The sequence below is a fragment of the Sabethes cyaneus genome, chromosome 3, assembly GCF_943734655.1.
Source record: "Sabethes cyaneus chromosome 3, idSabCyanKW18_F2, whole genome shotgun sequence".
Classification (NCBI taxonomy): Eukaryota; Metazoa; Arthropoda; class Insecta; order Diptera; family Culicidae; genus Sabethes; species Sabethes cyaneus.
Window position 1 is genome coordinate 135,974,842 of NC_071355.1, and position 144,179 is coordinate 136,119,020.

At 37.9% G+C, this 144,179-nt stretch overlaps 3 protein-coding genes across 3 annotated transcripts; 1 reads left to right on the top strand and 2 right to left on the bottom strand.

Annotated features, from left to right (window-relative positions):
• The first annotated feature begins 14,921 nt into the window (after positions 1-14,921).
• On the top strand, positions 14,922-51,184 carry LOC128744570 (lysine-specific demethylase lid). The gene is made up of 4 exons (XM_053841675.1): positions 14,922-15,572; positions 41,067-42,806; positions 48,883-49,773; positions 49,846-51,184. Exons 1-4 carry the CDS (start codon positions 15,237-15,239, stop codon positions 50,911-50,913), a joined length of 4,035 nt encoding a protein of 1,344 aa, XP_053697650.1. The 5' UTR covers positions 14,922-15,236; the 3' UTR covers positions 50,914-51,184.
• A 9,457-nt stretch (positions 51,185-60,641) lies between these two features.
• LOC128741580 (homer protein homolog 2) lies at positions 60,642-88,310 on the bottom strand. Its single transcript, XM_053837508.1, has 8 exons — positions 88,004-88,310; positions 87,707-87,863; positions 83,377-83,508; positions 73,775-73,966; positions 73,438-73,625; positions 73,060-73,138; positions 61,622-61,909; positions 60,642-61,563 (listed from the first exon to the last, which is right to left on the bottom strand). Exons 1-8 carry the CDS (start codon positions 88,006-88,008, stop codon positions 61,453-61,455), a joined length of 1,152 nt encoding a protein of 383 aa, XP_053693483.1. The 5' UTR covers positions 88,009-88,310; the 3' UTR covers positions 60,642-61,452.
• Positions 88,311-115,986: 27,676 nt separating this feature from the next.
• LOC128740177 (polypeptide N-acetylgalactosaminyltransferase 2-like) lies at positions 115,987-117,708 on the bottom strand. Its single transcript, XM_053835705.1, has one exon. The coding sequence runs from the start codon at positions 117,706-117,708 to the stop codon at positions 115,987-115,989; it is 1,722 nt and encodes a 573-aa protein (XP_053691680.1).
• Between the last annotated feature and the right edge of the window lie 26,471 nt (positions 117,709-144,179).

The following is a 144,179-nucleotide window of genomic DNA, read 5'->3' on the forward strand; positions in this document are numbered from 1 at the left end:
TAATGGAGTAGGGGATGGTGTCGTAAACGGCACTCATCGACGGTACAATCTTTGGGTCTTCTGCACGGCCAAGGCGAATGGCTTTTTAAACAGGATCTGCACAAATTATGCTGACGAAGAACTCTCCACCTTTCATCTGGACTAGAATGTATAAACTTACCGCACAGCTCTAAACCGTGACCGGACTTTTCACACACCGGACAAATCTTCTCAAATCGTAAGGATTTCGGGCCATCCCTGTTTCTGTATTCACCGGTCTGATGATTGTAAGAGGATTTGGTCCTATAATTTCCACCATTGGCTTTGTGTTCCTCGCCTTGTGAGACCTTGGAAGACGACGGACAGTACGGAGTAACTTCGCTAGCTTTCCTCATTATTTCCGACATAAACTTCCCGAAGCAGCCTACGTTGGCATATCCTGCCGCTTCTTTATAGTCAACCCACTGCAACTTTATAGTGGATGGCAATTTCTCCACCATTTCCTGTAGCAACGTTGGATTTGCTAGATGATCTTCCATGTCGGCTGCAATAAGGTGATCACAGTAATTTTGAACCGCTAACCCATATGCAATTAGTGTGTCTAATTTTCCTTCTCTCGGCGAAGGAGTATTGCGAATATCATTTAAAAGCAAATTAATCAGCGTTTCTGATCTACCGAATAACATCCGCAATGTATCTATCACGTGGGGTACCGCCGCCGGTAGCAACAGCCTACTTCGCACGGCTGCCAGCGCATCGCCCTTCAAACTTCTTTGGAGGCGGATCAAATTTTCCGCGTTGGAGTATCCACATTCGCTTGTAGAATTCTCCCAGTTGCTATAGAATAGCGGCCAATCAGCTGGGTTACCAGAAAAGGTGGGTAAATCTTTTGGCAAAACCTGGCGTGCTGCCAGTTGTGCTTCCGTCAAAACACGGTGAGCGGCATTAGCGTTCTCGCTCGAATGCTTCCTTTCCTCTTGCGGCGCTGGATTGGGCGTCACCGGGTTTTGTCGTGTCATTCGCGATGCGGCTGATGGCGGTTGATCATCGTCTTTATCACCCGTTGGAAGAGCAGCGGGCTCAAGTGCAGTCGAGTGACGGAAAAAACCTGTACATTTTCGTACTATATCAATTTGTTTACCTTCGCCGGGTTGAATCTTCGGCGGATTCGGAGCCGGTGCATTTTGTTTTTCACTGCACTGCGCGGGTAACACAGGAAGGCCTGCTAGCCAGACACTAGCCTTTCTTACGCCTGAATCGCGGCTCGATCCCTTTCTACTTCTTTCTTCATCCAAATGCGCGTTCATAATCTGATACTTTTTTTTAATGTACTCTTCCTCCAGTTTTTTTAGGGCTTTTTCACGCAACTGGTTCTCTTCCAAATGCTTTCTGGCCAACGCAGCCTCTTTCTCTCGTTGACGACGTTCTTCTTCAAGACATTTCCGTTCAAACTCCGCTTGCTTCTCTCGCTGCTCGGCTTGCCTTTGAATACGCTGTAACTCAAGCTGCTTTTTTTCCTCTAGCTGCTGCAATTCCAATGCAGCCTTAGCTGCTCGCGTAGTGGACGTACTGGATCTCGATCGTATCTCGTCTTGATCGCCATGTTCCGTTTGGCCGTTCATGCATTTCGAACAGCTCCAATCTCGGTCCGCCACGGAATCTTCCACGTTGACACATCGAAAATGATACCACACGTGGCAAGCATCACAAGCTACCATCAATTCATTATCCGGATCGGAACAGATTCCGCAACTGTAAGTTGTTTTTTTCGGCATCTTTCCGTACTTCGGGTTACGGCTTCAGTTAGTCGGATTCACTTAAATTTCTGCCGTAAAATCTTTAAGAATGTCGTGGAACTTTCTTTCACGACGAGGTTAAAAAAACACAATCTTTTAGCGCGACAATGTAAATTGCTTAAAGCTGTAATAATCAGTTTAATCATTTTTAAGAATACATTAATATAATAAATTCTAAACTCACATTTTAGTGTTCAAAGTGTTTCCGTACTTCGTAGCCGTATATATTTTAATTTTAACTAATTTTAACCAGATTTTAACTGTTGCTGCCACACGTTCAATACGTTTTAACTTGTCGTGACGTTTTGTGCTGTGAGCATGTTACGCTGAACGGTTGGTAGAAGCTGGTGCAATAGAGATGCCGAAGCTGATAGAGTGGAGAACACGATTACTGCATCCGCGAGCTGTCATGATTCTGAAGGGTACTCGGATCCTCTTCGTTGTCCCGACAACTTATGTCAAATTAGTTGGGAAACTATAATGGTGGAGACGCTAGCATATTAGGTGATTTTAATTTGAAATTTTATCCAGGAATTCCCGAAAAATTTGTTCCTGAATTTACATTGCATTGGTCAGAAATAATGTAACGAATTAACAAGTTTGTATGCCTTTGAATCACTAAAATAATAGTATTACTGTCTGGTGAATGACAGAGGAAGCATCATGGTATACCGAGAGTTCCACTCAGCGTTTTCGGACAAGTCGAGTTCAAACGAGTTCTAATAGAATCGAAATTTGATTTCCGGCAATAATAATATAAGAAACAGACACTGATAAAGCATGCATAATGGAACTGAAACATGAATATTTCAGGATAATAGATATTGCTGTTGCAGTTGAAAACCGTAATAATCGACTCGCGACATTCGCTTATATTCTTGTTCTGTGTGTCGCAACTACGTCGCACGTGGTGCGCTGTGATCGCATATTGATGCGCTATACAGCGCACCACGTGCGACGTAGTTGCGACACACAGAACAAGAATGAAACCGAATGTCGCGAGTCGATTATTACAGTTTTCAACTGCAACAGCAATACTTAGTTTCTAAGTTTCTTTCTCTATGGGTAGCAATTCAAGATACAAGATAACATATGCATTACAAAACTAAACAAAATACGGACGGCGATGAAAAGAACTACAAAAGGTTTCCTTAAATGCTACTTCTATTGAGCCTTCTACAACAAATGCTTCGACGCCCTACCGGTCGGCCTTACGATAGTTAGCCGGAACTTTAGTCATGTCCGATGACACGATGAAAAAGGGTTTGTTTGCAGCTGATACAATGATCCGGAACATCTCCTCTTTTGGCATATTGGGCCGAGGTCAGAGCGGCCAAAAGACCACGTTCTCCAGGCTGTAAATTCCAGCAAGCACTTCATACTGCATATATCCCCGTTCACCACAAGTCCCGAAGGAAAGAACAGCAGCTTGGATTTTCGCTTCTCGCTGATCGTCAGTTACAGAAGGGCATTCTTTGGGAACTTTGTGTCGGAGCTATATTTGATGCCATCGCTTACCTTCTTGGTCGAGCGTAATGTACCCAGTGCTATGCCAATCGTTGCCGTCTAACATCAAGTAGGTGTAGTCATCCTTCGCCGTAAAGAAGTTTTTTACCAGCACCTTCAGCCAGCCGTGACTGACGCATCCACATACTTCTTTACTGTTTAGTTCCGACCTCCCCAATGCGCGGAGGGCTGCGGGCACCTTGCTCTCGGTGTCCCTTTTTAGCTTCAACTGAACTTAACCATTCCCTAGAAGGGAGAGGATGAAGGGATCGGCTATATCCGGCAGACACAAAATGCCTCACGATGTCTAATTTCTTCACTCCGGGCTGCATCTGGCAATACGAACAAGCATCGAGTGTAGTTGTTTGTCTGTTTTCGTCACAACTGCTAAAAATCAATTGATAACGTTGTCAAATTATTTATGTCCACCATGTACACAATCAATTCCTACGATTGACGGTACATAGGTGGGTTCATCGCCAGTTAGTTGGGTAATTGCACGAAAACTTGCTAAAATCAGTTAATTTTTTATGTACATAATATGTCCAAAAATTATGAATTGTCGACAGTTATTTGCGCTATATATAGTATATGCTCAAACAAAAATGTAGTATTTTTTGGGTAATTTAGTTTTAGCGTTTAGCGATTAGCGAAATTTTCGCTAATCTGAGTTTATCGATTAGCGTTTAGCGATTAGCGAGCTAACTTTTTCGGTTAGCGGATTAGCGATTAGCGACGCTAAATTTTCGGTTAGCGGTGCCCACCACTGTATATATATATATATCTATATATATATATATATATATATATATATATATATATATATATATATATATATATATATATATATATATATATATATATATAACACAGTCGCTTACCAATAATAACTATACAAACTAAAGAAAATGAGTTACACTGCGTATCGATTTATGTACGGTATGAAAGAAAAATCGTTTGTCGTTTTTCCGGAAGTCCAATTTAGTGCTGATGGATACACAATATTATGCACCTATTAATCCACCTATTTCGTCTGTGTTGATCAATTTTATATCCCGATTAATCAACCCATTTCGTTCAGAACTAGTCGATCGGAAATCACACTCTCGTTGTTTTTTTATCTTTTATTTAAAAAATTATTACAGAAGTCTCTGCTCTCTCAGTACCTGCTTTCTTGCCACTGCGATTCCGTTCAAGCCGTATCTCCTCGTCTAATGGCTTTAGCAGGTAGGTTTTTCTTTACACTCAAGTCTTTTTTTACACGGTTTGTTTTTTTCGATTACTCGAAAACGGTGCAGCTAAGGAATTATTTACAATCTACGTGAGGAATGTCGAGCTACTCCCAAATGTATTGAGAAATAAATGAATGGTCTCTAAGTTACCCCGTTCTTAATACTCAAAAAACTAAACCGTGTAAAAAAAGTACTTGAGTGTATCCTGAAACTCAGATCTTTATTATTGCTTCACTGTTAAAATTTGTAATTGTAATACCTTATGGCTCCTCGGCCGCTGCAGTAGCAACAAAACTTTTACCAGTTCGGGCGCCATATGAAGAACGCCCACAGGATAATTTTCAATATCCAAATGAAAGCCATCGACTTGATTGGTTTTCACTGAAATCAATGAACTATGTTATATATAATTCTAGAATTTATTGCACATCCGAAACATACTTCCCAAAATTTCCGCTGCATCTCTGCTCACAAGAACCTCCTTTTCTAAGTAGACTGTAAGCGCAACTAGGAAAATTACCCGCTGGGTAAGAAAGTGCCAGTGATCGTTGTATCGGTAATACTGCCCTGCCGGAATCAGAGCAGCTAAACCTGGGTTAGACCCAGGTTCGGCAGCTGCTTCCTTGATAAGTTTGCAATCTGGGTTTTATCCTTTGCTATGCAATGGCCTCCGATGGCACCGTCACTGTCACTTGCAAATAAAGCACAATTCAAACCGCTCGTACCTACGAAAACACTTTGCTAAAATTGTTGACTAAATAATTACACTCGAACATTGTAAAATTACCAACTATTGATGCAAACTCCACAAACATCATCCCGTAGCGCCATTTTCTCGATACTCAGATTTGTCAACAGGTATATACAGGTATTTCTATACAGGCTCAATCGATTTTTCGACCGATTTAATAGAGACCCTACGATTACAGATTAAATTCGCCAATAAATCGGGTTACGGGTTGGGTGACGAAAACCGATCCCGTTTGATGATTGATCGGTGCACTTAATTGACAAACTAATCCTTGCAATCTAAACCGACTCTTTCACCGATTTAATCGATACCCTATGAAAACAGATTAAATTCATCAATAAATTGGGTGGCGGGTCGGGCGACGAAAACCGACCCCGTTTGATGATTGATCGATGCACTTAATTGACAAACTAATCCTTGCAAACTAAACCGACTCTTTGACCGATTTAATTGATACCCTACGAAAACAGATTAAATTCACCAATAAATTGGGTGGCGAGTCGGGCGACGAAAACCGACCCCGTTTGATGATTGATCGATGCACTTAATTGACAAACTAATCCTTGCAAACTAAACCGACTCTTTGACCGATTTAATTGATACCCTACGAAAACAGATTAAATTCGCCAATAAGTCGGGTGACGAAATGAACCTACCTACGAAACCCAACGATGTAGGTTGATTAGTAGGTTGATGTCTTAGGCACCCTATTTTGTCGGTAGACGCGTAAAATGCCATCTGTCAAACTTTTTATGGGGCGGTATAGAGATTCGATGTAAGTGAAGTGCGAACAAAAACTCTCTTTGGCAAGGCAAACAGAGACTAATCGCATTCGCATGCATGGGATTTCGCATGAGAACGAAAAGGTTCAAATATCTCTTTCTACATTTGTCATCGTGAATCATTTTTAAAATGTTAGTTCTGTTGGTTGGTCCCGAGGGGCAAGACACTTCATAATATTATCATAATATTAATATATTAGGCTCTATTAAAACCCTATAAATGTATAAATAAATGTAACTTTATAGGGCTTTCGGTTATATTATGGGTGGGAAAGGTCAATATATTAAGGTTGGAAAAATATTTCCATAGGGAAAAGTAATATATTTTCGACAGTGTCTTGCCCCTCGGTTGGTCCCACTGGTTTCCGCTTTTAGGTTTCTGGCTGTTATTTGAAATAACTTATTTTTCATTCTCGTAGTCACACGGGTACGCGTACATGTGGATGTGTTTTCGGCGCGCTGTTCACATTTTTACGTCCAAAAGTGGATTTAGATCGGGATTTCGACCGTTTTAGACTTCTGAAGTGAACGCAATCAATACGCAAAGCTTGTGTAAATATGAGCGATAAATCTTCAGCAGGAAAACTTAAAACCAAAATGAGCGCAGCGTGGAAATATTTTAATAAAATTTCAGAAAACAAAGTACAATGCAAGAAATGATTTTGATTTCGATTTGAGCCAAACCTTTTTTGAAAATTCATTAGTCAAATTTCGACAACTACTGCGTACTAAACTGCTTCTCTATGGTAAATGGTTGAATAATGCGCTCCAGAACCACCATGAGATTCCACAGCCTTTTATTCAGCAACTCCTATCTCTACCTCCTCGTGGTCCGGGATACGTTACTTAGTGGAAATCGGACAGCCGGTGGAAACTAGGGTCGTATGCGGACAGAGAAGGGGGCACTCATGCGAAGGCTGAAATGTAAACTCTCCGCCTGCAGGACGGTTCTCTCGACTCCCAGGAACCAAAGCAGAGGGTCTAAAGCCCCTAAAGGAGATGGTTGTAATAGCTGTTATCCATGGCTATTATGTAAAAACTTGAATGGATAAACCCCTAATCCAAGGTGTGACGCGACCCGTGCCGAGGGATGAATGGTGCATGGGGTTCTATAAATTCTCTCGCCGCAACGGAGCCTGTGGAGTACCAGGGCGGCCTCCACAGCAATTTGCCCTTGCTGCATCAAGCCGGTCACTGATGCAGTGGATGATTTCTTGCCGAAAAAACAAAGAAACGAATGAGGTTGAGAGGAGAGCAGGGGAGGAGCAGGACTTGAACGATGCGCTAGCAGAGGTTCAGTCCTGATCCTCGTCTATCCTCAATACGCCGACTCGTTGTGCTGGAGGGTGGGCTGAAACAAGAGGAGAGTAGGCCAGTAGGATGGCTGTACAATCGCTCAAACAATCTAAAATATATAACGTCGAGTATCCACCCCTGGGTTACTCAAAAGTTGCCGAGTCTCAATAAGAGGTCTTGCGACAGGACATTGTCCGCGGAATCTCGATTTCGTACAAGATGATATTTAACCTCGGAACACTTGCTTTGCAATCGTGGAGCACAAATAGTACGCAGACTGCAGTATCTCAAAAAGGGGAGATCTGGTTTGCGTTGCCGATCAGGGTAACTAGGTTCATAAACCTAATCATGCTTGATTGGCATATGTCTCGCTCCAGCTACCGGCCTGTCACTTCCTCAATAAGTGATAGGTAAGCTTGAAGCGTATAGTAAAATAATAAAACGGGACATACCATAATAGTTCAAAATAATGGACGCAGTGGTAAGAGTTCCCAACAGAGGAGAAGAAGAAACTGCTTCTCAGTTTACAGATACAACTTGTTTTTACAGGACAGGTCAGTAATAACTAAAGCGAGGATACCATTTTCAAGCTTCAACGATACTTATAAGCTGTTGGTATCCAATGAAGCAATAGCGCACGTAATACAAGCCGTAAGTAGGTCAGTGAAGTTCTCCCACAACGGATTTTGTTGATTTAGAGTTCCAAATAATACAAATACAAAAATACAAAAATAATTTTACAAATAAAAACCAGGATTTCAATGAATTTTTATCTAAAACTACTGGAAACCATCTGCCGTCAACAATCCCAAATCTATCAACAGCAAGAGAGTTACAATGCAACGGTGTTCGACAGGCATGGGTAAAACACCGAACCGAGCTTACACGTGGGCACCATTGCTCAAAACCACTCAACAAACTTAATTTCGTTTTGCACGCCGTTCCCGTACATGCAAACAAACACGGAGTGTAAGAAGCATTACACCGGTGGCGTTAGGTTTAAAAAATGTTCAGTCTGTTTTCAATGGCCTCGGGTAGCACACGGTTTCCGAGATGAAATATAACGATTTTTACTACGCTTTATCCATCACCTATACTGCCGCTACTCGCATTTCTATGGAGTTTCCTGTATAAATGGGACTGTTATGCGAATAGCGGCAGCATACACAACGAGTAATCGAAGTTTGGTCGATTACCCGATTAATCGTGTCGAATAACAATTGATGAAAAAATATTCGATTGCTCGTTAATCGATTAACTGAGAAAATCGGACATCACTAATACTCGTATACTTCATTGTTCTTTGGAAAGCTCGATCATCTGTCAGTCTGACGCTACTAGAGGATGGATCTATTTTGGAGGTGCGCTCACTAACGAGGGGTGTTCGCAACACATACTAACTTCATTCCCTACGAGCACGGTTAACCCGACACGTGCAGCTTTCTTGTTCGTCTTGATGGGATTGTCCCAACACGCGTCGCTTCATTTGGCTTGGTGCGGTAATTCCAACGCGCACTGGTAGCTTCGTCATGCTACACAACTACAACCAAGCAGTGGTCATCCCGAACGCACGCAAAATTCGCGCTGCTTTCCTAACTTGTTTTGGTGCGTTTATCCCAACACGCTTAGCTTTTCTTACTTGCCTTGGTGCGGTTATCCCAACACGCGCAGTTTTTACTGGCCTTGGTGCGGTTATCCCAACTCGCGTTGCTTTTTTGCTTTAGCACGGTTATCCCAACACGCGCAGCTTTTCTTACTTGGCTTGGTGCGGTTACCCCAACACGTACCGATAGTTTCGCCTTACTATACGATTGCAATCGTGTGGTCATCCCGAAGGCACACATTATCAGATTGCTTAGTACGGTTATCCCAACGCGTACTTCACTTATTCATAGCACATTCCAAAAATCAGAGGGGTTGTGTACAAGACACGACCGCATATATAGGTGACGGAGGACTACGTAAGTCTCTTTGTAGTGATAGTAGCATGTATCCATGCTTGTAATCATTCGATTCTTCATGTATACATGCTATATGCAACATATATACATGCTACATGCGTTGTAAGTAACATTTATCAAAGCAGTAACATTGCATACGTTCAATTCTCAAAAGATTGTGCATATGAAAACAATTTAACAAAATCAAGAACACAAACTATTGCTTTCCTGGTACCTTACTGAAATTAAAGATTGGTTTTATTACCCATGGTTCCCTACTGTTTTACCTGACTCACTGCGAATATGCGTATTATTGAAATAAAACGTAACCATGCGCTTTATTCGTTTAAAACGCATATGCAGTTAATATCGATAACAAACGATTTTTTGTAAGTTGTGCTTTTGTTATTGCATTTAATTTGTAAAAAGTTGAATAAATAACAATTCAGTTTCACAATACAATTATTGCGTACTACTGGCACATGAAATATAACGTTTAAGTACGTTATTTTTAGTGATCAAAATTAACGATATTTTCGATACAAGGGCGATATTTTTCGAAACCTTTCGAACCAACACGATACCGCGAATACAACGCATTTCGCAGTGAGTCAGGTAACACAGTAGGTTGAAGGGATTTTACCAATTCAATCCTATTTTATCAACAGCACATCTTTTCACTACACTTCTAATTAAACGGCAAGCATGCGTATTCCTACAGAGTCGTATTATAACCGAACACTACAACTGTAGCACATTTTTCCATCACAGATATCAAATTCGTCGAGGTTTAATCATCTCGCAGTAAAGAATTTACGATCTGTTGAAACAACGAACTTGTGTCATTTTTTCTAGCTCACTTCCCTAACACAGACATCAAATTGGACTAGGTTTAATCGCGTTCGTAAGAAATCTGGGGGGCTTTGTCACTCTTTCTGGCGTACTTCCCAAGCAAGGACATCAAAATGGTCTACTGTGTTACCTGACTCACTGCGCATAGCGTTGTATTCGCGGTATCGTGTTGGTTCGAAAGGTTTCGAAAAATATCGCCCTTGTATCGAAAATATCGTTGATTTTGATCACTAAAAATAACGTACTTAAACATTATATTGCAAGTGCTAGTAGTACGCAATAATTGTATTGTGAAACTGAATTGTTATTTATGCAACTTTTTACAAGTTAAATGCAATAACAAAAGCACAACTTATAAAAAATCGGTTGTTATCGATATTAGCTGCATATGCGTTATAAACGAATAAAACGCATGGTTACGTTTTATTTCAATAACACGCATATTCGCAGTGAGTCAGGTAAAACAGTAGGTTTAATCGCGGTGTTAAGAAATCTTGTTGAAATGAGGGAACTTTGTTTTGGCTTACTTCCCAAGCACAGATATCAAATTGGTATAGGTTTAGATCATCGTAAAGAATTTTCCAACCAAGAAGATTTTCCGATCGATTGGTGTCAGAATATTGAAAATCGATCGGAAAACCGCTGAGCTATTAGCGCTCAAAACCTTTCATTTTTCGTGACGCTCCAAGGGGTCGGTCACTCGGCACAGCCGTTTTTATGTTAGGCGACTTGAAACGACCCGAACTGTGCCGATGCTGTACCGAAAGTGCCGAACTGCAAGATTTGTTAAATTCGTTATAATCTGATAGATCTGGCAACCGTGCTACTGTTTTACCTGACTCACTGCGAATATGCGTGTTATTGAAATAAAACGTCACCATGCGTTTTATTCGTTTATAACGCATATGCAGCTAATATCGATAACAACCGATTTTTTATAAGTTGTGCTTTTGTTATTGCATTTAACTTGTAAAAAGTTGCATTAATAACAATTCAGTTTCACAATACAATTATTGCGTACTACTACTGTTTTACCTGACTCACTGCGAATATGCGTGTTATTGAAATAAAACGTCACCATACGTTTTATTCGTTTATAACGCATATTCAGTCAATATCGATAACAAACGATTTTTAATAAGTTGTGCTTTTGTTATTGCATTTAATTTGTAAAAAGTTGCATAAAGAACAATTCAGTTTCACAATACAATTATTGCGTACTACTGGCACATGAAATATAATGTTTAAGTACGTTATTTTTAGTGATCAAAATTAACGATATTTTCGATACAAGGGCGATATTCTTCGAAACCTTTCGAACCAACACGATCCCGCGAATACAACGCATTTCGCAGTGAGTCAGGTAACACAGTAGTACTTGCAATACAGGGATACCTCGACATAAGACAACCTCGTTATAAAACAACCTCGATATAAGACAATTCGATATAAGACATTTTTTACCTCGATATAAGACAAATCCCTTTGACATAGTTGGTAACGACACCAGAGCACATTTTCCATTCCAAAGGCGGCGCCAAAAATTTGTTCATTATTTCAAAATAATCCTAAAAATTGTAAACAGCTAATAGCTCAAACAATATTAATTAGTTCAAAAAACATAATCACACAACACCGAGCAAAATTGGTGACTGCTAATGCCAAATTTTTGTGAAAAAATCATGTTTCGATATAAGACAATTTCGATATAAGACAACTTTTTGAAATTATAAATTGTCTTATATCGAGGTATCCCTGTATAACGTTTAAGTACGCTATTTTTAGTGATCAAAATCAACGATATTTTCGATACAATGGCGATATTTTTCGAAACCTTTCGAACCAACACGATACCGCGAATAGACCAAATCATCATACCGTCAATTGACAGATACTGGCGCCCTTGTTTACATTTTGGAAAATTTTCCTTTTCGTTTATAGCGAATGTAGCGTGTGTTTTAACATTTTAAAGGCATAATGGCGTTTTAAATTTATCCTAATGCTGTTTAAAACAACAAACTTGCCGTTTAACAGCTGAAACTTTTTTGGACTCTGCGGTCTGTTTGTAAACAAGGGCGCCAGTATCTGCCAGATGACGTCACCTTGATTTGGTGTATTGGGCGGTTCGTTAATTGGGCGTTCGCTAATTGGGCTATGTGACAACTTGAATGTCAAAATTGTATGGAATTTTCGAGTTTAGAAATTTCTAACAACTGTCAGTCGGCCCAATTAGCGAATCAGCTACTGTTTTACCTGACTCACTGCGAATATGCGTATTATTGAAATAAAACGTAACCATGCGCTTTATTCGTTTATAACGCATATGCAGTTAATATCGATAACAAACGATTTTTTGTAAGTTGTGCTTTTGTTATTGCATTTAATTTGTAAAAAGTTGCATAAATAACAATTCAGTTTCACAATATAATTATTGCGTACTACTGGCACATGAAATATAACGTTTAAGTACGTTATTTTTAGTGATCAAAATTAACGATATTTTCGATACAAGGGCGATATTTTTCGAAACCTTTCGAACCAACACGATACCGCGAATACAACGCATTTCGCAGTGAGTCAGGTAACACAGTAGAGTGCAGTCGTGGCCCAATTAACGAATTCAGGCTGTATCTCTGAACTGCCGCGGTACCCAAGTAACAATTTCAGGCTGATCAAACGCTTTTATAGCTGATTTTATTCAACCTGAGGCTGATCTATGGTTTAGGTTTAGAAATAAAAACCTTTTTTCAGCTCTTAAACATCTAAATCTGGTGATTTTATCAAGCTTCAGGCTAATTAATTGCTGCTTTCGAAGCTGCAATGAAGCTTAAGAGAAACTGTTTTGCGCTCCTATATAGCCAATTTGCGCAATGCTGTCAATTATATTTTTAGAACGAGAAATAATTTTGGAATCTGCTTTTCCAGTCGCTTAATCAACGCTTCATCAACCTTTATGCAGCCAAAAAAATTTATTTTTAAATTTAAAAAATGGAGCGCAGCCTTTATTATTATGCTGTGAACATGTTTCGAACGCGATATTTTTAATTTCGAATAACTTTAATTCGTATAAGTAAGCTAGCTATTCGTATAGCTAGCTAGCTATTTAAAAATGCATATCTTTTTTTCCGGGAATTTAACTCGCCATCTTTTGATCCATAAGCACTCACCGTGTGATCCGCCCCATTTGCATCTGCAGAACAGACAGTGAGCATATCTTTACACCTGAAGCCTTGCCCGCCTAGCGTGAAGCAGTCGATAATGTCGATAACTGACAAACTTTTGCTGTCAGCCGAATTGCGAAATTCTATGCTCTGACAGTAGGTGTGCTGTGAGCCGAAAGAAAACTTGGTAGAAGTTGGTAAAGCCACTTTAACACCCTTAAGCAGCCTTAAAGTAGTTTGAAAGCTGTGATCCTAATGAAAGCTTCTACTCTACACTTTAACACTTTTAAGCAGCGGTAAAACGGTTTGATGTTTATGGCTGTTTAGAAGCAGATTTTTTAGTACAAAAATCCGCTATTAAGCTTGTTTATTAGCTTTTGGGAGAGAACTGGTTTGAAAAACTTGAAGTAGCTTAAACATCGCTTATTTAAACACCATTTAAGTGCTTACTTTATGCAGCTTTGATCGCCTTAAACCAACCCGTAAGCAGCCATTGCTCTTGCAATTCAGCTACCATTGTTAGTTGGGAACTTGGTAGAAGTTTGTAAAGCCACTTTACTGCCGCTATTCGCATATCAGTCCCATTTATATAGGAAACTCCATAGAAAATGTGACGGTTATGCGAATAGCGGCAGTTTAACACCCTTAAGCAGCCTTAAAGTAGTTTGAAAGATGTGAGCCTAATGAAAGCTTCCACTCTACATTTTAACACCTTTAAGCAGCCTTAAAACGGTTTGATGTTTATGACTGCTTAGAAGCAGATTGTTTAGCAGAAAAATCCGCTATTAAGCTTGTTTATCAGCTTTTAGGAGAGAACTGGTTTGAAAACTTAAAGTAGCTTAAACATAGCTTATTTAAACACCATTTAAGTGCTTACTTTATGCAGCTTTGATCGCCTTAAACCAACCCGTAACCAACCATTGCTCTTGCAATTCAGCTACCTTTGTTACTTGGGTAGATACCGTGGTTTTCGTTTCAGTGTAGTGCAACGCTCGTTATTCACCTACCTGTGAGTATTTTTATGTACTTTGGCCGTATAAGCGATGTATATAGTTTCACTTACACAAACACAGTATGAAACCTATGAAGTATTCCACCACGCACACATATAAAGATTTTTTGACATTAGCTGAGGCCCTCGCTGAGGCTGTTTGCAGTAGGAGTAATATCAACAACATCAAATTCCAAACTCCCGGATCCCCTCCTCCACTCTTTGCTCCCCTCTCACTTCTACATAAGCGATCCTCAGCAAATGTCATTCTCGTTGGTGACGAAACCGCAAATTACTTCATGAAATAGTACAGTACAGATACAGGGTGTAACTGAAATTGTAGTTTCACGTCACGATTTGCTATTCAGGGGTACTATTTATATGCATTTATTTCAAAACCAATTTAGTGAGTTACATCTTAAATGCTGTTTTAGACTCATAACATCAAAACGAATATATTTATTGTATATACACAAAAGATATAACATTTCAACTTGAAGCTGTTCATTAGTTTAGAGTAGCCTATTCGAATGTTTGTAGTATATTCACCAAGCCATACATAGCCGATTGAGTCTGTAGCTGCGAAACTAATATGTTTTCCTACGAGTGAGAAAAGTTTAAGATCAAAAAATTCAATTGGTGTTTAAAGTAAAAAAAATACATCCTGCAAAAAGTAAAACTGTACTAATTTGTAATTAAATTTTTAAAATATTGTGTGAAATATGTGAGTGATGTAAAAATATAACTAACGTGTTAATTTTCGTGTAAAACTTCTAAAAGCGTTGTTTGATCTGGTGTAAAATTAAAAGAAAAGCATGAAATTGTCTGATACTAGTGAACTGCTGCTGTTCGAAGCATTGAAAAAGTCAATGTTGGATATCAATTATGGTGATTAATGACCCAGGTTATATTTAAACAAAGGATTGCAATAATCTAACTAGTGGTAAACTATGAAAAGCAAGAACAAGCTATCGAATTCGCCAGGAGTAGCGGCCACAGAAGTGACTGGCACAAATGTTGCTTTATGTTCCAGCCTCAAATCTGCTTCGAATGGAACCAACCCTTTACTGGCTACTGGCAGCGGGGACACGCTTTCCCTCCAAGCTGCACAACCAACTAAGCCTCACATTTCACTGGACAAATATGACGAGTTCCAGTTTAAAGTGCCTCCGGAAGCACCGGTGTTCGAGCCTTCAGAAGAAGATTTTAAAAATCCTTTGATTTATATCAACAAAATAAGGCCGATTGCTGAAAAATATGGCATTTGTAAAATAAGACCTCCAGCGGTAAGTATTTCATAGTTTGTTTTACATTGAAAATGCTTTAGTAGCGTCAATTATGACATTTCCCGTAAAGTTTTTCATTATTACGGTGATGATGAAATATGAACAGAGGGAACATTCTCCATCTTTGTTTTTATCAAATAAAGAAAGCCCTATTCATCGTCGTTTTTTCTCAAAAATCCGACAATTTTTTCAATGTACATTTAGGTAAATTTATCTCAAATGAAATAATAATAAATTTCATTTATTGAATTGTCAAACATTGTTAATAAGTGAAAATTATAAATAAAATTATTGATAAATTTTAAACTTACTTTTTCACTTTTTTGGTACAATTTGATCAAATAAAAAGTTAAATAAAAACCTGCTACCTATCGAGTTTATCCGGTCTATACCAACATATTTGTATAAATAGCAGCTTTAATACCGAAATGTAGTGCTGATCGCTCATTCTTAGTGTATCAAGCATTTTATGGTGGAATTGAAGTTATTATTTGACTAGGTGTTCACTTATGAAGCTTTTCAAATGCCATTATAAAAACATTATTTTGAATATGCCTGTTACTAGCTAGGTAATTATTAATATTACATAGATTGTATTTTTGATTTCAACCCGAATAATAAATAAAAGGTAACCGGAATTGTCTGGAGTTTCGTTTGAAATAATTGATTTGTCGAATACGATTGGGTTGTCAATTATATAAGGAAAACGCTAGGTAGGAGAAAGTATGTTTGATTCCATCATAAAACGATAGCTAAAAAACTACCTACCTATTCTGCGTTTTTTAAAGTTTTTTATCAGATTGGTAAAATTTTAAAAACTATTAAATTATTTTAAATAGTTGCTTACCTTACTTTAGTGGCGACGGTCCGTTATCGATCCTGCGCCGTACGAATTATGGTCCTCCAGAACCGTCGGTCCTAGCAACCGTTTCAAATACCCTTGAACACCAACTGAACGTCATCGTCCTCGACAGCACACATCTGTCGAATGCGTGATCTGCCCCGAAGTCTACGGCCTCTTCCTGGTTCTCTGCTGAAAATAGTCTGCTTCACACTCCATTTTCCATTTTGTCATCAAGTATTGATCGCATAACTTTACGAATTTTATCCCAAGCAATCGCGTCGCTTGGGATCGTGATATCCGTAAAGAGTCACCCGGAGGATTAGTGTTCTGTAAAGTGTTAGTTTTGTACGAATTTGCAAACTACAAGACTTCTGCTGGCTACGTAATTCGTAGAAAGCCCGATGCGTTGCTGTAGTTTGCCGTAATTTGACTTTGCGGCTTACATCGTTGTCATATCTAGATAGAATTAACAAAAGGGCGAATGTCGCAAATGTAAACAAACCGGGTGAGAGTTACTTTTTGCTGAACCAGCATAGGAAAATCAACCCTCACTCGGTTTGTTTACGCTTGCGACATTCGCCTTTTTGTTAATTCTATCTTCATATGTTCATGTCGTTCCACATCTAGCTCCTCTTCGGCACCTACACCATTTGCACTCCTACGTTCATTTTAGCGGTGATACGTCCTAATCCCATTGATTCCCTTTTAAAAGGCCTAAATGCCTCTTCCACGACTCTACTCGATTCGATTCGATTCCAATAATATCGACGCCATCCGCAAAACTATGAAGCAGGTGAGGTTTCGTGCTGATAATCCCATTCCTTTCCACGCTTGCATGCAAACGATGTTGCAAAGCAATGTTGAATAGACAGACTTCGCATCAACTCGACCAGAGGTTGGCATGACCCTCTCATCAGAATTCAATGAAGCTTTGTGAATTGTGAGCGCAATATAAATAAGCAAGCGTCTATTAGCAATGTCTATTGGTCTAGACTAACTTTTGGAAAGGGCTCAATTTTCCTTCTCGTTTTTTAAATAAAAAATGTAACTCGAAAATTATATTGCGACATTTGCCCTTATTTAGACTACCCCGATTTACACGATTATCACAGTCGAATCTCGCTCACGATTTCGCTCAAAGAAAATAAAGTGAAAAAGAAGGACAAGAAAGAAAAAGAAGTCAAACTCATTAGTAGATCAAACTAAAAGCCACTCTAGTGTCAGATTAACAGTGCAAAATGCGGTACGTTGCATTATATACACAGTATATACAGTATATACACAGTATATCACAGTAGTCTAAATAGTCATGAAAGGGATAGTACCTACAAAAATGATCTATGGGCGACTTTTAGAAACCATCCTGAATTTCTTAAAAAAATACTGAAAAAAGTAAAAATAAATTTCTACACTGAAAAAAAACTTCGATTTTCCAAAATAGGTCATCTCAAAAATTGATGAATTTTTGACGTAGGACTACGTCTTACCGCAGGATGTCAATCCAAAATTTAGATTGGAACCAGTGTCATGAAAGAGTGAAAGATTTTGAACGCTAATAGTTGTTCTAATTCAAAATGGATTCTGAAGATACGCATACCATTCGATTCATAAAAGATGCAGCAATTGTCTGGTTACTATTAAATGATCGTTCTTTAGTTGTTATATAACAATATAACATTAATCAAAACTTTTGAAGTAAAATTTTTCCATACATTTTCGATGCAATCGTTTCGCTCTCATGGCATGGACGACAATCAGATACATCTACAATAAATACACTAAAAGTCAACTGTAAAAATATTTAGAAGGAACAAGAAAAAGAACAACAACGAATCGCAACACCCATTAAAATTGCCAAGTGAGTGACTAAAACAGAAACGAAATCGTGTAAATAACATCACAAGACTGGAAGCAGCTTCTTTTCAACTTAAGCTTTGGCGGGAGCACACCACCCGAGAGCGGCGGCAGCAACGATAGCAGCGAGTGAATTTAGCGGCATGATGGAACAGATGCGAGGGAAGGCTCAACAGTCGTGTCAGCAAACTGCGCGACCACGACTGGTAAGCAACCGAACAACCAGGCGCTGGTTTTCTCACATTGTTTTACCTATATACTGATAGCAGAAAACTGTCTTTTTAAAGACAATCGGTAATATTTTGAAGAGAAAGATTGATTTCTCTATCCTATATACGCGAATGTGAAATATTCGTGCACATTGATCTGCCGAGTGAATCTCCCAGAACAGAAGCGAAATCATCACAAGGATGGAAGCAGCTCCTCTTCAACTCAACATGAATACTTATTTTACGTAGCCTGCCTGCCTACGCCAAGCCTGCGTTCGTACCCAGACCCTTCTACTTTTTTGAAGATACAGGGATATCTCGATATAAGACAATTGTCTCATATTGAAACACGATTTTTTTCAAAACAATTTGCATTAGTGGTCGCCAATTTTGCTCTGTGTTGTGTGTTTACGTTTTTTGAACTATTTATTATTGTTTGAGCTATTAGTTTCTCACAATTTTTAGGGTTATTTTAAAATAATGAACATCTTCATGGCGCCGATTTTGAAAAGGAAAATCAGCTCTGGTATCGTTACCTGCTGTGTCAAAGGGATTTGTCTTATATCGAGGTAAAAATTGTCTTATATCGAATTGTCTTAAATCGAGGTTGTTTTATAACGAGGTTGTCTTATATCGAGGTATCTCTGTATATAATTTTGTGGCCTACAAGTCTTCCATACTTCGCAAAAAAGACATATTTAAGGAGAAAAATTTTTACTAACAAAAACTTTTTCATGTCCTTACTGGAAAGAAGGTCATTTTTAATAAATAAAATTTCGTACTATTTAAGGCTTGGTTTCTATAATCTATGTTTATTTTTTGTCATGTTAAAGGATGTCGGGGTTAGGCACAACGGTCTGGACAGGCATAATGTCGACAACAGTAAAATGACTAGAGTAACGGCACCAGTTTTCCCCAGGGCACCAGTTTTCGCCACCCTAGGGGTTCAAAAGTATTTTATTGATATATTGATATAATTAGCATAACATATTCAATAATTTAAACATAGGTATGTACTAGGGCTGTCTAACCGGTAGTACCGGTTGTATCGAACCCGGTAATACCGACCAATTTTTGGATACTGAAATACCGGTTCTCCGGTATTTCCGGTATTTTCTAATATCTTAGTTTTTTTAAATTCCTTATTCGAAGAATTCGAACTAAGTTTGAGAGAAGATTGTAAAACTCATAGAAAAACAACTTCTGATGATCTTGCTAGCAATTAAGAGGGTGAAGCTGTGGGTCAATTAATTATAGCTCTTGCACCCGTTTAAGGCACAGTAGAGCATTTTTGCTGTAAAAATGTTTCATTGTATAAGCCAGACGTCGCGTTTCAATTTATTTTTGAACAACTTGATATTTAAAAGCCACCAAATTATTTCAAGCTCTCAAATAACGACTTTAGGAAACAAGGTCAGGTCCCAGCAAAGTCACTTACAATAGTAAATCGTAACTCAACAATGAAGTAATGAAGCTTCAGTTTCAATTGAAGTAGCGCCGCTTCGTTTCAAAACTGGTTTCAATCAGCGTCAATGAAACGGTTTTCACTTCATCATGATGACCGGTTTTAAATTTTCATTTGTATTTTCTAGCAAATATTCAGTAGAAGGCCAGCAACTTTGAATGCAATTGAAATGAATTTGAGTAACATTTCCTACAACTTAACACATATTGTATCCCACTCAATTACCCACTCAACATAGATAAATCGGGCCTGACTGTCAATCGTCTTTATTTCAAACAGCCACTAACTTCAGCTGGAGCCTACTTGACACGATCTGTTCAACAAATGAAACAAGTCGCTTCATCCATGTATGAAGCGAAGATAAGAGAAAGTCAGCGTCATTTATTTGTTTCGAGAATGCCAGGTCCTGATCAGAAATGGCGGTGTTTGCGTTTTTCGAGCATTATTGCCATCAAAAAATCTGTCAGGAAAGAATTTGGAACATGTTCCAATTCTTTCGAGTGATACATTGATTAAGCTCCAAGCTTCTATTTGAGAATAGTCGGATTGATAACAGAGAAGAGAAGGTATCTGTGAATAATAATGAACGGGAAACAAAGGTGTTTCAGTTTTGGGATGGAGAAAACATTCATTAAGATACTGTAGAAGGCCGGGGCGTTGATTATGCTGGAAGCTACAATACCGGAATTTTTGAAAATACTTGATAGCAGGTTTCCCTACTATAAGTTTGAAGAAATAAAAAGGAAATTCCTGATGCACAGAGAGCCGTTCGTCAGACTTCGATGAAAGCGGAAGTTTTTTCAATCATTGGACGCGTTGCAAAAAAAATGCGTTCTACTGTTTTACCTGACTCACTGCGAATATGCGTATTATTGAAATAAAACGTAACCATGCGCTTTATTCGTTTAAAACGCATATGCAGTTAATATCGATAACAAACGATTTTTTGTAAGTTGTGCTTTTGTTATTGCATTTAATTTGTAAAAAGTTGAATAAATAACAATTCAGTTTCACAATACAATTATTGCGTACTACTGGCACATGAAATATAACGTTTAAGTACGTTATTTTTAGTGATCAAAATTAACGATATTTTCGATACAAGGGCGATATTTTTCGAAACCTTTCGAACCAACACGATACCGCGAATACAACGCATTTCGCAGTGAGTCAGGTAACATAGTAGCAAGGGAAATAAATCGCTAAGCGTATTATATCTGCTTAAATTCTACTTTGCTAAGCACCAATACTGAAGCTAAAGTTTGAAAATAAAGACATTTACTGAATATCATCAACATTTCTATTGATTTCGAGTAATCTGTCAATACCGGTATTTTACCGGTATTTTCCACGCCAATTCCGAAATACCGGTTTTCACTAAAAGTGCCCAATATCGGTAGTCCTAGTATGTACTGAACCTATATAATATATGAATATGAATATATGGTACTACCACCTGCCTTAGCAGAACATCCGTTCATAGCAATGAGCCTATCATGTCAAAAAGAGTTGAACATATTCAACGATTGGTCATGCTTCCCAACTCTTGTATGAAGGGGCAAAAGGGAATTGGTCGATAAGCAACATCACTTACACGTACCAGGGACTTAGAGAATCTCCTTCCAAGGGCTAAGTCACCTGAGTCAATCGTTGAATAAACCGTCTTAATGCAGAATGACTCCAACAGGTGGGGAGAAGAGCCCGCTCATTATCCACGATGTGTTGTTAATCGGGCAAAGATTAACCCTAGAAAGTTGACTGTTTCACTCTCCCTAGGCCCACCGCTTCAAACAAGTGCTCTGATGGTCCCTCCCTCATCCCGATTCTAGTTTATTTATGAAATGTGGTATATATGGGTAAAAATAGAACAATCTCACCAGCAGTCCTTCGAATGGAATAGAGTTGCGTCCTTTTAGTTTCCATAAATGCTTCTAATAATTAATTTAATTTTTCTTCTGGTATCCAATATCCATGTGCAGTATTAACACTCGTATTGGCCAAAGTTTTCACTATAAAGCAGTAAATGCTTCCTAAGCTAAAACGAAAAAAATAATTAAAATAACTTATATTATGCTTACCAGATCGTGTGGCTCCACCGTCTGCCCAAAACCTCGATTATGAGATCAGGCAGCCGGAAACCACACAGTATCGCACCTCCTAGCTTGGCTACTCAATAGAGCATTACCGGGTATGGCCACGTGGAGGCGCTAGGTAGGGGCTTGGGATAGCTAGAGCTATATTGGATGCTCCTCATTTGCCTTCCCCATTTCATACCCTGTACTGAACCTATATAATATGACTACAAACTCCTAATGGTTATATAACTCAAATTGGCATTATTTTTAGTTGGTATCGTCATATTGAAATGATTTCATGATCTACTTTTCGCCATTGGCGAATTTCAGTGGCCTGTTCATCGCGGGAACCAGTGATGCGGTTGTTTCTCAACAGATATTCATTCTGTTTTCACTATTCAATTGAAAATTAATTATCAACCGATTTAAATGAAATCAATTGCATATGAAAGGGGAGCCTTCAAGCCTTTAACTTCCAAATTTCATGATGTTTGGGCTTGTGGTTTGAAAGCTACATAAAGAAATGTATTTAAAATATATTTTTGTAACACCAGCATTATTTCAATGCGGAACATTCTACGATTTATTATTATTTAAAAATTACTGTTCTGATCTATTAAGGTGAAATTAGTGATCATTAAGATATCGTCATTTTTCATTTGTATTGTTTTGCGAATAGAATAGAAACTGTAAGCGACAAATGATTGTATACCATTCCCCCGAAAACCATTCCCCAGAAACCCATTTCCCAGAATCCCATTCTCCAGAAAATCATTCCCCAGAAAGCACCATTTCCCAGAAAATCATTCCCCCGAATGTACCATTTTCCGGAATATATCATTCCCCAGAAAGACACTCCCCGGAACGAACCATTCCCTGGAAAGCCAATCCCCATAAAACCATTCCCCAGAAAAAAAAGTTAGAAATAAAAAGGGCTGGCTTACAACTAGAAGCAAAATTAGAAAAAGAAGAATATGTTTCCCCGTGTCCCCAATACCCTGAATTCCATATACCCGAATGTAACACCAGCGGATTGAAGTTTCTATAACAGCAGCTTTGCCGATTAATAATTTCGAACTGTAAATTATTGCGAGGGGTATGGCTAAAGGATTGTAACTAGAGTTCAGTAAACCTAGGAAAACGAATTTAAGACTAGGTGTTTAAGTGTCGGCCTCGTCAATTTATAAGTATATGCTGTCCTTACTCGCTGCCGCTCGTTCGGACTAAACTAAGGGATAACACCTACTAGTCAGTAAGCCTAGGAAAACGCCCGAACCTAAATAGAGGTGATTTCCGCGGGGGGCTGCCCCCCGCAGTGGCCGGCGCTTCCGACGGTGGGCCGCCGGCGAACACTCGCGGCTTGTGGCCGTCTCGCCCTAAATCATCTACAATCCGAAGGGAAGCAGAGGTTTCATGCAATCGATTCTCGAGTCACGCTTATTACCGAATTAGTAACAAGCGTCGCCTAGATGATCCAGGGCGAGACGGCCGTAGGCCGCGAGTGTTCGCCGGCGACCCGCCGTCGGAAGCGCCGGCCACTGCGGGGGGACAGCCCCCCCGCAGAAACCACCTCTATTTAAGAGCGGGCGTTTTCCTAGGCTTACTGACTAGTAGGGGTTATCCTTTAGTTAAGTTCGAACGAGCGGCAGCGAGTAAGGACAGCATATACCCAACAATTGACTAGGGCAAATTGGTAGAATTATTAGTGGGGATGGTCACAAAGATCCTTGTACTGCACGAAAATTCACTAACGAAAGTAAATGCGGTGAATCAACCATGTAACAGTTTACGGCAAACAAAGCCCATTGAATTTTGCTTCGACGTTCTAATTATCTAGATCAAGCAAGCAGTAGCGATCGGGATAATTTTCCAGATTGAGCGAAGGCAAGCTACGCAAGGCTAATTGATTGAACCTCTTGCGCACTCGTTTATTTTGAAGCTTCCAATAAAGTTTATGCGGAGTCCAAATTAGGCGCGCGTTGGCGTTTTCAAAAAGGGAGTAAACTAAGGTACAATACAATGCTTTTAGGCAGTGCAGGTCCTGAAATCATCAATTCAGTTTTCACAATAAATTCCAGCTGTTTGTTCTTTATACTCAATCGTAGCAACTGATTACCTGTTGATACTAACTGTTTGATTAACAACACTGTGTGACGTGGTGACGTTTTTGTTTTTAGGCAGGAAACACCTCTTCTTATTCCTTTGCCTAGGTTTACTGACCGTTAGTTATAAACCTTTAGTCCTCGTAACGATTCACAACTGAAACGGTGAGATCCTCCAAACCACTAGAATTACAGTCGAGCTAGTGTTAATAGAGCTACTGATATTCGACCCAGTAACGTTCGCCCGAATGATCTATCATAACTTTCTAAGTGGCTCATTCTGGGATAAAATTTTCTTGGGAATTGTAGGTTCTGGGAAGTGGCTTTCTGGGAAATGGTATTTTCGGGATAATGACTTTCTGGGGAATGGTTTTCTGTGGAACGGTTACGGTATATTCTGGGAAATAGTTTTCTGAGGAATGGGTCATTCTGGGGAATGGTTTTCGGGGGAATGGTATACAATCGCGACAAATAACAAAACGCATTGTGTGTGTACATGCAGTTTGACGAGCAATGTTACTAAAAAACGGGAGTATTGCATAACATATGATGAACATTTCAGCTAAAATAACGCGAGAGTTTAACATAAAATTCGCTGGTATTCTTTACCCAACGTAATGTTACCATATCTCCCGTTAGATTTCTTTATTACATGACGAAAAAGCCACAATCTTAGTATTTTGTATGGCACCACTGACTACGAGCAAGAGATAAAAGAAAGAATACGAGAATCCCCCTGCCGCATGAAATAGATGCACTCTGAAAAATCGAAATTTACCGGAATAATTTTGGAAACATCTGGTTTGCAATCGGCATGCGTTTCGTCTTATGTTTAAGAATAAAGTAAATAAAACTTGCCAGATTTTTAGAAGGAATGGCTTATATGAGTAAAAGTCGCTGAAACGCAAATTTTAAGTGAAAAGTTTGATGGATGAAAACTGCGCAAGTTTTTACTCCAGTTGTACATACATATTTTTCATAGTGCATGCAGAGTGTCTTTTGCATGCATGCGCATATGTAGATGAGGTGCTCGTGTGCTTTCATATTTTGTAAATTTCTGTCAACTGCGGAGATATATTCACGGAAAGTGAACCAGATATTGTTGTGCTACAGTTAAATGCTTCTAACTACTGCATTTCAAGTGAAGTGAAGGGCCAGTTTTGTTTAAAATATTCAGGTAAAATGCGCGAGGTTAGTATTGTGTGTGTTTTATATTTTATGTTTTATGCTGAGATGATTTTGAAGTGCATGTGCTCATAAGCAGTTTTCTCGTCAGAAAAACATTTTTGTCGATGGAACTGAGTTGGATATTGAAGATTATCAATAATGTAAGACAAATAAACATTTATCCTAGCGAATCTACTGTACTACATTTAAAAAATTGCAACTAAAGAGCCATTTTATTTACTAGCACACTTAAAGCAATCATGGTAGTCATGAATACATGATGAGGGCTAATTTCTCGTTAAACGAGACCAACTTATTGAAAATCGGACGATTCATTCAAATGTTATTCAAACTTTCACACTTAAACACCGCATATTAAACGGTTAAAACGTGTAAAACCAAAATATATCAGTTAAGGGTCGATTGTATTCAATGTATGTATGTGTGTATGTATGTATGTATATATGTATGTATGTATGTATGTAAGTATGTATGTATGTATGTATGTATGTTTGTATGCGTGTTTGCATGGATGCATGTATGCTGTTATCCGCAATCGGTCGAACATACGAAGAAAAGCAGTTGGTGCAATTCACAGTTACTCGCGCTGTTGTATTTTGTGCAACGCCTGTGAAACGATAACTTTATCTCGGTATACCTCGAAATCATGGTAATAAAGAAAGTTACTGTTTCCAGTAAGGTTGATCAGTAGACCAGGATCGATGAAGAAAGTTTCATAAGTTTTTCACCAAGCGGCGTTATATTCGAAAAAGTTCTGTTTTATCATACCATGAATAAGGTCATGAAAACAAAAATTGTGAATTGCTGTGAATAACCGCTTAGTTGGTTTCGAGGTACGATGCTGGTCTAACAAGCTAGTCGTCGTATATTCGAATCTCGACTAGGCGGTGCTGCTAGATAGAGTCAGTAGGATTGTTGCACTAGCCGTAACTGTCATGTACTCTAATAGCCGGCTGTGAAATCTGTCAATAAAGAAGGATCAAGTCTCAAGTCTTAGAAAAGACGTCATGTCTTTTTTGAATTGCTGTGAAATCATGACTGAACTGTCATATCAGGTTGCACGCAATCATGAATTATAATTCATGATCCTGTATTGTGTTGTACCACAAGAAGATCGTAATATCATAATTATTATTCATGGTGTATTCTCATAAAACGTAAACAAAAATCCTGAAATCATGATTCATTTTGCTCATTTTGAAGATTGAATTTTTATCTGCAAAAGTTGAGCATGTATAGTATCTTAGAGGATTGAAAGCGATGACACCTCAAAGCAAAGCAAAGCCTGGGTGCTACATTCCGTTATTGAAACTTAACCTTCTGTTTTTATACGACAGACTTCGCAGCCAGCTGTTAGAGTGCAGGAGAATTGCAGGGCCAGTTGCTATGATCCTATTGACTCTAACAGCCACTCCCAGTCGAGATTCGAACATACGACGACTGGCTTATTAGACCAGCGTCATACCTCGAAGCCAACTGGGAGGCACTCATGTTATCAAAAATGGCTGGCGTTGGAAAAATGATCATTTTTTGCCATCCTCAAGCATATTTATGGCGCTGCTTTTGCACTACTCCTTTGGTCTCATTTAGTTTCCATAATTCCCAATTTTCTACATATATTCATGCAAGTCTGAAAAAATTACCTTTTGTGTTTGCGTATGTTTCTGTTCTATAAACCAGGAAAATATTTTAAAAATAAAAAATGTAGTTTAAACAAAATTGAATGTCGCTAATAAATATTTACGCACCTTGAAAAAAAATATAATTATTGCACACAGTTCGTTCTTGTGAAGTTTACTGTTAATTAAGGATTTTGATAAATGATATTCAAAAATATACTCGACATAATTATAAATGTTCTTTAGAAATTGAAAAATGATTGTTGTAGTAGAAAGGCTAGGTCACACCGCTAGGTGGATTAATTCGGGTTTTTCTAAAACATTTCGAGATTTACAGTAATCAGCGAACATCGGAGATATTCGGGTCGGGGGTATGCAAAAAACTGATTTTTTCATCGTTTGTATTTTTTATTATGGAAAATTAATAACATTCGTATTTTATACTAAAACTTGATTTCATTTTCAGTCGATTGGTAAGAGAACGAGAATCCGTATAGAAACAACCAAGTTATAGCTATTTTTGTGAAATTAGTGCCAGAAACATTTATCGTTCTGACCATTTTATATCTCCGGAATCCACTGACCACTGTCAATCTCAGAATATTAAAAAAAACTAGAAAAATTTCGTTTCGGGTGCAAATGGTTTTATCTAAAATGTCTTACATTGCAACTTAATTATATTATAACGATTTTCATGAAAAATAATCATCTATAATACGAGTGTGAAGTAAGAATTGCGGTCGAGCAGACTAAGTCCCCGTACAAAGTGCACCCTGTACAAGACGCTTATTAGACCGGTTGTTCTCTACGGGCATGAAACATGGACAATGCTCGAGGAGGACCTGCGGGTGCTCGGAGTTTTCGAACGACGAGTGCTAAGAACGATCTTCGGCGGCGTACAGGAGAACGGAGTATGGAGGCGGAGGATGAACCATGAACTCGCACAGCTCTATGGCGAACCCAGTATTCCGAAGGTAGCTAAAGCTGGACGGATGCAATGGGCAGGGCATGTTGCAAGAATGCCGGACAACTACTCTGCAAAGATGGTGTTCGCCTCAAATCCGGTAGGAACAAGACGACCAGGAGCGCAGCGAGCAAGATGGTTAGACCAGGTGGAGCGAGATCTGGCGGAGAGTACTCGGAGTCCGAGGAATTGGAGAGCGGTAGCCCTTAACCGAGTTACATGGAGAAATTTTGTTCAACAGGCTTTGTCTTAGGACGGCAAGCCACCTAAGTAAGTGAAGTAAGAAATGCCTTAAAAATGTATTCCTTTTTTATGAAGCAGTTTATTTTATGAAATCAGTTTATCACATAATTCAAGTTAAGCATGTAAAATCACAGATTAAATTACACATCAATCATTACATTCTAGATGCCTTTTTGTTCAAAACTTTACAAAATTCCCAAAATAATTTTTTTGTAGATAATCTGAATACGATAAATGAAAACCCTTGAACCCTTGTTCAGAATATTGTAAAATTGATGTCAAAATGTCAAGAAATCTGTTATGAACACATTCGTCATATTTTGCATTCAAAATGAATTTCGCACGTGGTTTTGAGGCTCTTAAAGGGAATGCCGTCTGCAGACCTACCACCTTACCCATTAGAGGCCCATTCCATGGAAAAAATAAACAAACATTATCGAAAACAAATCTTATGAGTTAGGAAATCTTATTTATTAATCAAAATAATTACTTCAGAGCTAGCAAAAAATTTTTGATGTTATTCGGTATTATACACTAAGGCTATGGTTCACAGCCAAAATTTTAAGCCAACTTTTTAGTTAAAATTTGACAGTTTGATAGTGATTTCTTCTAGAGTGGTTAAAATCAGTTCAGAATGCGAACCATTTCATATTTGACAGATTGATAGTTTGTTTTGCTCAATGAAAGCATATAAGGTGATGATGAAGATATGTTTCTGTAATAGCGGATTTGTTTATTAGGTTCGGGTTGGAATTAAATGAATTTTTGGTGTTCATTTGCTCCTATTGGATAGATAAAATTCATTTCATTTCAATCTGGATTGAATAAACAAATTCTTTATACGATAAGCATCCATAAATTGGCAAAAAAAAAAAACCAACGAACAATGAGTGAAACACATCGAAGCTCTCTTCCTCATCTAAGCATATCTCATTGGCTCTCAGAATAAACCATCCAACTGTCAAAAATAACCATATTTCAGAGCAGGATTATTTTCGACAGAAGGTGGAATAACCATCGAACTGTCAAATTTTAACTAAAAAGTTAAAAAATTCGCGAAATGGTTCACAGCCTAAAACAAACTTTTCAGTACGGACATGAAGAAGAGAAAAAAATGAGCCCTTTCCAAAAGACAGTCCTGGCCAAATTTTGAAAAAACTAAATATGCAAAGTGGGTTATTTACATAAAACCTTCACAGACACAAGGTTTATTCATCAAGCTTTGGGAGGGTGCTGCCAGCCCCATTGACGCGTAATTCGTCAATAGCAAGTTAGCGAGTGCATCTCTTTGCTTCAGTCAATCTAACGTCACGAAAGCGGCTGAGAGCCAGGGATGCCACATATAATTCTGTGTTTTTTGTTGGAAAAATCTGACAATCTGTACGGCGAGGATAAATATCTGTGCAAAAATCTGTCCAATGCAAAACAATGAGAGTGAAAGAGATAGAGAGTCATGTTGCTGACTATTTCCGTCTCTTTCACTCTCATGTAAAAGCTCAAAAATCTGTTTAATCTGTGTAATTTGGCAAAAATCTGTATTCTATGCATACAGATTCTGTACAGGCGATTTCTTTCAAATATCTGTTAAACACAGAATAATCTGTGCATGTGGCAACCCTGCTGAGAGCTCACCCGCTATTCTGACGCATAACTTCGATCCACCCAGCGTCTCACGCTGACACCCCGGAGCGCAGAGAGCGTAAATACTTAAGATAGAGCAATACTTACTTCAGCAATCTTATGAATAATAGTCGACTCTATAAATGCCCCACACATAACATTTTCGAATTTTGTTTGGCTGAGACGCTACAGCTAAAAAAGTAAAATAGGTGCACTGAGTGCAGGACAGCCCTGCCAAAGACACACCACCTGGAAAATTAAGCAATTTTACGCTACAGCACATGATCGCGTTTTTTTCTATTTGGTTCATATCAGTAAGGTTTTATCAAATAACTTTTGACTGATAAGGCCAATTTTAATCAAATTGAGCAGATATGTTCACAGCATGTTCGTTTGATATTATAATAACTGAAATCTGATAAATTATCTGTTTAAAATTGTTTTAAATAATTGTAAATTTTATTATGCTGCTCATAACTTTCAAATCAAACATCCAATAAAAAGACATCAATAGTGATATATGAGGCTATATTACCTGCCAAATGAGACTAATAGCGCATAAAGCGGTTTGACCATCTCTGAGAAACGTTCGACTAACCTTGAAAAAGCACATTTTTAAGCATAACTTTTGAACTACTTATTCTTTTCTCTCAAAACTTTGCACAAAATGTGGCAATAAAAAGACCTTTCATTTGATACTAAAATTATTAAAATTGGTCAAGCGGTTCTAGAGATAATCGATTCATGTAGTTTTCACATTTTTGCTTATAATTTTTAAACGGAACGTCCGATCGAAAAACAATTCAATAGTGATCTACTAGGTAGTGACACCTTTCAAACAAGAATAATAGTGTATTGATTGGTTCAGCCATCATCGAGAAACAGGCGACTAAAAACAGCGTTACACACCACACACACACACACACACACACACACACACACACACACACACACACACACACACACACACACACACACACACACACACACACACACACACACACACACACACACACACACACACACACACACACGCACACACACGCACACACACATTGCTCAGTTTAATTTTCGTGTTTTTCGACCAATTTCTAAACTAATTTCTAAATTTCTGTTATAGTATAACAAACGTAAAAATACACCGGTTTAATTTTGTTTATATTCTTGATCTTTTAACTATTGACGTCTGTTTTTGATTTCATCCATTAGGATTTTGGCATTAGTACGGAGGAAGTGTCAAAATTATACTTTTCCGAAACTATTCTACTGCAAACATTGTTAAAAATATACTCTATATAAGGTATTTTCCCAGTCAAATTACTTTTTATTTGTATTTACTTGGAAGACTTTTTACGTTCACAATAACGAAATCCTTTCTCTTATTTTTTGAAGATATTTTTGAAATTTTCGTCGATGTTATCCGAATTGGGGGACTAAGTTTCCATATTTTGAAGTATTGTGGTATAATTTATAGAAACACTAGCTGACCCGACAAACTTCGTATTGCCACAAATTAAGCTGTGTTGTACATAAATCGTGAATCGCAGATGACCTTTCTCACAATCTTGAGTTTTGCAAGTTTCTGGGGAGTTCATGGGTGTTTTAGTATACAAATTTTCCTCACAGTAAAGTAGAAAACAACTCCCCCCATTGCTTAGCCTGTTAAAATAAAGCGGATAGCATTTAAATATCCGCTATCATTACAAACCATTTCGCCGAATACCATTTTGCGAAACACCAATTCTCGGTTGACCATAACGCGGAATATAGAATTTCGCAGAATACCATTTCGCAAAAAACCTTACGCGGGATGTACCATTTTACGGAAAACATGTCAAATTTTGTTCCATTTGCTTGATTAGTTCTCGAGTTATGAGGAAATTTGTATTTCATTTGTATATGAGCCCCCCCTCCTAAAAAGGTAAGGGGTCCTAATTCATCATAGAAAAAATTCATGCCTCCAAAAACACCCACATGTCAAATATGGTTCCATTTGATTAATTAATTCTCGAGTTATGAGGAAATTTGTATTTCATTTGTAGTGGGGAGAGGTTTCAATTCACCATAGAAAAAATTCTTGTCTCCAAAAACACCCACATGTCAAATTTTGTTCCATTTGCTTGATTAGTTCTCGAGTTATGAGGAAATTTGTATTTCATGTGTATGGAAGCCCCCCGTATTATAAGGGGGAGGGATCATTATTCCCCTCCTAAAGAAGGGAGGGGTCTCAATTCACCATAGAAAAAAAAATTGCCTACAAAAACACCCACATGCTAAATTTGGTTCCATTTGCTTGATTAGTTCTCGAGTTATAAGGAAATTCGTATTTCATTTGTATGGGAGAGCCCCCCCTCCTAAAAAGATAAGGGGTCTCAATTCATCATAGAAAAAATTCATGCCTCCAAAAACATCCACATGCCAAATATGTTTTTAGTTTTCGAGTTATGAGGAAATTTGTATTCCATTGTATAGGAGCCCCCTTCCTAAAGTGGGGAGGGGTCTCAATTCACCATAGAAAAAATTTTTGTCTCCAAAAACACCCACATGTAAAATTTTGTTCCATTTGCTTGATTAATTCTCGAGTTATGCAGAAATTTGTGTTTCATTTGTATAGGAGCTCCCCCTTTTAGTGGGAGGAGGGGTCTCTAACCATCATAAGAACCTTCCCTGGCCCCAAAAACCCCTATATGCAAATTTTCACGCCGATCGGTTCAGTAATTTTCGACTCTATAAGGAACATAAAACAGACAGAAATCCATTTTTTTAGGCATGGATTTGTATGGGAGCCCCCCCTCTTAATGGGAGGAGGGGACTTTTGCCATCGAGAGAACCTCCCGTAGCCCCAAAAACCCCTACATGTAAATTTTCACGCCGAGTGGTTCAGTAGTTTTCGATTCTAAAAGGAACATAGGGACAGACAGACAGAAATTCTTTTTTATAGGTATAGATTAATTTCAAAACAGTAAGCACAAAACAATTATTTGTGAAAGGTAAATGATTAACCCAAAATACAAACAGTAGATTTCAACATATTTATTAGTCAAGCAACAAACAACTGGGGTCAGTCCCGGTCAGAATATATTATTTTCACCATCCACCTTGCTTTACGGAAAGCACTAGGAACTCTGATTCTACAATTTTCAGGAACATTGCCGCCCAAAAAAAATATGATCAATTGCAAACATTCGCGATGATCATGGTGTTCACTTTGCGCTTCAAACCATTTCGAGAGAATTAATCTTTCCGTTTCTGAGACAGCTTCTTTGAAAAACATATTTTTTACACCAGAGTGGAAACTAGTCACGAGATGAAATAGTTTCTCCAATTGAAACGAAATATTGCTCCCTTTGTGATCTTAAAGTTTATGTTTCTTATCTACATGTTGCACTGGAGTTCGGTGTTAATGAATCTGTCTAAATTTTTATTTCTCCAAATTGATTGTTATGTAATGTTTCGTTTTAATGATGAGAAATTTTAAATGAGTAATGTTAGATTCGGGTGCGTACGTATAGTACAGTATTTAATACAATTGTTGTTGCAATTGTTTTAGAAAAGTATAATTTTAGCACTTCCTCCGTACTACAGCCCAAGTAACAAATTGAGTTTTATTACGGTCTTATGATAGCACTTAAGACCAAAATTGGTCATGAAAACCGACATAAGAGTACAATAAAACTCACATTGTTGCTTGGGAGGTATGCCTCGATAGTAGGGTACGGGTGGGTATTTCCAGCCCATTAAGCGGTAGCCTGAACAATATTCAGGAATTACGTTGAAACTATATTCGAGACAAGATTTTTATACCAGTTGATAGAATAATATTTACTGAATATCGATGTGTATTTTGGTCTTAATAAAACGCTACTGACGAAAATTGATGGACAAGACACAAACACGTATCACTCTTACAACATTTAAGGATAAAAACAATATTAACAAAAATTATTTTTACCTACGCGTCGACCGGTTTCAGGCATTCTAAGCTTATCATCAGGACGATGCCGATGCCCAACTGATTACGTATTGTTTATCTGGTTGTATCCACGTCGAAGATCGGGAGAAATTGTTAACTTGATCTCACTTTTTTGCCAGTCCAAAGAGAGGGGAAATTATTGGTGGATCATCTCCATTCATAAGAGGTTTCTCTGCATTGGCGATATACATTGGTTCCCATGCATTTAGCAGTGAAACCTTCTTAATGGTTTTGATTAATTTCGTACTCTCCCAATTTACTTTATGCCGTAATTCTTCAGTGTGCGCTGCTACACTAGAGTCACACGATCGACTGTGCTCCACGGCCTTCCTATGTTCCCTCAGTCTAATTTTGAATTTGTGACGTGTTTGTTCAATGTGTTTGTGCGCATATATATCTATAGTTTGCTAAGCAGCTTCACTTTTAAATAATTAACCTAACTTTAAAGAGACCATGAGTTCGCTGTATAGAACGCCAAACTTTGCTAAAACTAAAAAAAAGTTAATATTTTGCCCTTTTTACCCTTTTGCCTTCTTTGCCTAAGTTTCTATACTATATAGTTGGTTTCATCGGTTTACCGTCCCTTCATCAATTGTAGAATCATCGTTTCAAAAAAAATATTAATATATGCCTGACCGCATTTCAAGGTCATGACTAAAAATCACGAGTTTGGTCAATTTCATAGGAACGGAGCCTTTCTCCGAAGACCCGCGCTGAGAAGACGCGGACTAACACGCTTACGGACGAACAGCGTCACATGCAGTACCTTGCAAGTCGTAAGGGCCTGCATAGTGTCGTCGTCCTGAAAGTAAAAACAAGTTAGATTAAAACTTCTCGGTCGATGGTTTCTACAGTAGGTGGAGGAAGAGGCACAATCTGTGTCTAAAAATAGCCCAACCCATGTCGCTACGGTTAATAAGGGGGGTTGTGCAGACTTCTTTTGTCCAGAGCCTCTATGGTTCAAAGGTACACGGGTACCAGCGAGCCACACACCCTGGTAGGTGTTGTGGGTTCAAATCCGGTTATAATCTCTGATTATAGCTTGGTTCGACCCATGCACCTTCCAGCATTGGACAAAAGATAGGAGTCACAACGACAATTTGTTAAGCGTAGCTACCTATTACCCCCTTCCTTTCCACTCTTCCCCTCCATTCTCAAAAAATCCTTCTTCATTACTTTCCCTTACCGTCCCTTCATCAATTGTAGAATCATCGTTTCAAAAAATATTAATATATGCCTGACCGCATTTCAAGGTCATGACTAAAAATCACGATTTTGGTCAAAGTAAGTACCAGTAAGTATCAGTAAGTAAGTCAGAACCCAAAGTACCAAAACCAATGGGTGGGACATGGACAATGTTTGTAGTTTGACACCCACACCACCCCTCTGGTTGCCATTTATGCCAAAAGGGAAAGACATCCGATATCCGCTTAACTTGCTTTGGCTTTGATATTATTTGTAACCAATTACCCTTTTAAGGGCCACCAACAAATTAAATGAAGGTTAAATAAAATTTTTCGTAATCTGCAATTCGTATTTATAATTGCAAATTAACTTTCTTGTAAAAATGATTAGTTTATCGTACCTAAAACGCTAAATATATGCTACTTTTGTGGCGTTCTCTTCAAACTATTGAGCTATAACACTGCAAAATTCCCTAAAACAATTTTTGCTGTTGCTGATACATCGAAGAGATATTTGCAGATGAAAGAAAATTCAATTTTATCTTCAATTATTACTTGATGCTGACGGCCACCAAGGCTGATTGATGGATGATATTCACATTTATCTTGAAACATTTACTAGGAACTCGAATGTCATGATAATTATGTGCCTTCCGGACGAAATTTTGGCTAATTCAATCACTGTTCGGATTCTTTTAACCGTTTAATGAAAAATCAGCGTATTTCTTAACGACTGATCAAACTGTAAATACAATTTTATTCTTAATTTAAATCTAGCTTTTTAACTTGTATTAAACTTACAAATTTAGTCTTCAGATCCGTTTTTATCTTCCTCTTGCAGATTAAATCCGATCTTCCTAATACGTCTATACCGCAAATCAACTGAGTTGTACATAATTTTGCAATTAGTTTCAGTTAGGGTTAGATTTTTTATTTTAATTACTTACTAGTGTTATATTTTAGGTAAAATCATTCACCACTAACTCCTACAGCACTAATTGTAACCTGTTCGGTGACTCTGCAAGTTTGTATTTATTTTACCACTTTTAATTAGATATTTTATCACATTCTACTCACATAGTTACCAAATTAGCTTTAAGATAGGTGTAATTAGATTTAATAAACAATTTTACCCTTTTAATATTTACTTCACACGGTATAATTAACAAATTAAACTATACGTCGCTTCACTTTGCTGTTGAAATGTGCAAACGGTTTGTTTACTTTTTCGTTTCTGCTTTCCTGACGTGTTGCGAAACGCAGCGAAACTTTCATTCATCAAAGTTATGTTGCAAGAAACAGCAAACTGCTCGCTTTTCGTTTTTTTGCGATAGAGTTGTCTGCTCGGCGATTTCCATCGCAACAATCACCATCAAGAAACGAACGAAGATTTTAACCTCACGAGCGGTTTCCATAGCGCATCTGCTCACTGTTTTAATGAGCTAAGCTGGAAGCGATAGATACTTATGAACATACACATGCCAGAAATGCAGTCTGTTATAGTCCTTACTGTAATAATCTGACATAAAGGAATACTTCATCCAGTCAAACATGTTATCAAAATATTACAATATAATGTTAACATAGGCCTACGTCGCCATTTCGTTCAACCCTTAGGGCTGCATACCTTGTAGTTTTTACATTTCTAATTTAAAATGTACCACGATTTGATTATTTGAGTGAAAAACTAAATAATTTCAAACAGTTTTATGTTCCGCTTGTCTGATTATTGAAAAAAAAATTGAATAAAAAATGAAAACGACCATTTCGTGGCATACAGAACTTATTAGCATATGCACACTTGATACGCGCTACTAATTAGCAAGAAAGTTCCACGGAACTGAATTCGAACTAGTTGTGAACTTTCGAGTTCACTTGTCAGGTAAAATCCGAATTTCTGGTTGTTTAGGTGTTCGGTTAGTGTTTTATTTTTAGAAAATTTCTTCATGAACTTCGTAACACATCTCGTATAAAGATTATAGATGGCAATACCGCGGGGGTATTGCAATACCGGGAAAAGTTATTACTTGCAAAATAAATTGAAAATAATTAAACCATACATCATTTCCATAGACTTACTAGACTCTGACATAACAAAGGGATGAAATCAGAGATCTCCAGTGCTGACGGTTACACACCATGGCTCTTACCTGTCGCCAGGACAGGTTCTCATCTACAACCCGAATGTCGTTGGCTAAGCTGCATCGCCATGAGCCTCTAGGTCTGCCTCTTCTATGCTGTCCTTGCGGGTTTCAGACGAGCTTTCCTGCAGATCACGTTCGCTCGTTTCCTCAAGGTGTGCCCGATTCACTTCCACCTACGTTCACGAATTTCTGTTGCTATCGGCCGTTGAAGACATCGACGATAGAGTTCCTCATTGGATTTCCAGTTGTCAGGCCACCAGGCACGAATTAAAAAATACCTGCAGTTTTTGAGTTGTCTCCCCTGAGACGCAGCACGTTTCGTAGGCATACAATAGTACGAATCTAACGTTTGAGTTGAAAATTCGGGTTTTCGTATGTAAAGTGATTTACTATGAGCGCCAAATATTTCGCAGACCTGCAAAGACACATCTGGCCTTCTTGATTAGTGTGGCTATATCAGTCTTGGTCCCACCATCGAGTGTTGTCGTGGGTTCGAATCTTAGTAGAATCAGGCCATTCGATATCAAAGTGACTATAGCATGGGTTTAGTCTCAGGCCCCGCATTACCCTTCCTTAATGCTGATATCTATATTATCCTGATAAGGCCTATTGACAGGGAAAAAAATGACTGGCACCTAAATGCACTGGTTTAGCTGCGCCAGGGATGGCTATATATAATTGAGGACAGCGCTTGTCATGTGGAACAAAAGTAAAGTAAAGAAAGCATTGAAGGAAGGGTACCAATTACACACAAGCACGCATAAAATTCAATAGGCATATCGCTCACTCAATAGCGATTATAGGAAAAATAAATGCAGTGCGGGTTATACAGCACCCGGGCGATATTCCAATAGATTAACGATACTGGTCTCAGTGATACATACAGGAAAAAAGTATTGGGCGTTGTCTGGCTACCAAGATATTGAAAGGCGTCCATCTGCTCAACTTGTTGTCCCGCTACTGTTAAGTTGGTGGGATTGCCAGTGTTCATTATAATAGACTTAGTTTTTACTACATTGACTGGGAAACCTGCTGCCTGGGAGTTCTCGGAGAGGTTATCTCACTTGCTCTGCATGTCGTTTCGGCGTTATGGGAGTAAGACAATGTCGTCGGCTAGGTCGAAGTCATTTAGCTGCACCAGATTTCAAGACAATCCTCGATTTGGTCTACTGTCCATTGCTCCAATTAATAAAGCAAAGCGAAGCCTAGGTGCTACATTCCGTTATCGAAACTTGACCTTCTGTTTTTATACGACAGACTTCGCAGCCATCTGTTAGAGTACAAGACCATTGCAGGGCCAGTTGCTACGATCCTATTGACTTTAACAGCCTCTTCCAGCCGAGCTCCAAATAACATGCCATCCATAACGATGAGATACAGCAGCGGTGAAAAATGCAGCAGATGTTTCCGTGGTTGAGTCGGTCAAACACTTTTTCGAAGTCAACGACCACCAGCAGAAGGAAGTCCTGGAATTCGTTGATCTGCTTCAATATAATGCGGAGCGTTGTGATATGGTCTACACATGATCGTCCAGCACGGAATCCAGCTTGCTGACAAAGATGGGTCAGCTTTGAGCATTTCGGTTGAAATACAGTCTATCCCTGGCGCTCTATTGGATTTAATACTCTTACTAGCTGCTACAATTTTGTCCAGTGATGGAGACTCATAGTAGACGCGATTAGTTCGACGAACTATTGGTGTCATACGCTGCTGATTTTGTTGGTCTCTGTTGTTGAAACTCGGAAGAGTTGTTCTAAATGTGCAGTCCATTGCTTAAGCTGTTCTTTACGGTCAGTCAGTAGCTGATCAACTTTGTCCTTTAGCGGCATTTTTGTATTTATCCTGGCACCTCTAAGACAACGAGAAATATTGTACAACAAACAGAAATCATCGGCGGCGGTGATTTCTCCTTATTTGGCTAGGAAGTTAGTACAGACTCTCTTATCCCGCAATCAAGCTCGTCTAACAGCCTCGTTCATCAAATTAAAAAAGAAAAAAAACTTATCCAATTTAATTTTACTATGTATATTTTATTCACGACAGATACGTATTTCGCCTACGACTTGCAGGCTTCCTCAGTGTCCTCAGTGTTCTTTTTTAATTTTAGGTTTCGTATTCTACTAAGACGCTCCAAAAACTTCAGCCTTGTTCAGTTCGGCGTATCGTTGACGGGCAGTTGCCTTAGCCGATCCGGTTCGCGCTCGCCCAATGCCGGCTGTCGCCTCTCTCCGCTCTTCGTTCTTCCTCCAAGTTTCATCTGAAATTCACTCCCTCCGTCCGCTGCGCGCTTTGCCAAGGTTTCGTCATTGGTCGTGATGAAGGCGTTCTTGATGCCGGTCCATTGCTCTTCGCCGGTTCCACCAGGTGGCAGCTCCGAGGCTCGGGATTCAAGTTGTTCGGCAAAGACCATTTTCATTTAAGGATTTCCCAATCGGTGGACGTCGTAACGGAATTCAACTTTCTCCTCCCGTGCGACGCGCAAACGCATCTCAGTGATAACAAGGCGATGATCGGATGTAATATTAGCGCTGCGTTTGTTGCGTACATCAAGGAGGCTCCTTCGCCATTTTCGGCTGATGCAGATGTGGTCGATTTGGTTTTCTGTTCGGCCGTCACGGGAAACCCACGTGACTTTATGTGCTGGGCTATGGGAAAAGTGCAATGCACCAATAACCATGTTGTTATTACCACAAAATTCTATAAACAGCTCCCCGTTTTCGCTCGTCTCTCTTAGGTCGTGGCGTTCCATGACGCGTTCAAGGTTCGCGTTTGATCCAACCATCCCGTTGAAGTCGCCCAAGTGGATTTGGATGTCCCCCCTCGGGTTGTTTTACAACCACACTGTTTAGCTGGCTATAGAAACTCCTCTGCAGGTCGGCAGCATCTGTAGGTGTGTTTTGAATCTGGCAACGATTATTCTTTCGTTTATCGGTTCCCATTTCATCAAGGCTGCATCAAGGCTCAGTAGGAATCAAACTCCTCTTCCTAGAGCAGCATTTATTTTCGTATGCCAGAGTAAAGCAGGACTTACCCGAATGATGTCTTGTGTTCGCCAGTACCCGGCCAGCGGATCTCGCTTGGCTCCAGAATTTCAAGCTTCAGGCGGCCAGCTTGCCCTGCTGAGCGAGGGTCAGTATATTCCATGTTCCGATTAGTGTCCGTGTTTTCATGCTAACATTCATGAGGGAACATACTGTGAAAACCTTGGATTGACATTAAATAGGTATAAGAACTCAATTATGATTTTCACCAGAAAAGCCAATTCTGTGATCTTCGATTATGCATATGGCAACCGATATATGACTAATTCCGGTTATAAATAAATTGATGGTAGAAGTGCTAAAATTGCGATGCTTGGGTGCTGCGCTTCGTGTTGAACTTGTTCGTCACTCGCTTTCCTTATTTTTTGCGAAAAGTATTTCACTAAATTTTCTAAGAAATGGTCCACTCAAAATATTCTTTTCTATAGCATAGATTGCATTGAAAATTTTCGACGAAGTTCAATCTTTAATAAATTGTTTTTAAAGGAAGTAAATCAGGAATCGAGTCAATCGAGTCAACACCCAAAAAACGCTTAAACAATTGCTGGTAACCTCATGCAAATACATGTATTTTGGGGTATGGTCCATTCTGAGGAATCGGTTTTAGGGAGACGGAGGATAGTTTTGTGGGAAATGGTCCATTCTGGGGAATGGTTTTCTGGGAAATAGGTTCGTTCTGGGGAATGGTTTTCTGGGAAATGGTTAATTCTGGGGAATAGTTTTCTGAGAAGTGGTTCATTCTGGCAAATAGTTTTCTGGCAAGTGGTTTTCGAGCAAATGTCATAATATCATCGAAATAGTCGCATTCTCTTCTCCTCTGTTTACTTCCCTCTCAGCAGTAAACCAACTGTATGCACTCTCAACTCTCAGTTTGTATCATTCTTGTTACTGACGTTACCGCAGATAAAAATTTTTGCACATAAATAATAAAGACACAATTGATGTATAACTTTGTTTTTTTATTTTCAGAGCTGGCAACCACCATTTACTGTAGATGTTGAAAAGCTGACGTTTGTTCCTCGTGTCCAACGTTTGAATGAACTGGAAGCTGAGACACGTATTAAACTGAATTTTCTTGATCAGATTGCAAAGTTTTGGGAGTTACAAGGTTCCTCATTGAAAATTCCAATGGTTGAACGTAAGCCATTGGACCTCTATACATTGCATAAAGTAATAAACGACGAAGGTGGCATTGAAATCGTTACGAAGGAACGCAAATGGTCGAGAGTAGCTTGTCGTATGGGATATCAACAAGGACGAAATGTAGGGACGAATTTAAAGGCACATTACGAACGTATTCTATATCCTTTCGATATTTATCGCTCCGGTAAGATTATTGATTTAGCGAATTTAGAAACAGAGCAGGAAGATTGTGAGTACAAACCTCATGCAATCGAAGCTCGACAACAGGTGCAACCACCCCCCGCGACTACAGCTAGGCGATCTCAACGTTTTGCACAAATGAATAAATCAGCCAGTATTGGATCAGAACACGACATTTCTCGGTTTTCACCAAATAAATATCGTCTCAAAAATCTTTTCAATAGCAGTACAAACGGATCTGCAAAAAGCGCTAAATCAGACGCACCCTATACAGCTAATCCACACGACCCTATGGCAAAGTATATATGTCACATGTGCAACCGTGGGGACGTCGAAGAATCTATGCTGCTGTGTGATGGCTGCGATGCTTCGTATCATACATTTTGTTTACTGCCACCGTTGCAAGAGATTCCGAAAGGTGACTGGCGCTGTCCAAAATGTATCGTTGAGGAGAATTCCAAGCCTGTTGAAGCCTTTGGTTTCGAGCAAGCGCAACGCGAATACACTCTCCAACAGTTTGGCGAAATGGCCGATCAATTCAAATCGAACTATTTTAATATGCCTGTCCACCTAGTTCCCAGTGAACTTGTGGAAAAGGAATTTTGGCGGATCGTATCATCTATTGATGAAGATGTCACTGTAGAGTATGGAGCAGACTTACATACAATGGATCATGGAAGTGGCTTTCCAACAAAATCGTCGCTTTATTTGTTGCCAGAAGACCAGGAATATGCAGAATCTAGCTGGAATCTAAATAACTTACCAGTGTTGGACGAATCTATTCTGGGTCATATAAATGCAGACATTAGCGGTATGAAAGTTCCGTGGATGTATGTCGGAATGTGTTTTGCAACGTTTTGTTGGCATAATGAGGATCATTGGAGTTATTCAATTAATTATTTGCACTGGGGTGAACCAAAAACCTGGTATGGTGTCCCAGGAAGCCGCGCGGAAGATTTTGAAGCGGCAATGAAATCAGCTGCCCCAGAACTGTTTCAATCTCAGCCAGATTTACTTCATCAGCTTGTGACGATTATGAACCCAAATATTCTTATGAATGCTACAGTCCCGGTATATAGAACAGATCAGCATGCCGGAGAATTTGTGGTCACGTTCCCACGTGCTTATCATGCTGGTTTCAATCAAGGATATAATTTTGCAGAAGCTGTAAACTTTGCTCCTGCCGATTGGATGAAAATGGGTCGGGAATGTGTCAATCATTATTCGAAGTTGAGGCGATACTGTGTTTTCTCACATGATGAACTGGTGTGCAAAATGGCCCTTGAGCCAGATCGATTAAATCTTGGAATAGCAACTGCTTGCTATATAGACATGGCAGAAATGGTAGATACAGAAAAAAAACTGAGAAAAAATCTTCTCGAATGGGTAAGTCCAATTAGGTATTTAAGACCAATTAGGTATTTTTTTTTCAAATACTCACAAACGGTGTTTGGTTATTTATCCAGATATTGCTACTTGCAAGAAAAACATCAAACTGCTATTCTAGATTGAATCGTGTCAGTGTCTTCGGTGCACTTATTGCTTGGAATATAACGTAAAATGGGGCGAATAGAAACACATTCCAACAAATTTGAAGGAGTATGAAAGAAACGTTGGGCTATAGTATAAATTCAAACATGCTAGAATATACTTATAGATATTATTTATCTCTACCCTGCTGATATGAATTATATAAAATAAGAAGCATTTCTAATTTTTGTTTGATAAAATGTTGTTGAATAGAAACATACATTAGTAACCCATGCTTTTTTGGTTTTAATGAAAAAAAACGAACATTATATTAATCCGTTGATTTGAATTTGTCAATTTGGTGTAAAGAAATAACCGGTAAAACATATGTGGATACGGGAAACGAGAATAATGCTAATTATTTTATTTTGTGCGGGGTATTTAAAAAAACAGATATGCTCTGGTAATTTTCTTAGACGAAATGAATGCTGCGTCAATAATTAATTTTCTATCTCTCCAGAATTCTTCGGGATTTTTTCTGGAAAAAAATTTGCGCTTCCGTTAAATTTGTGAACCGCTTAGTCCTGGTAGCAATGATATCTTAGTTTGTTTCTCTATGATGGTAGACATCTTTATTTTTTCGCCTTGGATTTTCACGGCGTTTACTAACGCTTTTTTAGATGCTGGTGAATCACTCAGGGGCTAGTACAGTGTTGCTAAGCCGCTTGGTGTATAAATATTTTTTTTGTCTATAATAACTTCAGCGGCCGGAATTTGCAAGCTCGGATTTTTTGGGTAAAACTTGTGACACTTTGATTTTAGCTACTGACATAAGCTTAGCGATAAATATACGAGAACCATCATATGGCTATGGCATATGGCTTACATAGTCGACAAAGCCTCTAGAAATCCCGGCTTCATGTTCCGAATCGCGAAGGATTTCAGCAACATCTACTGCCTGAAGTCATTATACTGCTCATTGGTGCGCTCAATCCTCGAATATTATTGTCAAGTTTGGAATCCTTACTACCAGAATGAAGTTAACAGAATCGAAGTTGTACTACGGAGATTTGTGCGCTTTGTCCTTCGATGCCTTCCATGGAGAGACTCATTTCGGCTGCCATCCTACGCAAGTCGCTGCCAACTCGTGCATCTGGACACTCTAGCTGTCCGCCGCAACGTTGGCCGAGCTGTTTTCGTGTCTGACATGCTTGCTGCTAGAACGGAATGCCCAGCTTTACTCACCCATATCCGACTACAAGTACAAGGAACAGTTCTATAAAACCGTGGATTTTTGCAAATTCCAGCCAGACGAACGAATTACGGGACCTACGGTAGTATAGTTGGACTTCTCCGATTATTTAGAGTTGCTGAAGGGTTTGATTTTAATTTGTCCAGGGAAACGATCAAACGTAATTTTAGAAACATTTTAATCACCTTAAATATCATTAGGGCATAAAACTAGCCTGTTGATAATAATATAAATAAATAAAATAAATAAACCATTTTTGACGTCAATTGCACCAAAAGAGTGCCATTACTGATCATTTTCAGTTACTTCCGCAAAAAAATTCGGCAAGGACCTTGTTTCTATTCGCCTCGCTAGAGTTGGTAAATGGTTGGATAATGCGTAAAACTCCTTGGCCTCTTATCCAGAGGCCTATCCCTAACTCTACGTGGTACCAGCCGGAATACGAGGTCGTATACCAACAGGGAAGGAGGCACCGTGTGTCTTGACACTAAGATGGCAGCATGGAACATTCGGCATAGACAAAGGCGACAAAATAAGGACATGGAATGGAAACTTGGTACCTGGAACTGCAGATCGCTAAATTTCGTTGGTGGCGATAGGGTGCTGCTCGATCAGTTAGAATCCTGAAAGTTTGGCATCGTGGCACTGCAGGAGATCTGTTGCAAAGGCGACAAGGAGTGGAGGATCCATGACGGCAAAGCCCAATTTTTCCATTGCGGTGGAGCGACCAACGAGCTGGGAGCGAGCTTCGTAGCGTTGAGCAAAATGCAGGATCGCGTAATGGATTAGAAAGCGCTCAATGAAAGGATGTGTGTGTTGAAGATAATAAGTCGTTTCTTGAACTACACCATCATAAACGAACATTGTCAACGTAACAACACACAAAGGTAGACCCGACGAAGAGAAGGAAGCGTTCTATGCCAGTGATGGCCAAACTGCGGCCCTTCCAGCTGTTTTTTGCGGCCCGCGGGCTGATTTGAGAGATGGAGGACTTATAGGTAACTTTTTTGATGACACAGGGGTCACTCGAATCAGCCATAATGCCTCGTGCATTTTGTAGTTTCGAATGCTTTCCGGTTTAAATCTTGTGGTAATTTCCAGAAAATGGTTGTTATTGCCCCATATTTTGCATTTTGTTATGCGCAGGAATGGCGAGAGGAATTTGCGGCCCGCGACATTTATGGGGCGATCTCGTTTGGCCCGCACCATGCCTATGCCTGGGCACCACTGTTCTATGCGCAGCTGGAGGCAACGGACGACAGCTGCACATGACGGGACATCAAGATCGTCATCTGGGATATGAACGCCCAGGTCGGCTGGGAAGCAAGGTATAGACCGGGACCCATAGCCTGCACACCGGCATGATGTATCAACTTTGCAGCTTCCCGAGGCTTGATGGCCAGAAGCACTTTCTTTCCCCACAAAGATATCCACAAAGCCACCAGGCTTTGGTTGGTTGGTTGGTCAGGAGATCACCTGACCAACTTCGAACCAAATAGACCATGATCTCATCGAGGGTCGTTTTTTCTCGATCATCACCAACGTACGCCCTACGGGGTGCGGATATCGACTCAGATCATTACCTAGTAGCAGCACTCGTGCGCTCAAAACTATCGACGGTTTATACCTCACGACAAAGCCGGCCTCCTCGGTTAAGTATTCGGCAGCTAAACAACCCGCTAGTTGCCGAAAGCTACGCGCGTTTACTGGAAGAAGCTGTGCTTTCTTTTGTGGAGCTAGATGCTTCGACCCTCGAAAACGGACGGAGTATGATACGCTCGGCCGTCAACGAGGCCGCAATCGCGGTGATTGGTTTGACCGGGAATGCCAACAAGCGATAGAGAGGAAGAAAGAGTTTGGAAAAACTATCTAAGCATATTCACGAGAGAGAATTTGGCCAAGTATCGAGTGCGGAATGAGTTGACCACGATACTGAGGAGGAAAAAGCGCCAGAAGGAGGACAGAGATCGTGAGGAACTGGAACAACTATTCCGGGTTAATAACACGTGCAAGCAGTGTTGCCACATGTTCATCTGTACTGGAAGGTAAAAAAACCTTTTTCATCTGTACTTTTGCTTTCAAAAATCTGTACCAAAATCTGTACCACAAAGTTTGTTTGTTACATAGGAAAACCTGGTTTATTTACTTTAAAAAATATAAAAATCGCAAATTTCTGATTTCTATGATGATATTTGTACATATTCTTGCTAACCTTAAGGACAGACACGTTTTGTTTTGTTTGCGTTCATGTCAAGAAGTGCTCCTCTATTGATTTCCAGTAACAAAACTGAAATAAAAAAAAAAAGGTTTTTGACACCCAAAAAAATCTGTACCCATCTGTACTTTATGACAAAAATCTGTAATCTGTACCGTACAGAATCTGTACCAAAAAAATCGGAAAAATCTGTACTTTTACAGATAAATCTGTACATGTGGCAACACTGCGTGCAAGTTTTACGAGAAAGTGAACCAAACTCGTAAGGGCTACACACCTAAACCTGACATGTGTATGGAGGAGGAAGGCGATCTAATCACAAACGAGCGCGAGGTGGTCGACAGATGGAAGCAGTATTTTGATGAGCACTTCAACGACGATATAGCAGCAGGAAATACAATGTAAGTTAACCTCGGCGTGCCTACAAACGACAACATCGTGCCTGCTCCCGATCTCGAAGAGATCCGGCGAGAAATTCGTCAGCTGAGGAATAATAGAGGCGCCGGAAAGGACCGACTCCCAGTAGAACCTTACAAAAATGGTCAAGAACCGCTAGCAACAGCCCTTTATTGGATAATTTCTAGGGTTTTGGAGGAGGAGAAACTACCGGAAGAGTGGATGGAAGGTGTAGTCTGTCCTATCTACAAAAAGGGCCACCGGCTAGATAGCTGTAATTACCGCGGCAGCACGTTGGTCAACGCTACCTACTAGGTGCTCTCCCAGATTTTGTTGCGTCGTCTATCCCCAATAGCAAGAGAATTCGTAGCGTAGTATCAGGCGGGCTTTATGGGGGCCCATGCTACTACGTAATAAATTTTTACTCTCCGACAAATCCTCCAGAAATGTCAAGAGTACAATGTGCCCACGCATCATATTTTCGTGGATTTCAGGGCAGCATACGATACAGTTGAACGAGAACAGCTATGGCAGATAATGCACGAGTACGGGTTTCCGGGCAAACTGACGCGGCTGATCAAAGCTACTCTGGAGCGAGAGAGGTGCTACGTGCGTGTTTCGGGGACACTCTGAGTCCTTTCGAATCGCGCAGAGGGTTACGGCAAGGGGATGGATTGTCCTGTATGTTGTTCAATATCGCTATTAAAGGTGTGATCCAGCGAGCGGGCATCGAAACGAGAGGAACGATCTTCAGCCAACTCCTAGCCTTCGCAGACGACCTCGACATCATTACTAGACATCTTGGGACGGCAGAGGCAATCTACGCCAGACTAAAAACGCAGGCTAGGGGGATAGGGTTACAAATCAATACGTCGAAAACCAAATAGATGGTAGGAAGAGGCTCCAGAGAAAGCTACGTTTGCCTTTCACGGACAATAACTATTGATGGTGATGAACTGGAAGTGGTTGATGAGTTCGTATATTTGGGATCTCTGGTCACCGCCGACAATAGTACAAGTAAGGAGAACCAACGACGCATTCAAGCTGGAAATCGAACCTACTTTTCCCACCGCAAGATGTTTTAATCTGGGAGCATACGCCGCTGCACAAATCTGACGATGTACAAAACGCTAATCAGACTAGTAGTCCTCTAGGGACTTGAGGCAGTAACTTTGCTTACGGAGGACATACGTGCAATAGCCGTATTTGAACGAAAGGTGTTGCAGACTATTTTTGAGGGAGTACAAACAGAAAACGGAGAGTGGGGGAGGCGTATGAATCACGAGCTACAGGCACTGCTTGGAGAGATTACTATCGTACACCTGGCAAAAGTTTGGCAAACCTGGCCAAAGATTACGGTAGGCCGGTCACGTCGCAAGGATGCCGGACGGCTGTGCAGTGAAATCCGTTCTCTTCAAGAATCCCACCGGCACCAGGAATAGAGGGGCCCAACGTGCTAGATGGCTCGACAAGGTTGAAGCCAACCTGCGTATGTCGAGACGCACAACGAATTGGCGATGAGTAGCACAGGACCGAGTACAATGAAGAGGAATTTTTGATACGGCAAGACCCACCCCGGTTCTAGGCTGCTAAAGTATGTACAGAGTGCGAATTAGGTTTTTTAATAAAACATAAGTATATAAGAAGACAAATAGCTGACGAACATACGCAATTCCATTGTAGAACATAAGCTAAACTTATTTCATACCAATTAAAACACGTGAAGAAATTTTGAAGGTAATGATTTTTACAGTTAAAGTTTTTGGACACTCATAGACACTTGAAACTTGAAACTCAATTTCATAAAATTCCTATAAAAATTTCAGCAATTTTCCGATTCGAAAAGTATGTTGGTGAATAAACAGGAAAAATAAGTTTGCATGCTTTTTAAAGAAGATCTTAGACTAGCAGTAACATTTCTAACTGTGGAAAGTTCTGTTTCTATTCGCTCCGTTTTATGGTAGGTACTGAAAAAGCTCATCAAAGATACCAAAACGATTCAATCTGAAATAGCATTTTTAGATGCACAATGTTTTCATGCAATCAGCAATATAGAACCTATTTAGCAATTCACAATTCAATTATTCTGCAATGGTGCAAAGTGAATGATAAAGTTTCGTATTCGACAGGGCGTTACAAATGCTGAACGCGAGGCTTTCGAACTTCTCTCGGATGATGCACGACAGTGTGAAATATGCAAAACGACATGTTTTCTCTCTGCGGTCACTTGTAAATGTACCGCAAATCTAGCTTGCCTACGTCATTTTGCCGAATTATGCGAATGCCCTTCAGAGAATCATACACTTAAGTATCGTTATACACTCGATGAATTACCTTTGATGGTCCAAAAATTGAAAGTTAAGGCTGAATCGTTTGAAAAATGGCTCTTCAAAGTACGTGACGTGCTGGACCCTGCAATAGATACTAATATTACTCTTGATGAACTTCAAGAAATTGCTCAAGAGGCAGAAACGCAAAAATTTCCAAACAGTGTCATCCTAGAGCGTTTGAATTTTTCTATTCTAGAAGCGCAGAAATGCATTACCGTTATTCAGCAGCTTGACATAAACAAAATTCGTACAAGAACACGAAATACGGCCGAATGTGCCAAGTATAAACTTACGCTGGAAGAGCTGGACATGTTTGTAAACGAAATCAATAACCTGCGCTGTATCATTCGCGAAGGTGATAGTGTCCGTGAGCTGCAAAAAATCGGTAAAGAATGGGTTAAACAAGTAGAAGGTGCATTAAAAACTCGCTTCAAGGATACAAACATTCAGCAATTAACACATTTGATTGACGAAGGAAATTCACTCTGCATTGAACTACCACAAATTGTACATCTGAAGGATCGACTAACACAGTATAAGTGGTATAAGCAAGTCCGTCTGTTCCGAGAGAATACAATAGATAGTATGCCATTGGAAGAAGTCAAAAAGATGTTAGAAGAGGGCATGAAAATTCTCCCGCATACTGTTTTAGAGAAAGAACTGGCAGAACTGCATGGAATTATGCTGCAGGTAAAGTAGTGAAATAATATAAAGTTTTTTTTCAATTTTTAACCACTTTCTGCCATACTACTTATTTTTTAGATAATGGATTGGGAGCAATCAGCCAGTCAGTGCTTTAAAACGGAAACGAAGCACAAAATTAGTGAAATCGAAAATCTCCTGGAAAGAGCTCATTTGATTGAAGATTTCTTACCATCACATAGCCAACTAAGAGATGCATTACAAAAGTCGAAAGAATGGCTCCACGCAATTGAATCGTTAGAACGTACCGAGAATTATAATTTTTTTCACACTCTACAAAATATAGCGAATCGAGCTAAATTGTTGCCGATGGAAAACGAACGACAGAGACTTTTTAAAAGCATGGGAGCTGATAAAGATGGCAAATTGTCGTTGCAATCTTTCGGGAGTGTCGATGCAGCAGCTAATAGTGGATTAAAAAGAAGATGCAAGAGTAACGTGGATGAAGTGATTAAAAAGATCAAAGATGACCCGTGTATCACTGAACTAGATGAGCAGCTTTTGAAAACACAGATTCTCTGTTGGAATGACAAAAATAAAGTTAACGCGTTGAGTCTATCCGGCTGGTATACTAGCGTTGAAGAAAAATTCGGTGATAGTAAAATTGTTTACCATTGTGGTAAATGTTCAGAGATTGCAAAGCGAAAAGCAATTAAGCAATATCAAGAGGATAAAAAGGAATCGTCGGAAGAGTCATTTAAGCCGAATTTTGACCTCAAAATGAATGCCAACCAGTTAGAACTACAAGCACAAGACACACGGGAAACTTTCGATGATTTCGAAGACGAAGACAATGAAGGAGATGATCAAATGAGCGATACAGAGAATCAAAGCGACGGAGATAGCGAAAACAGTCATGCAGAAGACGAAGAAGGGTTAGGTGATGGTTTCATTGGAGATAGTGAAGAAAGTAATCCAAGCATTGATTGTATGAGCAAATGTAATATGGGAGAAATGGAGATGAATCACCAAACTGTTCTGCCTCAGTTTGACGATACTGGTTCTTCTGTCACGAAAACTAGTCAGCAAGGTAAAAATTTTAAACAAAAGTTGACTATCGGTAAAGGTGATAATTCCCCAGCGGTAGCAGTGTCTACCGCATTAGATTCGCGAGGTATAATATTTTAGACGGAACAATACAGACTCTCCATAAATTGAATAGTACCTTTCTTATCACATCCTGTGTATGCGAGCTCTTGCTTCTTCCACTTAGGATATTAGCCAAACGTGTCTGTGAATTCTGTCTGATTTCTCACGCTGTTTGCAAATGGTTTAATCCGCTCCTATCGTTTTCAGATACCTATGAATGCTGCTTATGAAATAAAATAGAATTAGATGTCTATACTATTATTATCTATAAGTTCAAATGTCAGGTAGAAAAGTTAAATACAATATTGAAGTAAAGACTCGTATTTTCACAACTTTAGGTACATTTCAATGATTAACTTTTATACACTAGTGATAATCACTTAATATATATAATAGGTGGTTTAGAATCTTTAGCGCCAGAAATATGTAGGTTTTCGTATATTGATTTTTTCTAAATACTCTATTTTGTTTTTTATTGCTGCTCAAAATCGCATAGCTCTCTGGGTATGTATGTATGGAACTACCAACAATCTGAGCAGAGCAACCGTACATAGCAAGGGGCCTATCTTGACAAATGGAATTGTACAAACTTAATGATTGGTTGCGTTTACCAGCCAAATGGTATGAAGGGCCAAAATAAAACGGGTCGGTAAGCAACATCACTTACGCTAGTACCAGGGATGTTTGAAGGGAAGACACCCCTGCTCATTATCTAGCATGTGTTGTTAACCGGGCCAAGAATAATCTTAGTAAGTTGACCACTTCACTCTTCCTAAGCATTCTGGTATCTTCCACTCATCGCAGTGCTTGTCTTTATATTTTTTATCAGTATAATTTTAAAATTTTATTGATAGGGTGCTGGAGGACTTTGTCTGCGGCGGGTATTCGTCTACTTTCCCGACATAGATACAAAAACCCGAGTTAATCCACCTATTGGTGAAAGGAACCTATGTTATACCATCTCATTTGTCATTTGAGTTAGAATTCGACACGCCTTCGGAACTCAACTTTTTGATAACACTATGATAGTTATCATCAATACATATGCATGTCTATGTAATATACTGATAAATTTGTATAATCAGTGGCGACTCGTCCGCATGTTCAACCTGTTCATAGGACAGGCAAACAAAATTCATCCCGACAAAATTTCGTTTGCACCGACGCATTTGCAATGCAATACGAATTTAGTTTAGTTACGAAGCTGATGAACAAACCGTGCAACACGACTTTTGAACGTTGCTTTATAGATCTCAATGCACAAGCATTCCAACGCATTATTCCTGGTATTAATTCTTGATACTGAATTAGTACCAGGAACAATGTGTTGGTACGAAGAAGATAAAAAGAGAATGCGACACAGCTTTTACTCGAAAGCGCGGACGCTTTATTGTCTCGTGCATCTTCAGCATTGAACAACTTACTACCACATATCCCTATGGCCTGCGCTTTGATTCCATATTTTATTTAGTTAGGAAGCTAATGAGCAAAACGTTCAACGCGACGTTTGAACGTTGCTTATAGATTAGCACCAGGAACAATGTGTTGGTACGAAGGGGATTTGAAGGTAAAGTAAACCGTCGTATTCCGTTATTATTTAAATAAATAGGGATATTCACGTAGCGCTTGCTATATTGCGAATACGGAGTATTGCGTATTTATACTACCGCTACTCGCATAACAGTTCCATCTCCATAGAAACTGGAACTGCAATGCGAATTGCGGCAGTATATACCCACACGAAATACACCGTTTACGCAACATGGCAAGCGCTACGGTGAAAACGCCTAATGTTTGTTTTATGATTAAAATATAGAAATGCGATAATAAAACAAGCTGCGTATTAATTTGTATTTTTCGCTGGTTGAACAGGTAAGCTAAACCCCCACGAATCGCCACTGTGTATAATATTCCAAAGCAATCAAAAAATGTCTTCCTTTTATTTGTATAATTTGTTATTTTGAGTTAATAGCGACATTGATAGGTTAATAGGTGACATTCTGGGGTTTGGTGTAAGTGAGCAACTGTCCGTTTTCCTGGATGTTTATTTGTTTATTTGTTTATTTGTTTGAAAAAAATATCATCTAACAAAGTGGTTGTCTTAATGATAAAAACGAACAATACACAAACACAAAGAGCACAGCTATCTACGAAGCCGTGACTTAAACGCTGAAGTGGTAGTGTTGAAATCAAATAAGTCAGCAACTGCGTTGAAACTTGCCGACATATATCGGATAGGATCATGTTGTCCGTACGATGCACTTCGATGGGGTAAAAACAAAAGATTCCTGGGCCTCAACGGTCTTTCCGGTGCGTACAGGTTTAGCTGCTGCAGAATACTCGGCGCATCAATTTCGTCGGACAGAACTTTTGCCACAAACACAGCTTGCGCTTCGAATCGTCTACGTTCCAGAGTCTGTATTCCAAGAAGCTGACAGCGCTCGGTGTATGCTGGTAGCTGGAATCGATTACGCCATGGGAGGAAACGTAGAGCATATCGCACAAATTTCCGCTGCACGGCTTCTATTCTCGAAATCCAATTAGCATTGAAAGGACACCAAACGACCGAGTTGGTCTCAAGAAGAGATCGCACAAGGCAGCAATAAAGCGATCGAAGGCACACGGGATCCCGAAATTCCTCAGCTATCTTAAACATAAATCCAAGTTGCCGATTCGCCTTAGCGATTATTTCATTGTAGTGTGGGCCAAATGTAAGCGGGGTATCCAAGGTTACACCCAAATCACGAACCAGGTTTACTCTAGCAACTGCCTGACAACACATTGTGTAATTAAATATCACTGGGCTGGATTTCCGGTGAAATGAAATAACACAGCACTTCTCGATACTAACAGTAAGTAGATTTCTGGAACACCACTGCATGAAAATGTCTACTAAACTCTGGAGTTCTAGACAGTCTGCGGTACTCCTGACGATCCTAAACAGTTTGATATCATCTGCAAATAGCAAGTGGTAATCGTCTGGAAGCAAGGCCGATATATCGTTAATAAACAGCATGAAGAGCAGCGGTCCTAGATTGCTGCCCTGCGGAATACCGGAAAGATTCGTAAAACATTCAGATTGTTGATTACCAATCCTCACACATAGCATTCGATTTAACAGGTAGGATCGAAACCATCGCACAAGCGCAGAATTAACTCCAAGTTTCCCCAATTTGGCCAGTAATATGCTATGGTCAACCCGATCGAAAGCAGCTTTCAAATCTGTATAAACCGCATCAATCTGGGCACCTAGGCTCATGGATGTATTCGGAACGTTCCTAGAATGTATCCAGCTGTGGCCAATGTAACCCTGGACACTTTATATGTCGCCAATGAGCTACTTTTGCAATTTTGAGAACTTAAAGATGTCATATGTTGTACTTTGGCTGAATTCAGAAACTGATCCCCGATCCGGAACATTCGCGGACGTGTTGTTCCGGAATATCTTCGGAACCGTACATCCGATCCAAATTCTGTTCAATAGAATTCTTATAGGTCACAAAACTCTGCATTTGTTAGTCATTCAGTCAAATCTGTCCAGGCATTTTCTAAAAGCAGATGTTTATTGTTATATTTTCACTACTGAGACTGTTATGCGTTTATTTGTAACTTGTAACTGACATAGTTTCATATTTTTTTCAAAATTTTGGAAACAAACATAACATTACTGTTTGAAATATTGAAAGCATGAACAATTTAAAGATGATTCCCAGGCTCATCTCAAAAGTGGTAAAAATCACATGGGACTGTTATGCATTTATAGGCAGTAATGGTAGTTATCATCAACACATATGCATGCATATGTAATATACTGACAGATTTGTAGAATACTTAAAAGCAATCAAAAAATCAAAAAATTCTTGGGCAGGATTGACATTTAAGGAGGACCCTCACTGGAAAGTCGAAAAACTTGTTTGTTTTGCATTTTCAGAAGGCTTTTATCTTTAGAAATGTTGAGCCCATAGTATTTTTCGGTACGTGGTCTCGTTGAGAATTTACAGTAAAACTGTTGGATCACTTGAAGGGAAGTGCAGTGCTGTACAATAGATCATTTTGCGATGACGTCATTTTGCCGTCAAATGACACCACTTGGTGGTTTGTTTACATGTTTTTTGTTACATCCAGCAGTTTCGATTTAAAATTTCGTGAAGGATTACTGCATCAGTTGCTTTAAAATGCATGTAAGGTGCTTTCTCATAACTAAAAACTATAATTTTTGATCATTATCTGCCGGACAAAGATAGAAAATTCAATTCAAACTTTAACACCATGTAAACAAACCACCAAGTGCTGTCGAAAAAGTGTGGTTAGGAGCTCCCGTGTAATGATCTATAGTTTAAACGCGCTCTCCTCGAAATCATATGTTTTCAGCGACTGTGCGTGTATCGCAGTGTCTTAGAGGATCGATTTGGGTGAATTTTTTTTGACGTGTAAAAATTACTTATCTAAATTGTGACGTAACCGCTTTTCGATATCTCAACTTTTTAATTTTCGCTACATTTTGAAAAAAAAAATCGTTACACTTCGCAACCAGTAAGAGATAGATAGTTACTATGTACAGCAAAGTTGCTTATTTCACTGTGTTCTATAACTTTTGTGGAGACACTGTACTTTTTTGGACGCGTTAAAAAAAACAAAAATTTGTATCACCTTACACTGCCCATAAATGCATAACAGTCCCATCTGACTTTTCACCACTTTTGAGATAAACCCGGGAATCATCTTTAAATTAACTGTTCTTTCAATATTTCAAACAAAAAAGTTATGTTTGTTCGCAAGATGTTGAAAAAAATATTAAACTATGTCAGTCCCATATCTTCTATATAAAAATGGATTTCTGTCTGTCTGTCTGTCTGTCGGGATGTTCCTTATAGAATCGAAAACTACTGAACCAATCGGCGTGAAAATTTGCATGTAGAGGTTTTTGGGGCTAAGAAAGGTTTTAGTGATGGTTAGAGACCCCTCCCCCCACTAAGACGGGGGGCTCCCATACAAATGAAACACATATTTCTGCATAACTCGAGAACTAATCAAGCAAATAGAACAAAATTGGGCATGTGGGTGTTTTTGGTGACAAGAATTTATTCTATGGTAAATTAGGACCCCTCCCCTCTTTAAAAGGGAAATTATGACTCCTCTCCCCTTTAAGAGGGGGGCTTCTACACAAATGAAATACAAATTTCCTCATAATTCGAGAACTAATCAACCAAATGGAACCAAATTTGGCATGTGGGTGTTTTTGGAGACGAAAATTTTTTCTATGATGAATTGGGACCCCTTCCCACTTTAGGAGGGGGGGCTCCTATACAAATGAAATACAAGTTTCCTCATAACTCGAGAACTAATCAAGCAAATGGAACAAAATTTGGCATGTGAAAGTTTTCGAGGGCAAGAATATTTTCTATGGTGAATTACGACCCCTCCCCTACTTTAAGAGGGGGGGGGGCTCCTATACAAACGAAATACAAATTTCCTCATAACTCGAGAACTAATCAAGCAAATGGAACCAAATTTGGCGAGTAGGTGAATTTGGAGACAACAATTTTTTCTATGATGAATTGGGACCCCTCCCCACTTAACGAGGGGGGATCCTATACAAATGAAATACAAATTTCCTCATAACTCGAGAACTAATCAAGCAAATGGAACAAAATTTGGCATGTGAAAGTTTTCGAGGGCAACAATATTTTTTATGATGAATTAGGACCCCTCCCCACTTTATGAGAGGGGGCTTCTACACAAATGAAATACAAATTTTCTCATAATTCGAGAACTAATCAAGCAAATAGAACCAAATTTGACATGTGGAGGTTTTTGGAGGCAAAAATATTTTCTATGGTGAATTAGGACACCTCTCCACTTTAAGAGGGGGGCCTATCCTACACAAATGAAATACAAATTTCCTTATAATTCGAGAACTAATCAAGCAAATGGAACCAAATTTGGCATGTGGGTGTTTTTGGAGGCAACCATTTTTTCTATGGTGAATTAGGACCCCTTACCTTTTTAGGAGGGGGGCTTTCATACAAACGAAATACAAATTTCCTCATAACTCGAGATCTAATCAAGCAAATGGAACCAAATTTAGCATGTGGGTGTTTTTATCGGCAAGAATATTTTCTATGGTGAATTAGGACCCCTCCCCATTTTAGGAGGGGGGGGGGCTCCTATACAAATGAAATACAAATTTCCTCATAACTCGAGAACTAATCAAGCAAATGGAACCAAATTTGGAATGTGGGAGATTTTGGAGTTTTAAATTTATTTCATGATAGTTAGAGACCTCTCACACCTGTGGTAGGGGATATGGACTCTCATACAAATAAAACAGAATTTTTTGCGAAGCTCAAAAACTAACTCGAGAAATTCGAGACTCTTCCATAAAACATTAGTCAATAACAAGACCACAAAAGCTATCTATAGTAACACTAGATCATTCAGTACGAGACGGCCGCGGGTGTTGCCGGTGACCCGCCGTCGGAAGCGCCGCCCACTGGGGGAGAGGCAACTCCCCGCAGAAATCACTACTGTCTAGGTTTATTTGTTTTCCTAGGTCTACCTGGGTTTCATGGAACGAGCGACAGCGAGTAAGGAGAGGATCGCGAAATGGTACTTTCCACAAAAAGTTTTCCGTGAAATGGTACATTCCGCTTAAGATTTTTCGCAAAATGATATTCGGCGTAATGTTGTACATTACTGGCTATGCAATGAGGGGACAGGGGAGTTGTTTTCTACTTTACTGTGAGGAAAAATTGCAAATTTGTATATTAAACTACCCGTTCCTGGTAACTAATAAGCATTAACATAAGCAGCAAATCAGCGTATCTGGCATTTTATACTGCACGTTGTTGTATATTAGCTTTTTGACTGCATAGGTGTTGTACATTGGTACCTAAAATTGTATTCAAATTCTTTGTGTCGGTAATTAGCTGTAAATTAGCATTGTCAGCACTATAAGAAGGTTATCAGTAAAGTAGCTGTATATTTTACCAAAATAGCATTTAAGTAGCATTTAAGGCGATTTAAATGCTTATTGGCCTACATTTGAATAGCATTGGTGATGCTTATTGGTTACCTGGGATGCTTTCATAGTTACGTAACTGCCAAAATGAATCATCTAAGATTGAAATCCTCAGAAACTTGCAAAACTCGAGATTGTGACAAAGATCACCCGAGATTCATGATGATTTATGTACAACACAGGTTATTTTGTGGCAATACGAAGTTTGTCGGGTCAGCTAGTTACAAATAATCGCAAAACAGTCACAGTAGTAAAACTATATCAATAAGCATCTGTTTTTTGGAAATGCCTGGACCGATTCGACTGCAGCAACTACCAAACGGTAGATTTTATGGCCTAGAAGAACACTATCAAGGATAATTTGGATCAGATGTACGATTCCGAAGTTACAGTGGGAACAAGTTCCGGAATATATGGGACTTGAACATAGAAACACCTTGAGTCACAACAAACTCATCATGTGACACCTATAAATACACGGATTTGCAAATCTAAACTATTGGTAGTCGTACAAAGTGTTCAAGACGTCATTGGCCACATGTAAACATGTCCGTGAATGTTCCAGATACCTCTACGGGGATCAGTTTCTGAATCTAACTAAAATACAACATGTGACATCTCTAAGTCGGTACTCGAAATTGCAAAACTAGTTTGAAATAGTTCATTTGTTGTCACATATAGTGTTCAGGATCACATTGGTCATACTCGGACACGTTCTGAGAGTGTTCCGGACACACAGGAAAGTACACAGGACCAGCTTCTGAGTCAAACAAACCCCATCATGTGACCTCACTATAAACTCAAGATAACAAATTACAATAAAAAGGAGAAAAGCCATGGAAGAGATTTGAGTCAAAAAGGACATTTTGAACAATTGAATTGAACGAGCACGTTAATTATTAAAACAACAACGACACGTGGTCTTGAAAATGCTGCCGAGTCACCGACAACTCAAGGATTAAGGCATGCTGTGCTTGTGACTGTTATGCGTTTATTCTTGCTTATTCAAGCACAAATAAACGCATATCAGCAACTTCGGCAGTATTGTATTGGAACAAATTTGAGGTCACTTGTGAACAAATTGCTTGTAAAAGTATTCTGTTATGTACATTCAAGTGATTTTATGACGATTTGGACGATTTGTCTCCAAAATCGATTCAATATTAAAGAAAAATTGTCGTGACTTCAACAGCGTTTTTCGTAGTTGCACGTTTTTGCAGATGTGACTGTCTTCCATTTATGGGCAGTACACTAATAGTGTAAAAAGTTGCGCCAGATTTTTTAAATAAACTTTTCCAAAGACACACCACCTGGAAAATTAAGCATTTTTACGCTAGAGCACATGATCGCGTTTTTTTTCTATTTGGTTCATATCAGTAAAGTTTGCTTAAATAATTTCATCAATGTTTTTCGAATAACTGTTGACTGGTAAGGCCAATTCTACCTATATACAAGCGGCCATATACAAGTAGCTACATTCGGAAAGATCCTTTTATCGTTCCCCAATGATGTAGCATTCTATTGATTAAATTTTTTTCTAGCAGTTATCATGTTTTCTTAGATATTTTTCACATAAAACATCTCATCACATAAAGTATGATAACATTTCTGTTGTTGGCGTTTTGATTTACTTGGGCAGGATATTTAGAAAGCGTTTTGCACAGTGATGATACATAGTGTGAAAATTGGATATTTCCGTTCATCAGTCCAACATTTTGGGTTTACTAAAACATTTTCTGAAAACAGGATCTTACAAATAAACAGATTCCGTAGATAGAACACATTCAGAAAACTAGCCCATATACTAGCGCTGTGAAGAAATAACAGAAAATTCCAGTAGGGACCAAGTGCGGTAACCTTCACAAGCCGCTTGCATCGTTTCTGCGATTCGGGTTTATGCTATTATGTATTGAATAATTAAGTCATTTTGTTCATAATAAGTTTATTGAAGAATACATTTTGGTTTGACATCGATCTGTTACTTTAAAACGATCTTTTTTACTTTAATGGCATCCAAACCACAAAATACAACAGCGCGAGTAACGGAAGGTTAATGCTATTGCTTATACAATTATAGCGGGTCTGAGAAAAGTCGAGTTCTTTATTAATTCATCGTCATCATCAACTCATTATGGGTCTAGCGTGGTCCGCACGAACTCATTCATCATTATGACAAACACCTTCTCTTAGCTTTGGGCAGACTTGGTTCTAACAGCCTTACCTCGTGCTGTAAACGGAAAAGGACACTACACAAACACAAAGCATATGTCTTTTGAAAACAAAATGAAGCAATACCTACATTATTTTATTTAAATAAATATGAAGAAAAAATAGGGTGCCGTTAAACGAGTGTCACACTGTGTTCTGGATAATGATTTGTTGATGCTTTCTGGTCAAATAGGGTAATTAGGGGCAATTAGGGGAATATCCACATAGAGCAGGCGTAACGCCTGTTTAAAATACAGAACAGGCGTTACGCGTGCTCCATATGTGGATATTCACGGCAAAATCAAATGGAAATATCCAAATTAGATAAATCACCATACTTTCTGCTTATTGGTGCATTTCATTCTAGGATTTGGTTCACCAGAAATAAAGCGTCGACGTTTTATTTTCTGGAAAATAGTTTTCGGTTTATAATGGATTTCTTTTAGTCTATTTATATAATTTAGAGTTATTGCAAAGTAAATGCTAATGTATATCATAGTTTTCATTTTAAATATAAACTATAACATAAAATCTTTGGCAAGGTCATATTAAATTTACATTATGTGATAAACCCAATGTTAAAAAGGGAAAAAATGATTTAATACTTTTTGTGTCTGATACAAAGGTTTACAAATAATATTTCCTATCAATGTTTTTAAATATGATCATATACCTGCAACTTTTGCAATAAAACACGTTGAAATAGTTACACGGTTTTTAAGATAAACACTTTTTGTAATAAAAAATAGTCTACACAGATCGGAGCAAAAAAAACTACTGTTTCGTTACTTGGATTTCTTGAGTAACAGTGGAAGTCCGGTTTTTGTCTTTGATTTTGAAACCAAAATAGTCGCCTTTTTTGGTTGTTGTTGGTCACCTGACACTACGTTAGTTTGCTTCTGTATACTATGAAAGTTGGTTTCTGATGTTGCTTTTTGGACAGTATTGAAGAGCTCCAAATTAGTTTTACTCAGAGTGTTGGTACTGCTACTATTGAAATGGATAAGTTTGCTTCCGTCAGGCTGATTTAATTTGGTAGTAATTAAAACAATACCAGAATTCGCGCGATTAGAGATAACAGTTTTCGGTGTGTTGACAAGAGATCGAGTTTGTGCATCAATTGTACTGGTTGCAGCTGTTGTCTGGAATGCGCTATTGACACAGACAGAGGTACTACTACTAGTGAGTATGAATGGATTATAAGCCAAGTTAGGGTCAATGTCGATGATGTTGGCAATTAAATTATTGTTCATGTTATAGTTAATATTACCATCTTCTGCCTGATCGTTGCTCTGAAGATCCACACTCACTAATGATTTTTTTGCCTGACTGTTTCTCTCATATAATTCTCAAGTAGCTTTATGGTGAGTTTGAATAAGTTTTTCCATTTCATTTTGAAGACCGTTCAGTTCTTTAACATGCACTGCGAATTGATTGCAATACGTCGTGAGTTGCTTCATCTAAAATTGAATGGAAAAGTAATGAAATATATGTATATCTTATTGAATTAAAATTTACCGTTGGATCATTTTGTTTATCTTTTAAACTCTTATTAGCTGTTTTCAGCTCTATGTCTTGTTTCATCAACTGCTTTTCCAAGTCTTCGATTTTAGTTTTAAGCAAGGCAATTTCACGTCGAAGTTCATCCGCTATCTCAGTGCTAGTGATATTAGGTCCTCCATTGTTTACTCCAGTAATGCCCCCTTTCGATGCCTCCAGTTCTTGATAACGAACTTTCAAACGTTGGTTTTCCTCTTTATATGAGTGAAGTTGTCGCTTCCATTCATCCACGTTAGCAGTTGATTCCTTGTGATTATATAATATGACGAGGTATTTTTACTTTGATTTTTTATTATTTTAAATGAATGAATCTCAAAGAATATAATGTCAATATCTTAAGTCGACCGGAGCAAAATTGACCAAGTTAAGGTACCCCGGGACAAGCGGGACCTAAAAATTGCTTAGTTAGGGTTTATTCGACTGTGTAATCTACACCTATGATTATTTTAAAATTCTTCCAGCACAGACTCTTCAGTGGTATCATTTCGAAGGTTTAATCATAAAAAAGGACTATTGATTTACATGTAATGAATCTAAGGAGAACTTTCAAAATTATGGCGGTAGGTCCCATTTGCCTCATGTGAGGTCTATATTCAAATTTGATTAAAAAGCACAAAATAACAGAAAAATGTGTATGCTAACATACAGCCACGTTAAAGCCTTGAAAAAAGCAACCAAAGATAATGTTTTTATTAATGGTTCATCCACATATGCCAAAAAAAAAACAGATTACTATTGAAGCACGACGGGCAACTCTATAATAATTAATGTATAACACAATTCGTGAGCAATTACGCAGTAATACAGGATTCTAACGCAATGTAGTTGAAGATTAAACTATATCCAATTCTTACGAGATGTAATTTATGATTAACCATTTTTTGATAGTTCGTAAATACGATTATAATCTGTTTGTTCTACCTTGCACAATGCGACAGAGCTAGTAGTGAAACTATCATAACAAATAGTTACGCTATAACAACTATAAAGCTTTATTTTTCCACTTCCAGGATCATGTGTAATTTGTTGATACACTAGTTATGTTTACCTACTGCCAGAAAAACATGTACTGTTACGAACGCGTGGGACCAAACTATCATTTATAGAAAGTTGCGTTAAAAACAAATTGGAAACGACACCCAAATTAAAAGTTCAATTTTGGTGTTTGGATAGCCAATTATAATTAAACTAATTTTAATTTTAAAATTTTAATGTATGTGTTGGATTTGTACCTTTCATTTCTAGAAAAGTTCAGTTGGAGAAAATCAGGTTGAAGCGAGTTATGAGCTTATGAGTTGAGTTATGAGTTTCCACTTACCCCGTATTCCCACTTGCCCCGGGGTACCTTATAATGTTTGAAGTGCCCGTTATTCCAAGCCGGCTTTTCATGCCTGCTCGACATTAAGGTGTTTTTCTGAGACTTGTAATTTTTGAAGTGCGCATAAGCCATAACACCAAATCTCTAGATTAATCGTTTCAAAATTTTATACGGTATTCCTCTACCCCGTAACAAAGTGACAGTTATTAACAGTTTCCCATAACACCCGCCAGTATCAAAAATGTCGCGACGATCGTTTTTACGTGCCGGTCAAAATTGACGCACCTTCGATTTCCAAAGGAAATGTTCCCTTTTGTTACGTTAAATGTGAACGCAAAAAGCTGTCTGGACAACGATACGAAAAGTGCGTATTGACTAGTTCGGCATTATTTCATGTTTTCGGCAAAACTGTATGAATTCTTAGTGAGTTGCTTGATTAATTTTTTTACAAGATAAAAAGCGGTATTTATTACAAGATTGTTACTCTTGTGTACGAGTTGTTTGCTCTAAAGTATTCAAATATTGCGTTTCTCATTGAAAGTTATCCGCTGTTTGGAAACGTTTTGGTACTTGATCCGGTATCCGCGTTTTGGTACTTGATTTGGTATCCGCACGGAAACGTTTTGGTACTTGACATAATTTTGTCAGTTCGTAAAATGCTCCATTGAAATAATAAACCAATTCAGTTCTTATATGCACAAGAGATTTTTTTGCCAAAAAAACGATAATAAGCTCTTTCTTTTATTTTTACGCCGCTTTCAAATATCTGTCGTGAACCATGAACCAGCAGTTTTAGGTACGTTTGATTTATATGGGAGCTGTCACATTGTTACCGGGTTGGTATTCCTTCACATAATTTACCTAGATTCCGGGATCCCTTTTGTTGATTAATCATGAATTTTACAATAACAACTTTGCCGACCTTTTCAGCTTAAATCGGTTTACTTGCTTCTAAGTAGTACGAAAAATTGAAAACAAATATGCCGGCCGTTGTGGACTAGTTTTTATCTAAAACTCTATAATAGTATGGCAATAAAAAATTCTGCAGCTTTAGCAACACTGCCACTCAACAACTAAACCAGCAATTCAGAAATTTTAGCAAGAATGCTGAAATAAAATAAAATTGGAAGCTTTTCCAAATTAAATTCTACTATTTCTATTTATTCGCGACAGATACGTATTTCGCAGGCTTCATCAGTGGCTTCACTTACACATTACATTTGTTTACCAACATTAATTTTATATACCCACACATAGGTTACGTAATCTTAAGCTCATATAAAAACTGTGAAATTGCTTTGGCTAGGGTAGATGCTCCAGTAATGGAGGAGTTATGTCAGGGGATAGTATTTAAAGACAATTAGAATGCTAAATTTACCAGTTTCAAATTTTGATTTTGATTTTGACTATTTGATAATATGGTGCACCATTATGTTAGCTTTAAATACATACCAAAATTATACAATTCTGTTGGTTAATATATCTAAAATATTGCTTTTCTTAACATTAGTCTATGTTCCTAAAGTAGTGGTAATGTTCCTATAATAGTGGAAAATTTGCCTATAATAGTGGAATTTTGTTTATCGCCCTTAGTAACGTAACGCTTGCAGTGAGCATGGAATCAGGTGGATAACAGCGTAGGCTTGTTAAAATGCTATGAATTGTTGCGTATTTCTTAGCCAATTTCACCTTATTGGTCTGTTCAAAAGGAATTTATAATTTCTGTACCAACATCCTAAATTTTAACTATATGTGCCCTTAGATAAAACTGTTAACAAATATATATTTAACAATAGAAAATTGAAATTCTCTTGGAATTATTCTAAAATCCGCCAAAATTATGAAACGATTCGAGTTTCCGCTATTACTGGTACATCTAGCCTAATTCAATAAAACCCGTTTCTTCGAGGCAGTTTTTGTGACCAGAATCACAGCCTGCTCCCCACGCACATTCTTTACACTACTGAAACTGATACATATTCACCTAACCTGAGCTGGTGCGTACGCTTCACGAACCCTTCCTTATCCGAGGCAAGGCTCGCTGTGGGCTCGAAACGAACAAAGCAAAACCATGGGTATAAACGTCCTTAAGAACTTGACCCTTCTTTATCAATAGATTTCGCAGCCGGTTACTAGAGAACAGGAAAACTACGGGACTAGTGTAAAGATCCTATTGTCTCAATAGCGGCACCGGTCAGTCGAGTTTCGAACCTACGGCAACTGGCTTGTTAGACCAGCATCGTACCCCGGAGCTAACTGAGCGGGCTCAAAATTTGTGTTTCAAACGAATCCTGCGCATTAATATACACACTTCGAAAAAAAATCCTGTAAATTTACGTCTTTTGACATGCACATAAATGGAACATCGTAAATCATGTAATATTACGTGATATTTTAATGGCCTATTTATTACATTTGGTTTTATGTAAACAAATATCTTTTAAAATGAATTAGGCTATTTATGTTTTATTTAATGGAAAACTATAATGCATTTCAGTTTACGTCGAATGATGTCAGTGGCCTGGTACTGTTTAATTGCCATACTTCATATTAGGGTAACCAACCTATTTTGGACCCCATCAGCAGCTGTACATAATTTGGACACTTGCATTTGATTTTGCTGTAAGTGTCCAAATTATATACAGCTGCTGAGGGGGTCCAAAATACGTTGGTTACCCTATAGAGCTTTAGGTTTTCCGATACAACTAGCCAGAACCTCACTGCCTCTCTTTGCATAAGGTGTTCCATGTTGATTTTTGGTTATTTTGTTCTTTAAGCCACGTTATGCTTTATATATTGTGTCGCCAGCACTAAATTGGACTTCCGAAAAAACGGCAAACGATTTTTCTTCCGTACCGGTCATTAAACCTAGTGTCGGAAGTAATGCGCTGTATAGCAAATGAGACGTTCTATATAGCGCACTACTTCCGATACTAGGTTTAATGTACGGTACGAGAGAAAAATCATTTGCCGTTTTTCCAACGGGGTGGCACGCTAGGATTTCAGCGTAACGAACATCTATTTTCATTCCGCGTTCACCAAAACTGGATAAACTGTTGTCGTATTTTCACTCATTCTACAGAAAAACATTATATGATGTATAATATATTACAAAACCGCAAGGATATTTAGCAAATTGTAATAAACTGCATAAATAATCTTATACTGTAATCATTTGGTACAGCCAGTAACAAGTTTTGTTACCCGATTTAACACTGCTTTAGGGTGAACAGGCCATTTTTCGGGTGCCAGTGCCAGTGATGTCGAATACGCACCAAATATATGGGAGATGACAACGTTGCCATCCCGTTGGTTTTTTCGGAAGTCCAACTTAGTGCTGGATACACAATATTCAAACATACACTGAAGTCGCTTTTTACGCGACTATTTTTACGCGGTTTTTTTACGCGGTTTGTGTGTGTGTGTGTGTGTGTGTGTGTGTGTGTGTGTGTGTGTGTGTGTGTGTGTGTGTGTGTGTGTGTGTGTGTGTGTGTGTGTGTGTGTGTGTGTGTGTGTGTGTGTGTGTGTGTGTGTGTGTGTGTGTGTGTGTGTGTGTGTGTGTGTATGTAACGCTTTTAATCTCACTCACTTTTCTCGGAGATGGCTGGATCGCTTTTAGTGTTTTTAGCGTCAAATGAAAAGTCTAGGTGTCCCTATCGCTCGCTATCGAATTTCATACCTATCGGACTTTTAGTTCAAAAGTTATGTATAAAAATACGAATAATATGAGACTTCCTTATCTCATAGGTCCCTCAACCGATTCGAACAAAATTTATTACATATGGAAGGGGAGCCTTTCAAAACCTTAACTTCCAAATTTCATGATGAATGGGCTTATGGTTTGAAAGTTACGTAAAGAAACGTGATACAAAAGTACTTAAAACTTATTACAAAAACTTGTTACATATAAGCATTAATTCAATGGAAAATACTTTACTATTTATTGTTATTTGAAAATTACTGTTGGGATCTATCAAACGAAACCGAGTTATTGAAAATCGGATGATTCTTTCAAAAGTTATTCAAACTTTAACACTTAAGCGCTGTATATTACAACTTTCAAAACGTGCAAAGTCAAAATATATCAATTAAGGGTCGATTGTATATAATGTATGTATGTATGTATGCATGTATGTATGTATGTGTGTATGTATGATGTATGTGTGTACAATTTGCAGTTTTGTAATTTGCATTGAAAAACAGGAAACAGGAAAGTGATGAAGAGCAATTTTAGCTCAGCTAACAAAACGATTTGATTCGACTATTTTTGATTGAAATGAAATGTTGCTGATATTCTCGATACCACGCACGGATTTATTTTCCATGAAACAAAATAAGTTTTTCGTCGAGCGTAATTTTTCGAACGGGCGTATTTAGGGTATTATGTTTTTAAAAATTCATATTTCAAAACCTACTTTTATTTGTTAAAAATTACATCAAAGAAAAAATTGTCGAAAATTAAGTGTATTTTCAATAAAAAATTACACTAAAAGAAAAAACTTTAAAATTTCATGAAAAATCATGATGAAAATCATAAAATAAGAATTATCTCAAAACATATTCCCTTAGATTTGTCTCATATTTTTTTAAAGATAGCAACACCAGGAATGTGTTGTGCAAATGGCAAAATTCAATTATCGAGATTTAATTCTCCATCGGAACCATTGCGCTCACTGCTTTCCGGATAACACCGCAATCAAAATATTTCTTGGTGAATATCCAAACATATAATTCGTGCTTTCTAATGACTTCATTTGGTGCAACGAATGTTATTGATCATAAAGTTGTTATTAGAGTAGATAAAACGCTCTATGTTGCATGATTACGATTAAGCAAATCTTAAGCATTATAAGTCCTCCATTTTTTGAACGGCGTAGCAACGCACGCCGGGTCCTCTAGTTATACTCTAAAATCTGGTGAAGAGCTATCGTAAAGAAATTTTGTTTTCAAATCGAATTGAAAAGTATTTGGTAGCACTTCCGTTAAATAAATAATATTTTTTAGGATTTCTTGGTCAATTTTTTTTGAAAATGTGAAGATGATTTTTTCTTAAACCAAATATTTCTGGAGATTACAAGCAAAAGAAAATAAGAGCGTTTAACAAAAACCTGGGAGGTGCTCCCATTAACCGTGGGGAGGACCAACCGGTGCTCAATTTTGGATTTTTGCTTTTTGACCTATAACGAATAGTCTGATAAAATTTGCTTTAAATCCGTAAAAGTCGATTACATGGTTCTCGGATGCCTCGCGTAGAATTACCCTAGGACGTAATTTTTAGATTTTAACATTAGGTTTATACAAATTTGAAAAAAAAGTTTATGTCACAAAATATTGTTGAAGGGAGGGGGGAAGAAAAAAATAATAACATCAAACCATCAATAACTAAACAAAAGAGAAGAAACCAGCGGTTATTTTTCAATATTATTGAAAATTTAATAAAAAATTTTTACAGTACATAAATTTTAGTTCGAACCAAACCAAATTTCCATATTTTTCGACCCAAGCACATAAAATAAGCATCCTGGTAGAGATGAATCAGTTTGATAATAGTGGAGTGCCACAGGATCACCTTAGTGTGCCACAAACGTATAACTCTGAAATCGAGTACCACGAAATAGTATCGTAATCTAATCATAGTGTGAAAATGGCAGTTTAAGTATATACAACTTTTTTACTTGGAACGTATATGCTGTGCTACCGACATGTTTGAAGAAATCAAATCTCTGAAACTGCTAGTTTCTTGGTCAACCTTTTAGTCATGAATATTCCATGAATATTTATTTAGTCATTCCCCAGCTGATGCTTATTCCCCAACAAGAACGTGTTACCTTTGTATATTAAGGATGCAGAACGTTTCGAAAATTTCATGTTTCGAACAGTTCAGTGACATCTGTTCTGCCGCCGGAAGCATATTTGTCCCATGCTACAAAACACGAAAATGAGAAAATCGCATTCAAAGTTGAAAAACTGATTTTTCTAAAATTACTTAGTTTTCATGTTATTATTCATCCCTCTTTGAGATAATGTTGAAAAACTTCACTAAATCTTGTATACAAGTTGAAACCATTTTATATGAAAAGGTATATGCAGCGAGACAAATATGCGTCCATTTTTCCAGTGGGACAAATTGGCTTCAAATTATTTCGATATTTTCTAGTATAAACACCATGTTTTCGATTCATATTATAAAAATGTATATATAATTATAACGTTAGACAACAAAATGTCGAAAATGACAAAATGTAACATGGGACAGTTATGCTTCCACCGGCAGTGTTCTGCATGTAAAAAACTGTACCTTTGAGTTTTACGTTCCCAACATCCAAAATTAGGGTATGTACTTGGACACTACGGCATAAAACGACCAACTGGGAGCCCCGAAAGCACTGGTAGCTGATATTCCAAAGTGTCTAATTTGTCATATTTCTATTTTTATCTTATCTAATACCTATGACCGGAAAAAATAATCCCACTACAATTCGGAATATCTCCGTCAAAAGCGGTACCGAATTTCACTCATGTATTGTTTGATTGATTTTTACCTCAATCTAATTCGGTTCTTTTAAAACAAGTTGAAAAGTCTGATTGCATGCCCCCAATTTTCGACGCCGGGAACTTTAAGGTTAAGCTACAGGAACCAGAGAGCTTCGTTGGCGTAGAAAGTTGATCAAAACTAACGGGATAACTGCTTTAACTTTGCACATATTGGATAATTTAGAGATGTAAACTCGTTGAACTGTAAAAAACCTGCTTATCATTAAAGATTGCAATATAACACTTCATTTTTTTGCCCCCTCACAATTCGAAAATTTTTGAAGGGGGGGGGGGCGACAAACTTTTTTTTAAATTTGTATAAGCCTAACTTGAATTAACAATAACTTGAGAACGGCTAGGCCTAAGAAAAAAGTTTATATGACATATTTTGTTCAAAATTATATGTAGAATTTATTTTTTTTTGAGTTTTATTGGAAGAAAGTAAAATTTCGGTATTTTCGAAAAAATTGTCATATTTTAGATTTTTTTTTTAAAATTCGAAGGAGTGTCCGTATCGATAACACTTCACCAAATTTTAGGGCATAATTCAAGCTATCTTAAAAAATATGAGGAAAATTTGAGGGGACATGTCTGGAGATAATTCACATCTTTATCATGATTTTTCATTAAATCATGAATTTTTTTCTGGCAGTGTAATTTTTATTGAACATGCACTTAATTTCCGGTAACTTTTTCATTGACGTTATTTTGAACAAATAAGTAGTTTTTGAGATCTGTTTTGTTTTTAAATATTGACCTCATTTCTAAATACGCCCTTTTGAACAGTTACGTTTAATGAAAAAACTAGGTTTCATGGAAAATGAATCCTTACGGTATTCAACACATCAGCAAAATTTCATTTCAATTAAAAATAGTCTAAACAAAACTGGCAATTTTTCCAGCGTTTTAAGCAGGAAGTACTTTGAAACATTTCAATCGTAATTTTCTTCTCTTGCTGTTACTCGCAATCGGAAATGTTTGTGGCGCTACTTTTGCAGTGTTTTTTCATTCCAGCTCGGTTTTTGAATTATTGATTTACTACATATATTCATTCTGGAGTCTAGTAAGGAAAATACAATAGTTGCTCGCAGTAAATTGAAGTTTAAAAATATGGCTAACTGAATTATAGATACATATTCAGATTCTAAGAAATAAAAAAATGATCTAGTAGAAAGACCAGGTCTCGCCGCTAGGTGGATTAATTCGGGTTTTTATAAATAAGGTAATTATAACTTACAAGGGGTAATATGAAACAATTACTGCTGCTGACGGAATATTGCTTGAAGGCGTCTTTCAAAAATAATATAGTTCATTGCATCATAACTTGAGAACGGATTATCTGAAATCAAAAATCGAAATACATTTGGTTAGATGACTAATATTGCCAAGGTCAGAAAATACTTTTTTACTTCCTTTTTCAAATCATTGATGAGAAGGGGAATGTCTCCAGTTGTGAAACAGGTTTTGTTTTTTAATCATAGCTTTCGATCGGATCATCCAATGTCGAATCTTTTTAGTGTTTGAAAGCTTGAAGTCATACGTCATTTTCTTGGCTTAAAAAAAAATAAAGAGAACAGTGCATTTTTTGACTAAAACTGTCCTCGATTACGAAACACTTTGGAAAATCCATAACATGTAGTTTAAACATGTTTGATTTGTTGAGTATTAAATAATAGATGTTCGTTGAGTTTCGGAACCGTAGAACCTCTGTGGTAGAACTTTACTGTTTAATACTGGGGCGGACGCCATTGCAAAAATTAATGCAATATTGTTTGAGTCAATTATTTTACTTAATGTTTGCTTGTATGATGAAATAGAATTTGATATACGAACAAATCAATCCCAAAACATCCAAAAAATATTATTGGGTATTTTTTCGAACATAGGTCCTACGTAACATTCTAAAAGCTGTATTTTTACTGTTGTTTGCTCAAAAGCTAGAATACTTGGCACGGTAGATCTCGGATAATCTTGGTTAAAACTATTCAAAATGCCCTTAAAGTGTACAAACTTAGATTTTTAGTGATTTTTCAACCAAACAATTGGTAGTAGGAAGTAGCCAAATTTGGGCTTGTACACATTAAGAGCATTTTGAGTAGTTTCAACCAAGTTTTGGCTAGGTCCGACCTATTCAAGAATAGAATAATTTAAGAGTGTAGGTTAAAAAAATGTCAACATAGGCTGTGAACCATTTCGCGAAATTTTTAACTTTTTAGTTATGAAAATGTATGAACGTGGAACGTGGCGAAGATACATTATGTTCACTTTGTGGAGTCCCATTTTAATTCCAACAGCCCTGTTGAATATCTGCGGCTTATGTAGAACAATGATAATGTAAAATAATGTTTATTTTATCCAAACTGCATCTTAACTGTAGTTTTCTATGACAAGTTCATTTTGCCCTCACTGCATGTTCATTTTAACTACACGAAAAAAATCAGACTCGAATGTGACGGTTTCGAAGAAAAGAAATTTTTTAGGACAAATCGTCCTTTTTCAAACATTTTTATATATGGCTACGTGGAATATGAATCCAGCTTTCAACTCATATAGTGCGTTCAGCATTTGGTTGGTTCCTGGGGGAGAAAATGGCGAAATTGCTAAGGGTGTTCATTTTACCCCCAGTTCCCCTATTTGTTATATGTTCAACATCCATACATTGGTGAAAAAAATTCAAGGAAAAATCAGTGAAACACATCGAAACTCTTTCCTCACCTGTGGCATATCTCATTGGCTCTCAGAACTTGGTTAAAATTAACCATGCTCCCGAGCAGGGTTATTTTCAAAAAACCATGGTACTGTCAAATTTTAACCACAAAGCTAAAAATTTCGCGAAATGGTTCACAGCCATAGCGTGTGTTTTACAACCGAACCCGTTTCCCAACCAAGGACATTCCTTTTGATGGAGCAAAAATATCCGAATTTCAGTTCAAATTTTGAATTTTCTCCATGTTGTAGTTGTATCTTGAAAAAAGTAGACAAAAGAAATATATTAGAGCCCGTTGTTCAGTGGATACTGTATAGGCCGGTTAGTCAGCTAGCTCTAGAGGCAGCGACATCGATCTTTGATCATGTCGCGGATTTTTCGGTTTTTTTTTTGTCGATTAATATTGGAACTCGGTGTATCATAATGCACACGCATGCTAAATGCACCAATAAATAATATCGGAATTCACTCAATTATAATGATCAATTGATCGCGATCGCGACCGTAATATATCCCCTGGATTAAAATGCGTAATACTATTTATGCCTGGTATTGTACTAAATTTACTAAACAAGTGTGCCGAACTTTACAAGGATCGATACAAGTTTTTGAAGGACGATGATAACCGATTTTATTAATGGCGGTTTTATGAAAAACGTTAATAAATTTGAAAGTTTGATAAAATGTTTCAAAGGTGTTGTATTAGAAGCAGTGAATTTTGAAGAAAGTGAATGGAAAAACTAGTTTTTTTAAATACCATATGCTCCCTGTGATTAAGAGTAATCGCTGATGAAAGATGTAAATTTTCTTTGATATGAATTGAGAATTCTTTCTTACCTGTAGAGCACTTGTCAAGCGAAGATTGTTGCTTTTTAAAGTCGCTAATTCAATCTCCCACTTCTTAGCGTTGGCAGAGCTGTTTTAATGAATAATAACAAATTAGTAAACAAAAATTATAGTAATTTTTCACCAAAGCCGTGAAGAAAGATGTAACAATCAAAATAGGCGAATTTATAAAATATTTGTAAAATTTTAAAAATACTTTATGTTACGAAACACCTTTTTAGAGTGAATATTTTTAAATGCGCAATATTTGTGAAGTGAATATTTTGTGAATTCATAGTAGTACATAATAGTAGAATTGAATGGAAAAAACTTTACTCATACAAAGTTAGTGTTATGTGAAAATCATCGAAAACGTGTCTAGCATATTACCTTTGTGCTAGGGCTAGCTTTAGTCGTTCATTCTCATACTTCAGCTGCTGCTCTGCAGAAGATGTCGTCATGCCGTCACTGGATGACGAATTTATTGAGATTTGCTTGAGCTCACTAGTAATTTGACTGGAATTATTCATTGCATCATTGGTTGTAGATGGATGAGATGGACTATCCGTTTTGATATTCTGTAAAAGAGTTGACGAAAACTAAATGAATTCTCGCGAGGCTGTATTAGGGAAGTCGAATTGACCAATTTTGAATCAAATCGGTCAAGCTAAACACCAACACCTATAGCAAAACAGCAATTTAATCGAAATGAAAATGAACTACTTACAGCATTTACATTATTAGCAGGGGTAGATGGAGCATCTACATTGTTGGGATCAAAGCTGTCGCTATTAGACATAGAGGAACGTGCAGTGACCGGAGATGCATTTGCAGATGTAACGGTAGAATTACCATTTGCTGAAGATTTGTTCAGAGCGTTCTTTGTAGCTTCTTTAACTTCTTGAAATTTCTCGATAAACTGAAAATTTGTTTTAATAATAAGAAATGTATTACAACAGCAGCATGAAAATAGTTCAAATTTATTTAAATAGTATTCAAATTTAGTATATTGTCTGCCATATTAATTTGGTCAATGGAATTATTGAAAAACTTTGACAACTTCAATCGATTGGTATTACAAAAAATGTTTTTAAATTGACACTTCTGTGCAATTTCAGCTATGGGTTATATCTACAAAAAGAATGCGCCGAAATACAGTGGGATACCGATTATATCTACACTTTATTGAACCTACTCCTGGTTTTAGGTGCCCCCGATTTGGTCTAGCTGGACGATTTTGAAGGAACGCATACATGATTGTACAACTGTAAGTAAGATTACATATTCCATAGATCCAGATCATCAAATTTTAAATATTTTTTGCTACATATTGCATCACGTTCAAGTATGTAGATTAAATATTTTATATATCATTATTATTTATTGTGTACTTCATCCGACAGGAATGTCTTAATGAATAAGTTCATGACTGGGAAAAGCCGCCTTGAAGTGCATACATAGCAGTTTTCAAGCCGGCATAAAAACCCAATATCTTTTCGTCGGGAGAAATAAAGATATGCTTATCAATACAAAACACTAAACACAAAGTTGCAATTATCGAACATTAACAAAAACTACCGAAAATCAAACAATTAAAAGTTAAAATCAGCCTGATTATACGCTAGAGTCAGTCGACAAATTGGTTCATGCTGGCCATAATTTGTGCGATGCGCGTTCAACCGAAGAAGCAGTTGATGGCGTTGTGGGCATCGAGGGCAATGTAGTTGATGCATCGACAGGATGGTTGGGCAATCATAGCTACCAAAACGAACGCGTTCAGAAACACTTTGTTTTAAGGGTTTGCCGTACACTGCCATGGAGAAATTATGACAACCTACTGCCGTATACTGATCTGTGCTTCCTAATAGTAATTACACCCCACGAAAAGCAATGTAAAGATATCGTGGCCATTATATCTTGGCAAACCCTTAAAACAAAGTGTTTCTGACCGCGTTCGTTTTGGTAGCTATGATTGCCCAACCATCCTATCAAGCCATGATATCTTTGCGTTGCTTTTCGTGGCGTGTAATTCCTATTAGCAAGCACAGATCAGTATACAGTGAGGACCGACAAATTATAAGGTGAGGACCGACAAATTACAATAACAATATAATATAATAAATATTTCTTTGTATCCTACAGTAACTACATGGCATGTGTGGTATGTAGTTATACACAGAATGGGTATAAAAATGGCAATTCAAATACGCAAAGTAACATCCAGTTATTTTGCATCGCAATTTTTTAATATTTCAGTGAGATTTTTCTATTCCGTAACGCTAACGGACACATCCCTTCTCCACTAGGAACTGTGGTTTGTCAACCTTTCTAATTTTATATTCATAACTTTTGAACCATTGAGCCGATTTTAATGATTTTATTACCAAATAAAATATATTTTAATGAGCAGGGCCGCTCACTTATGCTCATTGAACCGTATTACCTCATAAAAGCAAAATCTATTTACAGCCTTACTGCAGCGAAAATACAAATAATAATACGGTACTCTATTCAGAAACATTGTAGCTTATACGCAACTGTACAAATGTTATATACATGACTTTTACAGATTTGGCTTCTATGAGGCATTACAGTCCAATGAGCGTAAGAGTAACGGAACGCTGCAACTTTTCCTTGTACCATTTCAAACCACTTTAACATTTAAAACATCCGTTTTTTATGTTTTCATTAGACTTTGTCGTAGGACTACGTCTTACGGCAAGGTTTGGGATAGGGTGTCGTTCCGAAAATCGAAAAATGCGTGCGTCACGAAAAATGATAGGTTTTGAACGCTAATCGCTTAGCGGTTTCCCGATCGATTTTAAATATTTTTGCACCAATCGATCGGAAAATCTTCTATTAGTAGTAGTAGTAGGGGAAAACCATCATCACTTCAAGGACCTGCCAGTGTATGTAGGTAGAATTACAGTAGATCCAAATTTGATTATTAAATGAATTTCACACTAATGCTGTTACAGAAGGACCAAAAGGGATTTGGAGGACCCACAAGCAGAGGCACTTGTGCGCATTCCGGGGTTATAAGAGTCGCCTTCCAGCATTCCATCTTTCCACTCATTCCCCTTCATTCAAAAATTTTTCGTTACTTTCTCCTACCTTTCCTTCACCAATTGTAGAACTACCGCTTCAAAAAAAAATTATATATGCCTGCCGGCTTTCAAGGTCAAGGCTAAAAACGCACGAGGTTTGGTCGATTGAACCTGGATCAATTTGACATCTATGCTTGGGAAATACGTCAGAAAGACTGACAAAGTCTCCTCGTCCCAACAAAATTCCTTACGAACGCGATTAAACCTAGTTCACCGGACACACGAACAGCATTTCATTTTTATATATATAGATAATAGCTGGCTTTTCTTACATCATTTTTTGAATTAATACGGTTTTTCAGCGATTTTTAAATTCGCGTGACTTTTTCGGTTATTTTTGAATTACGCGGTGGGGTCAATTCCGGTGTAGTTGTTAGCACTACACTACACGCCTCTCACGCCGAGGACCCGGGTTCAAATCCCAATTCCCAACCCCGCAGAAGTCACGAATGAACCAAGCTGTTGAAGTGACTATAATCAAAACAAACAAACAAAACAAAAAAAATTAACGCGGTTTTTTTAAACGGTTTGTTTTACACGGCACGTATCCCCCGTGTAAAAAAAGACTTGAGTGTATATTGATGAAATGCATATAATTATTCCTTATCACGTATATCGCCTCCAAAATAACACGAATAAGTCAGTTTTGCGCGTCAATTTTTTAGTATGCATATATGTACGTAAAGCTGATTTTTAAGTTTTATCTTATACTAGCTGACCCGACAAACTTCGTATTGCCACAAAGTAAAATATGTTGTAGATAAATCCTGAATCTCGGATGACCTTTATCACAATCTCGAGTTTTGCAAGTTTTCAGAAACTTTGTGATAAAGGAGTTCATGGGAGTTTTAATATACAAATTTTCCTCACAGTAAAATAGAAAACAACTACCCCCATTGCTTAGCCTGATAAAATAAAGCGGATAGCATTTACACAATCCCCATCATTACAAACCATTTCGCCGAATACCATTTTGCGGAACATCAATTCTCGGTTGACCATAATGCAGAATATAGAGCTTCGCAGAATACCATTTCGCGAAAACCTTACGCGGGATGTACCATTTCACGGAAAATCTTTTCGAAGAAATTACCATTTCGCAGGGGTGACCCAACTGAAGGAAAGTAATAGAGGTCAGTAGATCTAGGAAAATAAATAAACCTAGATAGAGGTGATCTCTACGGGGGGCTTCCCCCCCTCCCCGCAGTGGCCGGCGCTTCCGACGGCAGGTCGCCGGCAACACTCGCGGCCTGTGTCCGTCTCGCCCTGAATCATCTAATGTTACTATTGATAGTTTCTGGTGGTGTTATTGACTAATGTTTTATGAAAGAGTCTAAAATTTGTGGAGTTCGATTAGTTTTTGAGTTACGCAAAAATTTCTGATCTATTTGTATGAGAGTCCTTATCACCCTACCGCAGGGGTGACGGGTCTCAAACCATCATAAAAAAATTCGGATTTAAAAAACACAGACACCACTATAGAAAATGGGCTCAATTTAGCTGTAACGACTTCATCATTTCTCGCGACTATAACTCAAATTCAGTAGCGTTTTATTACGACCAAAATACACGCCGATATTCAGTAAATATTATTCTATCAACTGGTATAAAAATCTTATCTCGAATAGATATAGTTTCAACGTAATTCGTGAATATTGTTCAGGCTACCGCTTAATGGGCTGGAAATACCCTCCCGTACCCTATTTCTTGTTATAGTGATGATTTTGTTCTGTAAGTTTTTAAGCACACAGTTTTGCGCCTGTTCTACCTAAAGATATTTCATTGTAACAGATAAAAGACACGAGTCTTATGTTACAGAATAGAATAAAGAAATAAATTATTATAATTATAATAATAATTTATATAGTTTCCTTGTGTCTGAATGTAACGCTAGATCCTAACAAGCCGTTAAATAAAAAAATGTAGACTCCAACAGTTGTAAAGGTAACAATGATTTCAGTCAGTGGGTGGGTGTGTGAGATAGGCAATTTGATGGGCTGCCACATAATGTGATACTGATTTCAAAAAATCCTGCGTTTGAATAAAAACATTTGATTTTAAAACAAATTTTTGAAGCAAATGTCAACCGTTTGAGATTGATGGAGTAAACATGTGATTTGACACGTGATGATAAGCACAGCCTACGATATATTCAAGCTATAATTGATTATTAGAAGCTACCAAAGTAGCACATACTCAACTAAAGCGCGAAAACGTATATCCGGTTGAGTATCTTTATACCTACATAATGTAGACTACATTTGTTTCTTTCGGAGTTTCTGACGAGAATCGTAGCTAAAACCCTTTCCGAATTAGGTGTGGGATGATATCTGAATCACACAGAGGTGATGTAGCGTGTTTTCTTAAACATAGTCTGGTGTTTTATCAAGGAACACATTCAAACTTTGATCATTAAAAAGCAAGAATTCACCAAAATGCATGCAAACCACATGTGGTTTATGTGGAAAGTGTTGTTCCATGGTTTTGTTGCTAAACAGACCCGACCGGAAATATCTCAATATAAAGTAACATAAATATTGAAGTCCGTAAATTTAGGTTCTAACTTTAAGAAATTAGCAAGAGTAGCTTTAGACATTTACTGTAAAGTATTTTAATTCAAGTATATTAAAAGTATTCTAATTTTGTAAAGAATTAGATCACAAGAAAGCCGTCGAAATCTCCAATATCCAAAGATTTTGTATTGCATTGACTCGATTTCAAACAAATAACTACTCCAAGAGTTTGTCTGGTTTACTAAAACGAAGGTTGTTTTTGTAGTTGTGGTCCAACGAGTGATAGCGGATTGGGCAGCAAGCGTCTGCCCGGTATAATTCAATCGATATTTTCGACAATCATAATTTTGGCGAGACCGAATCGAGACACGGTTCTAAAATTGAGTACTTTTTGAAAATGTACTCCCTCGAGCAGCACGTTCCTCGCAATTGACAGATTTTTGCCCTTTTATCTAAGCCCCATTTGCTTCCTTTGTAGAGTACATGTGTTTTAATTAATAGATGGTTGCCAATTTGAGTGCTGTTTCACTAATAAATTTTACGTGTTACTGAACTGTAAACCATATTACATTTTCAAAGGTTTTGGTATCGTGGCTAGCCACGACGGGTCAACCTAGTAAATAAATAAAAATCCAAAGTAGGGGAATGTCCCCGGTTGTGAAACAGGTTTTGTTTTTTGGTCATAGCTCTTGAACGGATTATTTAATTTCAAATCTTTTTGAAGCATTTGAAAGATTGAAGACTTACGTATGTTTTTGCTAAAGACAGCATATATTTTTTGCATGAAACAAAAAAGTTATAGCGAAATTGGGAGAGATAGAATTTTTTGACCAAAAAAAAAGTGTCCCCGGTTGTGAAACACTTCGAAAAATCCATAAAAGAAAATAAAAATAAAGAAGAAAATAAAGAAATATGAAAATAAAATATTACATTCATTTATTAACGGAAAACACCTTATATGCAAAGTAATTTATCAGTTTCTTAATTTAATCATTTAAATCTAAATCGTAATCAATGTATATAAAAACAGGAAGTTCAAGATCTCAAATATGCGGATTTGGCTCTCATGTGCCTGAAAAGTGTGTTGAAAATGTTTGTGATCATTAAAGTATTGAATAATCGTTTTTCTGAATTTTTCATCACCGGAGAACTTCACTGTTTCACAACCGGGGCGAACGACGAGTTTATAGAAAATTGTGATATTTTTTGAGTAAATTTGTCTGTGTAATGAAATAGAGGTCTAAAACTAAGGAAAATGCATTTTACTGCCTTTTCCTATTTTATTCGATAGACAAAAATATCAATCCCAAAATATTCTAAAAAACTTTTTCGGGCATGTTTTTTGGACACATTTCCTAAAACACATTCTAAAAGCGGTATCTTGATTGTTGATTGATGCTCAAAAGGTAGAGTACAATGAGGCGAGTCGTTAGTAGTAATTTGGTAGTGCTAGTTTAATAAACACGAGAGAGAGAGAGAGAGAGAGAGAGAGAGAGAGAGAGAGAGAGAGAGAGAGAGAGAGAGAGAGAGAGAGTGAGTGAGAGAGAGTAACGCGCATGATTGAGCGCGAAGATAAATTACGCTCTAGAACGAATACGTAAGAAGGACACTCATCCGCGAAGTAGAAGTAAGAAGTCGCGAGTGTCGCATATAGAACTCTCCTAAGGTTGATGGGGAAACACCCCTTCATTCTAGAGTAAGGCTGTGAACCATTTCGCGATATTTTTAACTTTTTGGTTAAAATTTGACAGTTTGATGGTTATTTCTCCTTGAGTGGTTAAAATCAGTTCAGAATGTGAACCATTTCATATTTGACGGATTGATAGTTTTTTTGCTCAATGAGAGCATATAAGGTGAGGATGAAAAAATATTTATTCTGTCCGAGTTAAAATCAGATAAATTTCTGATGTTCTTTTATTTTATTTGAAAGATAAAATTCATCTCATTTCAACCCGGGTTGTTTGAATAAATGTATTATGCGATAAGCATCTATACCAATGTAAAAGAAATCCAACGAAAAATCAATGAAACACATCGACGCTCTATTCCTCACCTGTGCATATCTCATTGGCTCTCAGAACTTGGTTAAAACTAACTATGCTCCCGAGCAGAGTTATTTTCGAAAAACCATCGTACTGTCAAAAGTTAAAAATTTCGCAAAATGGTTCACAGCCTAAGAATAACACCCCAATGTACAGCAAAATATTTGTGATTTTGATGTTGCACGTCGGCTCTCAAGGGGGGACTCAGGAAGGTCGAAAAAATCGAATTTGATTTTTTTTGCATTTTCGAGAGGTTGATACCTTCCGAAATGTCATGCCAAAAGGCATTTTCCAGAGGATCCCCTTAAGTTCGTCGTTGCAATATAATAAATTACTGTCTTTCTTTTCTTAAGTAATAAACCGTAGGGGCCTCTACACGCGTAACATCTGTCCAAAATTAAAAAATCAACCTAAACTGATTTATTCATACAGCATATTGCCCAAGACACCGGCAAAAGTGATGGAAAATGCCAACAGGGCCCGATTTTTTCTATAAATATGAGCTTTTAATAGCTTCATTTACCAGATTTATATAACGCGTATCACAAATATATACCTACGTATAACGTTTTTTATAAATGCATGTAAGGTGATTTATTTATTTTGGACCGATGTTACGCGTATTTTAGACGTTGCCATTTGATTATTGCCGTAAATATTAGATTAAAACGTTAAATAAAGTACCCGTAACCAGGCCTTATTTTGTTCATCCTCAGCATACAGAGACAGAGCAATCTGCTTTTCACAACGACCAAGAGCGTTCGTTTTCTGTTCCACCGTGCCTGAATCTCTTATAACCACTCATCTTGCGCAGAGGGAGCACAACTATAAGTAACATCCGATAACGAGAGAGCAATTCGATTCATCTTCTGCGCTTTGCCAGTAAAACACCGAGAATTGAAAAAAAATTCAGAGCACGGCAGAAGCCGTAACACCAGTCCAAAATAGATAAATCACCGTAAGCAACCATTATGATATTGTTAGTTATTTTAAATTGTATTTTTTCCTAAAAGTTTTTCGATTGGAGTAGATAACTTTTAACTTTTGTAAATGGTACACAGCTAGAGAAAAAAGAAAAGAAAATGTAATATTATAGTTAAATACACAATAAATCAACCAAGCTCGTTTTTTTAGTCTGTAACCTTGGAATGCGGTCAGGTTTCAATAAATATTTTTTTGAAACGATGGTTCTACAATTGATGGAGGGACGGTAGGGGAAAGTAATGAAAATTTTTTTGGGAATGGAGGAGAAAGAGTGGAAATGAAGGGCGCCTGTATGGTTCAAAGGTACACGGGTACCAGCGACCCACACGCCCTGGCGGGTGTCGTGGATTCAAATCCGGTTATCATCTCTGATTGTAGCTTGGTTCGACAACTTATTAAGCGTAGCTACCTATTGTTTATGTCGCCGGCATCTCAGCACATGCGGGAAAGGTGAAGAAATACGAAGTTACCACAAAAATGCCACTGAGCTAGGATCAATTTTTTGATGAGATATTTTTATAAGGATTCTAATGGTCTGATGCTTGTTTACGGCATGTAGCTGTTTCCCGTAGTTTTTGTCAAAAGAAGGGCATTTTACCCTACTTTTCTCGACTTAGAGATGTAAAATTTCATATCTTTGGATTCCGCTAGGATAAATTAAATCTTTTTTCAACAAAAGAAAATTATTTCATATGCATTCGAATAGTTTGGTGTTTGTTCACATCACCTATTTGTTTCTTGTAGTTTTGGTCAAATAAAGATCACGCTACCTTAATTTGTCAACGTTAACTAAGAAAATTAGGGTAAAATGACTAATTTTGCCTCGATCCAATACACTGCCATTGGAATCTAAATAAAGTTAGGCGAAAAAAGATCAGTTTTATTCCAGCGGGTTCCAGAGTTATTGATCAATACTAGTAGTACTGTACTGTACTGAAAAGTAGGGTAAAATCTTTTTTATTTAGCCAAAACCGCTAGGAACAGACGCGTGCCGTAAACAAGGACCACATCATTGGAATCTTCATAAAAATACCAATACCATAAGAATTGCTGATGTGAAACTGTATTAGTGCTCAAATCGAAGCCTTTCTCCTCACATGTGATATCTCATTATCTGCTTCAGGGTAGGGATATTTTCGATTGGAGGGGAAATAACTACTGATCTGTCAAATTTTAACTAAAAGTTGAAAAAGTTCGCGAAATGGTTCTATTGGATGGAACAAAATGGAATCATTTTGCGAAATTTTTAACTTTTTAGTTAAAATTTGACAGTTCGATAGCTATTTCATCTTCTGTCGAAAATAACCCTGCTCTTAATAAGCATGGTTATTTTTGACAGTTCGATGGTTATTCCGAGAGCCAATGAGATATGCACAGGTAAGGAAGATGACTCCGATCGAACTAAATTTTAACTAAAAAGTTAAAAATTTCGCGAAATGGTTCAAAAACATACAAACAAAAAACGTGATTACGCGCACCCACAATAAAGCATCTAGATGTTTTGTTTACAAGACACAAAATTTATGCAACTCTATTCCAAAAGTCCATCAAAATTTTGATAACGACTTTTACCTGAAAAACGTGGACACCAATCTGAACATGGAACTAGCAAATTCAAATTATGATTATGAAATTATGATGAAAAATAAAACGTAAATTCCTGTGAGGAAAAAATTTACTAACTTTTCCAAGTTCTGCTTCTGAAGCAAATCCTAATCCGTATACAGTATTGGCTCGTACGTCACTCCATTGTCCAAATTTTTGCGAAGTTTGGGTGAATGTCATGTTGGGAGTAATTGTAGAATTTATTACTGCCTGCAAAAAAATAAACTATTAGTGCAATGATTGTAGGTAAAGCGAAGATTAAGAACTACAACTAGAAAAAAGTTTACAACAATCAAGAAAAAATATACAAGGAAAGTACAAAAATATAACTTATAAAATATAAGATTTTTATCACAGTACATCAAAACGATCTTCCGGCATATTATGGATTATTATATATTGAAATAATTTTATGCATTTATTTCGCTAAACTTTGTAGACTACATTCGTACTCTATATTAGTACCTTAATTCAGGATAACCAACGTATTTTAGAGCCCATTAGCTGCTGTATATAATTTGGACACTTCCATTTGATTTTGCTGTAAGTGTCCAAATTATGTACAGTGGCTGATGGTGGCCGGCGCTTCTGACGGCGGGTTACCGGCGAACACTCGCTGTTGCCTGCGGCCGGCTCGCCCTGAATCATCTAGGAAACGTTTGCTACTAACATGGTAAAAAGATCTCATATCTTATGATAAGCATAACTTATAACTCGCTTAACCAAAATCGAAATCAGTTAACTTTAATCAAGTGATTGAAATCTGACAGTGTAATAACAATAAAGCAGAAATAATTCGTTACGATATTGCATTAATATAAACTTTAATTTTCATTGTTGGTGAAAATAACATCTGTAAACTGTAATCTGTGGGGGGTTGACTAGCTGGACGTTGATGAGCGCATTACTTCTACACTAGGCCCGAGGGGTGATCTTATATCGGGGTCTCCAAGAGTCATTTCTGCCTGCAGAAACAGCTTACGACAGCCAATAAAACGCAGTAGCGAATTGACTCTGAAGGTTCCAAGATCAGACAGCGTCAAGTTTTGGTCATATAGTCATGTATCAGTCTAGTTTAATGTGTGTGAGAGGCAACGATGGCGATGGTAACAACAAGTAACGCTAACTCGACCCCCCTCCCTCCCCTTTAAGCGTTACGTAATTTGTGTACGAAACCTAAATTGTGGAAGACAAGGTTGAGAAGAGAAAATAAGAAGGAATGGGATTTTAGTCAGTGGTAAGAAAAAGGTGGTCTGGTTGGCATGCGAGACAGAGTTCTCCAAACCTAGAACCCAAGACTCACTAAAGTCATCTTGAGTGGATATAGAATCGTAAGAACTCCGCCCACATAAGACACTAAATAAGAGGCAGGGTGATTCTGACTCTTTTTAGCTCCCACTCCCATTTGCGAACCGGGTTTACGCCCCCAAAGGCTGACCACCAAGCCCAGGGTATTCCATCACTTCCATTTTAAACTTTAATGGTATTTTTAAGTTGCTCACTGGTTCCGCTTGACCTTGAGCTTAACTAAGGATAGATTATTTAAGTATATTATTTTAAATTAGTTTATAATTAGTTTGTAACTAGTTTACCACATAGTGAAAAAAATCGAGGGAAGGAATCTACAGTAGGTTAGTGGTACAGGACTGTCGGCTTAATTTTACTATGAGAAAAGTCGTACTAAAAAGTATGTAGAAGAGCGAGAAAAAAAGAAAGGCGGGTAGGGTTTTGTTTCAGTTCTCTGGGAGAGAACTTACTTGGCCCTCCCGGTGCCTTAACCCCTGAACAGATCTGATTTTAAATCGAATTCGTTCAGTTCCGTGACACATACTACACATAGAGCTAAATTATGCAATACTACATACTACACAGGAACTAAATTAAATTAAGCTAGATAACATTCTACACACGGACCAAGAACTAAGCGGCTGTTGAAGGACTCGACGAATCACCTACCCAAGGGAGTGGATTGTTGGTGAAAAATAACATTAATATTATAATAACCCCATTTGCAACCACCGCTTGTTAAGTGTAAAAACCAAAAAAGCACGTCCGCCACTTTTTATTTTATAACGGATAACTCAATGCGAAGAAGACAAGGGAAAGCTATCACCGGCAACACTCAATAAAACGTATGCAGCATATTGCACATTTTGCTATATGGATTGCTGCAGAACATTTTTCTCCGCCGAATGGTTTCCGTACAATGATTTCTGCTAATTAGTTTGCTGTTGAGAAGAATGTTTTACAGGATTTTAAATACTGTATAGCTTGCGGCACTTTCGCATCGAGCCTACTTTTCCCTCCGCAAGACGCTTCGATCAAGTAGCATACGCCGCACAAAGCTGACGATGTACAAAACGCTAATCAGACCGATAGTCCTATTCTTCAGCTGACGAATTTCTCGCCGGATCGCTTCGAGATCGGGAGCCGGCACGCAGTTGTCGTTTGTAGGCACTCCGAGGTTAACTTTCGTTCCGTCTCCTATTGCTATATCGCCGTTGAGGTGCTCATCGAAATACTGCTTCCACCTGTTGACCACCTCGCGCTCGTTTGTGATTAGATTCCCTCCCACATCCGTACACATGTCAGCTTTAGGTGTGTAGTCCTTACGAGTTTGGTTCACCTTCTCGTAAAACTTGCGCGTGTCATTAGCCCGGAATAGTTGTTTCAGCTCCTCACGATCTCTGTCCTCTTGCTGGTGCTTTTTCCTCCTCAGGATCATGGTCAACTCGTTCCGCGCTCGTCGATACTTGGCCAAATTCTCTCTCGTGGATATGTTTAAATAGTTTTTCAAAGCTCTTTTTTTCCTCTCTAACGCTTGTTGGCATTCCCCGTCAAACCAATCATTTCGTACACTCGAGATTGCGGCCTCGTTGACGACCGAGAGCATCATACTCTAACCGTTTTCGAGGGTGGAAGCATCTAGCTCCACAGAGGACGGCAGAGCTTCATCCAGTACGCACGCGTAGTTTTCGGCAACTCGCGGGTTGTCTAACTGCCGAATGTTTAACAGAGGAGGGCGGCTTTGTCGCGAGGTATAAGCTGTCGATAGTTTTAAGCGCACATGTACTGCTACTAGATAATGGCCCGAGTCGATATCCACACCCCGTTGGGAGCGTACGCTAGTGATGTTTGAGAAAAACCGGCCCTCGATAAGGAATATGGTTGATTTGGTTCGAAGTTTGTTGGTCAGGTGATCTCCAGGTAGCTTTGTGATTATCTTTGTGGGGAAAAAGTGCTTCTGACCATCAAACCTCGAGAAGCTGCAAAGTTGGCCGTTGTCGTTCGTGTCTGTGTGCAGGCTATGGGGCCCGATCGCCGGTCTATACATTGCTTCCCTGCCTACCTGGGCGTTCATATCCCCGATGACGATCTTAATCTAATCTTAAACAATAAAAAAAGAAAAAAAAAATTATTTATATCCTTTAATTCTACTATTGTGTTTTATTGATAAATACGTATTTCGGTCTCGACGTGAGACCTTCATCAGTATCTAACTAACTTAGAATGTAACAGTCTGTAACAGTCTAAGTTAGTTAGATAGTGATGAAGGTCTCACGTCGAGACCGAAATACGTATTTATCAATAAAACACAGTAGTAGAATTAAAGGATATAACTTTTTGTTTTTCTTTTTTTTTTATTGTTTCAGGTATTCTACTAAGACGCTCAAATAAACATTAGTTAATTTGACTACTGCTATTTGGCTGGTTTTATGTCCTGGAATAGTATTTTGGCAATTAGTACACTTTCTAGAGAAGAACAGTCTGGATTAGGTTCCTTTGGAGAAGAGTATTCTGCAAATTAGTACTTTCTGGATAATAATTTTCTGATAGACGCAAAGAACACAATGATAAATTTTCGTGAACGCATGTTTGAAGCTTAATACTTTCTAATTATCGGTTAAGTTTGGTTTTCTAGGAAAAATAACTTCCGCGTTTTATTTTCTGGGGGATCGCTATGCAAACGTTAATCACCCTACCACACAGAAGAGTAGATTATAAAATACCACCTACTCAAATAGATAAATAAATTAGATTTCTTTTACCTACATACATCGGATTATGTTTAACACAAAGAACTAAAATTAAGTGATTGTTGACAAACCACCTACCCATGGGTGGGTATGATTATAATTTAAACTTTTAACTGGAATTTGATTTGTATTCAAGTGTTGTAAATTCCGCAACGTACTAAAATCCGTAAGTATTGTGTCTGAGCCTTCGTTGAGTACAGCTCAATGTAGATTATTTTTATTGTTTCGTTTATTACAGATTTGCCGGGTTCGCTTGATTACAAATACAATAACGTAACATTGTAGATGTACTTTCCAGAAAAATATTGGTGTATATCTTTTCTTGATACAGATAAAAATGCTTTCAACAGATTAGTCTTCCAGCCACTTACCTTACTTCCTTCAACACTGATTATGCGATACAGGTTTCTTGAGGAATCGTAAAAGAAACTGACAGATATAGCTTTTGAACTTGCTGTAATCCATGTTCTTTTTGTTTTAGGGTCGATGTGAAAAACATGGGCATTGCAGGAGAAGATTGGTTGTTCCCTAAACAGAAAAATAAACACTTTAGTAGAAATCCTATGAGTTCAAAATCATTATGATAAGGTTTAAATAATCTGCAAATTAGATACATTTTGCTGTTTTACTAAACTGAAATCGAATGACTTTTTCAGAAATTTTCTTACCCCATATTGATAGTTTTGTTTGAAGGGTTTACTTGCACATTAATGTTTTAAAATGATTTTCTGTAGCACCTCGCGACCGAAGCAAAAGCAATATTGAACTTATAAAAAAGGGCGTTTTTGACACATACACTAGGTCGACGATCGATTACAGTTTACCATACGAACATTACACAGAATATCGTTCAGATCACTTTTATCATTGTTGTATATGTTAACATTTATCGTAAAAGCAGTTCATTTTTACGACCTACACTTCGTAAAATTAAATGATAAAAATTATATTATTATTTATCTGAATACAGTGTATCTCGCTGAGATTTATTTGAGATGTGCGAGGAGATGCGAGATTCAGCGATACTGCACTGCATACCAGTGTCGATATTATCGATACATATACACTGGTGATGAGCCTGGTGAGAGATATGAGAAAGAAAGATTACACTGTCAAAATTTCTGTCAGCAAGGGGTTTCCAATAAGAGTGATTACAACGCATCGCAGCGAAAAATTACTACCTATTGATCAAGGGGTTTCCAATAGCAATGATTACTATGCACCTTTGAAAAAAGTAGGCTGGCGCAGAATACGTACGTTGGCGTTGACGGCATTTTAACAGCTACTTTAAATGCATGGAATCATAAGGATTGCTAATGTGCGACTGGTTTGTACACAGAGAACAGATTAACAGGCTCGAAGGAAGTAATCGATTTTTTGTGAGTAAAATCTGTCGGTGGAGCCCTCCAGAAATAGTTTGCCAAACGCATCAAAAAATATCCATGTACCTTTATCAATATTTCTTTGTGCTGGAGTTACATAGCAGTGATGGCAGCGACATCAAGATTTATAGCACAGAGAACAGACTACCGGGTAATTGACAAAAAGTGTGTAAAAGGTTTTTATGTAATCTACGAGTAATCCTTCAATAGAGCACCCCTCGAGCAGTAAGTGGCAAACTAAATCTTGATGTCGCTGCCATCGCTGCTATGTAACTCCAGCACAAAGAAATATTGATAAAGGTACATGGATGTTTTTTGATGCGTTTGGCAAACTATTTCTGGAGGGCGCTACCGACAGATTTTACACACAAAAAATCGATTACTTCCTTCGAGCCTGTTAATCTGTTCTCTGTGTTTATAGCACAGAGAACAGACTACCATCAGGTAATTGACAAAAAGTGTGTAAAAGGTTTTTATGTAATCTACGAGCAATCCTTCAATAGAGCACCCCTCGAGCAGTAAGTGGCAAACTAAATCCTGATGTCGCTGCCATCGCTGCTATGTAACTCCAGCACAAAGAAAAATTGATAAAGGTACATGAATATTTTTTAATGCGTTTGGCAAACTATTTCTGGAGAGCGCTACCGACAGATTTTACACACAAAAAATCGATTACTTCCTTCGAGCCTGTTAATCTGTTCTCTGTGTTTATAGCACAGAGAACAGACTACCATGTAATTGACAAAAAGTGTGTAAAAGGTTTTTATGTAATCTACGAGTAATCCTTCAATAGAGCACCCCTCGAGCAGTAAGTGGCAAACTAAATCTTGATGTCGCTGCCATCGCTGCTATGTAACTCCAGCACAAAGAAATATTGATAAAGGTACATGAATATTTTTTAATGCGTTTGGCAAACTATTTCTGGAGGGCGCTACCGAAAGATTTTACACACAAAAAATCGATTACTTCCTTCGAGCCTGTTAATCTGTTCTCTGTGTTTATAGTTTGCCTTTTGCCACTTACTGCTCGAGGGGTGCTCTATTGAAGGATTACTCGTAGATTACATAAAAACCTTTTACACACTTTTTGTCGATTACCTGGTAGTCTGTTTTATGCGGTTTGTATGCATCGTGAAAAAATTTTCGCAACGAAAAAAAAATTGGAGATGCAAACGAACTGCGTACACAGAGAACAGATTAACAGGCTCGAAGGTAGTAATCGATTTTTTGTGTGTAAAATCTGTCGGTAGCGCCCTCCAGAAATAGTTTGCCAAACGCATCAAAAAATATGCATGTACCTTTATCAATATTTCTTTGTGCTGGAGTTATTGTGCTTCCCGAGAAAATATTTCGTTTTCCAGTTTAATATAGTTGTGCGCAAAGGTAAATCATATATTATTGACAGTGTAAGCACGTGTAAGTTTTTTATGTTTATGCTCTCATTCTTTGCTTAGATAACATTTGTTTTGTCCTATTACGTACAGACTTACAAACAACACAGTTACAATGTCTTACGTTAACCGAAAATGATAAAATTTAAATGCTGATTGCGTTTGTGAAAAATTTGTCCATGTTTGAACGGGCAAACACGAAGCAAGCTACCCTAGCATTCAGCTGATGAGCGAGAAAGAAATATTGTTGTTTTTCTCATCACTCTTGCGTTGACAGTTTTTTACGAGATTTCGTAAGAGTGTAAAAGAGATACTTTGACTGCGAGCAACCAGAACAGAGCTGCGCGCAACTGTTAGGCGCACAACTAAACCGACGAAAGAAAAATTTTAGATAATAATCGCAATACATAGCAGCGACGGCAGCGACATCAAGATTTAGTTTGCCACTTACTGCTCGAGGGGTGCTCTATTGAAGGATTACTTGTAGATTACATAAAAACCCTTTACACACTTTTTGTCAATTACCTGGTAGTCTGTTCTCTGTGCTGCGTATACGTATACGCGGCGAAGTGTGCGTGCGGTATACATTCAAAATAATCCGCACATAACTAATGGAAAATTTGTGAGGACAGATGTATGTTACGAAGTGGAATCACGTAATCCGGAGGAATAAGCAACGAAATTAAACAGGAATATTCGTACCGAAATATCAAACGCGCATCCAAGGTTAGTCAAGAGAGGTTTTCTGATGTTCAAATTTATTTATCACCCCCGCTGGGTTACCCTTGACGATCACCGAAATTTTCAAAGCGAAAACTTTTGAATGTGATAAACAACATCGATGGTTGCTAGCCAAACGCTCCGCGCACTTCTGTTCTACAAGCTGTGAAAACTAGATAACCTAGTTTAACTCACCATGCGCGCGTCGTCGTTGTGAAAACGTTTAATCGGTTTGTTGAACTGTAATGATGACAACGTACATATGTCGACCAACATTTGAAAGGGGCGGATAAGCCAACTGTCAAACAGAGCGAGTGAGAGTTATCTTTTGCTGGAGCAGCATGTGAAAATGAATTCTCACTCGTTCTGTTTGACAGTTGGCTTATCCGGCCCTTTCAAATGTTAGTCGACATATAGTGATAAGGTGCGGTATTACCCACACGGTAGAATCGAGGGGTACACCGTTGTATAAACTAACACTTCTCAACGGTATGCCCTCGGTTTGCCACGAGTCCAAGTCAATTCAACAAATCGGGTGTGCTTAACCACACCAAGAGGTTTTGTAAATATCCGCCCTCATATCTTCGGTTGGGCAGTACTTGAAATACACAGCATCGCGTTCAACCAAATCACGGATAAAGCACTCTTTAGTCTCAATCTGCTTCGACCTCTTGCTCCCTCTTTCGGATTGCACAAAATTCAAACATTCCTGGTTGTCTTCGTGCACCAAAGTCGCACCAGTCTGCTTCTCGCCGAAGTACTGAAGTAGACGCCTTGTCCACAACACCTCTGGACACACCTCGCCAAGCGAGACATATTCCGCTTCCATCGAGGACAAGCTGATAGTTCTGACGCGGGCTGGCCCACGAAATAGCTCCTCCTCCCAAAAACAAGACTTCCGGCAGTAGACTTCCTGGTCTTGGGATCACCGGCCCAATCAGAATCCGCAAATACTTCTAGCTTGCAGGCCGCCAAGCTTCAACTGCAAGAAGTGTGGATGTGGGTAGAAAATATAGTTAAAAACAAATTAAAAGTACGAGTAGGAAACTCAACAGAAGTACTGAACATGTATATAGCAAACGGAAACAAACAATTGAAAACAGCTTATTGGATTGTATCAGAGGTAACAGGCTATAATATGATTCACTACAAAAATGCATCGTTATTTGTTTTTAAAAACATTCTAAGAAGTAAACAATCAGAGATCAATCTTTAGAAAAACGTTTGGAAAATTTGGATTTAGTTTTTAATTTTAGTATGTAAGGAAATATTGTAAATTATTATCTTAATTAAAAAAACTGCTAATCAATTGTCCCTTTGAGATAACGGGCCACTCGCTTTGCCGCTATCCAATCGGATTGCTTCGGGTTTTCAAAGTATCTTCCCAGGATCGAGGTACTTGCCGCAATGTCTGGGCGAGCAAAAGTCGCGATGTACATGAGGGCTCCCACAATGCTACGGTACTTTGTATTGTCCGCAAAGGCTTCTCCTTTATCGTTTACTTTCAGATACCCTTGATCCATTGGAGTACGCGCTACCTTTGCATTCTCCAATCCCAGAGTTTGAATCAGCTTGCGTATGTACTGCTGAACACTCAGGTTAAACACTCCATTAGCTTCTCTGTGGATCTCCAGACCCAAAAAATAGTTTGGATCACCAAGCCAGTTCACCTCAAAGTGCTTATTCAACTCTTCGTAAACACGCGTAACCTCCTCCTCAACTGCGCATCCGACTAATAAATTGTCAACGTACACAAGTAATTATACCTTTCGTCCATTTCGTGTCGCAATAAACAAACGGGGGTCTGCGAAGCCTGCAGAGAATCCCATCGTTTTCAGCACGCTGGACATTTTTGTTCCAGCAGCGGGCGGATTGCTTGAGCCCATAGATGCTTCTTCGTAGTCGACACACTTTTCTTTCTGGTGCACGAGCCACATAGCCAGGTGGCTGCCACATGTAGACTTCTTGAATGTCACCGTACAAATATGCTGTCTTGATGTCAAAATGTTTCAAGCACAACCTATCTCGTCCTGCAATCACCAACAGGGTTCGCAAAGTCGCATGAGGAGTAACGGGAGCAAATACCACGTCGTAATCGACACCGTATTTTTGTACATGATCCTGTGCCACAACCCGAGCCTTGAAACGAACCAACTGTCCTGCTTCATTATACTTCGCCTTGAATACCCAGCGACTTCCTACGACTTTCTTTCCGGCTGGCAGATCCGTAAGTTCCCAGGTACCATTACGCTCGTGTGATCGGATTTCATCATCCATCGCCTGCTTCCAGGAATCACGTTCCATACATCGAATCGCTTCGTCATAAGACACTGGCTCTTTCACCATCGTTGTAGCAGCTCCCACTACAAAATCCGAATATCGATTCGGTAGTTTACCACGGTTTTTATGCTTGTCAACCGTTTCACTCACTTGATCATCACCCATTGAATCGTCAATGTCATTTATTGGTTCACTTTTGATTGCCAAGGGATCTTGTACAAGTTCATCGTCCACCCAGTAAACCATTTGGTTTGTATATCTCGATTGCAACTGAGATATACGCAATCATATCTGAACGAAAAAGTTATATTTCATGCCATATAAGAACATATATGTACCAAAGTGGAGGCGATATACGTGCGAAAATTTTGACAATTATTTGTAATTCTATTTTGCGTAGTTTTTATAACATGCAACTACCCAGATAACACAAAATCGTAATAGAAAGTTCACATTAAATCGTTTTCATATCAATTTCACATTGGAATTGTATAATGATTTGAGTATGTCAAATCGAAGTGAACAATAAGTTGTTTTGCAGTCGTGCGTGTCTTCATATACAATTCATGACTGTGAATTATAAAGCAGGATAGACGATTGCAATATTTGATTATATCTTAATCATATATTCAGGAGTATTTAGTTGCGTGTTATAAAAACTGCGCAAAATATAATTACAAATAGTTGTCAAAATTTTCGCACGCATATCGCCTCCACTTTGGTACATATATGTTCTTATATGGCGTGAAATATAACTTTTTCGTTCAGATATGATTTCGTATACCTCAGTTGCAATCGAGATATACAAACCAAATGGTTTACTGGGTAAATACTCCTGAATATATGATTAAGATATAATCAAATATTGCAATCGTCTATACTGCTTTATAATTCACAGTCATGAATCGTATATGAAGACACGCACGACTGCAAAACAACTTATTGTTCACTTCGATTTGACATACTCTAATCATTATACAATTCCAATGTGAAATTGACATGAAATCGATTTAATGTGAACTTTCTGTTACGATTTTGTGTTATCTGGGCCACAACGTATTCTTCACACTCATCGTATTCTTCATCATACGGTTCTTCATGCTCTTCGCCTTGCACCGAATCACCATCCTCTTGTTCAGCTATTCCTACCTGTTCTAGCTGACTCGCTGGTGTGAACGGAATATCGCTTTCTACGCTCGTATCATCCTTTCCACTATCTCGAACTTCCGTTTTGTTCATTTCGAGAAACCGTGCATCACGACTGATAGTGGCTTCCTGCGTTGCTAAATCAACAAATCGATAAGCCTTATGCTGGTCGGAGTAGCCAATGAAGACTAATTTCTTAGCTCTGCTATCGAATTTGCCGCGTTTAACGCCCGGAACATGGACCCACGCACTACTACCGTACACCCGCAAGTGATCCAACTTGGGCTTCCTTCCGTGCCATTTGTCGAAAGGAGTGAGGGGCCATCCAGATACCACGTGGACAGAAAAATACCAATTTTCAACCCCCCCGTCCCCTCCGTGGACAAGCGTGGACATTCCCTCAACCCCCACCCCCCTCCCCTGTTTGTCCACGTGGACATTTTTTTTTCTTATGTCAAATTTAACAAAACAGAAATGCATTGTTCTAAATTTTGTTTTCAACTTGATTTATGCAGTATTTATCAAAAAGCTGACGTGAAAGGAAGCGCCAGTCTAAAGGCCGCGACACAATTCATACGGCTTTTTAGGCGTTGCGGAAATTTGAGTTTTTCCATGGATTTTCCGTAAAATTTCCGCAGCGTATTAAAATTCGTATGCAAGGTGTTAGGGACCTTAATTCTTATGATCTTGCCTACTGCAAATTATTATCGACTGCAAGAAAGCTGATAGCTTGACTTTCGCTTGACGATTCTTCTCTGTTCAGAGTATCTTTGTCTAGAGTATCTTTATCCAGAACATCTCAGCTTGGCCGTCTACTTCAACGCAACACAAGACCTTTTCGACGCAATATGATTCGTAAAATTTTTTGAAGGCGAAGCCTTTTGGAAATAGGTTATCCATGGAAGCCCTTTTTTTGGCGATCTGCATTTGATTTTGAGGCAAAATGCAATCATTTGGCGCAAGTGCGACCTATGTGATAAATGAGTCACGTGACTGGGTAATACTCGTGGATTCTTCCGTTACATTTATCATTTCCCAAAGAAGGAAAGAGTTGTAAAAAAATTTCTATTGCAGTTCTATTGAGTTGTTTCTAATTTCTATTGCATGAAAAAAAAACTTGTCCACGTGGACATTTTTCGTACCCCCTCCCCCCCTTCCGTGGACAAGCGTGGACATTTTCATACCCCCCACCCCCCTCTAAGCTGTCCACGTGGTATATGGATGGCCCCTGATATCAATCGATCTCGACGGTAGCCGATTCTGCAGGTAGGCAGCTGTAAGCACTGCTTCACCCCAGTACCTATGGTCCAATTTCGCATCTAGAAGCATGGTTGTCGCCATCTCTTGGAGATACCTATTACGCCGCTCAGCGACACCAAGTTCTCGAGTTATACAGAAATTTGTGTTTCATTTGTATGGGAGCCCCCCCCCCATCTTAGTAGGGGGAGGGGTCTCTAACTATCATAAGAACCTTCCCTGGCCCCAAAAACCTTTACATGCAAATTTTCACGCCGATTGGTTCAGTAGTTTTCGATTCTATAACGAACATTCCGACAGACAGATACAAATCCATTTTTATATATAAGATACTAGCTGGCCCGACAAACTTCGTATTGCCGCAAATTAAACTGTGTTGTACATAAATCGTGAATCTAGGATGACCTTTGTCGCAATCTTGAGTTTTGCAAGTTTCTTGGGAGTTCATGGGTGTTTTATCATACAAATTTTCCTCACAGTAAAGTAGAAAACAACTCCTCCCATTTCTTAGCCTGATGAAATAAAGCGGATAGCATTTAAATATTTGTCATCATTACAAACCATTTCGCCGAATACCATTTTGTGGAACACCAATTCTCGGTTGACCATAACGCGGAATATAGAGTTCCGCAGAATACCATTCCGCGAAAAGCCTTACGCGGGATGTACCATTTCACGGAAAATCTTTTCATAGAAAATACCATTTCGCAGGGGTGACCCATCTGAAGGAAAGTAATAGAGGTCACTAGATCTAGGAAAATAATAAACCTAGATAGAGGTGATCTCTACGGGGGGCTGCCCCCCGCAGTGGCCGGCAACACTCGCGGCCTGTGGCCGTCTCGCGCTGTATTATCTAATGTTACTATTGATAGTTTTTACTGGTTTACTGTTATTGATTAATGTTTTATGAAAGAGTCTAAAATTTCTCGAGTTCGATTAGTTTTTGAGTTACGCAAAAATTTCTGTTTTATTTGTATGATAGTCCTTATCCCCCTACCACAGGGGTGAGGAGTCTCAAACCATCATTAAAAAAATTCCTGCCTCCAAAACCCCCCACATGCCAAATTTGGTTCCATTTGCTTGATTACTTTTCGAGTTATGAGGAAATTTGTGTATTTCATTTGTATGAGAGCCATCATCATAGAAAACATTCATGCCTCCAAAAACAGCCACATGCCAAATATGGTTCCATTTGATCATTTAGTTCTCGAGTTATGAGGAAATTTGTATTTCATTTGTATAGGAGCCCCGCCTCCTAAATTAGGAAAAGGTTTCAATTCACAATAGAAATCATTCTTGTCTCCGAAAATACCCACATGTCATATTTTGTTCCATTTGCTTGATTAGTTCTCGAGTTATGAAGAAATCTATATTTCATTTGTATGGGAGCCCCCCCTCCTAAAAAGGTAAGGGGTCCTAATTCATCATAGAATAATTTCATTCCTCCAAAAACACCCACATGCCAAATATGGTTCCATTTGATTAATTAATTCTCGAGCTATGAGTAAATTTGTATTTCATTTGTATAGGAGCCCCGCCTCCTAAATTAGGGAAAGGTTTCAATTCACAATAGAAATCATTCTTGTCTCCAAAAACATCCACATGTAAAATTTTGTTCCATTTGCTTGATTAATTTTCGAGTTATGCAGAAATTTGTGTTTCATTTGTATGGGAGGAGGGGTCTCTAACCATCATAAGAACCTTCCCTGGCCCCAAAAACCCCTATATGCAAATTTTCACGCCGGTCGGTTCAGTTGTTTTCGACTCTTTAAGGAACATTCGGGCAGATAGACAGAAAGCCATTTTTATAGGTATAGATTTGTATGGGAGCCCCCCTGTTGGTGGGTGGAGGGGTCTCTAACCATCATAAGAATCTTCTCTGGCACCAAAAACCTCTACATGCAAATTTTCACTCTGATCGGTTCAATAGTTTTCGAATCTGTAAGGAACATAAACCAGACAGAAATCAATTTTTTTAGGCATAGATTTGTATGGGAGCCCCCTTTCTTAGTGGGGGAGGGGACTTCTGCCATCGAGAGAACCTTCCGTAGCCCCAAAAACCCCTACATGCAAATTTTCACGCCGATCGGTTCAGTAGTTTTCGATGCTAAAAGGAACATAGGGACAGACAGAGAAATCCTTTTTTATAGGTATAGATATATAAAAATTTGAATTAAAATACGTTAAACAGTAACACCATCTGCACAACGAATCGCTATTTATCTTGAAAAAGTAGAAAACAGGTTTGGAAGAATGTCATTCACTAACTATGTGTGATCGACACGAAAAAATAAAAAACTTACTAGGAGCACAAAGCAAGTGCTCGCTTGTAAGCAAGTGGTCGTTTGCTTGCAAGATCTTCTAAGTCAAAAAATAACGCCCGTGTCACGTCAGTTCGTCAGTGCTTTTAGCACAGAGAACAGACCAGACTAACAGCTGCGATATGAGTTTATACGGTATGTATGTATGTGTATGTATGGGGGAACCCAGATAACACAAAATCGTAATAGAAAGTTCACATTAAATCGTTTTCATATCAATTTCACATTGGAATTGTATAATGATTTGAGTATGTCAAATCGAAGTGAACAATAAGTTGTTTTGCAGTCGTGCGTGTCTTCATATACAATTCATGACTGTGAATTATAAAGCAGGATAGACGATTGCAATATTTGATTATATCTTAATCATATATTCAGGAGTATTTAGTTGCGTGTTATAAAAACTGCGCAAAATATAATTACAAATAGTTGTCAAAATTTTCGCACGTATATCGCCTCCACTTTGGTACATATATGTTCTTATATGGCGTGAAATATAACTTTTTCGTTCAGATATGATTTCGTATACCTCAGTTGCAATCGAGATATACAAACCAAATGGTTTACTGGGAAGCCACCATCACCTCAAGGGTTTCCCATTGTATGCAGGTAGCATTACTGCAGAATCGAATTTATCTACCTAGCAACTTTCATGTCAATGCTGTTCGTGAAGGACCAAAAGGGGTTGGGTGGATCTATAAGCAATGTCGCTTATATGATTCCATGGGAATATAAGACACTCCTTCCAGCATAGACTTCCGGTTTCTAGATACATAACTTCGCCGTACAAACTTATCTTGCGTGATGATTTGTGTGCTAGAAGGGCGCGTCAAAATCCTCTCCGACCTTATATGACTTGGGCTGGTTACCACATCCCTCATCCAGTCTTCGATTTATTCGATGCCCTGATGCTCCTTCCCCTTTACGATAATGATGGTATATGACAATGTAATAAAATATATGTTATATGAATATACATTATATGAAGACATATAGACAAAAACAGAACAATCTCACCAGCAGTCCTTTGAATGGAATAGAGTTGCATCATTTGAGTTTACATGAGTGCTTCCATTATTAATTCTTTAATTAATTTTTTCTTCTGGTATCCATGAGCATTATTTAAACTTTCTTCGGCCCGAGTTTTCACTGTATAGTAGGAGGTGCTTCCTTCATGAGCTAAAACGAAACAAATCATTAAAATTACTTATGTTAAGCTTACCTACTAACAAGGTCCTGTGGCTCAGTCGTCATCCAAACCCACAGTTTTGAGATCAGGCAGCCGGGAACCACCCATCACCGCACCCCCTAGCTTGGCTACTCAATAGAGCATTACCGGGTAAGGCCACGTGGAGGCGCTAGGAAGGGGCTTGAGATGGCTGGAGCATGTCGGACGCTTCCTCATTTGCCTTCCCCATTTCATACCCAGCTGTGATATGAGTTTATACTCCGCCTAAAATAGTCCGCTACACCTTTCGTTCAAATACGCGCACGAATTTCTTCCGTAAGCAAAGCTACTGTCTCAGGTGTGTAGAGGACTACCTGTCTGAATAGCGTCTTGTACTTCGTCAGCTTTATGCGGCGATGTATGCTTCTTAAACGAAGCGTCTTGCGAAGGGAAACTAGACTTGACTTCCAGCTTGAATGCATCATTGAATCTCCAAACAAATATAAAATCAAAGGTAATATCGTATAATAATTATCGAAAAATATGATTTTTAAAATCCGGTAAAATTTTAGAAAGGCGAGCAACAACATTAGTAGCTGCTAGAGAACCTTAGAGAGTCGCCATCTTAAACCGAAAATTCCAATCGAACAGAATCAGTTGTCAAAAGTAAGTCCAATCGAACAGGAGACTTGTCAAAACACCGATTAGAGAGCCTTAAAAAGAGTAACGACTAGAGAGCCTGTTAAATATCGAGAGACGCCATCTCAAATCAAGAGCATTTTTTGAGCAGATTTTTCTAAATTTTTAGCAGCTTTTTATGAATTATTAAAAATGAAAGCTTTATTTTATGTAGCATCGAGAAACTCAAAATCTTCAATTTAAATCGCTGGTTCTCAAAAGAATTAGCAATAACAGACAACAGCAGCATAACTATTTACGGTACGGCCATTAACTGTGGTAAAATTATCACGAAAAGCAATTACATATCCAGATTTTATAAAAGTTATTTATTCCAAATGTCTGTTGATCACAGAATAATCTGTGCGTGCGGCAACACTGACATACGCAGCTGCATTGTTGCTAGATTATTTGTTTCAGATGGCGACTCTCTAAGGCTCTCTAGTAGCTGCTTCTAAGTCGGGATGCCTGGATATTAGAGATGGTCGGGTATGAAAATTTGAATACCCGGACCCGACCCGTACCCGATCAAGAAAAAAATTAAAGACCCGTACCCGACCCGAACCCGCAAATTTATTATTTTTGATACCCGAACCCGACCACAACCCGTCGGGTACGGGACGGGCCCGGGTACCCGACCATCTTTAGTGTTAAATGTGGTCAATAGAGATACCCGACCAGACCCGTACCCGGTTTCAAAAACAAAAATTAAGAACCCGTACCCTACCCGAACCCGCAAATTATTATTTTTCAATACCCGAACCCGACCCGAACCCGGCGGGTACGGGTACGGGTGCGGGTTTCGGGCAAATTTTCCGCTACCCGACCATCTCTACTGGATATACCACGTTATCTTCTACACCATAATATGCTTTGAAACTGTAACCATTGAAAAACCATTGAAGTCTGATAGAACATGAAACTTAAATCCCCATTTATGTGATTTGTTTGATAAACTTGGTTTTTCATTTTTGTTGTACACATTTGTTCATTAACACAAACTTATTGAGTGGTATAGATTAAAACTTGCGGTTAAAATGGTCTATGATAGATCCCATTTTGAATAATTGTCTTGATTATAAAGATTTTGTCGTTAAACTGCAAAATTCGCCGGGTTTCATTGAATCTGTTTCTTGGTTATAGGGTCATGGTATTCAAATACCATTAAAATGGGAAAATGTTTTGTGATATAGCTATAAAGCGCCATATTGCAGCTCGTCAAAAAGGCGCACTGAAAATTAGGTGATAAGACCTATAAATTCTCCTTCCATATTAAGGGGACATGAAAGACTAAAAATTTTGAAAAAAAATCCCTATTCTTTTATTCCAGATTTCGATTCTGCAGTCTTTTCCGCTTATTTTGATACTAAATTTGTAATGATCCGACCACGGGAAGTGGCCGAAAAACGATCATACACATAAGCATTCCAGTGCGGCGTGGAACAACTTCGGCGGAATAAAACACCGCTCCTGGAAAAGCACGATTTTCAACCTTTATGTGCCTTTTTCTCAGAAACTACACAACGTATTGGAACAAACTTTTTTTTGTTTTGTTAGACTTTTATAACTTTTGAGGTTTGTAAACGAAACACAGCCAGAGCAAAAAGAAAAAGAAGACAAATTTTTTTTTCAGGCATCTATTTCACTTCTTTTTCGTTTTCCCCTACCTGCATTTTGTTTACGAAACTGAAAAGTTATAAAAGTCTTTGCCAAGCTACTACCAACAAAGCAAAAAAAGTTTGTTCCGATACGTTGTATAGTTTCTGAGAAAACGGTACATAAAGTTTAAAAATCATGGTTTTTCAGGAGTGGCGTGTTATTCCGCCGAGGTTGTTCCACGCCGCACTGGAATGCTTATGTGTATGATCGTTTTTTGACCACTTCCCGCAGTCGAATCATTACAAATTTAGTATCAAAATAAGCGGAAAAGACTGCAAAATCAAAATCTAAAATAAAAAAGTTATGATTTTTTCAAAAAAAATTGTTGTTCATGTCCCCTTAATGCCACCGCATGTTTGTGTATTTTTCATGGCATATAAAATAAGCTAACAAGTCCTATAACAATAACTTTTAGCTTAAACTCGAAAACAATCAATAAATAAAACGGAAACAACACTTTGTCAAATTACCAAAAAAAGTTGATGTTAGTGCCCAACCCCCCCAATTGGCGGGGTCGGTTTCTTGATAAAAATCGACCAGTTTCCAATTTTTTTATAGCAATTTCTCTTTTTTACCTTGAAGTACCTATAACACTTATCACCTACTCGCCAATAATTTTTTTGTTCATTAATTCCCAGAAATAAGCAATTTACAGCAATTTGATTTTTACTCTGCAGAGTAAAATAATTTTTTTTACGTTTGACGAAATGGCGAACATCATAGTTTGTTTATAAAGTGCTGTGATTATTTTCAACCAATTACGTGTGAAATTTTGCGTGCACATTAGATATTTCGTATCAAAAGTGTACATAAAGTGATTTAAATCAGGATAAGTACAAGTGCAACGATAACAGCTCTTCACACTCTTGTAACAAAAATAGAAAAATCTTTCGCTACCAAAGAAATACTTTTAGCGTCATTTCTTGATATTGAAGGTGCTTTTGATAATGCATCCTTCCTATCGATGAAGAATGCCATGAGAAATCGTGGCTTCAATGTAAGTATAATCAATTGGGTTGTGGAAATGCTATCAAGCAGAGAAATATCAGCCAATCTTGGAGACACAGAAGTAAAAGTAATAGCTGTCAAAGGCTGTCCTCAAGGGGGTGTCCTATCCCCTCTTTTGTGGTCTTTAGTAGTTGATGATCTTCTCGTTAAACTGAAGCACAAAGGATTTGAAACAATCGGATTTGCGGATGATATTGTTATCATAGTCCGCGGAAAGTACGATACTATCATCTCTGATAGAATGCAAAGCGCATTAAACTTCACATTATCATGGTGCAAAAGCGAGGGATTGAGCATAAATCCTACGAAAACAACAATTGTGCCATTTACTAAAAGACGCAAAGTGTCTTTCACTGATCTAAAACTAGGAGACGTTAAGTTGTCTCTATCTACAGATGTCAAGTATTTGGGCGTTACCTTAGATAAACAACTTTGTTGGAACACGCATATCGAACAACAAACAAGTAAAGCAATAAATGCTTTTTGGGTCTGTAAAAGAACCTTCGGCAAAAAATGGGGTCTTAAACCAAATATGATTTACTGGATATACTCAGCAATAGTTAAACCCAGAATCACTTATGCATCGCTTATCTGGTGGCCGAAAACAAAACAAAAAACGGCTCAAATTAAGTTGAACAAGTTACAAAGGCTTGCTACCATCTCCATAACAGGAGCTATGTGTAGCACTCCCTCTAAAGCCTTAGAAGCTCTACTCAATCTTCTTCCTCTACATCAATTCATCCAATTGGATGCTATGAAAAGTGCTTTGAGGCTCAAGCGATCCATGAGGTTCTTCGATGGTGATCTCGTTGGACACTTGAGTATTCTCAAAGAGTTTTCCGTAAATCCCTTAATATTAATGAACGAAGATCATATGCCTAAGCGTAACTACTTCGGTCACAAATTTCGTGTTCTTGATTTTACTCGCTCTGATTGGAATGCCAGAGAACCAAACTTTCGCTCAGGATCACTGGTGTTCTACACAGACGGATCAAGACAAAATAACATGGCAGGTGCTGGTATAACAGGCCCAGGGATTAACGTTTCAGTTGCAATGGGAAAACATCCCACTGTATTTCAAGCAGAAATATATGCAATACTAGAGTGTGTATCGATATGCATAAAAAGAAACTACAAAAATGCAAATATCTGCATTTGCTCGGATAGTCAAGCAGCATTGAATGCTTTGAAATCAAAAACTCACACTTCTAAACTGGTGTGGGAATGCATAAAACTGTTGGAAAAACTTTCCTGTCGCAATATGGTCAACCTCTATTGGGTTCCTGGTCACTGCGGAATCAAAGGGAACGAAACCGCTGATCAATTGGCAAAGAAGGGATCATCTATGCAGTTCATAGGACCCGAACCCTTTTTTGGACTATCTTCATGTGCCCTTAAAATGGAACTTAGGAATTGGGAAAAACTAAAGGTACAGGCTAACTGGAATATTACCTCGAATGCCCGGCAATCGAAACGTTTTATAGAGCCAAATGCTCTTCAATCACAAAGACTATTAAACCTTTCAAAACCCGACTTGAGCACATACACCGGTTTGATAACAGGACATTGTCCTTGTAAGTACCACCTGAAACTCATCGGTAAACTTAATTAAGCTAACTGTCGCTTTTGTAATCATGAAATTGAAAGCTCCGAACATGTGTTGTGCGACTGTGTTGCACTATATCATAAACGACGTAGATATCTTCCCAGGTAACCAATAAGCATTAAAATAAGCAGTAAATCTGTCGTTTATTAGCATCCCTGGCGTTTTATACTGCAGGTTGTTGTTTGTCAGCTTTTTGACTGCATAACTGTTGTAAATTGGCATACACAATTCTATTTAAATTCTTCTTGTTGGTAACTAGCTGCAAATAAGCATTGTCAGCACTATAAGAGGGCTAGCAGTAAAGTAGCCGCATATTTTGCCAAAATAGCATTTAAGTAGCATTTAAGGCAACTTAAATGCTTATTGGCTTGCTTTTAAATTGCATTGGAAATGCTTATTGGTTACCTGGGTTGATAAGGGGCTGACTCGGCCCTGCGATATTTGGAATGCTGCTCCTAATCAGGTGATAAATTTCATACGAAATGCATCACCTGATTGGGATAAATGCCGACAGTAGTTGAGGTGGCTCATCAAACTTTGATAGCTCACCGATACGACATGGCGTAAATTAAAAGAGGACACACCACAATAGATCAAAATAATGGTCGCGGTGGTAAGTCCCCAACACGGGGAAAAAAAAAGTACAAGTGCAGTAGCAATTGCTACTTATTTTGGTTAAATTTTATTATTTTAATCCCGCCACGGCCGGTTGCCGTCGGTGCTGGTTATTGTTTTTTTTATTGTCTGCCGGCGCGCGCTGTGTGTACGATTAGCATCCACTGAGTAGTAGGCAAAATGGAATGGTTGCTGCCAATGCAGTGAGAGATTTCACTCGCGCTGTGTTGGAATTGGTATTGCGATTATTGCTCTTTGCATTGAAAGTTGGATTTTGAACACACTTGTCCAGTCACACATTTTGTAGGTGAGAAAAGTTGCCAAAATTTCGTGGGAAAAAACCATGGATCTTGGTTGATTTCTATTTCAATTCTAATGCTTACGTAGAGTTGTTATCGACGCAAAGAATAATATAAAAATAGTTTCTAAATACATAATTCCACGCATAATTCATAACTTGAATAAATATGCAGCATATATGAAATAAATGAAAAATTAAATACTATTTGCTTTCCCTACAACTGGTACTGGCGCCACTGCTAAATCAAATGTCAGCTCAGATGGGAGAGTTGTAATGATGGGAAATGTCGGTCAAAATCTATAACGATTATTGATAAAGTTTTGTTATCGTTAATAATTAATAACGATAATATGGCAATATAAGCAAAAATACGTAAGAAATAGAACAAAAATGTTAAAATAATAACAAACCAAGAAGAAGATTTCACTTTAAACCCTCCAATTTTCGATATTCTTCCATAACGATAAAGTTTGATGGTATTATCGATATAAGATTACTAGCGATGTTATCAGTAGCACACTTTTCATCACAGTTTTGAAGGTTGCACTTAATAACTTTGCAGTCCAATTGAGTGTGAAGAGCGCAATATTATCTAAAATTTTTCTTTCGTCGGTTTAGTTGTGCGCCTAACAGTTGCGCGCAGCTCTGTTCTGGTTGCTCGCAGTCAAAGTATCTCCCGCTTACGAAAATTTCGGATGCCTGGCAGAAATCGAACAGAATCAATATGGCGCCGGCTGAATTTGACATTCAGAACCGGTTCATCTTCTTCGTTTTTCGCTTTATTCTCTTTAAGTCATAACAAGTGACAAAAGATGACACGCGCTGCTCGCTGCAGTTTCCAATTCTAGGTAAGAAAATTACAAATTTATATTTGCAAACCTTCAGTTTTCGTTCGTATAGCCACACAAAACAAATCAAACAATCTGCATCTATAACTAATCATAAAAATGTTTGCTTTGTTTAGTGTGCTACATTTATAACCAGACCTTTTTTCAGAAAATTGTTTCCTGTACCGGTGTTCTTTTTTGCGCCATTTATGTGCTTTAAGTGTGTGTGTGCTTATTGTCAATTGCAAGGAAAATTGTACCATCCAAAGTGCGATATCGCTCATAAAAGTGCTATTCTGCATTAAATCGTTTCGGTATCTTCGGCGCACTTTTTCGTTATCTTCCAAGCAATAAGTGCGCCGAAGATACCGAAACGATTTAATGCAAAATAGCACTTTTATGAGCGATATCGCACTTTGGATGGTACAATTTTCCTTGCAATTGACAATATAATAATGTAAATAAAAAGCTAGAAAAATAAATATAAATTCGGTTTAACATAATTTGTATGATGACATTCTATCTTTAATAATGAAAAATAATACAAAAGAGGAAAATCAGCCGAACCGGTTCTGTTCGATATGACTGGCAGAAATCGAACAGAACTCGGGCAGAAAAATCAAAACAAAACCGTTAGGCGAAATTTTTGCCCGAAACGGTTGTTGCATTTCTGCTAGTTTTCACGGGTGACGGCGGCCAGAAATCCGGCAGAATGTCTGGCAGAAAAAGTTTTTCGCTGCCAGATTTTTGTTCGATTTCTGCCGGGCGCGCCTAAGCGGGCTCTTTTACACTCTTACGAAATCTCGTAAAAAACTGTCAACGCAAGAGTGATGAGAAAAACAACAATATTTCTTTCTCGCTCATCAGCTGAATGCTAGGGTAGCTTGCTTCGTGTTTGCCCGTTCAAACATGGACAAATTTTTCACAAACGCAATCAGCATTTAAATTTTATCATTTTCGGTTAACGTAAGACATTGTAACTGTGTTGTTTGTAAGTCTGTACGTAATAGGACAAAACAAATCAAGAGCAACATTTCAATAGGGCCCAAGTGCAAAATATAAAAAAAACTGGTTTTTTGGTTATATTTAAAGCTTTTTTAAGTATCTATAATAATACCAAACATCATAGCGATTTGAAAACTTTATGAGTCTTAAAAAGCAAATTTGAAAAAGCCTTATGTGAAAACTGGCAACAAAGTTTTCATTTTGTGCTTTGGCCCTTCTGTATGGAAAAGCCTATACGCAGTTTGTGTTTTGTTTTGCATTCGGCCCTATTTTTGTTGTGGGATTTCTACGCATAGTGGCGAATAATCACTGGCCATCTCCGGTTAAGTACGTTTAGTAAGTAATAAATACACAATTTTTGAATTTCTGTTGGTAATCAATTGTTAACAGTGCAAATTAAATATTTTAGAAACAGCCAGTTCTGCAGTTGCTGCTGCGAAGATGATCCCCGCCGTACAATTGCGCGAGAGACTCGACGGACGACCGAAAAAAACAATACGATGCTACCTGCATAAATAACACGGCCATTCACAGACACGACATGTTTAGTACTTAAGCCTGCGCGGCAGCAAAAATTTAAGTTACTTTTCGGCTTACACGAAAAAAGCTATTTCGCTGTATATATATATATGAATTTAGTGGTTATCTCAGCCATTGGAATCGTTTAGCTAACGGAGTGATTAATTAATTAGTCAAAAATTAGGCGACACTCAAACGAGTGTCTGGTCAAGCGGTTCCGGGTACGTTAAGAGCAATAGTTTAGTTGGTTACTAAGCGGTAATCCAACGAAGAGCGGCACAATGCCAGAACAACGCAATGAAGCAGGTGGCGGAGATGGTGGTGGTGGCGGCCCTAAACCAGGTCATGCAGCAGCAGCAGCAGAGCCAGGTGAAGGGCAGCCCTTGCTGGCCGCGAACAATCAAACCGCGAATGTCGGGCAACCACAGCAAGAACAGCAGCGGCAACCGTCGAAGCTGGAATCGTTTTTCGCTATCACAAAGTCGCTGATTGTGCGTGCTTTGATTATCTATTTCATTTCAACGATCTTCCGACGACCGGGTCAGAATGCCGAGAATACAATGATGCCGTCAAGAACAGGCTTGTGGCTTGGAATCTGTTCGACAATGAAACAGTGTTCGATTTGTATGTGTACGTTTCGGAGGATCCAACGGAGGTTGAGTTTGGTAACCCGAATTCGCTTGTGTGGCTGCAGGAGGACCTGCGGTACGGCGATTGGTACGGTGGACAGAGTTCGTTAGTTGCGCGCCCGAGACATTTACTATCGCCAAGGCGTGATGCACTTGCACGCTGTGGTGAGTTAGAAATGCTAAATGAATGAACTGCTGCTGCTTCACACTACCAATAGCGACTGCCGCACCTCACGGGTAATACGTTCCGCTTCACAAACGGTTCAACGGTGGCGGATTTGCCGATGAAATTAAACCCCAACTTTTCTAGCAGAAATAATAAAGCTGATCGGTGTCCCAGTTACGAATTTTTAACCTTTTCTAGCCATTGCGCTTCAAAACAACGTGATAAAAAAAGGCCAAACGCGAAACGCTGTTTAAAAATTGGCCCAACACCAAAATCATATCACCACTGACAGTAAATAAAAGCCTCATGTCAAAGGCCCCATCAACAATTGATAATCAAATCAGCCTTATGAAAAAGTCGTATTACCGAATGATCTCCGAAAACGGCCAAATGCATTTTTTTGCAAATTACATCAATGTTTTTTCTGCTAGTTGTTGCATTACACATTAAACTATTATGTTTTTGCATCATAATGTGACATTCAATTCTAAGCAACACTGTTTATATCAAATAAGGAGTTAAAAAATGATGCTCAAGTTTCAACATCGATTTTCTCGAAACTGTCAGTTTTGACTTCGGCCTATTTGAAATGTTGCTCTTGAAATGTTATCTAAGCAAAGAATGAGAGCATAAACATAAAAAACTTACACGTGCTTACACTGTCAATAATATATGATTTACCTTTGCGCACAACTATATTAAACTGGAAAACGAAATATTTTCTCGGGAAGCACAATAATTCAACAATGAAATTGATCAACGCAAGCGAAAATGTTCTGTACAAGTGTAATAATTGCCTATCAGTTCAGAGTTGTGACGAGTTGAATGTATCGGTTTTGGATGTCATTGTATTAAGAGACGAGATGAAAAAACTCGGCCTCCATTGCAGATATCCAAAGCAACATTGCTTCTCAGATAGGTAACGCGTTGAAAATCGGAATAGAAGAATTGAGCTATAAATGGTATTGTGCTTCCCGAGAAAATATTTCGTTTTCCAGTTTAATATAGTTGTGCGCAAAGGTAAATCATATATTATTGACAGTGTAAGCACGTGTAAGTTTTTTATGTTTATGCTCTCATTCTTTGCTTAGATAACATTTGTTTTGTCCTATTACGTACAGACTTACAAACAACACAGTTACAATGTCTTACGTTAACCGAAAATGATAAAATTTAAATGCTGATTGCGTTTGTGAAAAATTTGTCCATGTTTGAACGGGCAAACACGAAGCAAGCTACCCTAGCATTCAGCTGATGAGCGAGAAAGGAATATTGTTGTTTTTCTCATCACTCTTGCGTTGACAGTTTCTTACGAGATTTCGTAAGAGTGTAAAAGAGATACTTTGACTGCGAGCAACCAGAACAGAGCTGCGCGCAACTGTTAAGCCCCAAACACAATGCATACGGATTTTACTACGTTGCGGCAATTTGACAGTTTTTACATGGGTTTTCTGTCAAATTTCCGCAACGTAGTAAAATCCGTATGCAATGTGTCTGGGCCTTTAGGCGCACAACTAAACCGACGAAAGAAAAATTTTAGATAATAATCGCAATAAATGGTACTATAAATAGAAAGGTTGCCGATTTTGAAACTTTATTTAGTGAAAAATTGGAAAACATGACTAGTACCATTTTAGAAAATAAACGTGAAAAGGATTCAGTTGCGATGAATAGGGAGGTATCGGATACGGTTGATATTAGCCGAAACCCAGTTAAAAAGGGTAAAAAGCGTAAATTAAATGATGACGTTAATGAAAGTAATGACGAAAGAATTACTTACGCGAACGTTTTGAGCGGTAAGGCAAAGAAACGTAAGGCTGGTCCGGTCATTGTTATCAAACCGAAAGAGTCCACCCAAAGCAGTGAAGTTACGCGGGATTTTTTGAAATCAAATTTAGATCCGAAAACACACAAAATTAGTAACTTTAAAAACGGAAAAGATGGCTCTGTTATTGTTGAGTGTGTAACTAAAGATAATGTGGAGGCGGTGAAAAATGGCATTGAAGATAATCTGGGCGAAAGCTATATAGCTGTTGTTCCCACACCTCCGGTGCCAAGATTAAAGGTTGTGGGAATGAGTGATCAATATTCCTCTGAAGTCTTTATTGATTTTTTGAAAAGTCAAAATGAAGATTTCGCAATTGATACAGTCAAGGTTTTAAGTACATATGAAAATCCTCGCATGAAGTATAATAAATATAATGCTATAATTGAAGTCGACATAAGGACGTACAATGTTTTATTATCGGCGAAGAAAGTAAATGTTGGATGGGATCGGTGCCCAATTATTCCCGCGATAAATGTGCTTAGATGCTTCAAATGCGGCGAATTTGGCCACAAAAGCACGGATTGTAAAAATAATGAAACGTGTTCTTTGTGTAGCGAACATCACAGAACATCTGAATGTACATCTACTGTTTTGAAATGCGCTAATTGTTGTAAGTTTAATAAGGAACGTAGAATGAATTTGGACTTTAACCACGCTGCATCCAGCGCGGACTGTCCAGTTTATAAAAGATTGTATGAACAAAAAAAAGATAGCTTGCATTTCAATAAGTAGCAATCAAGATCCAGTAAGAATGTCAACAAATGTGATATTATTTACGTAAATATTGCTGGTTTACCTACAAACTACGTAGCATTACGTCAGGTTGTAGAAGAACAACGTCCATTTATGGTATTTTTATCAGAAACACATTACAGATATGGATGCTTTTGAGCAATATGCTATACCTGGATACAAAGTCGTTGCCTGTTTATCACATTCTAGACACACTGGCGGTATTGCTATATATGTCAAAGGGAAACTGGTTCTTAGGCATAACAGTGGAAAGTGGCATGAAGATGGGTAACTATGGTGTTGTTTATCACTCACCCAGTTTTAGTGACCAGCGATTCATGCAAATATTGGAAAGCTGGTTCGAGATATTTCTTGATAGCAGCAAATTCAATATGATTGCTGGTGACTTTAACATAAACTGGCGTGATAACTACAGTTCGAGGCATTTGAAGCGATTAGTTGAATTTTTTAATTTTAAACAAATTATAAACGATTATACGCGTATTTCCAGACACAGCAAAACTCTTATTGACCATGTGTATACTAATTTTGATTCGGTTCGTGCAGATGTGAATTCTGACTTGAAAATCACAGATCACGAGACTATCGTTGTTAGTATTTGCCATAATATGAACAGCGAGAGTAACTTAGTCAAACTTAGGTGCTGGAAAAATTACTCGAAACGTAAGATTACTGATCTTCTTGCGAGAAATCTAGATTTTTCATTATACGAGAACCTTGATGAAAAAACGGCTGGTCTTACTGACCTACTGAAAGCTTGTACCAATGAGTTGGTTCAACAAAAGAATGTTGTGATTGAGAATTCTAACAGCTGGTACAATCTGGATCTCCTGCGTCTTAAACGTAAGAGGGACCAATGGTACAAGAAGTTCCGTAGAACTAACAGTAGCTATCATTGGTACAAGTATACGGAAATGCGAAATACATATTCACAATCTCTGATCAAGACACGGAGCGAATATTTGCAGAGGAAAATTGACCATCATAAAAACAACAGCAAAGAGCTATGGAAAATACTCAAATCATTGTTGAAACCCAGCGATTGCAAAGCGCGATCCATAACCTTTAACGGCACATTAGAATTTTCGGAAAGAGAAATCGCATCTAGGTTCAATGATTATTTTATCGATAGTATTTCAGCGATTAATCAGTCAATTGAATTGGTTGATGAGCCTGAAGAACTCAAGCAACCTTTCAATACTGACTGTACGTTTAGCAGATTTCGTCCAATCACGATAGAAGAGTTGAGAGATATTTGTTTTTCAATGGAAAAAACGGCTGGAATAGATAATGTTAACGCTAGAGTTATTCAAGATTGCTTTGATGTCATTGGACACGACCTTCTTGGCCTAATCAATGAATCGTTGCAGACTGGGCACGTGCCTCAAGTTTGGAAGGAATCCTTAGTAGTTCCTATACAAAAAGTTGCTGGTACGATTAAAGCCGAAGAGTTTCGTCCCATCAATATGTTACACACACTAGAAAAAGTTTTGGAACTTGCTGTGAAAGGCCAACTGTTGAGTTATCTTAATTCTAATGATTTGCTAATACCAGAACAATCAGGATATCGGGAAAGTCATTCTTGTGAAACTGCATTAAATCTGGTGTTGACGAAATGGAAAGAAAACATTGAGCGTAAAGATGCTATCGTTGCTGTGTTTCTGGATCTAAAACGCGCGTTTGAAACAATATCTAGGCCCTTGTTATTGCAAAGTATTAAGCGCTTTGGAATGGTGGGGACTGTTTACAAATGGTTTGAGAGCTATTTGTGTGACAGGACTCAGAGGACTATTTTTAATAATTTTATTTCTGACCCCGTGGGTAATACTCTTGGAGTGCCCCAAGGGAGTGTCTTAGGGCCTATTTTATTTATTATGTATATCAATGACATGAGACGAGTGTTACGTTTTTGTGATATTAACCTTTTTGCCGATGATACTGTACTATTTATTGCAGCTAAGAAACTCGATTATGTTACAGCACACTTGAATGAGGATTTACGTTCGCTGAGCAGATGGTTGAAATTCAAACAACTAAAGCTAAACATCAGTAAGACTAAATTTATGGTAGTCTCGCGAAACCGCGTAAATGAAGATGTCTCTGTGGAAATTGATGGTGAGACAATTGAACGCGTACGAGAAATCAAGTATCTCGGCGTTATTATTGATGATAAACTAAAGTTCGATGTACACATTGACAATCTCATCAAGAAAATTGCCAAGAAATACGGAATTCTCTGTCGTTTGAAGAAAGATTTGAACACTTTTAGTAAGATTCATCTCTATAAATCAATCATCTCTCCACACTTGGACTTTTGCGCTTCCATTTTGTTCTTGGCAACTGAAACACAAATATCGAGATTACAGCGCTTGCAAAATAAAGTAATGCGGTTGATTTTAAGATGCAATAGATTCACTCCCTCGGCGCTAATGCTGGATGCTTTGCAGTGGTTATCGGTAAAGCAGCGCATTGTATTCTTGACGTTGGTGTTCATTTTTAAAATAGTGAATGGATTGCTGCCTCGATATTTGTGTAATCGAATTGTAAGAGGGAGTGATATTCATAGATATAACACTAGAAGCGCCTTAGAAATTAGAACACCAAATTTTATATCATGTGCTTCACAGAATTCATTGTTTTTTAAAGGTATTAATTTATTCAATTCGATGCCTACTCACATTAAACGTGCGACAACGCTGACCGAGTTCAAAAGGCAATGTATTTCACACGTCAAAGCTGTGTTTTGAACAGTTTTAAATTTTTTTTTGGTATTTCATGTTTTAGCCTGACGAAGTTTATAAAACGGATAATTTTGCATGGACACCAATATAGCTTTTTAGTAATTATTGAAGAGAGTAAAAACTATTATGTTCGTCTAGATGATGATGATGGATTTTGTAATTGTTGTTAGTAGTTAAAAAAAGAGTAGTCTACGAAGGTTTGAGCTTCGCGCGCGGTGCACAGATATAAAGGACTGAATGCTTTGGTTGATTGTTGATTGTTGACTGTGTTAGCAATTTACAATTATTTAAAAGACTTTTCAGCTGTCAAGTTGTACTCGTCAGATTATTCAGGAAGATTAGAACATTTCTGAAAGCTATTAGGGGTAGAATTTCCTAGCTGGTCAAGGGGGTTTTCGGGTGGGAAATTGCTTTGACTGCCCTGGGTGGGAATATCCTTATAAATTTAATGCTTGGTAAGCAGTTTGACTTATGCTTTGCTTGCTGTTAACGGCGGGAATGGCTTCGTCTGGACTGCTTAGCTCAGCAACGGATTACACTGGATGTTAGCTTAATGTATATGTTGAATATCCCTTGTTCGCTGAAAGTTGGGTAATGATTGTACTGGGTATTATAGCTTGAATGACTTGAGAGTTTAATTGTTCGTAGTCATGCTAGTGTTAGCCATTAGAAATTTGCTGAAGGAATTTGTATCTGTGTGAAAAAAACCAGTCCGTTTTTTTTGTTTTCCTGGTTTATTTTTATAATAATTATCATATAGATAAATCGTCTACCTCAAACCTCCGTAGGGGTAAGAGGTGGGCCCATCATCATCATCATCATCATCATTCTCTGTTTTCTGGCATTTTTCAAGTTTTGCACTAAATATCTGTTTCAAATTAACGTAATAAAACAAACAAACCACTCGAATAGTTAGATTAGACTATAATGAGAAGGTATGGGTGGATATCAACATAAAACGAATAGGGTAACCAACCTATTTTGGACCCCATCAGCAGCTGTACATAATTTGGACACTTCCATTTGATTTTGCTGTAAGTGTCCAAAATATGTACAGCTGTTGAGGGGGTCCAAAATACGTTGGTTACCCTAAGCATAGTAGATTTATAACGATTTTCTTGAAGCCCGCCAATTGGCAGGGTTGGGAGCTAGAGGGGTTAAATTTTGAATAACTATTGAAGGAATCGTCCGATTTTCAATAACTCGGTTTCGTTTGATAGATCCCAACAGTAATTTTCAAATAACAATAAATTGTAATGTATTTCCCATTGAATTAATTCTTATATGTAACAAAAATACTTTTAAATGCTTTTGTATCACATTTCTTTATGTAACTTTCAAACCACAAGCCCATTCATCATGAAATTTGGAATTTAAGGTTTTGAAAGGCTCCCTTTTCATATGCAATCAATTTTGATCAAATCAGTTAAGGGACCTATGAGATAATAAAGTCCCATATTTTTCGTATTTTTATACATAACTTTTGAACTAAAAGTCCGATCAGTATGAAATTCAATAGCGACACACCTAGACCTTTCATTTGACACTAAGCCGACGGTCCAGTCATCTCCGAGAAAAGTGAATGAGATTGAAAGCGTAACAACATACACATACACATACACACACACACACACACACACACACACACACACACACACACACGCACACACACACACACACACACACACACACACACACACACACACGCACACACGCACGCACACACACACACACACACACACACGGCCCGCAGGACCTTCGTTCCATTTCCGGTTTTCCGAATATTTAGCTAAGTAAGCTTTATATATTTAGGGTAAATTAACCATTAGTGGACCAGTTAGTGCTTGAGTAGTTTTCTTTCACGAATTATTTTAAACTGGTAACGCTAACCACGCAACCGATGGCACTTACAATACAAGTAACTTTCGATTAAGCCTTAAAAAAATCAATTTATGTTGCAAATCTCTATATTTTACACATTTTGTAAAACAGATTGGAATGTCCGTTTTTCTTTTATGGACCTTGTGGTTTATAATAGGATAGCGACCGGGTCCATTATAGGAATTCAAGTGTATTTTGCATGAAGAGGGTCCACTAATGGCGACATTTATCATAGTTAACCATAAAATGGACCACATTTCTTGTTGAAAATGTCGATTTCAAGGCATTATTCATTAAATTCAGCTAAAATCTTATAAACCGAACTGTGTGGTTTGTTCAGTACTTTCTATTTCATGTCATATATCCTCGGAAATAAAAACGGAAGCTAATAAACGCTGAAACTATACCCGAGGTCCATTATAGGTAAAGGGTCCACTATAGGTTAAATAACCCTATATAGTAGAAAGGCAAAAAGGTATTTTCTCAACCCTCCTTATTTGCTTCTTCCGTATCTAATAATTTAAATTGCGTTTTCAAATTTTAAGGATTTTATTATATGAATAATAATAAAAACAAATAATTATTTGGAATGTACAATCACGATGCAGTTTAAGGGTTACTGAGTTTAATGTTTTAATTGATCGATGCTTTTGTAACAACTTCCATTCGTGTTAATCAACTAATTCAATATTCAAAAATTTTCAGTACTTGAAGAACAGTGTTGGTAAATACATCTAGGAGAGATTTGATTTACTACGCCAGTTTTCGGTTTTACTTGTCATAAAATATCCAGCGTTGTGATTCGAGTGCAGAGTTGCATCTTTCTGCCGTAATACCTTTCTCTTTTACATAACGAGAGTCTAAGCAAACGTTAATTTTACTATGTTGTATCAGTCCACCTTCTCTTTTGTGCCATTGTTGGTTTACTGATTCATCGCAGTACTTCAATATCACAACATTGAAACGTGATCGCACTGAAAAATTTAGCAACGTTATGCACAGGTCAAGATGTTTTATTTGCCCTTTTTTGGTTATAGTCCAATCCTGATTCCCTCCACTATCATGGCAGTGATAGAGTCCTACTATATTATCTACGAGATGACCGAGTGTGTCCAAACAATATGCACCCTGCCGTATGCTGCCTTTGCTATGCTGTTCAGGTATGGTTAATTGCGGATAAACATTATCTAAATACCATTTGAAAGGTTTACAGTGCAGGCGTTGCTTGAGTTCTAGTCGTTCGTCAATGTTGCCATAAGGTATATTTTTCGCCAAAGGTACCGCCGCATAGTAGTATTGTTTATAATCATCCATCCATACCTCTGCTGCTCGTCGAGTATTTTTCGCAAAAATATTCCCACTTCCACCACCTGGAAATGTATACGGGTGGCGCTTACGAAACACGTGACCTACTCTGCTGCATGGTATAATCTCCAAACTTCCACCACATTGCCAAACGCGGAAGCTAATTTCTAAGTTTTCACCACCCCAAATATCCATTTGTGTATCGTATTTTCCTAGTTTTTCGAAATATGTTTTATCTATCACAAACAGGCCGCCTGCTATCATTGGCGTTCGAATAGGAATTGTAGGATCCTTTTGACGATCATGTCTCTCTGCATTGCTCAAGTATTCCCATTTAAACACTAAATTCCAGTCAAAACCGCCGCGCAGATCTGCAGAAGCACCAATATACTGAAACGTATCCATACTAATAACATCAATCACAGGACAAACTACACGAGTGGGATCTTCTGTTACTCTAATTAATAAAGGCTCCAACCACCCAATATTGCACTCACAATGGCTGTCCAAAAAGGTTAACACCGAGGCTTCAGCTGCATCAGCACCCCGAACACGTGATCTTACTAAACCTTCTCGTTTGTCGTTCCTGATTACCTTGACTTTGTGAATTTTAGCCAGCTCCTGGCCGTCCTCTGGAAAATCAGAGTAATCATCCACCAAAATTATCTCATGTATCAATTGTTCGGGTGATCTGTTTAGTACGCTAACTATTGTGCGTAGAAGTGTACTGCGAGCCTCGTTGTGAAACGTTATGATCACGCTTGTGGCTGGAAGTTGAGCAGGCCATTTTTTTCGACACATTGGATTTCGTGTATCAGGCAGGTCACGATTGCTTTTTAAACTGTCACTTGCTTGTTGATTAAATCGATTACGTAGATAAGGATCTTCTCCTTGTTGTAAACTACCCTTTTGTATGTATCCTATCTCGTCAAAATAATCCCACGTATGTCGGGGTGAAGACAAATGCGTTAAAGAGTTATGTACCACATGCTCTTTCGGTGATGTGGATGGACTGTATTGACTATGCTGCCAATTGTGGGTAAGCTCCTGTGGGGTTACTACAATTGTTTGTTTTTCTCGCAACCGCAATGCCCGGTTTCTGTTTTTGTAAGCTCCGTCAAAATAATATACGGCAACCAAAATCCATGACACGACCAATATCAAAAATATTTTTAAATTTCTCCGCATGTTACAGGCAAAAGGAGATCCAAATCGTTGCATAAAGACAGATCCCGATGGTTTGTCAAGAATATTTCTCTTTTGACTAGACTTGTTAGCACTGCAATATAGTAATTTAATATTTCTGGTATACATGTAACTGAACATGAAATCAACTTTTGCAATATACTTTGTGTACATCTGCCCCCATTGCTGATGTTTTTTGGGGTCGTGAATCCTGAAAGTAGACAGAAAAATGTGAAAAAATAAGATTAGATTTTTATGCATTTTTGTTACTATTCACGATTTGTTACGCTTTTTACTATTGTTTAACAAAAAGTAGAAATAAAAGTATCAAATTGAAAAATGTCAAAGCTATCCGAGATTTTTATAATTGTTGCCACTGGCTACAAAAACTTTTTTCAATTTTTATCGCCTGTACTGATCAAGTTTTTTGACGTAGGACTACGTCTTACGGCAAATTTTGAGATAAGGTGTCATTCCAAAAAATCGAAAAATGCGAGCGTCACGAAAAATGAAAGCTTTTGAGCACTAATAGCTCAGCGGTTTTCCGATCGATTTTCAATATTCTTACACCAATCGATTGGCCAATCTTCTAAAAATTGACCCAAATGAAGAAAAGTATGGATTCTTGATGTTGAACTATTGAAAAATTGAAAATAATGAACCTATGTTTTACCAGAATTCTCGCTTCGTAATTGGTTGGAAGATTCTTTACGATGATCTAAACCTATACTAATTTGATATCTGTGCTTGGGAAGTAAGCCAAAACAAGTGACAGCTTCCTCATTTCAACAAGATTTCTTAACACCGCGGTTCAACCTAGACCATTTTGATGTCCTTGCTTGAGAAGTACGCCAGAGATAGTAACAAAGCCCCCTCGTGCCAACAGATTTCTTACGAACGCGATTAAACCTAGTCCAATTTGATGTCTGTGTTAGGGAAGTGTGCCAGAAAAAATGACACAAGTTCGTTGTTCCAATAGATCGCAAATTCTTTAGTGCGAGACGATTAAACCTAGGCGAATTTGATATCTGTGTTGGAAAAATGTACTACAGCTGTAGTGTTCGGTTATAATATGACTGTAAGAATACGCATGCTTGTCATTTCATTAGAAGTGTAGTGGAAAGATGTGCTGTTGATAAAACAGGATTGAATTGGTAAAATCCCTTCAACGTGGTAAGCCATGGATAATAAAAACAATCTAATTTCAGTAAGGTAGCAGGAACGCAATAGTTTGTGTTCTTGATTTTGTTAAATTGTTTTCAAATGCACAATCTTTTGAAAATTGAACGTATGCAATGTTACTACTTTGATAAATGTTACATACAACGCATGTAGCATGTACAGTGGACCCCCGTTCGTTTAAACGATTCCTCATGCAAACTAACGGGGTTAGTTTTTAATTTGAACAACTGGTAACTGGTAACTGGTAAATATGCTGGAACTTGTGTGAACTGGCTGCCCTGCTCTTTGTTATTGTTTTGGTGGTTTGATACAGTAGGCAGTTGCAAGCAACGAATATTCATTCTCCGATCGGATTTCCACCATAATCGTTGGGAAAACGCAATGTGAAACAGATTAAACACGCTAGATCAGCATAAACAAATCGTGTTTATGAGCATTGTCTGCATAAGCAAATGATGTCATATTGAGTATGACGTTTGAACCATTTTTAATTTGCACGTCGTGCAAACCAACGGGGTTCAAATTAAAAAGTGTTCAGATTAAAAACGGTCAAACGAACGCGGGTCCGCGGTATATATGATGCATATAGCATGTATACATGAAAAATCGAATGATTACAAGCATGAATACATGCCACTATCACTACAAAGAGACTTACGTAGTCCTGCGTCACCTATATATGCGGTCGTGTCTTGTACACAACCTCTCTGATTTTTTACTTTTGGGGTAGTAAATTCTCAAAGGAGAATGACGTGCACGTAAATTATTGCTCGCTGACGTAATTTGTGATTTCGCCGTGTTAAACTCCGTTATATCCCGCTCAAATGCAATCGATCGGCAAATAACATACAGCACTTTTTACGGTTTACGTTATTTTTGTGAGATCGGTCGTGCAGTGGAACACGTTCATAAGCCCGCTTAACCCTAATGTGGGTGACGTGGTACCCGTGTACCCATTTTGATATTCAAATATTAATAAAGTCATGTAGGAAATGTGTGTCACTACGAAACTTTCTGACATCTTCTAAGGGGTCAAGATGAACAACTTAGCGCAAAATTTGAGAGATTTGGTTATGAGATAGAGTAACCATGGGTCAAATACAATTCATACCCCGTAGAAGGGCGACGGGGTACCCGTGTACCCACGCTTTTTAAATAGCTTAAACGACGTAATAGATTTAAACAATGTTCAGCAAAGTTGTACGTTTGGACAAGAACTAAAAAATAGTGCGCATGAACTTTCGGATAGAGTCTCCGTTGTGCCGGAAATAAGTTCCGAATGTGCCAGGGAACTGGCCAATCTCCGATTCCAACAAAAATCATGTTACATATCAGAGTTTTCAGAATTTTATGAGCATGTTAATGGACTACAGATCTATTCAATAAAGTGATAATGTCCATCCCATGGCTATAGAACAGGTTCCGGAGCACATAGAGGAAATAATTAATTTCTGATTATGACAAAATATTGCTATAACTCTACCTTAGAGCGTGAATGGCAACCCAGAGTGTGCAGAGAGAGAGAGAGAGAGAGAGAGAGAGAGAGAGAGAGAGAGAGAGAGAGAGAGAGAGAGAGAGAGAGAGAGAGAGAGAGAGAGAGAGACAGAATTCAATCATATAAAACTGTTTCATGGATCCCGGATTAGTTGCGTTCTTTCACAATCAACCAACCTTGAATGTCACTTTCCTTGTAACTTCCGGAAGTTGTTTTCGGGAAACGGAAGGACGGTTCACGAATCAATACATGCCACCATTTTGCTTTTACCAAAATGTACAACTTTGCTGAACATTGCTTGGTTCTATCTAGTTGCTAAGCATAATAATAAGCCTGGGTACACGGGTCCCCGAAATACCATTTCACGGAAAATCTTTTCGTGGAAAGTACCATTTCGCAGGGGTGATCCTCTCCTTACTTACTGTCGCTCGTTCAGACCCAACTGAAGGAAAGTAATAGTGGTCAGTAGACCTAGGAAAATAAATAAACCTAGATAAAGGTGATCCCTGCGGGACTGACCCCTCTCCCCTCACCCCGTGGCCGACGCTTCCGACGGCGGGTCGCCGGCAACACTCGCGGCCTGTGGCCGTCTCGCCCTGAATCATCTACACGCAAAATAATCCACACGTCCTTTCCACGTGAAAAATAACGTAAATTTTTCTACAGGGAGCTACGTAACTTTCAGTTGAACATTGTTGGAAACCACAATAACATCTATTTGATTTCCACGTCAATGCGCGCATACTAATGAAAACTACGTGGAATTCACGTAAACGGTACGGGGAAAGTTGGATGGAAAATATTCACGTAACTTTTCCCGTAATTTCGACGTGAAAATTATTTTGAGTGGAGCGCTACTATTGATAGTTTTTAGCGGTCTTGATATTGACTAATGTTTTATAGAAGAGTCTAAAATTTCTCGATTTCGATTAGTTTTTGAGTTACGCAAAAATTTGTTTTATTTGTATGAGAGTCCTTATCCCCCTACCACAGGGTGAGGGCTCTCAAGCCATCATAAAAAAATCCTACCTTCAAAAACCCCCACATGCCAAATTTGGTTCCATTTGCTTGATTAGTTCTCTAGTTATGAGGAAATTTATATTTCATCTCATACCCCCTCTCTTATACCCCCCTCTTATAGGAGGGAGGGATAATTGTACGTTATATACGGGGGAGGGTCTCGTAACTCACTAACCTTGTGGTTTTTCGTTTGATTGATCATAAATTCGAATAGAGCATACAAATATCAACTATATAACATAAGAAATTACATGTTTACTCCAAAAATAAAAACATGAGAGGATTTAGAATTGCGGAAATAGGGGTTCGTTATGAGTCAGGTAACATAGTAGCGATTTCACAAAAACAAGAAAGGATAAAATTATTTGGAAAAAATGGAACAATAATACCTTTAAAGTACTATAATTTTATTCTTTCCTAATATTTTTATTATTTTTGACGTGGGACTACGTCTTACGGCAAGTATTGAGATAGGGTGCCATTCCAAAAAATCGTAAAATGTGAGCCTCACGAAAAATGATAGGTTTTGAGGGCTAAGAGCTCAATGGTTTTCCGATCGATTTTCAATATTTTTGCACCAATCGATCGGGAAATCTTTTACGTGTCCACACCACTAAAATTATTGATTTTTAAGTGCGCACTATTTAAAATTTTGGATATATTGAAGTATTGTCCACCTAGAAATCCTCGTTTCGTGATTGGTTGTAGGAAATGATGTCGCGTTTTCACACTTCGGCTTATAATTCAGTTAATTTTCAATAGATTTACAAAATATTTACACCAATCGATCGGAAAATCGAATTGGAAAATATAGAAAACAATTGATTTTCAATGCACGTTATTGATAAATTGAAAATAACTCTAACTCGGACTTACTGGAAATAGCGCTTCGTGATCGGTTGAAATAATTTCCAATTATTTTCGAACAAGTCGTGGTACAATTCAGGAATCAACGAGAAAGTCGATGGAAAACTTCATTTTATTCTACTATGTATAACAAAGTTACAAGAGAACTAAATAGAATCGTACTCTTTCTCGTTGATTGCTATTTGCTTTGATAATTCCTTATTATGCTGTACCACCAACGGCAACACGAGCGGTGCCTAGATATTTTAATTTCAATAATCGTGACATATTATTGTCTGTCTTGAACAAGTGATAGCGATTAAAACCAAGTTAACACTAAATGAAACTCTAATTCACCGCAACAAATGCGCAGGAAAACGCATTAACACTAAACCGAAAGTTCTGTTTTAATAATTATTGCTGGCCCAATAAACTTTATTGTGATCAGCGGAGAACAACAATGTTTCATATCTTCATATAAGCATGTTTTCATCCTTAAAAGGACGGTGTCTAGTAGTTGATACAACTGTTAGCAATGTTGGCATTTTTCTCACTTTTCTTGGGCAATACAACAGCTTGAATGTTTATCAAAACACCTCTAGTAACTCCGAAGACAAGATTGTTCATTTCTCTCGATACTAGGGCTGTCGGTATTGGGCGCTTTTGGTGGAAACCGGTATTTCGGTATTGGTGTAGAAAATACCGGTAATACCAATATTGGTAGACTATTCGGAATCAATAGAAATGTTGATATTTTTCAGTAAATGTCTATATTCTTTTGCTTCAGTACTGTTGCTTAGCAAAGTAGTATTAAGGCAGAAATAATACGCTAAGCGATTTATTTCCTTTGGTAGGACGGATTTTGTTGCCAATGCTTCTAACAATTGAAAAAACTTTCGCTTTTATCAAAGTCTGACGAACGGCTTTAAGCGCATCAGGCATTTTATTTTTGACGTAGGACTACGTCTTTGTTTACTATCTGGGACTGGAGAGCACTTTGTGAAAACCAAAATAGAAGTGTAACGTTGGAATGAAAGATTTCAAATGCTAATAGCTACTAAACTACTGAACGAAACTGAACAATTTATATGTCGTTGGAAAGATCTGCAATTTTATGGAGGGGGCGAGAGAGCAATTTTAAGGACCGTGTAAGAGGGGGGGCTCCTATACAAATGAAACATACATTTCCTCAAAACTCGAGAACTAATCAACTAAATAGAACCAAATTTGGCGTGTGGGGGTTATAGAAGGTAGGATTTTTTTTGATGGTGTACTAAGAGCCCTTTCCCTTCTAAAAGGGGGGGCTCCCATGCAAATGAAATACAAACTTCTTCATAAATCTAGAACTAATCAAGCAAATGGAACCATATTTGGGATGTGGGAAGGCAAGAATTTTTTCTATGATGAATTGAGACCACTCTTCCCTTTAGGAGGGGGGGCTCCCATACAAATAATATACAAATTTCCTCATACCTCGAGAACTAATCAATCAAAAGGAACCAATGGCCTTTTTAAAGTCACAAGCGAGTAAAAGTAAGATTATTGAAACGTGTCAAGCAACGCATAATCATATTTAATACCATAATCTGTGGGCTGCTCATTCATTACTATTTCAACCTTTATGATGCACACAAGTAATTTTTAAAAGAAATCTTCTATGTCTCAATGGTTGCAGGCGTTGTACTTATGAACCCCCGTCTATCTATTTTCAAAGCCATCATTACATTCAATGAAGAATTGAATCTGAATATTTTGCTCTTCTCTTTTAAACATTCACTTAAACAACGGCACTCACAGGTTCTTATAAACATACATATGCCAGAAATACAGTTTACATTAGTCTTTGATCTAATGATTTGATATAGTCCTACGTCACCCATCCGTACAACCCTTAGGGCTGTATACCTGGTAGTTTTTCAAATTTATAGCAGGAAAACACGCTTTTAACTATTTTCAAAACTCCCGGCATTGCAGCTTCCAGCATAATGAATGCCATGATCTCCTACAGTCTCTTCACGAATTTTTCCTCTATCCCTAAACCAAAACCCTTGCATAGCATCATTCTCTTCATCATCGTGCACAGATACCTTCTCTTCTCTGTTATCAATCCCACTGTTCGCAGATAGTGGCTTGGAGATTCAATCTGCTTGTTTAATCAATTTATCACTCGAAAGACTTGGAACTTGGAGCTTTTTACACCATATTTTTGGCCTTATTTCAAATATTTTTTTCGCCTAGGTCTAGTTTATAGGTTTTTGAACTATGCATAATTTCCTGTAATGCCATTCTATTTGATTCACATCAATAAAGTTTTCTTGAATAAATTTCATTAATTTTTATTAACCTTCGGTTACTCACGCTGTTGTATTTTGTACAACATGTGTAGGTTTTTGAATGCCATATTGTTATATAGTTACAAATCATTGTTTAACTAACGTATGTTCTTCAATAAACTTGTTATGAGCAAAATGTAAGTATTATTCGATGCATTAATACTTTAACCTTCCTAATGCATTGAGGTCGTTTTCGACCCATCGGCATACTTACAAAGCTTGATACTCATTAACGGGACGAGCTAGAGACTTGAAATTTTCTGACTTTTCCTAACTATGGAAAACTAGCATTATGGGGGAGTTTCAGCTTTCAGCTACATCTAGAAGAGCCACAGCAAAAAAGTTACATATTATGCATTAGGGTCGAAAACGACCCAAGTTTTGAAATTGCTCTCATTCATCAATTTTCAATTCGAATTTCGTTTTCTTTACCTCGTTTGAAAGGTATGGCCAAAACCTCTTACCCAAGGTATATTAGGGAATATTTGTTGACTAATGGCCACTTCTGCGTTGATTCCGGAACACCCACTACCAGGTCCCGGAGGACATTTTTATACCTTGAGGTAATTCATTTTGCGGCACATCAAATCAAATTGGTTTGATAAAATAAGATTGGTGGAAGTACAATGGGGACATTTTGGACCCGAATGGCCACTTCACCATCGGTTCCGGAACGTCCGGTACCCGGTTTTTGAGGACAATTTTCAAATTTTAGAATGATTTATATTGCGGCACGTCAAATTTCAGCACTGATGATGATTTTGCTGATGATGACTATTTTGATGATGATGATGTTGAACATGATGATGATGATGGTTTTGTTGTTGATGATGATTTTGTAGATGATGATTATTTTGATGATGATAATGATGATGATGATGATGATGAGGATTATGTATGAATCATACCTCGAAACAATTTAAAAATTGAAAATTGATACCATTATCTGTATTACTCGCTGATACAAATATATAGGAAAGGTATTTTATGCCTTTAGGAAGATAAATCAGTATTTGCCATGCTAGAATCATTATCTAACGTGGAAACTATGAGATTTGTCTTTAAAATAAATTATATAAAAAAATATTTTTTTTCACCCGGATATTCGAGTCTAAAAACCCGGATAATCGAGTCCGAACTGTAGTACCGAGCAATTTTCGGATACCGAAATACCGGTTTTGGAAAGGCAAAAAACCGGTATTGCCGGTATTTTCTAATATCCTAGTTTTTGTAGTTGCCTTATTCGAAGAAGAACTAAGTTTGTTAGAAGATTGTAAAACTCATAGAAAAACAACTTCGTTTTAATGCGTTAAGGGGGCATACTGTGTTACCTGACTCACTACGAATATGCGTTGTGTTCGCGGGGTCGTGTTGGTTCGAAAGGTTTCGAAAAATATCGCCCTTGTATCGAAAATATCGTTAATTTTGATCACTAAAAATAACGTACTTAAACGTTATATTTCAAGTGCCAGTAGTACGCAATAATTGTATTGTGAAACTGAATTGTTATTTATGCTACTTTTTACAAATTAAATGCAATAACAAAAGCACAACTTATAAAAAATCGTTTGTTATCAATATTAACTGCATATGCGTTATAAACGAATAAAACGTATGGTTACGATTTATTTCAATAATACGCATATTCACAGTGAGTCAGGTAAAACAGTAGTACTTTTTCAATCCTAAAAAATCGGAATTTTTTTTATTGTTTGTATCAAAAGATTGACATTTTTAGTCGTTTCGATGAATTCCAAAAAATGACTAAGTTACAGCTATTTGTACCGCGCATGTCTGGAACGACTGCACAGCGCATGAAAACTTCTGCCGTTTTTCTCAGAACCAGGTTTTCAAAGTCGGTACCATAAATATCTCAAGAACGGCTCAAGCAATTCTCATGATTCTTTTTTTGTTTTAAAGCCAACAAAATAATCTAGTGTTTGACCAATCCTTTTTTTGATATAGCAATTATTGTATTTTTTTAGAAATGTTTAAAGTCAATTTTTTCGACGAAAACCCTTACTATTATGTTTGAATGTTCGTCATTTTGTTATGCGTTCGAATTTTGAAAAAAGGATGGGTCAAACACGAGATAATTTGGTATACTTTCATGTAGTTTTGGAATTTTTTCAATTCGGATAAGCCCCCGAGCGCCAATCCATGGTACCGCAATTCATGTTTACCTTTGTTATCTATACCTATAAAGAAGGATTTCAGTCTGTCTGTCCGTATGTTCCTTATAGAATCGAAAACTACTGAACCAATCGGCATGAAAATATGCATGTAGAGGTTTTTTGGGGCCAGGAAAGGTTTTAGTGATGGTTAGAAACCCCTCCCCCCACTAAGAGGGGGGGCTCGCATACAAATGAAACACAAATTTCTGCATAACTCGACAACTAATCAAGCAAATAGAACAAAATTTGGCATGTGGGTGTTTCCGGTGACAAGAATTTATTCTATGGTAATTTGAGACCCCTCCCCTCTTTATAAGGGGAATTATAACGCCTCTCCTCTTTAAAAGGGGGGGGCTTCCATACAAATTTCCTCATAACTCGAGAACTAATCAAGCAAATGGAACCAAATTTGGCATGTGAAGGTTTTCGAGGGCAAGAATATTTTCTATAGTAAATTAGGACCCCTCACCACTTTAAGAAGGGGGCTCCTGTACCAAAGAAACACAATTTTCCTCATAACTCGAGAACTAATCAAGCAAATGGAACCAAATTTGACACGTGGGTGTCTTTGGAGACAAAATTTTTTTCTATGATGAACTGGGACCCCTCCTCACTTTAGGAGGGGGGGCTCCTATACAAATGAAATACAAATTTCTTCATAACTCGAGAGCGAATCAAGCAAATGAAACCAAATTTGGCATGTGAAAGTTTTCGAGGGCAAGAATATTTTCTATGGTGAATTAGGACCCCTCCCAACTTTAAGAGGGGAGATTCCTATACAAACGAAATACAAATTCCCTCATAACTCGAAAACTAATCAAGCAAATGGAACAAAATTTGGCACGTGGGTGTTTTTGGAGACAAATTTTTTTCTATGATGAATTGGGACCCCTCCCCACTTTAGGAAGGGGGGCTCCTATACAAATGAAATGCAAATTTCCTAATAACTCGAGAATTAATCAAGCAAATGGAACCAAATTTGGCATGTGAAAGTTTTTTAGGGCATGAATATTTTCTATGGTGAATTAGAACTCCTCCCCACTTTAAGAGGGGGGGCTCCTATACAAACGAAATACAAATTTCCTCATAACTCGAGAACTAATCAAGCAAATGGAACCAAATTTGACACGTGGGTGTTTTTGGAGACAAAAACTTTTTCTATGATGAATTGGGACCCCTTCTTACTTCAGGAGGGGGGGCTCCTATACAAATGAAATACAAATTTCCTCATAACTCGAGAGCTAATCAAGCAAATGAAACCAAATTTGGCATGTGAAAGTTTTCGAGGGCAAGAATATTTTCTATGGTGAATTAGGAGCCCTCCCAACTTTAAGAAGGGGGGCACCTATACAAACGAAATACAAATTTCCTCATAACTCGAGAACTAATCAAGCAAATGGAACAAAATTTGGCACGTGGGTGTTTTTGGAGACAAAAATTTTTTCTATGATGAATTGGGACCCCTACCCACTTTAGGAGGGGGGGCTCCTATACAAATGAAATTCAAATTTCCTCATAACTCGAGAACTAATCAAGCAAATAGAACCAAATTTGGCAAGCGGAGGTTTCTGGAGGCAAAAATAATTTCTATGGTGAATTAGGACCCCTCCCAACTTTAAGAGGAGGTGCTTCTACTCACATAAAATACAAATTTCCTCATAATTCGAGAACTAATCAAGCAAATGGAACCATATTTGGCATGTGGGTGTTTTTGGAGGCAACCATTTTTTCTATGATGAATTAGGACCCCTTATCTTTTTAAGAGGGGGGGCTCTCATACAAACGAAATACAAATTTCCTCATAACTCTAGAACTAATCAAGCAAATGGAACCAAATTTATCATGTGGGTGTTTTTGTAGGCAAGAATATTTTCTATGGTATATTTTCTATGGATTTCCCCACTTTAAGAGGGGGGGGCTCCTATACAAATGAAAAACAAATATCCTCATAACTCAAGAACTAATCAAGCAAATGGAACCAAATTTGACATGTAAGTGGTTTTGGACGCAAGATTTTTTTCTATGGTGAATTGAGACCCCTCTCTTCTTTAGAAAGCGAGTTATGGCCCATCTCCCCTTTAAGAGGGTGGGCTTCCATACAAATGAAATGCAAATTTCCTCTTATCTCGAGAACTAATCAATCAAATGGAACCAAATTTGGCATGTGGGAGTTTTAGATGGCAGAAATTTTTTCTATGGTGAATTACGACCCCTTCCCCTTTTAAGAGGGGAGCTCCCATACAAATGAAATTCAAATTTCCTTATAACTTGAGAACTAATCAAGCAAATGGAACCAAATTTGGCATGTGGGAGATTTTGGAGTCTTGAATTCATTTTACGATTGTTAGAGACCTCTCACCCCTGTGGTAGGGGGATATGGACTCTCATACAAATAAAACAGAAATTTTTGCGAAACTCAAAAACTAATCGAACTCGAGAAATTCGAGACTCTTCCATAAAACATTAGTCAATACAAGACCACAAAAACTATCTATAGTAACACTAGATCATTCAGGACGAGACGGTCGCGAGTGTTGCCGGTGACCCGCCGTCGGAAGCGCCGCCCACTGGGGGGCTTTCAAAACTCGAGATTGTGACAAAGATCATCCGAGATTCATGATTTATGTACAACACAGGTTAATTTGTGGCAATACGAAGTTTGTCGGGTCAGCTAGTACTATATAACAAAGGTTTAGAAATTGGTCGAAAAACACGAAGTTGATCTAAGGCCCAGAGGGCCAAGTCACATATACCAATCGATAGGGTTCGACGAATTGAGCAATGTGTGTGTGTGTGTGTGTGTGTGTGTGTGTGTGTGTGTGTGTGTGTGTGTGTGTGTGTGTGTGTGTGTGTGTGTGTGTGTGTGTGTGTGTGTGTGTGTGTGTGTGTGTGTGTGTGTGTGTGTGTGTGTGTGTGTGTGTGTGTGTGTGTGTGTGTGTGTGTGTGTGTGTGTGTGTGTGTGTGTGTGTGTGTGTGTGTGTGTGTGTGTGTGTGTGTGTGTGTGTGTGTGTGTGTGTGTGTGTGTGTGTGTGTGTGTGTGTGTGTGTGTTGCTTATTTTCTATCGCCTATTTCGCGGAGATGGCTGAAACGAGTTGTCTGCTATTACTTTTATTTGAAAGGTATTATGGTGGAGAATATCACTATTGAATTGTATTGTTTTGACTCCGAATTATTCGACTACCAACAGCCGGATACATTTTAAACATTTTACATTTGCTGTTAGTTTTGCTGCATGACACCATTTTTCTTTATGAAGAAACGAAAGAAATTGCCGGTTGGGGCCAATTACAGTGCACTGCACCTCACGTGCTCCTTGCTTCATTTTTGTGATGTCGGTTTATGCTGATCTATTTTCCTAGCAACTTAACCTTCCTAATGCATTAGAAAAAAGTTACATATTATGCATTGGGGTCGAAAACGACCCAAGTTTTGAAATTGCTCTCATTCATCCATTTTCAATCCGAATTTCGTTTTCTTTACCTCGTTTGAAAGCCATGGCTAAAAACTGGCACCCAAGGTATGTTAGGGAATATTTGTTGACTAATGGCCACTTCTGCGTCGGTTCCAGAACACCCACTACCAGGTCCCGGGGGACATTTTTATATTTTGAGATAATTCATTTTGCGGCACATCAAATCACATTGGCTTGATAAAATAAGATTAATGGAAGTACAATGGGGACATTTTGGATCCAAACGGCCATTTCCCCATTGGTTCCGGAACATCCGGTACCAGGTTTTGGAGAAAAGTTTTGAATTTTAGGATGATTTATCTTGCGACACGTCAAATTACATCAGCTTGATAACATAAGACTATTGAAAGTATAATAAAGACATTTTGAAGGCAAATGGTCACATCAGCTTTGGTCCCGGAACATCCGGTACCCGGTTTTTGGGGCCATTTTTGTATTTTAGGATAACTCATCTTGTGACACATCAAATCACATCGGCTTAATAATATAAGACTGATGGAAGTAAAACAACAGTGCCATTTAGAAGCCAAATGGCCACTTTACCATCGGTTCCGGAACATCCGGTATTTGGTTCCGCGGGACATTTTTGGATTTTGAAATAATTCATCTTGCGGCATATCAAATCACAACGCCTTGATCAAATAAGACAGTTACAAGAGGTTTGAGGACAATTTGAAGACAAATGGCCATTTCATCATCGATTCCGGAACATCGGGTGCACGGTTTAGGAGAACATTTTTGGATAGGATAATTCATCATGCGGCACATCGAATCACATTGGCTTGATAAAATAACACTAATGGAAGTACAATGGAAAAATTTTGGAGCCAAAATTACCATTTCACCATCGGTTGCGGACTATCCGGTACCCGGTTTTTGGAGACATTTTTGGTTTGCAGGGTCTGCCCCGAGTTACCCCGTTTTACCGTTCATTATAAATACCGGGTACCGGATTATATGCGACTGACGCCCTATTGTACTTCCATTATTGTTATTTTATCAACGCGATGTGATTTGAGGTGCCGCATAGTGAATTATCTCAATATCGAAAAATGTCCCCCGAATCTGGCACCGGATGTTCCAGAACCGATGGTAAAGTTGCCATTTGGCTTCTAAATGGCACTGTTGTTTTACTTCCATCAGTCTTATATTATTAAGCCGATGTGATTTGATATGTCGCATCATGAGTTATCCTAAAATATAAAAATGTCCCCAAAAACCGGGTTCCGGATGTTCCAGGACCGATGCTGATGTCGCCATTTGTCTTCAAAATGTCTTTATTATACTTTCAATAGTCTTATGTTATCAATGTGCTGAAATTTGACGTGCCGCAATATAAATCATTCTAAAATTTGAAAATTGTCCTCAAAAACCGGGTACCGGACGTTCCGGAACCGATGGTGAAGTGGCCATTCGGGTCCAAAATGTCCCCATTGTACTTCCACCAATCTTATTTTATCAAACCAATTTGATTTGATGTGCCGCAAAATGAATTACCTCAAGGTATAAAAATGTCCTCCGGGACCTGGTAGTGGGTGTTCCGGAATCAACGCAGAAGTGGCCATTAGTCAACAAATATTCCCTAATATACCTTGGGTAAGAGGTTTTGGCCATACCTTTCAAACGAGGTAAAGAAAACGAAATTCGAATTGAAAATTGATGAATGAGAGCAATTTCAAAACTTGGGTCGTTTTCGACCCTAATGCATAATATGTAACTTTTTTGCTGTGGCTCTTCTAGATGTAGCTGAAAGCTGAAACTCCCCCATAATGCTAGTTTTCCATAGTTAGGAAAAGTCAGAAAATTTCAAGTCTCTAGCTCGTCCCGTTAATGAGTATCAAGCTTTGTAAGTATGCCGATGGGTCGAAAACGACCTCAATGCATTAGGAAGGTTAAAGTATTAATGCATCGAATAATACTTACATTTTGCTCATAACAAGTTTATTGAAGAACATACGTTAGTTAAACAATGATTTGTAACTATATAACAATATGGCATTCAAAAACCTACACATGTTGTACAAAATACAACAGCGTGAGTAACCGAAGGTTAATAAAAATTAATGAAATTTATTCAAGAAAACTTTATTGATGTGAATCAAATAGAATGGCATTACAGGAAATTATGCATAGTTCAAAAACCTATAAACTAGACCTAGGCGAAAAAAATATTTGAAATAAGGCCAAAAATATGGTGTAAAAAGCTCCAAGTTCCAAGTCTTTCGAGTGATAAATTGATTAAACAAGCAGATTGAATCTCCAAGCCACTATCTGCGAACAGTGGGATTGATAACAGAGAAGAGAAGGTATCTGTGCACGATGATGAAGAGAATGATGCTATGCAAGGGTTTTGGTTTAGGGATAGAGGAAAAATTCGTGAAGAGACTGTAGGAGATCATGGCATTCATTATGCTGGAAGCTGCAATGCCGGGAGTTTTGAAAATAGTTAAAAGCGTGTTTTCCTGCTATAAATTTGAAAAACTACCAGGTATACAGCCCTAAGGGTTGTACGGATGGGTGACGTAGGACTATATCAAATCATTAGATCAAAGACTAATGTAAACTGTATTTCTGGCATATGTATGTTTATAAGAACCTGTGAGTGCCGTTGTTTAAGTGAATGTTTAAAAGAGAAGAGCAAAATATTCAGATTCAATTCTTCATTGAATGTAATGATGGCTTTGAAAATAGATAGACGGGGGTTCATAAGTACAACGCCTGCAACCATTGAGACATAGAAGATTTCTTTTAAAAATTACTTGTGTGCATCATAAAGGTTGAAATAGTAATGAATGAGCAGCCCACAGATTATGGTATTAAATATGATTATGCGTTGCTTGACACGTTTCAATAATCTTACTTTTACTCGCTTGTGACTTTAAAAAGGCCATTGGTTCCTTTACGTCCCGTTAAAAAATCCCTCGAACTTTTCCCCCTATTCAGTAAGTTCGCGTTCCTATCCGCGACCTACTAATCGGCATCTGATGCGTAATCGGCATAGCGTATCGGCATAGATGCGTAAAATGCCAGCTGTCTAAATTGTTTATCGGGGCATACACTCACCGCACCGTTCGGCAAACGGTATTCGTAGTCTCTTTTATTCTCTGCTGTTCTTATGGGAAACTGCGAGTTTGACGTCTCACTCGCTGTTCATAAGGATGGTGGGAGAACAAAAGAGGTAAACATAGCAGTACAAACGATCCGACTCAGAACAGTGTTGTCAAAGCAAATAACATTGAAACACATAGTTGCTTTATTAAATCACTGAGAAAATCTTCGAAAATTATTGAAAAAGCTGTCTTTTGTGTTGTTTTTAATAAAGAAAAATTAATTATGAACATACATTTCTCTTGAAAGTATTGAACCACGTTTTCACCATAGGAGGTTTCAGGTAATTTCAAACTTAAAATTCTTATTTCCAGAACCGAAACAGTGTCTTGGCAACACGACAGTTCATCAGTTGTGCTGCAGCAGCTGCTAGTGGTGAACAGGTTCCGTCAATTCAGAATTTGTTTTCAGTTTTGTTAGAAAATAATAAAACTTTCGGCTAGTGACAAAGCCTTAGATAATAGAAAAAAAGAGACTGAATAATATGGTATGTGACAATTGAGTGCTTGACTTTCAGAGTGGTTGTAATCAGTGCTGAAAATTTGAAGAATTCGTTAGTAGCGAGGTGGCGATTGCTGAAGAGCAGCTGAAAAATGTACGTTTTTGGACAACAATTTTTAATTCATCATATTTCTTGTCGGAAACCCAGTAAATTGTGTTTGTGTGAATCAAATGTATAGTTAAATGATTTGTGAAGATGATCCTATCAAAAGATTTTGAAAATATGAATAAAAAAAAGTGCATTTTCGGATCATTTATGTTCAACTGATTAAAATAGGTAACACTGCTTAACTCGTTCCTTACCCTATCTTACCTAAAAGTAAAAAAACAAGGCATACAAAAAAATCAGAGGGGTTGTGTACAAGACACGACCGCATATACAGGTGAGGCAGGACTACGTATGTAAATCTCTTTATAGTGATAGTAGCATGTATCCATGCTTGTAATCATTCGATTCTTCATGTATACATGCTATATGTAACATATATACATGCTACATGCATTGTATGTAACATTTATCAAAGTAGTAACATTGCATACGTTCAATTCTGAAAAGATTTCAGGGTTATTTCTATGTGCATTTGGAAACAATTTAACAAAATCAAGAAGACAAACTATTGCTTTCCTGCTACCTTACAGAAATTAAAGATTGTTTTTATTACCCATGATTCCCCACGTTGATGGGATTTAACCAATTCAATCCCATTTGATCAACAGCACATCTTTTCACTACACTTCTAATGAAACGGCAAGCATGCGTATTCATACAGAGTCATATTTTAACCGAACACTACAGCTGTAGCACACTTTTCCAACATAGATATCGAATTCGCCGAGGTTTAATCGTCTCGCAGTAAAGAATTTGCGATCTGTTGGGACAACGAACTTGTGTCATTTTTTCTGGCACACCTCCCTAACACAGACATCAAATTGGACTAGGTTTAATCGCGTTCGTAAGAAATCTGTTGTCACGAGGGGGCTTTGTCACTCTTTCTGGCGTACTTCCCAAGCAAGTGCATCAAAAGGGTCTAGGTTTAATCGCGGTGTTAAGAAATCTTGTTGAAATAAGGAAACTTTGTCACTTGTTTTGGCTTACTTCCCAAGCACAGATATCAAATTGATATAGGTTTAGATCATCGTAAAGAATCTTCCAACCAATCATGAAGCGAGAATTCTGGTAAAACATAGGTTCATTATTTTCAGTTTTTCAATAGTTCAACATCAAGAATCCATACTTTTCTTCATTTGGGTCAATTCTTAGAAGATTTTCCGATCGATTGGTGTAAGAATATTGAAAATCGATCGCAAAACCGCTGAGCTATTAGCGCTCAAAACCTTTCATTTTTCGTGACGCTCGCATTTTCGATTTTTTGGAATGACACCCTATCTCAAAACTTGCCGTAAGACGTAGTCCTACGTCAAAAATGTACCAAAAATAAAATTCATAAGTGAAAAAAATCGTAAGAAAGGAATTTGCTAACTTTGGGGGAAATTAATCAATAGCAGAAATAGATTTATGACACCTACTACAAGTCAAAAAACCCGAATTAATCCACCTAGCGGCGTGACCTAGCCTTTCTACTGCCACAATAATCATTATTTAATTTCTCAGAAACATCTATAATTAACTTGACTATTTTCTTAAATATCCGTTCCGTATTCCTCAAAATCCTTATTTGCCAGTAAAATTCACAACGTATTGCGTAGAATAATTATATTTTCTTTCCTTGGGCGCGTAAATACTTGTAAGCGTCATTTATGTTACTTGTTGAACACCTTATTTAGTTTTGTAATATTTACGTGATTTATAGAAAATTAATGTTAACACAAAAGATAATTTTTGCAGATTTGAATGAATATATATAGAAAATTAGCAATTAACCCTTTAACGGGTCTACAGACGGCCTTAACTTTCGGGCTTCAAAGCCACATACGAAACTTGTTCTGAATTGATAAAAAAGAAGAAAAACAAAAAGTTATTTATACCCTTTAATTCTACTACTGTGTTTTATTGATAAATACGTATTTCGGTCTCGACGTGTGACCTTCATCAGTATCTAACTAACTTGGACTGTTTTGGTTTGAATTGACAATATGAAATATATGTTCATAGCAGATGTTTTGATATTTTGATATTAATACCATGCGTTCAAAAGTTAGCAACTTTGAAAAACAAGAGTTCAGAAAAATTATTATTATACTTCGCTTTTGAAAAAAAAGGATATCTACAAAATGATTAATCTGAAAATTTTACCATTAGTTTGCTTGGCTTCAATTTGGCAACATACAGGGGTTAGACAAAATGATCGGGACATGTAAAATTTTGATGAAATTCAAACGGCCATAACTTTTACAAAAATGAACATTTTTAGATGAAACCAGTATTATTCGACGGGGAAATTTTTCTAGTTTTCCGAAAATATTTAAAAATTCGTAATAGTCAGTGGACGCCGGAGATATTCCGGGTTGTTGGGGGTATGTCAAAAACTGATTTTTTTAATATTCTGTATATTTTTCTGTCATGGAAATTTATTAATTTACATATTTTATCCCAAAACTAGATATCAATTCCAGTCTAGTGATCGAAGAAGAACGGAAATCCGACGAGAAATAACCGAGATATGGCCATTTTAGTGAAATCAGTTCTGAAAATGTTGCCAGTAATGTTTTACCTTTATGACCATTTTAAAACATGACCAAAACCATTCCAATCTGGATGTCAAACTTCAAAAATTGACGACGGTTGAAAATCCTGTTTGTTTGACACCCATATTGACATGATTTCGAATATTCCCTGAAACGACCACTTCCGCCGGTGTACCTACAACTTGCTACAGGGTTGCCATGGCACGCTGCGGACCTGGGAATGCTTCCAGTGTCAATGGCTCATAGAACCTTAACGTTTGATGCTCATATTGACATGGTTTGCGTTATGTCCTGAACTGGCCAGAGCAATAGATGTTACTAGTACTGATTTTACGAAAATCGTCGTAACCTGGTTTTTTCTCGTCGTATTTCCGTTCTTTTTTCATCAATCGACTGGAAATAAAATCTAGTTTTGGGATAAAATATGAATATAAATGAATTTCCATGACAGAAAAAGATACAAGCGAAGAAAAAATCAGTTTTTGACATACCCCCAGATAACCCGGAATATCTCCGGCGTCCGTTGACTATTGCAAACCTTGAAATATTTAAGAAAAACTAGAAAGATTTCCCCGTCGAATGCATTTGGTTTCATCTAAATCTGTCCAATTTTGTGGAAGTTATGGCCGTTTGAATTTCATCAAAATTTTACCTGTCCCGATCATTTTGTCTAACCCCTGTATCTGAATTAGAAAAAATAACTGAATAGAGCAATAGATATGAAAAAGAGAAATTTCTTAGCTGGTGCTCCTTCAGATAATTATTTTTGCATAAAAATCAAAACTTGAGCTTCTTTTGAATGTACTTTCATGAAAAGATAGTCATCAGCTTGATCGCATCGTTTTTACAATGTTAGAGGGTTAAGAAAACAAGATGAGGTCGAAAAATAGTGCAAAAGCTGCGCCATAAACATGCTTGAGAATGAAAAATATGATCGACATGATTTCCAGCGCTTGTCATTTTGGATTTATTTATTAAAACATGATACATGACATAAGACATCTGTCCTTTAAATTGTTACTAACGAAAACATCTTACAAAATTACTACCGTGCACCGTTTACTTCCTGTTTTTCATATAACATTTCTAAGCTTTAATATCTAATGATTGAAAAGAGCATCTATTGATGCGCAAAATTTGTTTGAAATTGGTATAAATTTATTTGGAAAAATCAACTCACTAGTTTTTTTGATCCTATACACCACTTTACCTACATGCTTAAATTAACTGCTTTTTTCGCTTTTTGCTTTTCTTGTGCAATTGTGAGTAACAGCAAGTGAAGAAAATGACAATTGAAATCTGAAATCAAAGAAAGAAAAAGCTTTTCGATTGAATCCCACTATTTAATATTTATTTGCAACAGATACGTAGTGCCTACGACGTCCAGGCTTCATCAGTGTCTTATTTCAAAGCGTTTACGTATCTGTCGCGTATGAATATAAAATAGTGGAATTTAGACGGTAAAAGTTTTTTCTTTTCTTTAATTTCAGAGTTCGTATTCCACTAAAAGGTTTCAAAAACTTCAGACCATTGACATGTTTCTCACTTTCCTTGACTTTCAATGCAAATTTAAAAATTGCAAATTGTCATCACATACACACGTACATACATACATACATTGAAAACAATCAACATTTGATTGATATGTTTTGATTTCACACGTTTTAACGGTTTAATATATGCCGCTTAAATGTTAAAAAGTTTGAATAACTTTTGAATGAACCGTCCGATTTTAAATAACTCGGTTTCGTTTGATAGATCTCAGCACTAATTTTCAAATAATAATAAAATGTGTGATGTTTTTCATTGAATTAATCTTAAATGTTACAAAAATATGTTTTAAATACTATTTTTTTCACATTTCTTTATGTAACTTTCAAACTACAAGTCCAATCGTCATGAAATTTGGAAGTTAAGGGTTTGTAAGGCTCCTCTTTCATATGCAATCAATTTTGTTCAAATCGGTTAAGGGACCTGTGAGATAATGAAGTCCCAGGTTTTTCGTATTTTTATACATAACTATTGAACTAAAAGTCCGATCAGTATGAAATTCAATAGCAGCCTATGGGACACCTAGACCTTTCATTTGACACTAAGAACATTAAAATCGGTCCAGCCATCTCCGAGAAAAAGTGAGTGAGATTGAAAGCGTTACACACACACACACACACACACACACACACACACACACACACACACACACACACACACACACACACACACACACACACACACACACACACACACACACACACACACACACACACACACACACACACACACACACACACACACACACACACACACACACACACACACACACACACACACACACACACACACACACACACACACACACACACACACACACACACACACACACACACAGAAAATGCTCAGTTTTCGAAACTGAGTCGAATGGTATATATTCGGCCCGCAGGACCTTCTTTCCATTTCCGGTTTTCCAAGTGATTTCTATACCTTTATACTATATATTGACACGCAAAAAAATAGTACCAAAAATATGATTCGATTATCCGGGTTGAAAATAAAAGTTAACACCCGGATAATCGAGTCCGGGCTGCACCGGTTAGACAGTCCTAGTCGATACGGATAGCCAGCTGCAGACTGGTCTTCTTGTCACCACACAATCTGCCTGCCTGCGTGCGGATAAATCCCAAATTTCAGATGCGACATTACTGCTGCTGATTCATGGGCGCACGCAATTTTGCTTTCTCAGCAAACTGCAGACCAGCGGCGCTTTTCCATTTCGCTTTGCCAGATGGATGTCACACGAAACGTTTGAAACGGCAAACAAACTGATGAAAATGAACCTGATTTTCGACTACCGTCATCCGGGGTGAGATTGTGCCAAAAAAGCATATGTTTTTGTTCTTTAGCTCAGTATGCACACAATTTAGAAACTAAGTTGATTTCAAACCTGTCAATATATACTAAATTGTTCAATTAACAACTACCGTAGAGATGGTTTAGTTACAATGAAACCTAATTTTACTGGAAGTGCATGAGCTTTGGCACAATCTCACCCCTTCTAGAGGGTGACATTGTGCCAAAAACATAAAGTTAAGGTAAATACCTAAATGTGAACATTAGCATGTTTATAAACGATACACATAAATATCAGTATAAAGTAGTTCATACGGGGCCGTCCATGAACTAAGTGGACTATTAGGAGCAGGGGGCGGCCAAAAACAACGCATCATACAAAAAGTGTGAACGAAAATAACCCGGGGAGGTCTGAAATAACCAAAAATGAGTTCGTAGTCAATGGACAGCCTTTATAAAGCCAGTAGCGTTGCTAGGGTTAACATGGGGGAAATATATGGAGGGTGTATATCCTAAGGGGGCATACCTATTTGATCATTTAATAAAAGTAACCATTACTTCGTTCGAGAACCCGCGGCCGCAGAACATGTGGCCCATCCCACCCCCCTTCCCCCTCCCTAAAACTGAGAGTTCATACACGGTATAATATATTCGTCTTATATTAGAGTGCTTATTGAAAGCATCTGAAATTTACAATAAAAATTAGTTTAAATTATTTAGCAGACCTATGATGCTGTTTGCTCTAAAATGGATGATGCAATCTAATCTGTCAAAATATTGTGCTCAATAGTAAAGAATGTAGTGTACTGATGTATACTGACGAATTTTGGTTGTGTATGTGAAATCCACAAATTGGATCGATCATTATGGCTTGGCACAATCTCATCCCCGTGAAGTTCAAAAAGTACAAAGTTTCGAAAAATATTATTTTCGTAATCAAAACTTATCCAATGCATAATAACCTTAAAATACATTGTAAATGATTAGTTTATATACCTTCAAAATAGCAAGTTGATGCGATTTCTTGTTTGGGTTGTTTTATGCGGGATATTTTTTGCAAGCGTTATTTCCGAGTATTTTTGATCGCGAACTTTGAAACCCTGTTTAGGCTAAATAGTTTGTTAATATTATCTGTGTTCCTTTCTAAATTATGAATAAATATAATGATTCGCAAATCGAGACTGGTAGTGAGCTGCAAATTAGGGCTCTAACTCCCCTGAAAACGTTTCCAGTAATTCAATCGGACGCAGAAGGAAGTATTTCTCGATGGGATTTTCTCGACGAATCCGATACCAAGAATGCAATAATTTGGACTTTACTTAGATTCTTACATTTTATCCTCCTGCCTGAGAATATTTGCTAACGTTTCAACTATATTAAATCGTATATTTTAATTTCACGTTCGATATAATCAATAAACATGAAGACTGATAACTATTATGTTACATGATAAAGGGAGGGATTTTTATTTACAGTAATCAAATTGTGCAGAAAAGTCTTCCAAAAAAGCATAATTAAAAACCGGATTTAAAGCACGACTTTATGATTGACTTTATATTCAAATTTACGATCTCATCCCATGATAAATTTCTGATATTAAATGAATTTAAATACTGAAAGTAGACTGCACTATCATCCTGGTTGAATGAATCTTAGTGTCCAAAATATATTCGTTGATATTTGCCGTGTTCAAAATACATTTTGGACACTGTCTAAAATAAAGTGAGAGGGTGCAAAATATGAAAACTACATAGTAAATAAAAATGTCTATAGCACATTTTTATCGACAAATAGATGACCTAGCAACACTTTGCCATTTAGGTAAGTTATTCTAAAAGAGAGTCGTGATGAATTGCATAACAAAAGAAGGTAATAAATATTTTATTCCAATAAATGTAAATTTACTTCCTCTAGGGGTCCAAATTCGGTTGGTTACCCTATATTAAAATAGTAATAGTAATAATGCTATACAATTCTGTACTGGAAGTCGCAGGTCAATCACTTGCTATCGTCATATGCTAAAGAATATAAACTTGTGTGCATTTCATTAGGCTATATCTACGAATCTGAACTTATTAAAAGTCAATAACGATAATTTTCGTACATTGATATACGAGTTGGTGTTTGCTGGGCTACTGCCAACATCTCATTGGCATGTCTGGACGCGACAAAGGAGGAAGCGTCAAGGGCAAACGAAAGTCATGCTCGAGTCGTGCACGTCTGCAGTTCCCGGTCGGTCATGTTAATCGGCTGCTAAGGAAAGGAAAGTATGCTGAGCGTGTTGGAGCTGGAGCACTCGTCTCGCTGCTGTGATGGAATATCTGGCTGCTGAAGCTCTGGAACTGGCAGAAAATATGCTGTTCGCGACAAGAAAACGACCAGAATTATTCCACGTTACTTGCAGCTGGCCACCTGCACTGGTATTTCATCGTGACTCATGACCATACACGAACGGCTTCGTCGATCGCATAGCTGCTGTGGCTTTCCGATTGATCCGTTGCAACAAGCCGTGCCTGGTTAGCGGTTATCGGTGCTCCAATTCACCGAAAAGAAAATTACGTTAGGTGCGTTAGTGCAAGTTTATTGCAAGCTAGAGTTATGATAATCAACCAATCGGTCCTTTTAAGGGTCACACAAAGATTGAAGAGTTTATTATATTTTCTTGCCCAGTTAATCCCATAATAACACAGGCAACGAGGGAAGAGTTGAACTTTTCGCAATTCCAAATCGTCTGCAGCTTGTAAATGCTGTAAATCAGTGTTCTTATTTTGTAAACAACAGAAAAGTTTTGCGCAAAATGTTTGAGACAAAAAATCTGTTCATGAAAATATATTTGAAGTGTTCAGATTCCCAAGAGGAATGCAGTAATTTTACGAAAAAGAACTCCGCTTTTGGGCCCAAAAACTGCTTCCAAAATTGGGCTCTCCGACGAAAAGTTGATGACTGCTAATTTCCCGTTAAGCAAACCGCACTTTAAATCCAAATTGAAATTACTACATGGCATCACACAGTAACGAGATAGAAATACAAAAAATATGACAATCGAATTGTTTGCTAACACCACTGTTTCACTATTCTTCATAAAACATTCTTATTAGAAACAGTGAGACAAACAGGCAATGCTCACACCATGCGAATTTTTTTTCAATTTTTTTTTCTATTAAATTGTTAATCAATCCAAGTGAATTGAAAGTCGGAATTTTTGTATATTACTCTTTATATCCAAAAAATATTGTTTGAACTGAATTCCAATCTCAGCATTCAATACTAGTAGTAGGGAACAGTGAGACAAAAAGACACCTCTTCATTTGTGGCTGTATCTAATTTTGCTTATGACCAAAACGACTGAATTTTTTTTCAGACAACTATAAGGATATACCTTTCAAATAGATAAAAGCGCTCGTTGGTAGCTATCACCAAAAAGAGATAAAAATTTTTGGAAAAAAAGTGTCTCACTGTCGACTTTTCTCCCCTACTTAGAAAGCTCGTGTTAAAATTTGAAAAGGATCGGTTCAGCAGTTTACGCCAAAGCTTGCTCACCTACCTTGAAAAAATAATTTTGAGAGAAACGTGTTCAAAGTTTTCCGTTGCTTCTTCAATCGCTCTCACATGTCGTCATAAATGTGCGTGTACATTCGTAAATATTTAACGGATTGGCTTGAAGTTTTTGGCACGTGATACATTTCAAAACATGTTAGTGCGTCATATTCTGATTCTGGTTGTTGCTGTTAAATTAAGCTTTTTTTCGTGGTTTCGGCAACATAATAGCCTGAATCTATACCTATAAAGAAGGATTTCTGTCTGTCTGTCTGTCTGTCTGTCTGTCTGTCTGTCCGTATGTTCCTTATAGAATCGAAAACTACTGAACCAATCGGCATGAAAATATGCATGGTTTTAGTGATGGTTAGAAACCCCTCCCCCCACTAAGAGGGGGGGCTCCCATACAAATGAAACACAAATTTCTGCATAACTCGACAACTAATCAAGCAAATAGAAAAAAATTTGGCATGTGGGTGTTTTCGGTGACAAGAATTTATTCTATGGTAAATTGAGACCCCTCCCCTCTTTATAAGGGGAATTATAACTCCTCTCCTCTTTAAAAGGGGGGGCTTCCATACAAATTTCCTCATAACTCGAGAACTAATCAAGCAAACGGAACCAAATTTGACATGTGAAGGTTTTCGAGGGCAAGAATATTTTCTATAGTAAATTAGGACCCCTCCCCACTTTAAGAGGGGGGGCTCCTGTACCAAAGAAACACAGTTTTCCTCATAACTCGAGAAGTAATTAAGCAAATGGAACCAAATTTGGCATGTGGGTGTTTTTGGAGACAAAAATTTTTTCTATGATGAATTGGGACCCCTCCCCGTTTAAGGAGGGGGGGATCCTATACACATGAAATACAAATTTCCTCATAACTGAAGAACTAATAAAGCAAATGGAACAAAATTTGGCATGTGGAAGTTTTCGAGGGCAAGAATATTTTCTATGGTAAATAAGGACCCCTCCCTTCGAAGTCGAACCTCGAAGCTAGCGACACAAATTACGACACTTTAAATACCATTACGTGTTGAGACCAATTGGTTGTAATTTAAATTCGGATCAGAATGAAAATATTGGATATATCCGACTGTAACAAAAATTCGGCAATAGAAAATTTCGATTATTAAGCAATAATTGTTGATTGAAAATTCATTAAGTAATACAGCTGACTATGTAAAAGAGATTTTCATGATTATTTAGCCAAAAATTTGGACACATTGATTTCTCCTTCAGGGTTTTTCTCAATTTTGGCGTTACTTGTTGAGACCTTTCGAGCGGTACATAAACACAATAAATGCACATCACG

What these genes read in the sequence shown, in the direction of transcription:
- LOC128741580 (XM_053837508.1), bottom strand. An exon ending in TCAGTGTTGAAGGAAGTAAG is followed by an intron (nt 83,509 to 87,706) that starts GTAAGTGGCTGG and finishes ATTTTTTTGCAG; the next exon opens with GCAGTAATAAATTCTACAAT. An exon ending in CTGCTAATAATGTAAATGCT is followed by an intron (nt 73,626 to 73,774) that starts GTAAGTAGTTCA and finishes ACTCTTTTACAG; the next exon opens with AATATCAAAACGGATAGTCC.
- LOC128740177 (XM_053835705.1), bottom strand. Translation starts at nt 117,708, where the DNA reads ATGCGGAGAAATTTAAAAATATTTTTGATATTGGTCGTGTCATGGATT.
- LOC128744570 (XM_053841675.1), top strand. Translation starts at nt 15,237, where the DNA reads ATGAAAAGCAAGAACAAGCTATCGAATTCGCCAGGAGTAGCGGCCACA. An exon ending in GAAAAAATCTTCTCGAATGG is followed by an intron (nt 42,807 to 48,882) that starts GTAAGTCCAATT and finishes CGTATTCGACAG; the next exon opens with GGCGTTACAAATGCTGAACG. An exon ending in TGCATGGAATTATGCTGCAG is followed by an intron (nt 49,774 to 49,845) that starts GTAAAGTAGTGA and finishes CTTATTTTTTAG; the next exon opens with ATAATGGATTGGGAGCAATC.